A 144,179-nucleotide genomic window follows, 5' to 3' on the forward strand; every position below is an offset into this window, starting at 1 on the left:
TTCCATGGCAGAGTGGGGGTATTGGGGGGGGGGTATTGTTCTCAGAGAATTTATGGTGGGGGATGTACCAAAATGAATGACAGGATTGCCAGGTAGAAAGAATGGGAGAGGCTGCACAGCCCACTGAAGATAATGGGTCTGTCATTCCAGTCCCCCAGTAATGTATCTGGGCCCAGAGACCTTAATAGTGAATCCGTTCCACATTTTCTTTGCAACTCTTTTTGTGCTGTAATATATTTCAGTGGCGCTCACGCAAGTCAATTGGCACTCCTGGCTCCTGTTGTCTTCAATGGGCTGTGCAGACTCTCCCATAATGGACAATCCTGTCATCCGTTCTAGTACATCCTCATGGAGGTTCCTGATACAAGGACAGAAGCAAGCGCAGGCCTTGTTTGCTACAACAGGTTGTAGCTTGTGGTTTAATTATTAAAAACTCGTCAACAGTTTCCTTGAATGTGTTATGGATGGTATTGTTTTGTGCCAGGGCGGCATCTTCGGTGCCATCCTGATAGCTCTTGGTAGTTTTGTTTTTTGAGCAAAATGCCCACCTCATTGCATACAGTTCATTCACCTACTCTCCCCACCTTGCACAAATCAGAACTGTTAAAAATGCGTAGTCCAGGATGACTACTAGTGTTTTGGGTTATTCAAGAAGAAATAATTGACTTTAGCAGCAATAGCAAAACTTGTTTAATAAGATGGACAATAGATAATTTCTAGTCTCTTACTTTTGCCAGTGGCAAAACAAACAAACATTCTTGTCAATCCAAATGCTGCTTGTGAAAAAAAACCTGCTAAGTAAGCCAGTATTACAAATCAGGCCTGCCAATGTAGGGACTTGCTATGACTTTTTTTTTTTTGCTTTCACTTCATATCTACGTATGGCGACTGAAGGCAAGAGACGTTCAGAGGTAGTTTGCTATTGCCTGCCTCTGCATGGCGACAGGGTATTCCTTGGAGGTCTCTCATCCAAATATGTGCCAGGGTTGACCCTGATTAGCATCTGAGATCTGGCTAGCCTGGGCTATCCAGGTCAGGGCTTGTAGTGGTAACATGAAGCTCAGTGGGCCTTGAGCATAGTTTATTGCTAGATACAACTAACAACCAGAACAGGAATCCTCAGCCACTCTTGAAATGTGTGTGTGCACATGCAAATGGGTTTCTTGGGATTGTATAGTGTTAGAATGTTTTATTTTAAAAACTGCTGTTATCGCCTTCTTTTACAGAAACATACATGTTTAATTGCAGCAAGTATCAGTAAATGTTTGATTTTATACCTATTTTATATACCTATATATCCAGGGTCCCCTAAAAATTTCTTGGGCAAAAAGGGGCTGCGAGTGGGAAAAGTTTAAGAAGCTGCTATAGACTAACCAAGCTAGCCATGTCAAATTTAGTGCATCTGCTTGCCTTGCTGCTAAAAGAATCAGTGCAGAGGGGGAAGAAGGAATGGGAAAAGGTAGCATAATGCAATTTCACTGGGCTAACATTTACCCACTGTACTTTGCAGGCAGTGTTTTATTTATTTATAGGCCGCTTGCATTCCCAGCAAATTCATAGTAGAAAGAACAAAAGCAAGACCCTTACTTATTTTTTATTTATTTATGCCCCAATTTTTTTCTCCAATGTGGACCCAAAGCGGCTAACATCATTTTCCTCTCCTCCATTTTATCCTCACAACAGTCCTGTGAGGTAGGTTAGGCTGAGAAAGTGTGACTTGTGACCCCAATGACTAGATTATTGTGAAACCAAAAAGTCATGAAATACAGGAGTGATTTTTTAATGCAAACCTGAAATATCAGGTAAATCCAGTTAACGGCAAAGTAAGAGTCCACTAGCACCTTAAAGACTAAAACGAAACAAAAAAAATTAATAGCATAACTTTTCCTGATTCAGAACTGAAGTCAGATTTCTTCATCCTGCTTTTCCCTTGAGGAGTTCAAGGTGGTTGCGGGAGTCTCGCCTCCATTTTATCCCCATCACAGTCCCGTCACGTGGGGATTAGAACTCGGGCCTTTCGGGTCCTCGTCTGATGTTCCAATGACTACCTGAAGGGCCTGTTCATTCCGCGCAGGTATTTCCATTCGCCCAGGTATGTCAAGGCGGGGGGGGAGACGCTCATCGCCCACCCTGCAGTAAAGAAGCGAGCGGCTCCCACAGATGCGGCCTACAGAAAGGGCCGGCCGGACGGCCTCCAGCCAGCCAGCCTCTTCGCGGGGGCTTTGCCGAGTGCCGGCAGACCCGCCCCCCGCCCCCCGCCCCCCGCCCCCCGCCGCTGCTGCAGCAGCACGAAACGTCGCTGGAAACCACTTGGCGGCCGAGAGCAGCAGTCGGCGAATGAGGGCCCACCTCGACCTTCCTGGTCTAGCGCGAACCCCGCGGAAGGCGCGCGCGCGAGAGAGGGGGGGGGCGGGGCGTCGTCCAGGCAACCCGCCGCTGAGCGCCGCTCCTGCGTGGCGCATCAGAGCCCGGCCGGCCCTTCCGGCGGAGGCGGCGGCCCCCGAGGCGAAGAAGCCGACCCCGCCCCCCGAAAGCGGCGGGGCTTGAGGAGGCGCGCGCAGCTCGTGGCGAGCGATGGGCCGGAAGGAACGAGGTGAGCGGGCGGCGGCGGCGGCTTCAGGGCCCCCCCCACGGCCTGCCGGGCGTCTGTGGGCCCTGGCGCGGCCCTCCCCCCTCCCCCCTCCCCCCTCCCCCGCCGAGGAGACGGGGGCGCGCGGGGGGGGGGCTCGCGGGAGGCTCCGAGGCCGCTGCTGGCCTTCAAGGGGCCGCGGGGCCTGAGGGGGGCGGCCGTCTCCTCCAGGTGAACCGACCCCTGTCGGCTGGGGCTCAGTCGTCCTAGCAGGAGGCCTCCCGACGCCCCCTGGAGGTTGGCACCCCTCCGCCGACGGGGGGAGGGGGCGGCCAGCTGCGGTCTTGGCGGGCGCTCCCGTCCACGCGCCCTTTGTAAACCGACGAAGGCAATGGGCGTTGGTCCCGCGGGTGCTGTCCGGGCCCGGACTTCCCTCCTGCCCGGCCGAGAAGGACGCGCGGAACTCCCGGTTTCCTGCGCCACCTGCCGCCTGCTGCTTTTTAACCGCTCTGCCACCCGTTTGTGGTGGGGATACGACGGACGCGCCGGTCATGGGGGAGGGGCGGTGTCGAAGGGCATTCTTCTGTCCAGATGGTATGGGCATTGGCCAGGCCCTGTGGGGCGGCCCGCCACAGCTGCTCTGGCCTTGCCAGGAGAGCCATAGTCGTTGGGCTGGGACAAGGGACATTTCTGTTTGCTGTGTTTGTCTTTTTCCTCCTCTGGGTGCGTTTGGCGAGGATCCTCCTCTGGCTGTGAGATGTATGGGGGCATAGTGACATGCAGGCATGGTTTGGTGGTGGAAAGTGCCATCCATTTACAGCTGATTTACGGCAACGCTGTAGGGTCTTCAAGGCAAGAGACTGTCAGAGGTTGTCTGCCATTGCATAGCAACCCTGGACTTCCTTGCTGGTCTCCCATCCAAGGGCTAACCAGGGCCAACCCTGCTTAGCTTCTGAGATCTGACGAGATCGGGCTAGCCTGAGCTATCCAGGTAAGGGCAGGCATAATTCCCCCCTCCCCACACTTAAAATAAAGAGTATAGTTTGGAACTATGTCCCTTATTTGGGGGCTCTTTAAGAGGTTCTGGATTTCTTACCCAGAAAAAAAAAAAAACATTAGTCATGCACATGTGAGTATGGTATTGTTTATTACATGAAATGTTTTCTGTGGAGAAAGCCTCACAGCTGTTAATTAGAAAGATCTGGTAGCAGCTACAAGTTTCTTCAAACGTTTTCCCCCAGAAGATATCCTTACCTCATGGTGAAATCTGAATCAGAAAGTAACTGATAGTTGAGGCTGACCCTAATACTTGCCTTGAGACAGCTAAAAGAATAGTTACCTCTGAAGCAGAGTTTGTTCTGCTTGTTTCCTCATTGTTCATATTGTACATATATGGTCATTCTGTGGATTCTGTACCTCTGAAAAACATATAAACTTGGAGGTTTTCAGGGGTTTTAAACTTGTGTTTTGGTGTTCAGATAAGAAGAAATCTAAGAAACGGCATTATGAGGAGGAGGATGAAGAAGAATATGATGCCTCAGGTAGAAATTCTCAGGAAGCAGTTCCTTCAGCAGCTGGGAAGCAAGTGGAAGACTCTGGAACCAAAGTGGATGAATATGGCGCAAAAGACTACCGGAGTCAGATGTTGCTAAAGGCTGATCATTCCTCGCGTCCACTGTGGGTGGTAAGTCCCAATAAGTGTGTAGCATTGCAGAATACTTTGCTGAACTTCTAAAAAAGACACATGTATAGAAAAGAATACCAAGATTGGTTCTTGTAGGTTATCCGGGCTGTGTAACCGTGGTCTTGGTATTTTCTTTCCTGGCGTTTCCTGCTGAACTCTGACCGTGAAAGCCTTCGACAATACCAAGATTGCCTGAAATCACTTTATGATAGAATAACATCACTTGAAATTGGTAATGTTTGTACGTGAAGTCAGAGCAACACAAATGGTATAGGGCTTCTGTTTAGCTTCTGTTGCAAAAAAGTCCTGCCCTTTTTTAAGCATTTCAAAAAAACAATAATTGAGAAGTGGATCAAATACAAATTTTACTTTCTGTAAGCTCTAGTCCCGTGATAATCCCATAAACAACACCAGCAGACCGACAGTCCAAAGAAAGTTGATTTATTGGGAAATCTACAGGTAGTAGAAGCCAGGAGTCAGATGGACACTAGTGAAAACCACGGGTACAGTACAGGGCATATATGGTAGAGGAAAGGGCAAATCTGGGTAGATCTGGATACCATGGCAACCCCCCTCCCCGGAGCTGTCAGGGAGCTAGGAGCATTCCCACAGAGAGCAGTCTAAACACACTGTTTACAGGAGACAGAGCCGGCCAAGGCCAGCACCTGGAGAAACCACAACATTCCTTTCTCAGACCATGCCTGACAATTTCATGATTTGTTCATTTTATTAAATTCACTGTGATAAGTTTAGAATCCTCTTGCTGCATCTGTCATTTGTATATTAGCGTATGAACATTCAAATGTCTGCGGAAACAAAAAAAATCCTTTATGTTCATAGTGGAGACTCTTGAGAACACATAAATACTGTTAATGTGTGTTTTGTAGTAGCAATGAGCAGAGTTAGAAAAAATCAGACCTGCTGATGTCTTCTGCTGTGTGGCATTTCCAGAACAACCCTTTCAAGTGCTTTATCTCATTATTTTCAGAGCCTCTGTGAGAAAAGTAATTTCTTATAGCAGTCTCATTGTTGAGTAGAGAATTGAAATGAGGTACTGGTCCAGAATTCTGGCCAAACCCCTCTTCCTGAAAAAAAAAACCCTGGCTCTTTTTTTTTTTTTTAAATAGGAAAACATGGATTGGAGCCAAAGCCTTCTTTGTGTAAGCAGAAGGGAATGAGGGAAGAAGGTGATTCCTTCTGATTTCTCTCATCCCAATGCAGTGCATGCTGTTCCATGGACCTCAGAGGTGGCTTTTGAGGGGGCACATAGGCATGCAGCAAGACGGGTAGCAGCAAAGATTTGTTCCACGAATGGAGCTCCATTCTTCATTCTCTGGATCAAAACCTGCATCGCTAACTGCCATGCTGTATTACAAATTTCCCAGTTGGTATTGGGAGGGTGAGGTGGACAGAAGGGTCTGCTGTTCAGGTAACACAAATACAACCAAACATGCTGAGCTGGTTGGTGGGTTTCCGATTGTGAGTGGTGATGTCACAAAAGCTTGTGATTGCCTGGTTCACAACATGAATCTCTCCTAGTCCAACCCCCTGCACAATGCAGGAAATTCTGAACTACCCCACACCCGCAGTGACTGACCCCTACTTCATGCCCAGAAGATGGCCAAGGTGCCCTCCCTCTCATGATCTGCCCAAGGTTTGTGCATGCTGAGCTGTCTGTCCATTGCTGATCGTGACCTCTGTCTGTTGGATAATGCTACCATTGTACTGCCAGGTAAATAAGAGCGTTTTCCCTTGGTGGGTACATAAAAGCAGTGGTGAAGCTTATTATGCTGTTTTCTGATAATATTATATGTGTTCTTTTTCAGGCCCCTGATGGCCATATTTTCCTCGAAGCCTTTTCACCTGTTTACAGATATGCCCAAGATTTTTTGGTTGCGATAGCGGAGCCAGTTTGCCGGCCTACCCATGTACATGAGTATAAATTGACTGCCTACTCTCTCTATGCTGCTGTCAGCGTTGGTCTGCAAACAAATGATATAACTGAATATTTGCAAAAACTGAGCAAGACTGGTGTGCCAGATGGTATAATTCAGTTTATCAAGGTAAGTCTTTATTGGAGGTCGTTATTGGCTGCTTTACTTGTATGCCTGTTCTGAGTTAAAAAGGTGGGATGATGGAAGTGAAATGTAATGAAAGAAAGGAATCTGCTGTCATGCTGGAAGTTGGCCCAGTTCATTGGTGTGCAAATAAAGTTGGTTCTTTGAGAGTGATAGTAACCTTCTAGCACAAACTGGTAAGCTTGAGGTCAGAGAAAGCTTCTCCAGGGATAATGTCGTGGAGCAGCTCCAGCAGAGAAATGCTATAGAATGGTGCAACACTTGCATTAATGGCACAGGAGCAAAATCTGCTATAGAAATTTGGAAATAAATTACCGTATTTTTCGCTCCATAAGACGCACTTTTTTCCTCCTCAAAAGTGAGGGGAAATGTCTGTGCGTCTTATGGAGTGAATCGCCGAGAGGAAAGTGCTGGGGTTCCTGTGTCTGTCCGGCGGTCTGTCTGGCGGAGTGCTGCTTCCCCCTGCTTCAGAGAGGAGGCTGCTGGGGTTCCTGTGTCTGGTCTATCTGGTGGCGCGCTGCTTCCCCCTGCTGGTCGCCTGATCTTGCCAACAGTGATTCAGTGAACTCCACTTAATTTAATTATTCAGGGTAAACTCGTTTTCCTGGCACTATCAGGGCCCCCTCCCGCTCCCCTCCCGCTTAAAGCCCCTTCAGCCACTTACCTTTATCCAGCGGCGGGCTCCCTCGGTGCTGTTGACCTCTCCTCCCCCGCCGACGTCAGCTCCCAGAGCGTGCATTCAAACCGCCCACAGGAAAGCATCGCGGAAGCGCCTCTAGTGGCTATCAGGGAGACAGCCACTAGAGGCTGGATTAACCCTGCAATGTAAACATAGCAGTTTCTCTGAAACTGCTATGTTTACAGTTGCAGGGTTAAAAGTAGGGGGACCTGGCACCCAGACCACTTCATTGAGCTGAAGTGGTCTGGGTGTTTTCCTCCTCTAAAAACTAGGTGCGTCTTATGGTCAGGTGCGTCTTATGGAGCGAAAAATACGGTATATATGCCATTTGCTGATGTGAACTTGGAACAGAATTCTGCAAAGCTTTCTGATAAATAGAGTGAGAACTGGTCTTGGTGATGTGTTTGTTAGGAAGAATCGGCATCCCTGTGCTGAGTTTCTCATCACAGAAATCTTGCTCATTGTGTAGTTAATGTTTTCTGGCTGGTACCATAACATAGAAGAGAGGTGAGGAAATCCATGGCACAGCGAGCAATGAATATGTGATGAGTTTGGCTAAATGGATATGACCAAGAGAGAAGAAGTGAGAAACTCCCTGTGGTATATGTTGAGTATCCCTTATTCAGAATGCTTGGGACCAGAAGTGTCCCATATTTCGGATCTTTCCCATAATAATAATTTATTGATACAGTCACTGACCAGCAAAAACAAGCAATCAACAACAGCCACAATAGATACCCATTATTTTTCTGAGGAATTTGGCTTGGATGTGTTCCAGTGGATAACCTAGTGCACTAATCCATACAGGAATACCATACAGCAATTGCGCTTTGACTTTGGCGTTTAAGACCTTAAGGGCAGTAGGAATATATTGATTTCCTCTATTGAAAAAAATACGAATAATTGCTAATGAGCTAAGTTCTGCTGATTTAGTTGCAAATTGATAATGGGTTTTCCAAGATGCATTATGATGGAAACAAATGCCTAAATATTTAAAATATTTGACCTGCTCAAGTGAGTTGCCACCAATTATCCATTTAAGTGGTTTCCAGGACTTTGAGAATACCAGGACATTAGATTTTGCATTGTTCCACACCAGACCATTTGCAGTACAATACGCATGGCACCAGTTTAGTAATCTCTTTAAGCCAACCCTTGAACATGACAATAGCACAGCATCGTCAGCGTAAAGTAACAGGGGAGTATGTATGGAGCTGAGTTGGGGACAATGGCCGTCAACCTCTCTTAACGCAGTAGCCAGATCATTTAGGAAGAGATTGAAAAGAGTCGGGGCCAGGATGCAGCCCTGCTTAACTACTTTATTGATATTGATTTTCGGGGATAGTTTGCCTAGCGGTGTGCACTTGACTTGACAACTTGTGTTGGTATACAACCTTCTGATTAGAAATACTAATCTCTTGTCGATGTTCATGCTCATTAACTTATCCCATAGAAGGTTTCTTGGGATGAAATCAAATGCTCCCTTAAGGTCCAGGAAGGCTGAGTATAACTTGGTGTTGGTTTTCCTAGCGTACTTGTTAACTAGATGTGCAAGTACAATGCAGTGGTCTAAAGTGGATTTCTCCTGGCAGAAGCCCACTTGTTTGGGGCCTAGAGTCTTATGTTCTGCCATCCAAGCTAAGAGTTTATTCAATAGATGTTTGGCATAGAGTTTCCCTACAATCGAGAGGAGACTGATGGGTCTAAAGTTAGCTGGAATTGTATAGTCTCCTTTTCTATGTATGGGCACCAAGCCAGTAGATTAATATGAAAACCACAACAGCTACTACAAATAATCTAAGCCTAAAAATTACATATTACGTGTATGAATAAAATTTATATAAACATCGTATAACTTGGTGTGACCCCCTTAATATTTTGAGTAATAAAGTATTTCTGTTACTCTTATCCTGTCAGGGTATAGCTGCAGCATAGAATTTAGCAGTCAAGAGTGTAAACTGTGATTTTTTCATCAGTTAAGAGCTTCTTAGCCAGAAACTCATCTGGTTGGTCAGGGCAAGTGTTAATCAAAGGGGAAAGAAACTTGTGTGGACTTCTTGGTAGAATGAGCAGTGTTGGATCTTTCCCTATTTTGGAATACTTGCATATACATAATGAGATGCCTTGTGGATGGGACCCAAGTCTAAACACGAAGTTCATTTATGCTTTATATACACTTTATACACATAGTCTGAATGTAATTTTAAACAATATTTTTAATAAGTTTGTGTACATTGAACCATCAGAAAGCAGCTTGGCACGCTGCTGAGGGCTTGTGAGTAATGCCTGCATGCCGGCTCAAAATGTCCATATTTTGGATGTCTAGATAAGGGATACTCAACCTGTATTTGTCTAAAACAACTTTTGGGGAAGTTTGGGGTTATATGTTCTCTTTTATGCTTTGCAGGAAACCCCCATGTCCAATCACACTGTTCTGATTCATTCCCTGGACTACTTATATCTGTGAATGCATAGTTTTGTACATCATGTAAACCAGTTCCTGCCCAGTGTTAGGGCTCTAATTAATATTTTCATTTTATAGCTGTGTACTGTCAGCTATGGAAAGGTAAAGCTGGTCCTGAAGCATAACAGGTATGTAGTTGCTTGTACTTATGAGCTACAAGGAATATTTCCAAGCCTGGCAAGCTGATAGTTTATTTTATTGAGGCAGTTTCCACACTCACACACCCACCTCCTCCCCTTTCTTAAAAATAAAAAATCCCCATGCAGGGCAGTTTATTTATTTACATTAGTTATAGTGCACCTTTCTCACTAAGGCTGAAGGCAGATTACGTAGTATAAATCATTACAATCAACAGGTCGTGTAATAAACGATACAATAGGATTTGGATTGCAGAAATCTCAACAGAGCTGAAGCAAAGCATAAGCATTAACATGGCACATTAAATGATGCAGAGACTACATAGCAGGATCCTAGTTACAGCAATAGACAGTACAAATTATACACAGTGGTAATAGTCCACAGTCCTCAACCAGAGTGCTGCTTGAATGAGTGGTCCTGCCTTTTTAGGGTATCTTTGCTGTAGATATCATAACTTGATTGGGACAGCAAAGTTGTTGCTTCTTTAATGTTTCAATACGAAGTCCCCTTCCTAGGGAGCAAGTTCCACTGAACTTATTAGGGCTTACTTCTGAGTAAACATTTCTTATTTGCAGTCAGGGCAGCAAGTAGAAAAGGATTAATTTATCTTTCGTCTTGGGAGGCAGGGCCAACAGAACTTGTCTAGTGCCTTCTTTCAGAGAGGGAACTCTCCCAGTTCTTGGTTCTGGCTACTGATGAAAGAAAGTGGTGGTTAAGGCTCCAGGGCAGCAGGCCTAAATAGACAGGGGGAGCAATTATTAGAAAAGAAGTGGTCGAAGACTGTATGTGTTTTCCTCCCTTTCCCCTAAACTTAGGTGGGGCAAGTTAAAGCCAAGAAATGACTGATGAATCCAAGTCAGTTTCTCTCTCGAACACACACATGCGTCTGGTCTAAAAGGAGAAAGGGGAAATTTTCCCAGCTTCACCCTCTTGTCTCTAAGCATTGCTTATTAAAAGACTCCTTAGAGGGGCTTCCTTAACTCATCCCCCTATGGTTCATTGCTGCAGATAAATCATGTTAGATGGGCTAAATGTGGGATATGAAGTATGGACAAAGCCTAGTGGTTGCACACAATGTATTTACCTACTTTTGCTAACATTATTTTAATGTTGCTAACGTTATTTAAATATTTAAATCTGGCTGCAGTACCTTCCTTTCCTGCCTACTATCCTGATGCTAAACAAGAAGGGAAAGTTGGACTTGCCATCAAGTTCTTTTCTGCTTTGGTTGAGGACAGCAAGCAGACCTCTTGTCAAGAGCTGCAGATGCCCACTGAAGGCAGGGGTGGGACTCAGATTCACATTTGTTCACTGTCCCTACATGTCTAGTGTAGGGGATTCCAGGGTGTTCCTTATGTTTATTATCTGTCTGTTCCAGAAAGGGACAGTTCTAGATTTCAGCAATGCCATTTGGGACACAGTTGTTTTTAATTTTTGTAATTTTTAATGGTAGTTGAGCTTAATGAATTCATAGCTTTAGCTGAATTTTTTGTTTAGCTGTCTCCAAGGTCTGGGAGGGTTTCCTCTCCAGCAGGGGAACAGTTGGCTCTCTCTTTTCAGTTGGAAAAGGAGTTAACATTTTCCTGCCTGATATTCTGAAACTAAACAGAAGAGAACTTAATAAGAAGTCCATCTTCCTGATTTAGAATCATGCTGTAATAACCGCAGTAAAGTATAAACTGGAGCGTAACTTTGCAGTGGATGCCGCACCAGCCTAAGGGAAATGTGAAGTGTTAGGAGAGCTGTAAGTTGCCCATGTAGGCAGTCCTTTTTAAAATCTATGGATTCTGCTTCCCTGTCTCTGCTGTCTAGGTATTTTGTAGAAAGTACACACCCTGAAGTCATTCAGCAGCTTCTTCAGGACCAGGTTATTAGAGACTGTCGACTGAGAAATGCAGAGGGGGAAGAAACAGAACTCATCATGGAAACATTCACAAGTAAATCAGCTGTACGTTGGAATTGTGGATCACCACTTTAATATTGACTTTTCTTTACTATCAGAATCAAATTAGAGATAATGGGTATTTAATTATCAGTAATAGTTAGGGGGGAGGCCTGATTTGGATTGGAAAGGGGGATTTTAATCCTTTTCCTCTTGTAGTTTTTCTCAGTTCCCCCTCCAGGAGCAGTTATTTGTCCCACAGAGGAAAATGTACAGGAAATTGAATGGTGCCTACATGTTTCTGTCTGTGGGACGAAAGGCTGAGATTGGGGAAATGGTATAGAGAGAAAGGGATTTCCTTAATTAAAGAGAAATCTTCCCACACACTGTGACTCAAATTAAAATAGCCATACACTGCTATTCACGGTTTTAAAAACCCTGTACTGATCTTCTAATATCTAGTAACTCCCATAAGCTGTAGATGGCAAAGGGTTATGTGTGTTGTGTCTATTTTGGTATCTTATTCCCTGTTTCTGGTTCTGGGAACTGGAGAAACCAGTTCTGTAACTTGGGTTTCACAATTCCATGTTTCTCAAGGAAAGCCAGGTCAGACCATTTAAATCATTATTCTGCCAGCAGTCATTTCAGATGTCCAGCCTTAGCAGGTCATCTTGAAATGAATTGCTCTCAAGGAGAGTCTTTCCCATCCTCACAGAGAGCTTGTGAAATGATATAGTTCCATATCACGTAAGATATGGAATAATAGAATGAGTTATGGCCAGACAGACTTGCTGCCCTCTCTGTAACTCATTTCTTGTGTCTCACGCAAGAGACAGATATAGGGAGTGAGGTCAGTCAGTGTCAGCTAACTTCCATCAACTCCCTGCCTTCCTAGTTTTACATCTTAGCGGGTGTTTGGGGAGGCCCAGCAGCCAGACAGCGTTCAGCTGTCCTCTACCAACCCTCCTGCCTTCTGGCTTCCTTATATTCTCTCAGACCAGTGGTTATCTGACAGGCTTCTGTCCTGGGTCCATATTGGTCACTCTTGATAGTGACTGGCATTGTCCACCTCTACCTGGTCTGTGGAGAAAGCTCTACTATGTATTAATGTGGCATTAAGTCACCAAGCTCCCAAGGTCACCAGCTGGTGTACTGCTTAAAGTGTGTACAGCTGGTGTACTGCTTATCGGACAGTGACATAATTCCTTCTTTTTACACTGTATCTCAGAACAGACCAAAAAACCTCCAGACAGAGATGACCTTCTAGTTTTATGCCTAGAAGAGCACTCTGGGTAAGCATTTGCCTACTTTTCTGAGTTTCCCATTGCAGCTCAAACATTTAGAACTATCAGCAGAGTGATTTTCATTTTACAGCTTGTAAACTAGCACTTCAGATGAGTCTTCTCGCAGTCATCAGATTTTGTAGCTTATCCTACTAGTAGAGCTGTAGCCCCATTCTTTCCACACTGTTTGCTACTCTTCTGAATTCCTGACCTAGATTTCCAAGTCCAGTGAAGGGGTCAGCGGTCCCTCAACTTTGCAAGGGACAGATACTCAGAGCAAATCAGATGTCCCTGCTGACTTATTTGAGTTTTATGAACAAATGGACAAGGATGAAGAGGAAGAAGAGGAAACCCAGACTGTGTCCTTTGAAGTGAAGCAGGTAAAACATGTTAATTTGATGATTCCTTCATTGATGATGCTCTTTTCATAGACATGGTTCAGATATAACAGCAAACCATGATTTGTTAGAATGTGGAGACACCTGGGCTTAATTGGCTCTGATGAAAGACTTCGGTTTCCATAGCAAACATGTTGTTACTTCTGAACCACAAGCTATGGTTCCAGCAAGCCAGAATTTCAAATTCTGGTTTGGTCTTGGTTTACAGGAAAGAGAATAAACTGGTTTGTCATGGAATCAGAAGCTAGAGGAGGGGAGTGGAGCACATGGGTACAAGAACTGCCCAAGAAGGTTCATGGTTTGTGATCATGTCTGAACCATGACTTTCTGTGCTGAACATGAATTAATTAATTGATAAATAGCAAGTCTTCTTTTGATGGGAGGTGGCTGTCAGCCCTTGGCCCACAGAACCAGAAATCACCACAAAGTCTTATAGAGTCCAAACAGATGGCTTTTACTGATCAAATAGGCATACAGTGCAAACGAATAAAATGACAGCTATGAAAGGCTCACTAGCTGGGAGATATTATAAGGCAGGAAAGGCGGGAGATTACACGCAGGAATACAGTTTCCCGGGAGCTGAGTTCCCAGGCTTAGGCATGCGACCTTGGGGGGCAGACAATACAGCACAGAGACAGAGGCAATAACGAAACCGAGATAGCAGCCTGACATTCTGCTCCCCTCAAGGCCCCCTCCCAGTTCGCAAGGGGGCTGGCCTGTCCGGGTAAGCAATGTGAAAGGCGTCGACGAGGTCGGGGGCGGAGACATCCCGTGCGCGCACCCATTCGTCATAGGCAGGGGGAAAATGTTTCCAACGAACTAGATATTGGAGAGTGCCATGGTGAATACGGGAGTCAAGGATCTTGGAGACTTCGAAGTGTTCTTCCCCCCCCCACCATGATGGGCTGTGCAGGCAGTGGGTTCGGATGCCACCGTGGAGAAGCAACATGGGGTTTGAGGAGGCTTATGTGGAAAACAGGATGCACACGCCTCAAGGATTTGGGGAGAGCCAGTTCCACTGTGACAGGGTTTATGACCCGCGTAATGGGGAAAGGGCCAATGAATTTGGCGCTGAGTTTATGGCACGGTTGGGTGGAACGGAGGTTTTTGGTGGAAAGGTAAACCAAAGCACCCACTTGCAGATCACCCCCGGGGGAGCGATGTTTGTCAGCTTGTGCTTTGTATTTACGTTTGGCCCGGTCGAGGTTGCTAACGAGCCAGGGCCAAGTGGTACGGAGGGCGTGTGCCCAGGAAGCAATGTCGGGGTTCCCCTCCCCCTCTACATCATCTGTAGGAACGATGGGACTGAAATCTTGTCCATACACAGCAAAAAACGGGCTAAAACCTGTGGATTGATGCATGGCATTATTGTAGGCATATTCTGCTAAAGGTAACAGTTCCACCCAGTTATCCTGGTGGTAGTTAACATAACAACGCAAATAACATTCAAGTACAGCATTGACACGTTCAGTTTGACCATCAGTTTGAGGATGGTATGCACTAGATAATCCCTGTTCCACCCCCACCAACTTGAGGAAAGCTTTCCAAAACTTAGAAACGAAACCACTTCCGCGGTCACAAATTATTTTACGCGGAAACGAATGTAAACGAAATATATGCGTCACGAAGAGGCGGGCCAGTTTCTGAGCAGAGGGGATCCCTGCACATGGAATCAAATGTATTTGCTTAGAAAACAAATCAGTAACAACCCACAACACAGTTTTACCCCCACTGAGAGGGAGATCAGTCATGAAGTCCATAGCAATCACTTCCCAAGGTCTGCTGGGCGTTTCAAGAGGTTGTAGCAGTCCCGGGGGTTTGCCCTGCGATCGTTTCGCAGCGGCACAAACGGGACAGCTGCGGATGAAGGAGTCAATGTCGGAACGCATTCCCCCCCACCAGAACTGTCTGCGCAATAAGTGAAGGGTCTTCAGAAACCCAAAGTGCCCAGCTGTTTTGGCTCCATGAGCTAAATGTAAAACGTCCTTCCGGAGAGCTTTGGGTACATACAGTTTTGAGTCTTTGTACCAGGACCCCCCTTGTTCCAAAACACCAGGAGGTAGGGTATGAGCGGAACGTTCTAAAAGGCACTGGTCCCGAAGGACAGTTAAAAAGGATTCGGAGATGGGGATTTTGGAGGGAGCCCCCCCGTCGGTCCTGGAGATCTGAGGAATAGTTATAGGGTTAGTGCTTACGTGCGGCGGCGCGCAGACTGCAGGCGGCTGAGCGGTCGGAGGGGTAGGAGGGGCGGGAACTCCGGTCTGTTGCGGTGGCGGCTGGGCAGCCGGTTGGGCTGGCGGAGCTTGCGAGTTAGGGAAGGTGTGTTGATGCTGGGATCGGGTTTGCACAGCCAGCATAGGTAGGGCCCCACGTTGCATAGGGGTGAACAGAGAGTTGGTAGGTCTTTCGAGTTTTACCGGATATTGTGGTAAACGGGAGAGGGCATCCGCGAGAACGTTCTGCTTCCCAGGGACGTGCTTCAGGGTGAAACGGAACTGAGCAAAGAACTCCGCCCACCGTTGTTGTTTCGCCGATAGCTTATGGGACCCCGTGAGGGCAGCTAGATTTTTGTGATCGGTCCAAACTTCAAAGGGTACTTTAGACCCTTCCAAGAATTGCCGCCATAAAGTCAGTGCATGATGAACTGCAGAGGCCTCTTTCTCCCAGATGGGCCAGTTTAATTGAGCGTGCGCAAATTTTTTTGAAAAGTAAGCGCAAGGGTGAAGAAGACCGTCCGGTCCTTGCTGGAGGAGAGCCCCTCCCATGGCTACATCGGAAGCATCGACTTGCACAATGAACATTTGATTTGGGTCTGGGTGCCGTAGCACCGGCTCCGAAGTGAAGAGGCGTTTGAGGGCCAGAAAGGCGGCTTGGCATTGCTCAGTCCATAGGATTTTTGCGGAGGGCAAGGCAGCCGAGCTTACTTTTCCCTTAGTTTTCAGTAGGTCTGTAATGGGTAGAGCCACTTGGGCGAAGTTAGGGATGAATCCCCGATAGAAGTTTGCAAATCCCAGAAATTGCTGTACTTGCTTACGGTTGGTGGGGGGAGTCCAATCGAGGACGGCTTGGACTTTGGCGGGGTCCATGCGAAGACCTTGGTGGGAGATGATGTATCCCAAAAACGTGAGTTTGCTTTGGTGAAATTCACACTTAGCTAGTTTAGCGAACAGTTGATGGTTACGCAGGCGTTGTAGAACTTCCCTGACCAGAGTCACATGCTCGTCCATAGTTTTCGAATAAATGAGAATGTCATCTAAGTAGACCACCACCCCACGATATAGAAGGTCATGTAGGATTTCATTGATGAGTTGCATGAAGACCCCCGGGGCCCCTTTTAATCCGAACGGCATTACAAGGAATTCATACATTCCGAAACAGCTAGAGAAGGCAGTGAGGTGTTCATCTCCTTCGCGGATACGGACTCGGTAGTAGGCTTCCACCAAGTCTAATTTAGAGAACACACGGCCTTCCTGTAATTGTCCCAAAATATCCGATATTAATGGGATAGGATAGGCGTTGGTCTGGGTAACCGCATTGAGCTTTCTGAAGTCAATGCACAGGCGAAGGTCGCCCTCTTTTTTCCGGACGAAAAACGCGGGGGCCGAGTTTGGGGCATTCGAAGGGCGAATGAACCCTCTGGCAAGGTTTTTGTCCAAAAAGTCCCGGAGGACAGTGCGCTCGGAAGCGCTCATAGGGTAAATCTTACTTTTGGTTAATGTGCAATCCTTTACTACTTCAATCGCACAGTCTGAGGCCCGGTGGGGGGGTAAGGCATCACATTCCCTAAGGTCGAAGACATCTTCAAAGTCCCGGTATACAGCGGGTAGAGCCGGTGGTACTGGGGCAGTAGAGGTTAACGCTGGAACGGGCGGAAATGGCAGAGCAAAGTTTTGCCGATGCTGGTCGCAGGTGGGACTAGCGAAAGAGATAGTGTTTGTTTCCCAATTAATATTGGGACTATGTCCTTTAATCCAGTTAATTCCCAAGACCACTTCAAATCGGATAGGGGCTATAGTGAAGTCTATTTGTTCCCAGTGGGAACCAATTCCCATTGCCACCCCTATGGTGCGATGATCAACTGGACCCCCCTGGAATTGGCTCCCGTCCATTTGAGCAAATTGGACGGGGGCGGGTAAAGCCTCTGAGTCGGCTCTGAGTGCAGCAAACGTGGCTTCGCTTATGAGAGTGCGACAGCAACCGGAGTCAATTAGTGCTTTGACGGGGATTTGTGGACCTCCGTTAAGTTGTTGTAAAACTGCATCTACGTAGACGGTGGAGTCCACTTCTTTGATTTTGGTAGGAGCATTCGGTTTGATAGGAAGATCCTGAGAGGTCTGTGGAGATGCTCCATTCACCACAGACCGGAGCCGTTTTTTGACAAGTCGAGGGGAGATTCCAGGTTTAAGGCTGGAGAAATCCAAGGGTTTTCCTCATCCGAAGAGGGAAAGCTGTCCCCCAATGGGGCACTTGTAATCCGAGACCCGGCGGGGTCGTTGGAAGCAGGCAGGGAGGCTGGGTCCCCGGCATGGAGTGCAGAGGGTGTGGGCCTTCCCGGAGCTGCGCTGCGGGTGGCCGCGGTGCCTCTGCGTGGTGGACGACCTCGGGCGCGGGTTGTCGTGCTGGGACGAAATAATTCCTGGCGGCGTGGGCAAACGGCTGCAAAGTGGCCCATTTCTCCGCATGTAAGACAGGCACCCCTCTGAAATCGGGCTTCACGTTCCTGGAGCGGACGTGGGGGATTTCGTGGGACGAGCAGTGGTGCCTTGGGTTGAGGCTTTTGGGTACCCTTCTCCTTGTGCTTTTGACGGACGAGAGAAATAAAGCGGCGGCGGCTTTCCACTTCCTCGGCTAATAGGATCCAGCCTTCGAGGGTATCGGGATCGCCCCGCATGTAAGACCAGTTCAGAATGTCAGGATGCAAGGCTTCCCTGAAATGATGGATTAGGGTGGTCTCGGGCCAACCTACAATTTTACTTGCTAGTCGCTGAAATTCATCGGCAAATTCCCGAACTGTAGCAGAGCCTTGTTTTAATTGTAAGAGTTCCGTTTTGGCTCTTTCTCCCAGGAAGGGGTCCTCAAACCTCCTTCTCAGGGCAGTCATGAAGTTGTTGAGGGAACGAATCGCACGAGAGCGGGTGTCAAACTGGAGGACCATCCAGTCAGCCGCTTTGCCTGTCAGGAGGGAAGCTACGTACCGCACCCGGCTATCTTCCGTGGGGAAAAGTTGACCTTGTTCTCGCATATAACTGTCCACTTGATGCAAGAAACAAGGCAAAGTCTCAAGAGATCCGTCATACGTAGTCCTCAATTTGAGTTGCTTCCAAGGACCGGGCGCGGGCTGACCCGGTTGCACGGGTGGTCCGGGCGGAGGAGCAACAGGAGCTCCGGGAGGCACGGGTGGAGCAGGTACATTAGCAGGTGGTTGCACGGGTGGTCCGGGCGGAGGAGCAACAGGAGCTCCAGGAGGTAAGGGTGGAGCAGGCACATTAGCGGGTGGTTGTACGGGTACCCCCTGACCCGGTATCGGAACGGGCTGTCTCTGAGCTATCAGGGTTTGTTGTAATTGCCTGTTCTCGTGAAGCATAAGTTCCATTACTTCTTGGAGTTGATCAACACGGTCGGAGAGCTCCCGATTCTGGGCTCGTAAAAGATGAACCTCCTCACTTGGGCCACCAGTAAGATGAGGCTTACTGGTTCGGAAGCTCGTGGCCCATTGAGAGCTATCCCCATATAAATCCTCGTCTTCAGACTCATCTGAGTCTCGACGTCGGTCAGCCAAACGGCGTGCGCGTTGGGTCGCACGCGACGGGACAAACGCCGGGGAAAAAGTTAGACCTGATAGTCCCAGTACATAGTCCTTGGGGCGCGTGTCCACGTTCGCCTGATTCCTTGCTGCAGCCGCCCTGGCTGCTTCCGCTGCCTCTCTCTCTCTTGCGACCCTAGCCGCTTCGGCGGCTTGCTGATCCGCAAGGACTTTGGCGTTCTCAAGTCTTAGGGCAGCCTCTGCCGTAATGCGCGGCAAAAGTTCTGTCTCGAGGAGCAAGAGTATGGGGTCAGGTTCCCCGCCCAGCAGAGGTTGTACTCGAACCGCCAGTGCGGATGCTTCGGCTCCAAACGTCGGGGTCAAAACTTGAGCCAAGGTGGCTACCGGGGTGTCCTTTGTACATTCCACAAGGAGAAGAGCGGTGCTAATAGCGACTCGCTTGGCCTCAGCCTGGCAGCTGGCCGCATCCGGGATCAGGGAAAAACCCTCCGGCGGGGCTCCCGCCATGGTAGAAAGAGTTTGTCGAGAAATAAGATTATCCAAAAGTCCAGTTAATATTTGTAAATCCTCAGTCGCCAATCGGGCATCGTCCAGTAATTGATCCAAGTCCTGAAGATCTAAACGAGCATCAGTATCCTCCGATGTTAACATCCAGAGACGTCCTGTAAGAGATTGCCACTGCGCGTGTACCAGTCCCCTCAAGCGGCAAACCTCTCGGTTCGTCCGGAAAAGTTCAGCGATTAAGTCCTGTAACAGAGTAGGGTCCTCTGAGAAGGGCTCCAGGGTAGTAGATCACCTGGAGAGCTGCACAGCTCCCATCCAAGTGGCAGGCGAACCCCCCCTGGGCTCCAGCCTGGCTAGGAGAACGGTGAAGAGATAGCTGTCATAATGTCAGCCCTTGGCCCACAGAACCAGAAATCACCACAAAGTCTTATAGAGTCCAAACAGATGGCTTTTACTGATCAAATAGGCATACAGTGCAAACGAATAAAATGACAGCTATGAAAGGCTCACTAGCTGGGAGATATTATAAGGCAGGAAAGGCGGGAGATTACACGCAGGAATACAGTTTCCCGGGAGCTGAGTTCCCAGGCTTAGGCATGCGACCTTGGGGGGCAGACAATACAGCACAGAGACAGAGGCAATAACGAAACCGAGATAGCAGCCTGACAGTGGCCCCCTGCGGTTCTCAAAATCATATCACTCCTCTCAGTTGCATGAAAGAAGAAATGTGAGATTTGGTCTTTCTGCATCTTGAAGAGTCCCTAGACTCAGTTGTGCTTGTGGGCCTTCTTTTCCTTCAGGGAGCTTTAAATTTGGATTTGAGACTGCACCTCACTACCTTGGTCTTAGTATCAACAAATTCCAGTGTGCCTGAATTGTGTTCGAATAACTTATTTAGGCCTCAGCAGAATTTTCTGTAAATCATTGATACCAGAACTGTCTTAGACATTACTTTTATTGGAGCATGAACCTTTGTGGTCACTAGCATGCTTCACAGCTGATGTGAAGGAAAAGTGAGGCGATTTTAACACAAACACTAGCCAGCTTAACACGGAAAGCTATGTTTAATATTCTTTAACGCCTGCACTGTTTACACTATAGAAGAAGGTTAAAATGAGGAAGAAATACATGGTTGTCTCTGCCATCAGGAAAGCAAAGTCTAGAAGAATTCTGGAAACAACCCAGATTATTTAATTGGTTATGATCCTTTTGAGGGAATCGTTCTTTCTAGTCCTTAAAAGCTGTTATAAAGTATCAAAAGATGGCATTCCCTCCTGAATAACCCCTTTTAGCTTAAGGTCATATGGGCTCAGTCTGAGAAGCTGGTTGGCATTAACCTGAACCTGGCTAAGAACTGAAATAACAAAGATGCAGAATGCACATCATGTTAGCTGGCATGTTAAGTATAAAAATAATACACACACACACACATTTGTTAGAGCATGAAACAATGAATCTGATAAACACTTGAGTGTTATTACTTTATTATTAATGATGCATAAACTTGCTTCAAAATGTGCAAAACTTTCTTGTACCTTTGAATAATAGTTCTGCAGCATTTCTGTGCAGCAGTCTTTTGAAATTCTTTATTTTAAATATAGCAAAATATCTTTCTCACTTTCCAGGAAGATTGCAATGCTCTCCTAAAGTCTGAAAAAAGAAGTAACATTCTAAGAATATGCTTTCCCCATTTTGTGCCTCTTTTTTCTTTAGGAAATGATTGAAGAACTTCAGAAGCGCTGCATTCAGCTAGAGTACCCTCTATTAGCAGAGTATGACTTCAGAAATGATTCTGTGAATCCTGATATAAACATAGACTTGAAACCCACAGCTGTTCTTCGACCATACCAGGAGAAGAGCTTGAGAAAAATGTTTGGGAATGGCCGTGCTAGATCTGGTGTTATTGTCTTGCCCTGTGGTGAGTTGGTGGGATTTAAGCTAAGAATTCTTTTCTCAGACTTGCAGTGCCAGTCTGATGTGTACTTGACTGCCAGTATTCTCCAGTGAACATAGTGGGACTTATTTCTGGTCAACATGCCTAAAATTGCCCTGTTAGGCTTTAACCTTGCAAGGGCAGAGGATAGTCTAAAACAGGGCTTATTTTGCTGGAGGTGGGGGGTTAATGGGAATGCTTAAAGTTGCATACTTGTTATACCTGTATACCATTTTTCATCCCAAACAGCTCTACATATGGTTCCTAGTGGTCTCCCATCCAGCATAAAGGTCTGCCTGCTTGGCTTGAGCAGTAGAGCTATCTTGTTTGCTTTGAACACTCTCTAGTAGATTTTCTAAGCTTTTCCACATACATGTGACAAGAGCATTAATGAGGAGTGACTTTGTATGACCTTCTGTAGTAAGCATTCTCTTGGTTAGAGCGCTCCTGAATAGGTTAATGGGATTTGTATGGTAATTTGTTTGGGGGATTTTTTGGCACCCTTTTTCTCTTTGCCCTATGAAGAGGGGTATTTTCACATAGACCTTTTTGATCAGACTGTTTATTTTTGTTCCCCACAGGTGCAGGCAAGTCGCTTGTAGGAGTGACAGCTGCTTGTACGGTCCGTAAGCGGTGCCTGGTGCTTGGCAACTCTGCGGTTTCTGTGGAACAATGGAAAGCCCAGTTCAAAATGTGGTCCACCATAGACGACAGCCAAATCTGTCGTTTTACTTCAGATGCCAAAGACAAGCCAATTGGCTGTTCCATTGCTATCAGCACCTACTCCATGTTGGGACACACGACAAAGAGGTCATGGGAAGCAGAGAAAGTAATGGAATGGATGAAGAGTCAAGAGTGGGGCCTTATGATTCTTGATGAAGTACACACCATACCTGGTAAAGAAACCATGTTCACATCTCTGAACAATGCCTCCCTCCCCTCCCATCAAGCCCAGCATTAGTGAGCTACATAGTTCATAGAATCATAGAGTTGGAAGGGGCCATACAGGCCATCTAATCCAACCCCCTGCAGGCCATCTAATCCAATGCAGGATCAGCCTAGAGCATCCCTGATAAGTGTTTGTCCAGCCACTGCTTAAAGACTGCCAGTGAGGGGGAGTGTGCATGGTGTTGAAGCTTAAGGTTTTGAGTGTGATAAGAGTTGTTTTACACCTTGTAGGTTGTTAATTTTGTTTGAGGTTGAGAAAACTATGGAGAAGTTTTCTTCTTCAAACTGTAATGAGGCGTGGGTAGTGTTTCTAGAGCCTTATAAAATATGTCATAGGACACATTAAGTTTATCTGATAAAACATAGGGCTAAACTCTGTGAAAGGTCTAATTTTTTGGCTTACGCATTTAATGCTACCTAAAGTAAATTAAGTTCATTGAGTTCTCACTGGAATGGTTTTTCCTACATTCCTTTTAGAAGCTAGATCATGATCTGTTGTTGTGTGATTCTTTAGCAAAAATGTTCAGACGTGTGCTCACCATTGTGCAAGCCCATTGCAAACTTGGACTGACAGCTACCCTCGTCAGAGAAGATGACAAAATTGTAGACTTGAATTTCCTCATTGGGCCTAAATTGTATGAAGCCAACTGGATGGAGCTACAGAACAGTGGCTATATCGCTAAAGTCCAGTGTGCCGAGGTAATGAGTGTGCCCTGCTTGTTGTCACTATTGTTGTACTTCCTGAGCTGCAGAATGTTCAGAGAGTTCTCAGATCCAGCCTTGCCAGCAAAAAAGTGAATGGGAAATAAAAGAAATAAACCTGTCAAAATTTGCAGAGGTTGTCTGCCTACATGTACCTTTGCTTAGCCTTCAGAAATATTATTAGCCTGCTGTTCATGGATTTCAAAACCACTGAATTTAGGAACCATTTATCTAAATACAAATCTTTGAAAACATGGGATAATTTTTTTTTAAAAGAGAGCTGTTATAGCAGTATAAAATGCTTTTACCTTCCCTTAGATTTAACAGCCATTGGCTATTCATATTCACACTTAACAAAAAAGAGGGGGGAATTAAGATTGATTTTTTTCTTGACACTATGAAGAGAAAAGTTGCCACATCTCTCACGCAATTCACCAATCTACTTGATAGCAGATAATGCAGTATCCGCTTGTTAGAAAGTGTCATTAGCTGTTTTATTTATTTTGTGCAATATTATTTTTTGAACAAGCTAAAACAATGTGGGCTAGGGAGTGTATTTGGTCTGGACAAAATGGGCATTTGAGTTCTTCTGCAATAATTTTGTTTCTCCCTTGTGTCTTGGCTGAGTCTAAGGCATTACACTTTGCCACTAAAAAAGCTTGCCTAGATTTATGGATTTCTAACCATGCTTTTTTTAATCTCAAAGTGGCGGATAGCACTTGAGTGTCCATTAGTGTAACATCAAAAAAATACATGCAGATTCATGATGGCCATTAGTTGCACAGGAGCTTTCATTGCTGCCTCTTCTCCAGCTTTTCTGTAGCAGGCCAAAGGCAAAACTAAAATCTGTAAACAAACTGTCACCAACTTACAATAAAGCTGAGTAGGACTTTGCAGCTGAATATTAGTATCTCCTTCCCCCATTTTATTTCAGTCAGTGTTTGCTAAAGTGTGGTCAGAACGTACCTTTGCTGCCAGGGCTGGAACATGTAAAGCGATCCAGCATTAATAAAGCCACCTTGAATTCTTATTTGGCCTATAAACATTTAAATAAAAGTGTCTTTTGAAGTCATGCAGTAACTATGCCATTCAATTTCATACAGAAGTAGTTTCTGTTGAAGGCTATGCCTTGTTGCTGCAGCTTCAGCAAAAACCTAATGAGAGTTCATACCTTTCTCTATAATTAAGTTTCAAGGCAAGAGAAAGATAACCAGAAGACCACATTCACACAGGACAGATAATCTGCCAAGTGAATCCTTATCTTAATTTCCTGGGTGCGAGGAGCAGAGCTCTTTGCAGGAGGCTTCTCAGATTGGACACAGTGCCTCAGTCCGGTAATTGATGAGAATCCAGTCTTTGCTGTACTGGCCCCTAGTCAGTGGGTTGTTTTTCTTGATTTTTTTGAAGGGCTAGTTCTGGAAGCTTTCCCTGTGGACTAGGATGCTGTTGTGGAGCAATGACTTTTTTCCTATAGAATTTAAAATGAGGAGGTTGCCATCATTTCCTCAAGCTCTCTTTTGAACATAGACTATTTCCTAACATTAAATCTGTAGCTTCAGGTGAACACATTGGGCTGGATCCAAGGTTTCTGTGAACCAAGTTGCATTTCTGTGAGCAATTTTAGCACCTTCCCACTCCCACAGTAGTTTTCCTGTGTTCCTACTTCACCCCAGAAAACCACCCAGAACATTAAGCTGTATAACATGGAAGGAATACAGCAAGAAGAAGGTGTCTGCCAAAACATCCTCCTTCCCTTCCTCAAGCACAAGTGGTGAATTTAAAAGCTTGCACAAATGTTGAAGAGGGGTTTAGTTGATCACCCCCCTCATTATGATGTATGGTTATAGAGGGTCCTCCCTACCCTCAGTAGTGGACTTTCACAGGACCCAACTGATTTCTAGGAGAAGGCACTAACAGTTTTGCACATTCGGCAAAACGCATGCATTCGATCCTGGCTGAAACAGGGAATAAAGGAGGCTAAAGCGACCATTCGTTTTCGCCCTTTGTGAACTTTCCCTCTTCCCTGAATAATAGATCTGTACAGTCTTAATAAATATTAAAGTGATATATAAAGATTTTTTCACAAATGAAGCCAGAGCATACCCAGTGGGAAATTCTGCTCTGGAAGTTGTTATGTGATTATTCAATTTGTTTACCTTATATTCTTCCATGTGTTAGCTTGTCTATAAAGATGCTTGTTATTTGCATGTTGGCAATCAAGGAGACCTAACCAAGCCCTTTGAACTGGTCAGGGGAGTTAGACAAGGTTGCCTCCTTGCTCCTCTCTTGTTTAATCTATACCTGAATGATATGGCAACCAATTTTTCAGAGTTTTGCCACCCCGCAAAGCTTGCAAGTCACCCCACCCCAATTCTACTCTATGCTGACGATGCAGTTCTCCTGTCCCGCACAAGAATTGGTTTGAAAAGATCTTGGCAAACTTTTTCTGCTCTAGGGAAGGTCTTAACCATCATAAGGTCTTAACCATCATAAATCTAAGATTATGATCTTCACTAAGAGAAGAAAAATGCCTCTTTTTCGCTGGGTATTACATGGCTTTGAGGTTGACCAAGTCAAGGAGTTTGTTTACCTTGGCATTCTGTTTTCCCATAACCTAAATTGGAATTCCCATCAAAAAGCAGTGTCCAACAAAATTAAACCTGGGGTTGGTGCTATTATCAACTTTTTTCACACCAAAGGTGGCAAATATATTCCAGGGGCTATTCAGGTTTTTAACCTAAAAATTACCCCAATTATCCTCTTTGGTGTTGCCATCTGGATAACAGTCATCAATGAATCTATAGATCGTCTACTGGTTCGGTTCTTACGAAAACTCCTAATTGCCCCTCGATGTGTTGCTGGCGTTACTCTTTGTTCCGAGTTTGGCCAAATGTCACTTGAAGCTAGGGCGTGGTTGGCCGCCTTTAAACTACACCTTAAACTGTGCTTTATCACTGAGGGGTTCCTAGCTTCTCTGAAGCATAACCCTTTTAAATCCTCATGGCAAAAAATGTTAGATGAGAAACTGTCGTTGTTGGGCTTCTCGCAGGATATGTTATTAGATCTTGGGAAAACTGAAGCTTTTACCAAAATTAAAAAGCGCATTAAAGAGCTCGATTATAACAGCACTACTTTTGGTGCTCGTCGCGTCTGTTCATCCCAGTTCTTCGGAATACCCCTGCCACGTGGTCTGCCTGCCTATACATATTATCTGACAACTCGTCTCTAGAGCTTTTTGCTTGGCTAGATTGAATGCTAACCCTTCTATGGTAATGCAGGGCAGAATTCTGAATATACCATACTCAGACAGGATCTGCCCTTGCTCTTCTGGCTCTATTGACTCATTAGCCCACACACTTTTGGAATGCCGCTTTTACGAGGAACTTCGATCACACTATATTTCCCCCCTTTTAATATACAAATCCAATGCCTCTGTGACTGACATAATGCCTTTTTTACTAAGCGATAGGGACCCCAAGGCTGCATTGTCAGTGGCAAGATTTGTTTCAATCCTTATATCCCTCCAACACTAGATATATGCTGCTCAAGATCAATTGATCAAGGAGCTTCTAAGGAATAAAAGGAAAAGAAAAAAGGAAAGGTTATTTGCATGCTGTAGTTATTTCAGAACAATGAGAAAGCATTAGATTGGCTGGTCTGTGTAGACGAGAAAGTTCTGACATTGGATGAAGAACTGAACATCTTTTTAGCCTTTTTTCACTTCCTTTCAAAAATGTACTTCTAATTATATTTTGCATAAAATCTACTCTGCGCAAGTTGGGTTGGCCAGTTTTTACCATGTAAAGTAATGAACCTGCTCCTAAACAATCAGTTCATCCCAATGACAGCAGAGGGCAGTGCTGATTGAGTGATCAGACAGGCCCTGTTTGATTCATGTTCATTGAATCTGCTCTGATTCATTTAACATTCATGGGATTGATGGCAGGAATAGCTGCACAACTGGCACAATCTGTAATACGATGCTAGTGATGTGAATATTAGATTATATGCTTCAGTTTTAGAGGTAGTAAGACATTTAGTTATCAGAAAAAAATGATAATCTAAAAGTACCTGCTATAAAATTATGCATGGTTTGGAGAGAGTGGACAGGGAGACGTTTTTCTTCCTCTCCCATAATACTAGAACATGGGGTCATCTGCTAAAGCTGGAGGGTGAGAGATTCAAAACAGATAAAAGGAAGTATTTTTTCACACAATGCATAGTTAAATTGTGGAACTCCCCGCCCCAGGATGTGGTGATAGCTGCCAGCTTGGAAGGCTTTAAGAGGGGAGTGGACATATTCATGGAGGAGAGTTAGAATGGCTGTTAGTTAGAATGGATACTAGTCATGCTGCATACCTATTCTCTCTAGTATCAGAGGAGCAAGCCTAGTATTTTGGGTGCGGTGGAGCACAGGCAGGATGGTGCTGCTGCACTCGTCTTGTTAGTGGCTTCCTAGAGGCACCTGGTTGGCCACTGTGTGAACAGACTGCTGGACTTGATGGGCCTTGGTCTGATCCAGCAGGGCCTTTCTTATGTTCTTATGTGTGTGCTTGTTAAGTGCCATCAAGTTGTTTCTGACTCCTGGTGACCGTATGAATGAATGACCTCCAAAATATCCTGTCATTAACAGCCTTGCTCAGGTCTTGCAAACTGAGGACCATGGTTCCCTTGATTGAATCAACCAATCTCATGATGGGTTCCAGTGACTCTTGTCTTTTCATAAGTGACCACAGTACCATAGCCTTAATTTAGTTATTTTAGCTTCTAGAGATAATTCAGGTTTGATTTAATCTAGACCTCACTTATTTGTCCTTTTGGCCGTCTACGGTATCCAGAAAACTCTTCTTCAACACCACATTTCAAATGAATCAACTTGCTTCCTGTCAGCTTTCTTTGTTGTCTAGCTTTCACACCCATACAATAGTAATGGGGAATACTATGGTACTGAACTACGTTGATCTTCAGTGACATCCTTACTCTGAATCATTTCTAGCTCCTTCATGGCTGCCCTTCCCAGCCTCAATCTCCTAATTTCTTGGCTGCAGTCTCCCTTTGGTTGATGATGGAACCAAGGAATAGAAAGTCTTGAATGATTTCAATTTCTTCATCATCAGCCTTAAAGTGGTGAAATTCCCCAGTAGTCATTATTTTTGTCGTCTTGATGTTCAGCTGTAATCCTGCTTAGACACTTTCTGTTTTAACCATCAGTAGTCATTTCAAGTCTTCACTATATTCTGTGGTGTCATCTGCAGATTTCAAATTGTTAATGTTCCTTTCACCAATTTTCACTCTGCCTTCATTTAAATCTAATCCAGTTTCTCCTTATGATCTCCATACAGATTGAGCAGACAGGGAGATAAAATACATCCTTGTCTGACACCTTTGCCAATTGGAAACCATTCTGTTTCTCCATTTTTTGTCCTAATGGTAGCCTCTTATCTAGAGTACAGGTTGCACATCAAAACAATCAGGTGATGTGGCACACCGATTTCTTTTAAAACCAATGATAGCTTTTCATGATCCACACAGTCAAAAGCTTTGCTGTAATCAGTTAAACATAAGCTGATTTTCTTCTGAAATTCTCTTGTATACTCCAGTAACCAATATAAATTTGCAATATGATCTCTAGTGCCTCTTCCTTTTTTGAATCCAGCTTGAACATCTGGCATTTCTCATTCCATATATGCTAACAATCTTTGATGTAAGATATTGAGCATCACGTTACTTGTGTGATATATTCATGCAATAGTCTAGATACACCAGTCTTTAATGCCTCCCTTTTTTGCAATTGGAATGTAAATTAAACATTTCCAGCCTGTGGTTAAAAAGGTACCTTAAAAAGGTACCTTCTTGGGGAGGTGGAACAGAGTCCCCAGGATCTATTTGCTGTGGAAAGATATTACAAAACTCCATTGTCGGACTTTGTGAATATTTTTTCTGAATTAAAGTTGGACGCACACTTGTCTCTTATACCCAGCAAAGTTAATTTTGAGTGTGTTTAAAATAAGAGTTACCACACTTCCTCTGCTTCTTTGTTGGAAGATTGTGTTTCATTCCCTTGTTCTGATAATGGGAACTAGCCCTGTTCTTGAAGTGACAGTAAAACCCTACAGAAAAGCCTTTCAGAGCATGAATAGGATGGAAAGGAGGACAAGGAAGGCACTAGCCAATTGCACTGCATGTAGCATCCAACTGAGCAGTCCCCAGGTGTTTTATGCCAGCGTTACCTTGCACAGCCAAGGAGCCATTTCCTGTTGTGTATAGCAGGAATTGCCCAGCCCTGCTGCACTTGTCTCACACATGTGTTGCAATGTTCTTGTCCACAAACACATTGTGGAGCTCTCATTAACAATAGGAAGGTGATCAAGCCACTCATCTAACATCATATAATGACCTTCTGCTTCTTGCCTTGCCTAATGGAGTTCGTGAATTTATCACTCTCCCCTTTCTGGTTGTTGTTCAAGGAGTTTTAAATAATTCCCAGCATCCTTCCTGCAAGCATTAACACTATCAGCCGCCTTCGTACCACATTACATGCTAGGCTTTTGTCAGCTGCACAGTATTCCTCTGAATTCTTACTGAAATAATTGTGTGCATTTTTAATATTTTAGGTGTGGTGTCCAATGTCTCCTGAGTTCTACAGGGAATATGTAGCTATTAAAACAAAGAAGCGGATACTTCTGTATACCATGAACCCAAACAAATTCAGAGCTTGCCAGTTCCTGATTAAGTTTCATGAACGAAGGAATGACAAGATCATCGTCTTTGCAGACAATGTGTTTGCTCTTAAGGAGTATGCCGTTAGGTTGGGCAAGTGAGTATTGATGAATGTGTAAACCTAAGAGTGAAGGAATCTGTAAGATTTGACGCTTTGGATTTTTAAATTCTTTCATCTGCTTGTATTTACATTCACATTAAAATACAGGATTTTAATGTCTACTTTGTGGTCAGGAGATGGGTGAGGGTCCACTTCTATCTCTAGAGTCTGTTTCTATCTCTAGGGCTGCTTCAGATGGGATGCATTTCAGACACTGGTAGAATTTCCATGTATTTATTATTATTATTTTATTAGACTTCTATGCTTCCCTTTCCCCACAGGTCGGGCTCAGAGCAGCTTACAACAGTTATATACAATTAAAACTGTCATAAAAACAATAAACTAAACATACTTAAAAATCCAAGGCGCCGTAGTCCATATCCAGTAAGCAAAACCATAGCGGGAACCAAGAGAGGGAAAATGTTAAAAATTATCATATCCCAGCAAAAGAACAATACAGCAGTAAAAAAGGAGGGGGTAGGGAGGCCAACAAGATGGAAACCATTGCAGCCCTCAACCTACGTGTTTGGTGGAACATCTCAGTCTTACAGGCCCTGCGGAATTGCTTCAAGTCCTGCAGGTCCCGGATCTCACGTGGCAGGGAATTCTACCAGGTCAAAGTCTGTAGAAGAAAGAATAGTAGTTGCATGTAGTTAGTCTCACAGGCAACTTATTTGGCTGAGTGGGAAGGTGCAGTTAATTCCATAGTCCCACAGCAAATATGCACAGTGAATACCCTGTCACATGAAACAATGAACATTTATGGTTCCCCCCCATACAGAAATCTAGTGTATATTAGCCTGCAGTGATGGTAAATTGATGTAGCTACCTGTACATTTCTGTTCTACATAAAAATTTACCAGTATTGATATTGACGTAATCTTTTCAAGCCATATAAAATTATATTTAGATCTTCTGTTACTGTCCTGTCGCCATAGTAATCTAAAAGAATTAATAGTTTTAAATTAGAAAGTGATATGCTCTTGTGCAGCTGATTCCACTGTGTATTAGCAGATTCAGTTGTAATGAAAATGTGATCACCTCTTGGGTCAGATTTTAAAAAAACTAAAAGATAACAAACCAGCAGTATGTTCAGATGGCTGAAATTCAAGATGTATATTGAAAAAAAATGTTTATGTAGGAACAGCAGTAAAGCAGCAAGTGAAAAGGGCAAATTCTAGCAAAAGAATTGAATATGAAATGTTGTAAGGCCCTTGTATACATTTATAGTGTAGCAATTTCAGTGCTGCAAAAATATGATATCTGGATGACCAAAGAGCTTGAAAACTGACATGAATCTCCTACAAAAAAAAGAACTCATCATTATTACAGTATAAACTCATTTGAAAAGGCCCTTATTCTTATAGGTATGGAAAGAGAGATCCCAGTTCATGTCATGCCAGTTGGCATGCAAAGGAATGCTCATGGGAGCTGAGGCCCTCTGCTGAAGAAAAAGGGGGGGAATTGCTTTGGGGGGAGCTCCTTGTTTGCATTGGCTAGGTCTCCAGCATCATTGTGATGATATATGTATGTAGGTATTAGCATCATTGTGATATGTGTGTGTGTATTCGTGGTTGTATCCTAGAGTTCTATATAATTTTATGTTGATACTGAAAGAATAGTTGGAAAATCTCCCCAGAATTAATCAGGGTACCCTTTTGTTTTAGATGTAGTATTGAGTGTTTGTTTATATATACATTCTGGCTTTCCCATTAGCTCATGGTAGGCTATACATACATACCACAGTGCCAAATGATTAAACTAATACTCATTTTTGTACGTGAAATTGAGAAATGGTTTGCAGTATCTTAAGTCACCTGAAAATGAGAGATACGTTTGAAGAGACCAAAAATCCACATCTTCACATATTCTTCTCTTGTTTTTTTTTAGTATTTTTTTACATTGTTCCTATGGCTTTTGAAAAGCTTACAAAGATGCCTGTGCTGATCATCTTCTGACAAGGTGTCAGCAAGCAACAAATATCACTGATTGTTCCATATTTATAATTTTTTTAGAGCAAATGTTTGTAGATTGTCTCATTAATATTAAACATAGCATTCTCTTGGGCTGTGTTTCCCCACTAAACTGTGTACGCATCTGGACAACGTGCCATAAGGGGATCAGGGCTACCATGTTGACTTGAGTGCTAATTTATCCTTTGCATGTTAAGATTTGAATCTCCCTGCATAAGAGTAGAAGAATTGAATCCAAAAGGTGCTTTGGTGCACAAGGACACAAGTGGAAAGGGGGAAGGAGAGTACAGCTGTTAATGTGCTAGCTCAGTGGATTTAAGCAAAGAAAACACCTTTTTCTATTTTAACAGCTGCTTCTGTCCTTTCATGTGGGATTACCAAATATATTTAGCCCACTGGTCTGTTGAGTCAGGAGGCACACATCAAACGAATAATGTTTACAACTGCCAATATTTATTTCTATGGAAGGGGGTGTCTGACACAATAGGTTTGTCCCCAGTTGTGTGGATCAACAGAAGTTAAGTACGGATGCTAAAAAGAAGAAAAAGTGGTGTTCTCATAAAACAAAAATATGTGAAGCAGATAATTTTTAAACGTGCACTGTTTTTGAGACTGTTTAATAAACTCTTATACTTGTCTCTTTTTTCTGTGCTTCTCCGTCTTAGACCTTATATATATGGACCTACGGCACAGGGGGAGAGAATGCAAATCTTGCAAAATTTCAAACACAACCCCAAAATCAACACCATCTTCATTTCCAAGGTGATAAAAGACATTCTTGCTGATCATCATACTGGATTGCAGTATTACCTTGCTGTTTTGAACAACCTAAAAAAAACTTGCTTTGACTCACTGTAATGTTGATGCATATTTCATTATAACCCACAAGCTTATGTGGCTCCTTCAATTTTTACTTTGATCAATATGGGAATAGCCTGTTGCTTAGAGGCTTCTTTTGTATTGTAGGTAGGCGATACGTCCTTTGATCTGCCAGAAGCCAATGTTCTGATTCAGATTTCATCCCATGGTGGGTCTCGAAGACAGGAGGCTCAAAGATTGGGACGAGTGCTGAGAGCCAAAAAAGGTACATGAAGTCCTGTTCCTTGAGTGCCTTGAATTTTAACGGAACGCTCAAGCATGAAGCTAACAGAAGTCAACTCATGTAGCCAACTAAGCATGTGCAATTTGCCGTTGTCCTGGTTTATTACTGTCAGCTCAAGGTCACAGGTTAAAACACAATTCAAGAGTAGTTACAAAAAGTATTGCAGTAGGGGGCCATCTTTCCCTTCCCCCTCCCTGCTTAATTACTTCTCATATGACACTTAGGATTAGCATTTGGTATGTCTTTAAAAGACACACTTTAGTAGGCCTTAGTCCGAAGGGGCTGTATTTTAATTTTTCTCATTGAACTTCCAAGGCAGTTGTTTCACTTCTCTTGTAACTATGGTTTGGGGTTTGAAAGAGCATACACCAGTGTGCTGTAGTGGTTAAGAGCAGCAGACTCTAATCTGGAGAACTTGATTTGATTCCCCACTCCTCCACATGCGCGGCGGACTCTAATCTGGAGAACCGAGTTGATTCGCCACTCCTACACATGAAGCCTGTTGCGTGGCCTTGGGCTAGTCACAGTTCTTTCCGAACTCTCTCAGCCCCACCTATCTCACAAGGTGTCTGTTGTGGGGAGAGGAAGGGAAGGTGATTGTAAGCCGTTTTGAGACTCCTTAAAGGTAGAGAAAATCGGGGTACAAAAACAAATTCTTGCTTCATTGCCATTCAGTTATCAGACTGGCCCAGATTGCCTCCAGACACTGGCTAGTAAGGAGCCATTCATGTTAAGATGTACCCTTGCAAATAGTGACAAATTTGACTCAAGTGTGCAGTTGTACATTTAAACTGTCTAGCAGGTGGCCTCTGCATTCTTAGTTAAATATTTCCAAATTGGATTTCCTTGATCATGAATCTGCTTGGTTACCACAATACTCTGTCGTCTTCCCCGCCAAAAGTGAATAGTTCAGGGAAGCCCGATCAGAGAATTAAGATAATGGGTATAGAACTATTCACAAAATCCTCCAAATTCTGAAATCAAGGAGCAAAGCAATAATGCCAAATGTGGTGGTAGGAGAAAAACTGTAAATTTATGTATATTTTGTGTGCTTTTAAAGCTATTATTGTAGAAAGCAATGCATTGGGTATATGTAACATTAGGAAGGAGGAAGTAGAATTATCCAATGTTGAAGCACAGGGGGTTGGATCTAGACATCATCTTTCATTAATGGAAAACCAGTAGAACAGGGTGTGATTTTTGCCAGTTCCTTCCTCCCGCTACAGACCCTCTCTACTTTGCCTCCCATGCTGTCCTGAGAGTACTTTCTCCCAAGTACAGCATTTTCTGGAGTTCAGCAGGCTATAGCAGGAAGAAGCTGGGGAAAATTCCATTCATTCAGTGGAGCTCCTCTGGCAGCTCTTTGGATCCAGCCAAAGAAAGGGACTGCATGGAGTGAAGGATTCCTACCTATTGCTTCACCACACCTAAGGCATTGCAAGTGTCACTTGGCTTGTTAAATTCTTCACTGTAACCATATGAGCTAGGAATGTATTCTTTTTTCCTCCCTTTAAATGATTCTTGTTTTCAACATGTTTATGGGGGAAAATACAACATAAGAATGTCTGTATGAGTGTCTCTAACACCAGATTGCTGAATTTTAGTACTTGTAGTATCACCATGTATATGTCTAGATTACATTCAGCCTACTGAGTCTGAGTAAATTCAAACTGTGTTAATGTTAGTTATGCATCTTAAATGTACTTCATGGCTTCCTATTACCCAAGTGATATGTGTGACCCCTTTCCTTATGCTATGCAAGTGAGCATGACTTCTCTCCTTATGATACACCAGACATAAAGTAATTAATGTATCTGGGCTATATATGCTGATTGATGTGAGGTAGTCTCCTTTGCACTATACTTGGAATCAGCTAGAATCCACAATTGCTGCAAAACTGCATGGAGTGTGGCAGGAAACTGGTTCCTGCCAAGCTTTCTGAGAGAAATTGATGCTTTAAACTGAAATAGGAAATCACTGGCGGCTCATTTGTCTGAGAGAGATTCTCGTCCATTCCCAAGCTGCAACCTTTGAATTTGCAGAAATCCTACAGCTGGCAATAAGTTGGTGTTAATAACTCACTGACGGCAGCAGGAGGTCTACAGAATTTTGATTTCTCAAGGTTTTTGTCATGTTAATGTGCAACCCTCAGTTATTGAAGAAGAATGTATGCATACTCAACCTTTTTATAATTTTTAAAAACAGTTATTTGATACTACAGAAATTAACCTTTATGCTTAAGTCATAGAACCATGGTGCATGTTGGATTTAGACAGTTCAGCTTGGACTCAGGAGAGCCAGAACTTAGCACGTTACAGAACCATGATTTCCAGTCATCTTGCTTAGGTATCTCAAATGGATGACATTTAATCCAGTGACTTGATTGTGATAAAGGCAAAGTATAACACACATCCATTTATAGGCCTGTCTTGTTATGATATTTGGGTTCGTAGTTTGAAAACTTGTTGATACAGCATGTACTGTAAATGCCAAGCATGGCGTGACCATCATACTCTTTAGAAAAATATAAACCCTCCTTATATATTGGTTCTTGTAGGTTATCCGGGCTGTGTAACCATGGTCTTGGTCCTCCTTATATATTTTGTGTCCCAGAAGTTGGGCAAAATCTGTTGCAGGCTGAAGTGTGAATGAGATAGGGTTGTTAGTAAGCAGCAGCCAATATTTCAGGAGCAAGCTGAAAGAGGTTTGTCATCAACTTTAAAACTGCGTATTCAGATTGTGGTGATGTAGAATGACCATTCAATTTAAATGTCTACTCCTGAAGTAGTTGTCTTTTTATTTAAACTCTTATATGTGCTTTTATGTGTGCTAACCTTCCAATATTACTTCTGCTGTAGGGATGGTTGCAGAGGAGTACAATGCCTTCTTTTATTCTTTGGTCTCCCAGGACACTCAAGAAATGGCATACTCGACCAAACGGCAGAGGTTTCTAGTAGATCAAGGCTATAGCTTTAAGGTAATTTTGTCTCCATATCCTGCAATATTGTACTCTTGAATCTTATACACTGGAAAGTTGGTTATCATTAAAAATAAGTGGATCAATGGTATGGTAACTAGAGAAAAGCAACTTTGCTCTAACCTTGTTATATTTTGGCTTGTGGGGTGTGTACAGTAGTAAAAGCTGGGAGGGAAAGATTCATGTCCACTATATTGAACTTACTTATTTATTGGAAACATCTAAATTTGGGCATATAGTACTTTCCATCTTAATGCTGTGGTTCCAATGCCTTATGATTTTGATCCAGACAAGTATTAACAGAATAGCAGTTGCTTCTGCGCTCGCATTGTCATAGAAATCTAAGTTGAGAAGGGGACATCCAAAAAATCCCTCCCAGTGCCAGTCTGACAGAGTGCGCATTGTTTCATGCTGTTAACTGTTTATTGAATTCTTTTAGAAATTACATTATAAATTACACATTAGTATTTACTCCACCAGTTTCAAAATAAACATTCTGCAAACCAGTGATATGTATTGTTACCGTCATACAATTCACCAAGTACTTGTAGGTGAGCAATGAAGAAAATAACTTCTGTTTCTTCCTGATTCCCAGGTGATCACTAAGCTTGCAGGTATGGAAGAAGAAGAACTTATGTTTTCATCCAAGGATGATCAGCAGCAGCTACTTCAAAAAGTGTTGCAGGCTTCCGACATGGATGCTGAGGAAGAGGTTGTTGCAGGAGAGTATGGCTCAAAGTCAACTCAGGCAAGTAGATATTATGCTAATAAATAAATAAATAAATTTTATTTGCGGCTAATATGCCAGATAAAGCAGAAACTGACCATACAGAGTAGATGTTTACAACCAAGGCCAACAAAATTAGGAATCACCCGATTTAACACTTCCACAGATTAGGGAACATTGAGGCGACGTAGCTTCATTGCTACTGCACAATATTTTGCAACCTAGGTGGTGATTGGTGAGCTGTCTCCCAGCAGAAACCTTTTGGTCCATTCACCCTCATCAACAGAGCCAATTCCCTAATCAAAGGGTCAATAATATTGAAGCGGGCTGACTTGTAAAGGGGACATCTAAAAAATACATGCTCAATGGTTTCTATTATGCTACTAAAAGCCCATCAAATTTCACATGGAGGGAAAAATAATTAAACAACATTTTAGCCGTAAAGAAAAATATAGGAACACATGCACGTGTCAAAATGAATACTCAAGGAAAGTAAACTTTCTCCTAGACCATTGGTTCCCAACCAGAGGTCCATGGATCCCAGGGGTCCACGAGAACTAAATTAAGGTCCTATAATCAAAGTTATAAACCCATAATAAATTAATATTTTCAATTAAAAGTTCTCTATTATAAAAATATATATTCAAATATTATTCTAAGTTTAATGTTTAACTAACAGTTATGATTAAAGTTTATTTTCAAATTCTCTGAATTTTTATTTTGAACCTTGGGGTCCCTTTACCGAACAAAAAAGTCCTAGTGGTCCCTGGTCAAAAAAAGGTTGGGAACCACCCTGGTATTAAGAATCAAGCTTGTTGATATTTGCATAGCCCCAATCCTGGGTCCTGTTTCTTGCTCATATTAGGCTGTAATGGAATGCTAGGAACTGACATAGGGAGAATGATGCTGATTATTGAAGAACAGGCTGTTGTGAAGACAGAGCTGTACCATGTGAGTGTGGTACCCAGCTGTCAAGAGCCATCACCTCTGTCTGGTCGCCACCCACTTTATATCTGAAAGTGAGGGTGCTCACACCATATCTCTTCTGTAGGAGATTTTTACTGAAGGGAAAGTTTGTGTGGGTAAAGCAGATGATTTTTCATGTTAGGAATAGGTAGAATGGCACTGAACTCACTCGTGATGTGTTCTCTTATTCTAGGTTTCTCGACACCATGGCACAATGAGCTCTATGTCTGGAGCAGACGATACAGTCTATATGGAGTATCAAACCTCACGAAACAAAGCATCTTCAAATAAACATGTCCATCCACTTTTTAAACGCTTCAGGAAATAACGTAAAAGGACTATATTATGCCATTGTGCATCTTTTTCTTCCAGTAAGAAGAAAAGACCTGAATTTGTTTCAGGTTCCTAAAATTTGATAACATATTTAGCTAATGGATGTCTCCATGTGAAGCTGTTCAGTCATTATAGTGGAAGAGTTGTAAACGGGCTTTACCTTTATTAATCCAATATGGTATTTTCCAGGTAATATTTTTGATCTATATTTTTATTTAACAGTTTAAAAGATGGTTTCAAAACAATTCTGAAATAAGACTTTTTTGTATATATTTGTATCATGTATACAGCAAAGATTCAGATGCTTGAAAATGTTAAATAAAAATGTTCTGTACAGAAAGAAAATGTAAAGTATCTCACTTTCTTTTTCCTGCTGTCAAGTCACAGCTGACTTATGGTGACCCCGTAGGATTTTCAAGGCAAGAGACGTTTGGAGGTGGTTTGCCATTGCCTGCCTCCGCATCATGACCCTGGTATTTCTTGGAGGTCTCCCATCCAAATACTAGCCATGGTCAGGGCTGAGAGTGTGTGACTGGCCCAAGGTCACCCAACAAGCTTCCATGGCATGAGTGGGAATTTGAACCTGGGTTTCCCAAGTCCTAGCCCAACATTTTAACCACTACACCACACTCTCTCACTTGAGTTCTCTTGGGGGGCCCCAATTGGATCCATCAGATAAAAGACCTGAAGAGTGGTGTTATTAACTGAAGAATGCTTCTGATTGAGCTTAGTCATTAGCCCTTTTTGTAGCACCATCACACTTACTGCTTTTGTGCAGTTTCCTATAATACTTAAGAACAAAAAAGTGTGTTAAAGGACTAATATATACTAATATATTTCTACTAGATTTAGCGAAGGATTGTGCACATGCTGTTTGTAGCATTGGTATGCTGAAATTTTTAAGCCAAAAAAAGCATCTATTACTGCAATAGCCAGCCCTAAACATAGCCAGCCGGTATGGTATAGTGGTTAGAATGTTGGACTAGGGCCTGGAAGACCCTGCTTCCGATCCCTACTCTGACATAGAAGCTTGCTTGGAAACCTTAGGCTGGTCGTGCACTCTCACCCTATCCTACTTCACAGGGTTGTTATGTGGATAAAATGGAGAAGAGAAGAATGATATAAGCCACTTTGGGTCCCCAGAGAGAAAGAGGGGTATACACCAGTGTGGTGTAGTGGTTAAGAGTGGTGGTTTGGCGCGGTGTAATCTGATCTGGAGAACCAAGTTTGATTCCCCACTCATCCACATGAGCGGCGGAGGCTAATCAGGTGAATTGGATTTGTTTCCCCACTCCTACACACAAAGCCAGCTGGGTGACCTTGAGCAAGTCACAGCTTTGTTAGAGCTCTCTCAGCCCTACCTACCTCACAGGGTGTCTGTTGTGGGGAGAGGAAGGGAAGGTGATTGTAAGCCGGTTTGAATCTCCCTTAAGTGGTAGAGAAAGTCGGCATATAAAAACCAACTCATCAGGGGAAATGTACACAAAAGCAAAGAATTCACCCCTTCAACCTACAAGTTCACAGATCTCAAGCAGTCCATTGCCTACTTAAAAATAGAAATACTGCACTGAAAAGAAAAGAACTACCTATTAAAATTATTTTATTAAAATGTTTTTATAAAACACCTATTCAAAATACAGAACGTACAACAAAACTGTACAAAGTAACATCAGTTACAAAAGAAATGCATCATAATTCAGTAATAATAGTTCAAAAGCAAACTAACAAAGGAAAGTATTGTCGAAGGCTTTCACGGTCAGAGTTCATTGGTTCTTGTAGGTTATCCGGGTTGTGTAACCGTGGTCTTGGAATTGGAAAGAAAGATACTGCAGACTTGGCCAACCTGAGAAATCAGCAGTGGCTGAACATGGACTGACACAAACAAGACACTGAAAGACTGGACAATTCTACCAACTATTTTGTCAGATTGCACAGAGAAGCCATTGAAATTCATAAACATCAGCACAACTTTAACAGAAAAGAGGAGAGTTTAAGAATGAATAAGGCTTGGCTTCCTGCCCTGAAAAACCTCCAGACAAAGACAACATTCAACAATAGCCATACAGATTAGCTTTGGATTACACACATTAACAGATCACTTCAGGATACAATGGTTCCATATTAACATACCATACCCTCATTAGCACATTATCTTGATACTTACAGGACAATACTTTTGCAGGACAATACTCAGCTCAAACCCAACCCTTTCTGACTATATATTACTCTTCCTACACCCTTGACACTGAGAGACACTGTCCTTCAGTGTTACTACTCTGAAGATGCCTGCCACAGTTGCTGGCGAAACGTCAGGAAAGAAAATTCCAAGACCACGGTTACACAACCCGGATAACCTACAAGAACCAATAACAAAGGAAAGGTTTTTTCAAACAGCCAAATATGAAACCTGCCCAGGGTCATCTCCCCTCTCCTTCCAGCAATTAGGATATTGTCAGGCTCAGGCGTCTGTCCCTAGCATCCCATAAGCAAACTCGTCCAGGCCCGCAACTCTGAAGCAGTAATACTTCATTAGGAGCAATAGGACAGAAAAGAAACTGACTGTCCACAAACAGGTAAGGCTTGTGATGAGGAAACGTTGGCAGATTACATGGTTTAAAAGCAATGCAGGCTATGGAAGTAAACATGAGCAAGCAATCCCGAGATAAGCAGTTCCCAGAGAGAAAGACTAAACAGCGGCCTAACATCTGCGAAGCTGCGCAAAACAGGATGGGGGATACTATACACAGTTTCCAGGCATGAGAACTGAAGACTTGACATGTAGCCAAGCCCTGGCCTAACTCAGGCCAACAGCTTGTACTGCTAGAGAGCAAGGCCAGACATTCTGCCCCCCCCAAGGCCCCCCTCCCACCGTCACTGGGTGAGGTTTTTGGGGGTACGCCTCGTAGAACTGGCTCACTAAACGGGGAGCAGCTACATGGTGTTCTGCGACCCACTCATCATGGCTAGGGTCCAGGTGTTTCCAACGAACTAGGTAATAAAGCACTTTATTGCGAACTCGGGAATCCAGGATCTTGGAAACCGAAATGCTTCTCTTCCCCCCCCCCCCCCAACACCGGGAGCTCGGGAATGGGACCAGGGTGCCATTCTGGTGCAGACACGTGTCTCTTTAGCAGACTGACATGAAACATTAGGTGGATGCCCCGCAGGGATTTCGGGAGGCTGAGTTCCACAGTGACTTCGTTAATGAGCCGTGAGACTGGAAAGGGCCCTACATATTTTTCACTGAGTTTTTTACACGGGCGTAAAGGGCAAAGGTTCTTGGTGGACAGATAAACCTGATCCCCCACCTTAATCTCCCACCCTGGAGAACAATGCTTGTCTGCTTGTTCCTTGTATTTACGTTTTGCCCGTTTCAGCCACTTCCATGTCAACCTCCACACCTGTAAGATTCATGTTACCAAAGGGGCCAAAATCTTTACCATATACCACTTGGAACGGGCTGAAACCTGTGGACTGCTGGGAAGCATTATTATACACATATTCTGCAAAAGGCAAAAAGATTGACCCAATCATCCTGGTGGTAATTTACATAGCAATGCAAATAACATTCCAGTACTGAGTTAACCCGTTCTGTCTGACCATCTGTTTGAGGATGATAGGCACTAGATAAACCCTCACCAGTTATTCCACCCCCACGTTTCAGGAAAGCCTTCCAGAACTTTGCACGTATTGTAGGCCCCGATCTGAAATTACCTTCTTTGGAAAAGAGTGCTATTTAAAGACATGTGACACAAGCATTTGGGCTAACTTTTGAGTTGTGGGAAGCCCTGTGCAAGGAACTAAATGAACTTGTTTAGAAAAAAGGTCTGTGACCACCCAAAATACTGTCTTCCCCCTGTTGGGAGGAAGATCTGTGACAAAGCCTTCCAGAACTCCGGAGACAAGCAGGTACATACAGTTTATTTTCTTTAAACCAGAACTCCCCCCGCTGAGTCATTTTGCCGGGCACACCATTCGTGGCCCCCTCTGCCTGGCAGGCATGAATCAGGGCAGCCTTAAAAGAGTCCGGTAGTCCTTCTAAGGGGGTGACGACGGCCAGGCAACTCATCCAGCTGCTCGGGCGTAAACAGTGAGTCTGTGTGATGGTCCACTTTACTCTGTTATTTGGGGAGGTGAGAAAGCGCGTTGGCCAGCTGATTTTGCTTGCCGGCTACATGCTTGAGAACAAAACGGAACTTAGAAAAGAACTCAGCCCAATGCACCTGTTTTACTGTGAGTTTGAGCGTTCCCTTCAGGGCCTCTAAGTTTTTATGGTCTGTCCATACTTCGAAAGGGATCTCGACCCCCTCCAGGAAATGTTTCCAGACCGTGAGGGCGTTTTTTACAGCGGCCGCCTCTTTTTCCCAAATGGGCCAGTTCAATTTAGACTGCAATAACTTTTTTGAAAAGTACGCACAGGGTTGAAGCTGCCCCGCTTCCCCCATCTGCAGGAGCGCCCCTCCCATCGCTACATCGGAAGCACAATGAAAGGTTTCTCACAGTCTGGGTGTTTTAGTATGGGCTCAGAAGTGAACAGTTTTTTCAAAGTGTCAAAAGCTTATTGACACTGGCGTCCAATTCAACCGGGAGGAAGGCAGAGTCACCGAGCCCCCCTTCCCTTTCTTTTTTAACAAGTCCATTATGGGTAATGCCACCTGCGCAAAATTTTTGATGAACCCTCTGTAGAAATTAGCAAACCCAAGGAACTGCTGCAATTGCTTGCACGTAGCAGACGGCTCCCACTCTAAGACCACCCTCACTTTCTCGGGATCCATGGCTAGACCTTTTTGCGAAATTACATACCCCAGAAAAGTTAACGTCTCTTGATTAAATTCTTTTTGGACACCTTGGCAAACAGTTGATTGTCCCAAAGTTGTTTGAGCACCTCCTTGACCAATTTCACGTGTTCTTCGTACGTTTTTGAATAAATCAAAATATCATAGAATCATAGAGTTGGAAGGGACCACCAGGGTCATCAAGTGAAACCCCCTGCACAATGCAGGAAATTCACAACTACCTCCTGTAAGGCTTGCCAGCCTCCCTGGGCAATTTCCATAAAATCACTCGCTCAGACGTTCATTTAGAAGCAGGTAAGTTTATTGGAAAGCATCAGGTAGAATTCAGTCCCTACATCACGGTCAAAGCTGCAAGTGCCCGCTCTTTCCAAAGGGTGAGACTATAAACAACTCTACATTGCAGATGTCGGTTACATGTTTTGAGAAAGACGTGATAACAAAGCTAGCTTACTCTACAGCATAGACATCAAAGTACTCAGAGGCTCGTTAGCACAATTCTACAGAAGCCAAGGTCAGGGGAAGGAGGGGGGACGAGGAGAGGAGAGCGAGCGTTACATTCCAGTGGAGGCCTACACAGGGGTTACTACAGTTGAAGCCTGAACCAAAGTCCCAGCCAGGTCTGCCCCGCCGCTTGTACGGGCGAAACAGAACCGAACAGAAATAAAACAGAGCAGCTCCTCACACTTCCCCCCCCACCCCTAGTGACCAGAAGATGGCCAAGATGCCCTCCCTCTCATCATCTGCCTAAGGTCACAGAATCAGTATTGCTGACAGATGGTCATCTAACCTCTTCTTAAAAACCTCCAGGGAAGGAGAGCTTACCACCTCCCGAGGAAGCCTGTTCCACTGAGGAACTGCTCTGTTAGAAAATTCTTCCTAATGTCTAGACAGAAACTCTTGTGATTTAATTTCAACCCATAGGTTCTGGTCCAACCTTCTTGGGCACCAGAAAACAACTCGGCACCATCCTCAATATGACAGCCCCTCAAGTACTTGAACATGGTTATCAAATCCCCTCTGTCTTCTCCTCTTCAGGCTAAACATACCCAGCTCCTTCAACCTTTCCTCATAGGACTTGGTCTCCAGACCCCTCACCATCTTTGTTGCCCTCCTCTGGACATGTTCCAGCTTGTCTACATCTTTTTTTAAATTGTGGTGCCCAAAACTGAACATAATACTCTAGTTGAGGTCTAACCAGAGAGGAGTAAAGCGATACCATCACTTTGCGTGATCTGGACACTATACTTCTGTTGATGAAGCCCAAGACTGCATTTGCCTTTTTAGCTACAGAATCACACTGCTGACTCATGTTCAGTGTTTGGTCTACTAAGACCCCAAGATCCTTTTCACACACACTACTGCTCAGACACGTCTCCCCCATCCTATAATTATGCATTTGATTTTTCCTACCTAAATGCAGAACTTTATATTTGCCTTTATTGAGGTGCATTTTATTAGTTTAGCCCACTTCTCCAGCCTGTCAAGATCATCCTGCATCTTGGCTCTGTCTTCTACTGTATTTGCTACCCCTCCCAATTTAGTATCATCTGCAAATTTAATAAGCATCCCCTCTATTCCTTCATCCAAATCATTTATAAAGACGTTGAACAACACAGGGCCCAGCACAGATCCCAGAGGAACTCCACTAGTCACTTCTCTCCAAGTGGTACTCTTTGGGTACGATCTGTCAACCAGTTGCAGATCCACCTAACAATAATAGGATCTAAACCACATTTTCATCTCGATACACAATCACCCCTTTGAATAGCAAGTCATGTAACACCTCGTTAATCATTTGCATGAAGACACTAGGGGCCCCACTTAACCTGAAGGGCATAACCAGGTACTCAAACATTCCAAAACAACTAGAGAAGGACGTTTTCCACTCGTCGCTTTCCCGTATTCGAACACGGTAATAAGCCTCAACCAAATCTAATTTGGTAAAGATATGGCCTTCCTTCAGATGGCTGAGCAGATCTGGAATCAAGGGCAGAGGGCAGGCATTAGTCTGGGTAACCGCATTGAGTCTGCGAAAGTCAATACACAAGTGGAGATCCCTGTTTTCTTTCGCACAAAAAAAGAAGGAGCTGAGCAAGGCGCCGAGGAGGGTCGAATAAACCAGTGGGCTAGATTCTTGTCTAGGAAGTCCTGCAGCACTGACTTCTCCTTAGGACTCATGAGATAAATTTTTCCCTTCAGCAGTTTGCCCTCCCCCACCAACTCAGTGGCACAGTCCGTTTTGCGGTGGGGAGGCAGGAAGCGCACTCCTGTTCGTTGAACACATCTGCAAACTGAGTGTACTCTACAGGCAGTTTGGGGGGTACAGGGTCCCGATTCTTTGCAGCTAAGGCGGCACATCCCCGCACGGCTACCTCCCTTCGGTGCCAGGAGCATTGCGGTTGGGCGAATGCAACAGTCCGAGCCTCCCAGTCTATTATGGGACTGTGCCAATTTGCTCCAAGCACCACCAGGTACTGGATGTTTGGGACTATTGTAAAATGGATCTGTTCCCAATGAGTCCCAACTCCCAAAGCTACTAGGCCTGTGCGCCGGTGGATGGGGCCTCCCTTAAAGTCACTGCCATCCATTTGGGCGAAGTGGATGGGTTGGGGCAAGTCCACCGCTTTCACTTTTAAAGCTTCAAAAGTCTCCTCACTGATCAAAGTTCATGCGCACCCCGAGTCAACTAATGCCTCTACTGAAATCTGCGCCCCCCCTTGTAATTTTGCAGGACGTTTAAAAACAAAGTCTCTTCCATATCTGTCACCATCACTGGAGCTCCCTGCTCTCGGTCGGACGAGGTCTGCTGCGGAGCCCCTTTTACAGCAGACCTGGGTTGTTTTTTGAGTGATGACTCCACGCCTCTTCCTCCTCCGAGGTGGTCGAGCTGTCTGGGCTCGGTACTGGTACATTTGTAATCCGCGACCCTGTTGGATTGAGTTGTGAAGTATGCTGAGCCTCTCAGCTAGTCGGCGCAAGGTTGAGAGTGCTGGCTCCTCGTCTCCGGGGGAGCGGTACTCTTCTGACGCTCCTTGCCTCCAGGTCGCGCCGCCCCCTCCTTGGTAGAGCACGGAGCGGGCGGAGGCCCCTCAGAGCTGGAAGGGCAAGCGGCAGCAAAATGTCCCATTCCGCCACACACCAGGCACGCCCCGCTCTGGAAATGCCTTGCTCTCTCTCCTGTCGGGGCGACCGTCTTCCCTGGTGGTCCTGCAGCCCCTCTCAGGACGGCTCGCTCCAGCCGTGGCCCGGAGTCCCAAGCTTTGCATTGTCTTGACAGGTTCAACAATTGCTGCCGGTTTTCCACTTCTACTGCCAGCAAAATCCACCCCTCCAGATCAGGAGGGTCTCCTTGCATGAAAGCCCAGTGGAGCACCTCAGCATTCAGTCCTTCTCGGAAGTACTGCACACATGTAGCTTCACTCCAGTCCACAACTTTGCTTGCCAGCAACTGGAACTCACTCGCGTACTGCATCACTGACCTGGATCCCCGGCGAAGTTGCAAGAGAGCCGTCTTGGCCCACTCACTCTGGTAGGGATCTTCAAAGCGCCTTCTGAGCTCCACCATAAAGTCATCCAGGGTCCGCAGCACCCGGGAACGAAGGTCAAACTGTTGAACCATCCAGCTTGCTGCTTCCCCTTTCAGCAGCCAAGCCACATACCACACACGACTCTCCTCCAAGGTAAACGTGGCCCCCTGTTCTCTCATGAAACCATCCACTTGCAACAGAAAGTAAGGGAGCTTATCCCCGGAGCCGTCAAATGAGGCCCGCAGCTCCCTCCACAGAGCTGGCGATTGAGGCTGAGGGGCGGGTGGAGGAGCAGGCACTTGCGGATGAGTGGGCGCTGGCGGATGAGCGGGCGCTTGCAGAGCCGCCAAGGGCGCAGGGTGCTGGGGCAACTGCGGCGCCGCTTGCAGCTGTGCCCGCTGCGCCTGCCGAACATCAGTCACCTCTTGCCAAAGTCCCTCCATCAAGCCCCACATAGTAGCAACCTGTTCCACAAGCTCCTGATTCTGGTGGTAGAGACGCTGGTAGTCCTTGTCACTCTCCAGCCCTCGCTGCATCTGGCGTGGGAAGCCCACTTCCCTATCCCACAAGTCCTGTGTGTGGCGGAGGTCCGCACCCCACACCGACGGTTCCTCCAAAAGCCCCATGTCCCCCATCATCGTATCGAAAGGACGGTCCCAGGGTTTTTCCCAGACACCGGAGCTCGCTGGCCTCCGTCACCGGGTAGTCACTCTGGAGGGTTGCCTTGCACGGGTATAGTGCATCCATGGCTGCAGTACAAGTCCCAACAGCCCCGAGGTCTTGGGAACGGCACCCTGGCATTTATCTGCACCCATATCTGGAAGTACTGGCCTCTCCCTCAGGATATATGGCTCTCCAACAGGCCGCCCTGCGCCCTCCTTGCGACGCCGCTCGGCCTCCTCGGCGGCAAGCCACTCGGCCTCCTCCGCGGCGCACCGCTTGGCCTACTCCAGGAGGAGTTGTCAGATGTCCTCCGAATCGTCCGCCATGGTGTTGGAAGGGAACGTGACACAGCAGCCCGAAAGCGGGAGACGGGAAATAAAAAGTGATGAACAGATTACAAGCCTAACGTCAGGCTCTGTCCCTAGCATCCCATAAGCAAACTCGTCCAGGCAGGCAACTCTGAAGCAGTAATACTTTATTAGGAGCAATAGGACAGATAAAAGAAACTGACTGTCTACAAACAGGTAAGGCTTGTAATGAGGAAATGTTGGCAGATTACATGGTTTAAAAGCAGTGGAGGCTTTGGAAGCAAACATGAGCAAGCAATCCCGAGATAAGCAGTTCCCAGAGAGAAAGACTAAACAGCGGCCTAACATCTGTGAAGCTAAGCAAAACAGGATGGGGGATACCATACACAGAGTTTCCAGGCATGAGAACTGAAGACTTGACACGTAGCCAAGCCCTGGCCTAACTCAGGCCAACAGCCTGTACTCCTGGTAGAGGGCAAGGCATGACAGATATCTGCCTTGCCTGGATTAAAATCTCTTTCCCCCCCCTCCCTCCTCCAGCAAATAACCAAGTCTGAACAAAGAAACTGCTGCACCTGGATCAGAATAAAAAGACTAGAGCAATATGTTGACACCAGATTCATATTGCTAGATTGTTTTCCATAGTACTATACCACCAAGCCATGCTAGAAAGCATTGGGAACAAAAGTAAACATTTAGGACCCCTCCCCCAAGTCAATTTTTAAGGGATAGTACAGAATTCCAGGAGGTGGGATCAAAATCTTTGCAAAATAATACCCCACCCCTTCCAGAACAAACTGATTGAGTTTTTCAGCTGTCTTTGATGCACAGGACCACACTTTCATTGACCAGATGCAGATTATTAACCACCAAAGCAGTAGTTGAGTCAGGGGTGCTTGCTAGTATTGGCAATAGATTGAATTGTGTGTGAGCAGAAGGGTTGTTAAGCTGGTACATAGTTTTCCCATATCGCAGGGAAAGGAAAAACTGGAGGCGCTTGTTACAGCTGCTCCACACTCGTCTTTCTTCTAAAGAAGCCTGGGATGGGTGAAATTCCAGGGTTCTTGGTTTGAGACATGATCACTTCTTTCCAGGTTGGTTCATTTGGGCTGCCTTATCTTTGTTGCCCCTGTGCTGAAATGAAGGTAGGTTAGCTTTTGGTTCTGGAGCTACAAAGAATGGTATTCATAATGGTTGTGAGAAGACTGGAAGTCATTGTTTTTAAATGTAAATCATTTGGGCCTATGTAGATTGCTGATGAAACTCTGTTGGAAAGACAGAACCTTAGAGATGGTCTAAATGATTTATTATGGAATCATCTATTAACTGTATAATCAGTTGAAGAAAAGATATGAAAGCAGTGTAGTTGAAATGTAATTTTTATTCCAGAATCCAAATCTGACATGCATGTTTTGTAGTAGGTTTATTATAGACATTGCAAGATGAGGGGTTGTTTACAAGCCAGCATGAATCACTTGCCTGATGAGTCACTTGTACCCACTCTGAGGTATATAGTCATTCCCAAAGAAGAACTGTAAGTCTCTTATGATTTTCTAGCTCACTTTCAACTGTGACCTGTGGATAATTATCAGGACCTAAACAATAACAATGTGTATGTCTGCACTAGCAATAAATCATATTAAACCACTGAGATGTTTTTAACTTCCCATGGATTCATACCAGGGAAACTCCCAAAAGGAAAGCTCCTTTCTTTCTAGCCACATGATAGTACCTCATTATAGGCCTCACTCCTACATTCACTATTCAAGCAAGAGTCTTTGAAATCAATAGGAGCTGTGCTTGAGTAATGACTTCTGGACAGCAGCTTTAGTGATTATTTTCTCACTCTTTGAACTTGCCAGATACCTTTTTTTTTTAAAGTTTGGCAATTGTCATTATGCTCTTCTGTTGACAGATTTTCACCCAGTCTCTCACTATTTGTGAGTATAATTTGTTTTATTTTAGAGGCCATACAGCTCTACTTCTGACTATAGTGGCAGGTCATTCTTCATGTCTGTCTTTGTGGCTTTTTCTGACAGTTGAGTAGCTTTCATTTTAATTAGATGTGCTGTATCAGGATTTATCAACTTCCACCTAAAGGGCATGTGCCAAATGAACTCAGCAGTTATGTCAGGATGACATTTAGTCTTTTGACATATTTTAATTAAGAGAAGAAAAAGCCTTTAAATAAATATCAGATCATGGGAACTACATGTGGAATAGCAGTGTAAGAATTTGTGTTCTTAACTTGAATGTCTGAAACACATATAGAGGGTCGGACCATCGCAGTAATTTCTCATGAAAGTAAAGTGATGCTCAAAATCTTACAGCAAAGGCTGTTACCATATATGGAACGAGAAATGCCTGATGTTCAAGCTGGTTTCAGAAAAGGAAGAGGCACTAGAGATCATATTGCAAATATACGCTGGTTACTGGAGCGTACGAGAGAATTTCAGAAGAAAATCAGCTTGTGTTTCATAGATTACACCAAAGCTTTTGACTGTGTGGATCATGAAAAGCTATGGCTGGTTTTAAAGGAAATGGGTGTGCCACTACATCTGATCGTTTTGATGCGCAACCTGTATTCTGGACAAGAGGCCACAGTTAGAACAGAATATGGAGAAACTGAATGGTTTCCAATTGGCAAAGGTGTCAGACAAGGATGTATTTTATCTCCCTATCTCTTCAATCTATATGCAGAACATATAATTAGGAAAGCTGGATTAGATTTAGATGAAGGTGGAGTGAAAATTGGAGGGAGGAACATTAATAATTTGAGATATGCTGATGACACTGCATTATTGGCAGAAAATAGTGAAGATTTGAAACAACTACTGCTGAAAGTTAAAAGAGAAAGTGCCAAAGCAGGACTACAGCTGAACATCAAGAAAACAAAAGTAATGACTACAGGAGAATTACACAAATTTAAGGTTGACAATGAGGAAATTGAAATTGTTCAAGACTTTCTATTCCTTGGCTCCACCATCAACCAAAAGGGAGACTGCAACCAAGAAATTAGAAGGAGATTGAGACTGGGAAGGGCAGCCATGAAGGAGCTAGAAAAGATTTTGAAGTGTAAGGATGTGACTCTGGCCACCAAGACTAGATTAACTGATGCCATCATATTCCCTATTACTATGTATGGGTGTGAAAGCTGGACAATGAAGAAAGCTGATAGGAAGAAAATAGATTCCTTTGAAATGTGGTGTTGGAGGAGAGTGTTACAGATTCCGTGGACTGCCAAAAAAACAAATCAGTGGGTTATAGATCAAATCAAGCCTGAACTGACCCTAGAAGCTAAAATGACTAAACTGAGGCTGTCGTATTTTGGTCACGTCATGAGACGACAAGAATCACTGGAAAAGACCGTCATGATAGGAAAAGTTGAGGGCAGCAGGAAAAGAGGAAGACCCAACAAGAGATGGATTGACTCAATAAAGGAAGCCACAGCCTTCAGTTTGCAAGATCTGAGAAGGCTGTCAAAGATAGGACATTTTGGAGGACTTTCATTCATAGGGTCGCCATGAGTCGGAAGCGACTTGACGGCACTTAACACACACACACATAAAGAATGTAGTGTGAAACTATATTACAGGAAAGAAAGTGAAGAGAATTAGATGTACCAACTCTACTCAGAAATATTCATTAGAACAAGGCAAACCAAAGCCTTTAAAAATGTGTCTACAGTGGTGTTCAAATGTCCTAAGCTGAAATCCGTCTGTGGTCAAAAACCTCAACACAGGGTTTCCTCATCCCTTGTCTTCCTCAATATCCTCCTCCCACAAACTCTTCTGCTCCCCCCTTCTCAATTGTCTCCATAAACCCCTGGGCCACAATCCTCTCTCTCTGTCCCCCCAGCCAAACCACTGCACTGTCCCATATGAAGGTACGTGGTACAAGAGTCAGAAGGTACTGATAATACATGGCTAACAGTAGCTCACAGTTTGGGTAGTACAAAGTTTCTGACGTATGCTGTGAAAATTAAAAGAACAGATCTAAGCGATTTGAAACTCATGCCATGCACAATATACTCGTGTCATCTCCTGACTTTGAAAATGTTTAATGTTATATGTTGTTCAAATTGTCATAAAATAATAAGATTTTGAAACATCTGAAGGAGCTGAAAGCACAGGAGACAAAACATAGAGTGATCATGATGTACAAGATCTTTTATGCAACAACAATACTGGTAGAGATGGTAGATGAAGAGTCAACAATAACCCCACTACATGGGATCCAATGGCTTCTTCTTGGCCCAGGTATAATTATGAAAATTACTACAATTCTGTGCCAGTCTCAGATGCATAATGCCCTGCTTTTCAGCTTCCAGAGCTAGTCTTTGGAACAATTGCTGACTTAGATGGATTTTCACCTGGCATTTCTTTAATTATGGAACTGGGGTTGTCTGAAAATAAGGTAGAAAAAGATAAATCTGTTGTCCTTGAAAATTACTTAGCTTCCCTTGCACAAGCTACTGGATATCTCACCATGGCTCAAACACAGTTATAGGATTATACTGTTAGATACTTTTAAAGTTCTGAAAAGGAGAGATGAGTCTAAGGGAGCAACATTCCCGGCGGTCCTCCTGACACTACTTAATGGTCTATATTACCTGATTCAATAAAAGCTACATTACATATAAGATTAATCCTGCATGTCCTGTGTTGTTATGTGTTCTGCTTCATATTTTTCCACCAGCAAAACAAGTATTAATGTTAAGCAAAATTATTTTGCACATCTAAGACATTGCCGTGGATAGTTTCACAAGTGATACTTAGATTTTTGCAGTTCCTACACCAGTAATCTGAACGACACACCTACATGGATCAGAATTTAATTAAAATTGCCCTTTGTTTTCTATTTTGTATTAGCATGCCATTGTATTCTAGATTTAAATGAATTAGAATCCCTTGTGGAAAATGTCTTTAATAGCAATGCTATTTTTATTGAAGTATAAAATATTGCAGTTGTGGCGTTAATACTGTAGAAAGAAAATATATTACCTTTGCTCAGTAATATATGAGATTGTGAGCCACGAAAAAGAGCTATGTTGGGGCAAGCCAGGAAAAAAATTAACCCTCTGAGAACTAACCACGTCTAAATAAGTTCTCAAACCTACAAGCTCATTTTGATAAATTTTTGTTGAATGGACTTCTTAAAACTCAGATTTATAGCCTAAAATTTAATTGGGAAAGTAGAATAAATCCTGTGGTTAAAAACTTGGCTTTCTCAATGAGTGTAGAATAACTAGGAATTAATCCGTGGCACACCAGGTGGCAATCTTTGTGCAGCGCAGCGGTAGAGTTCAACCTTCGCTGGTCTCGTGGAAACCAAGCCGACCGCAAGACATTGGCGCATAAGGGCACAATTCGCTCCGCCAAGGCGGGGGTGGGAAGGGGGGCCGAAACGTCCAAGTGGCCCCGCGGAGCTCTTTCTCTGCCCCCACTTGGGCCAGCGGCATCGCCCACAGAGTCGTGTTCCGTCCCAGCCCGGGACATCCTCCTCTCCCCCGCTCCACTCCGGCCTCGGGGGGGTGGGGGAAAGAGGGAGGGATGGGGAGGGGGGGGAGGGCGCCCTTCCTCATGGCCCCTGTAAACTGATGCTCAGGCAAAAGCCGGGCGGCGGAGCGCGGCGCGCTGCAGTCCCCCGGCGGGACGCGTCGCAGGATGCAAGGCGGGCGCGGGCGGGCAGCTGCAGCGGGCGCCCACGGTCTCAAGCCCGCGATGTCTCTCCTCGCCAAGCTCTCGCGCAGCCCTTACCCGCAGGTGTTGCGGCCGGGAAGGAGCGGCGTCCCCGGCGCGGCTCCGGCCCGTCTGTTCCGCCAGCTGCCCGCGCTGCCAGGCCGCCAGTCCCCGGAGGCGCGGGATGGCGCCGCCGCAGCAGCCCAGGACAAAGGCGGGTCGGCAGGGCCCCCGCGGCGGCCGCGATGCCCGCGAGCGAAGAGCCTGCGGGAGATGCCGGGGCCCAGGCTCTTCTCCAACCTGCTGGAGTTTTTCTGGAAGGACGGCTTCGCGCGCGTCCACGAGATCCAGGTGCGCTCTCCCCAGGGGGGGGGGTTTGGCGCGCGGCGGCGGCGGCGGCCTCTTGTGCCCCTCGGGAGAGAAGCGGCGCCGGGGCCACAAGGCCCGCGCGGCCGGCGGGGGGGGGGGGTTGGCGGCTGCCTCGTTCCTCCGAGAGCGGGGCGGGCCTCCTTGCTCGGAGTCCATATCGCACCGACCCCGGGGGGGGGGAGGTCAGAGGGGGAACGGTCTCCGCGGCCTCCCCGCCCCCGCCCCTCACGACGGACTTCGTGGTCGGCGCGTTGCCGGGGCTTCTGCCGCTTGACGCCCCCCCCACCACCACCCCCCCACCCCCCCCGCGTTCGCCTGCGGACCTTGACGGCCTGACTCGAGGGGGGGGAGGGGGCGGGGGGGGTCCCACTCAGCCGCCGCATCCGGTTGCCTGAGGCCGCCTAGCCGGGGCGACCGTTGAAGGCGGAACTGTGGGGAGGGGGAGGGGGGCTTCCCTTCAAATCCTTTTGTGGAAAACGGTTTCCTCTCACGGTATTGACCAACCAGAGTCCTCCCTGAAAATGCCGGGGCCGGGGGGGGGAGGGGGGCGACGAGGAAAAGCCGCTGTGGACCTGGCCTGCCGAGCCTGAGGGCCGCGCCTGTTTCAAGGGCTCTGCTTCGAGCGTTGACCTGAGGGGGAGAGGGGGGGGGAGGGGGAGTCTCTCCCGCCTGAAGCCCAGATGGAAAATGAGTGATCGACTGACCCCTCCTCCCCCCCCCAAGAAAAAGCCCCCCCTTCCCTCCCCCCCTCCCTCCCTCCCTCCCTCCCTGCCGGGTGCCGGCGTGCCTTCCCCGAGAGCCAAGCGCCGCCGAACAGACGCGGGCGGCAGGATCCTCCCGGCCGGCCCTGCTGGGCGGACTCGTGACGAGCGCTCGCTCGCTGGGGGCCCAGGACGGAGGCCCCGCCCCCTTGCTCCGCGGCCCGGCCTGCTCCGCGGGGCGGGCGTGTGTGTGTGTGTCGCAGCAGCAGCGGCGGCGGCAGCTCCCGCGGCTCCCTCAGGCAGGGGACCGACGCGCCCTTGAGGGGCTCGAGTGCTGCTTCTGCAACCAAACCGCCGCACTGCTTCCCTCCTCCGAGGCTGCGCGCCTCACGCGGGCCTCCCTTCCGCCACCTTGTTTTCACAGCAACGCTTGACCGACTCTCCAGCCGCCGCCGCCTCCACGATACACCCGCCACACCGCCTCCCCCGGTCACCCCCCCCCTTCTCCCTTCAGTTCCCTTTGGCTGTAGCTGCTGAGTTGGGGGGGGCAGGGGGGGGCTGTAACTGAGATCCCTTCCTGCTGGCTTTTGACCCCTCATTTTTCAACATCTGGTTGTTGGGTCTGCCCCTCCCCCAACACATGACCCGACCGTTGCCATGGAACAGGAGTGTTTTCACACTACCTATGCACACACACACACACACACCCCCAAGGACCTGGTGCATTTGTTGCTGCCACTTACAGCACTCACGTTCCACATCTGTTTGCCAAACGGATCACAGGATCTATCGTTACGGGCAGTACGCAGGAGATGGGGAAGAACTATTAATCAAGGTTCCCTGAGAGACGACTCTGCGAAAAAGGCCCCATTACCATTGATAGCAAGTACAGACCGAAAGGTACCTGTAAACTAGACACGTGTTGATGTCAATGTGGCCCGTTTTCCAGTTTGACCCCAAATTTACAACAAAATAGCCTTCACATAAAGAAGCCACCTTCCTTCCGATGTGTCTCACTCCTAAGAACTGCTCATTGAGTTTCTACAGGCAGCTTAAAGAATGACTCATAACTGGGCCCAGCCCAGCATGAGGCGAGGCAGGTGGCCCAGCTCCCAGCATGGCCCACGGGAGCCCTGGCTAGGTGAGGGAGATGACGGCTGGCTTGGCCTGCCTCATCCCCAAAGAGGGGGAGGCAGCATCTGATTTGGCCTGCCTTGCCCTGTATAACATGAGGGAGGTAGTGAAAGAGGGAAAGAAGGAATTTTGTGTGTGTGTGTGAGATGCCCCGACAAGTCTTCTGTTTGTAGCTACCTATCCCATAAAGGGCCCTGACCTGGGTGGCCCAGGCTTGCCTGATCTCGTCAGATCTCAGAAGCTAAGCAGGGTTAGCCCTGGTTAGTATTTGGATGGGAGACCACCAAGGAATACCAGGGTTGCTGTGCAGAGGAAGGCACTGGCAAACCACCTCTGTTCGTCTCTTGCCTTGAAAACCCCATAAGGGGTCGCCATAAGTCTGCTGCGACTTGAAGGCACTTTACACACACACATCCCATAAAGGCAGATCAGAGAATCAAGGGAGATGTCCAAAGATCTTAAAAAAAGGTAAAGGTCCCCTGTGCAAGCACCGGGTCATTCCTGACCCATGGGGAGACGTCACATCCCGACGTTTTCTAGGCAGACTTTGTTTGCGGGGTGGTTTGCCAGTGCCTTCCCCAGTCATCTTCCCTTTACCCCCAGCAAGCTGGGTACTCATTTGACCGACCTCGGAAGGATGGAAGGCTGAGTCGACCTTGAGCCGGCTACCTGAAACCGACTTCCGTCGGGATCGAACTCAGGTCGTGAGCAGAGCTTTTGACTGCAGTACTGCAGCTTAACACTCAACAAATAATCTAAAAGTAATCCAAGAGGGATGTGAAATGTTGTGCTGTCAAGTTATTTCCAATTTATGGGGACCCTATGAATTAATGTCCTTCCAAATGTCCTATTGTTAACTGCCTTGCTCAGATCTTACAGACTGAGGGCCATGGTTTCCTTGATTAAGTCAATCTATCATTTTGGGTCTTCATCGTTTCCTGCTGCCTTCAACTTTTCCTAGCATTATTGTCTTTTCCAGTGACTCTTCTCATAATATGTCCAAAGTACGATAGCCTCAGTGTAGTCATTTTAGTTTCTAGGAAAATTTCGGGCTTGATTTGATCTAGAACCCACTGATTTTGTCCTTTTGCAGTCCACAGTAGCCATAAAACTCTCCTCCAACACCACATTTCAAAGGAATCAACTTTCTTCCTGTCAGCTTTCTTCATTGTCCAACTTTCACACCCATACATAATGGGGAATACTGTGGCATGAATTATTAACCTGATCTCAGTTGCCAGCTGCCCATCCTTACAAAATGTGCCAGCAAATATTCTAAACTACACAGACATTGGTGCCAGGCAGGGATGCCAGCCTCCAGGTGAGATCTGGGGATCTCCTGGAATTATAGCCATCTCTAGACTACAGAGATCAGTTCCCCAGGAGAAAATTGATGCTTTGGAGGATCAGCTCTATGACTTTGTACCCCATTGAGGTCCCTGTCCGTCCCAGGCTCCATCCCTAAATCTCCAGGAGTTTACCAACCTGGATCTGGTAACCCTATACCCCATCCCGCGCCACTGGCCGTGGGGGGACGGGACCTGGCAACTCTAGTGGAAGGTAAATCTTCAAGTCTGTAACCTAACTGGACAAAGGGAGTGTTTCAGTGTTCAGGGAAAACTCCCAAAACTGGTAAGATGAGAGGTATTTAGATGAGGAGTATGTGCTTGGGCAGACTTTGGTGGACAACTTCAAATAGTCTAAATTAGATCAGTCTCAGGAAGAAATAAATTTCTTTGCGAAATACTGGCATTACAACTTTAAGAAGTTGCTGTTGTGGTGACTAAGGGATTTCAGTTGCATAAGCTGAATGGTTTGCATTAGCTCAAACAATACACATTACTGCAGACCGAGTCACATTTGCTTTCAATTACTTCCCATAGCTTTTCAATTAATTGTTGAAAACATTCTGTATGTCAAACAGCATTATTTATGTGGCTAAAGGCACACTGTGCCCAGTGTCTTCCCATTGGATCGTTTATCCTTTATCATGGGCTGTTTTCAGTCATTAAAGGCCGTGATTCAGAATCTGATGGCCAGGTTTTGAGCACAGCACTATTTATTCGTGAGACATCTGTTCATTTCCAGTTAAAATGGTGAGATTGGGCACCTTCCACTCATCCAGTGGAGTCCTTGGGCCAAAGCCTCTGTTCACCTCTTCAGGAGCACTGTAAACAAGAGAGAATTGATCCAAAACCCTTCAGCCACAACAGCAGCCACTTCTTAAGCCATCCAGTGTGACACACAGAATGTTCCATGCATCATACCATATGTGAAAGGGGGAGGGAGTTGAACAGTTTTACAATGAAGGTTCTGTTTGTCAGTAACCCGATTCCATCATTAAGCCAGGCCTAGCCATCTATGCTTAGCAGTGTGCAAGTTAAAGGGAAACAGCTTTGATTCAGAAGTGCTGTAGTTATATACTCCTGTTCTCTGTAGTGTTGAACAGGAAAGTAGAGTCTGATTTTTCCACCTAAAAAAATGTATGCTTATAAGCAAAGCCTGCCCTGATACTCAAGGGAAAAACAGAACAAAAGCAATGACTGAACCAAAGATCAGGAATGGCTGGTGCAAACTTTTAAGCAGATCTTCCAGTTATGCCTACCATATAGAGCTGGTGCCCAAAATGCCATTCTGTAGCTGCTGGAAGCTCTATGTTGGAAGCTCTAAAGATAAATCTGTCAACACACCCTGCATCTTACACCCCCCCATGTGTTGGAAAGAATATAGAATTAACTTTTGTTAGAAAAAAAGTACTAGAATTTCTGATTGAGTATCATCAAGAAAAATCTTACTGTGTTTTTCCCCAAACCAAAAGAGAAAGCTCTTACACAGACAGCATAAAGGAATAGCATTCTAAGAAAGGCTGTTGTTACATGGTGTATTTTAGGACAGAGTATTAATTTGAGTTCCCATTTAAATATTAGGTACATCATACAATTAAATTGTTTGTTGCAGTAACTTGTTGCCACTGTAAAATCACATTACCTGATTACCTAAGCATTATGTGATTAATAATTCAGTCTTATTGTAAGGATTTAGTTGCTAGACTGTGTAGAATCTGGCTTCCTTGTCCTGATGCTGGTGCAAAAATAGCAGAACAATTGGCAGGGCACTAGCATTGGGGACAGGATGTAGAGCTAGTTCAACAGTGAATGCTGGAGCTGCTGCAATGAAATATGCTACAGCCAAGACATAAAACTGATGAGCAGCAGTGATTGCTTCCTTTAGTGAGGGCATTGTGCTGGCCAAACTGCAAATCACAGCATCCCACAGGGTCTTTTGGGTTAATACTTACATTTTATATCATGATGTGCGAGATTTAGGAAGTTACATTAATGGTGGTGGGGCAACCTATTATTTACACTATTGCAGCTATAGTAGCAACATAGTATTTGACCACTGAACATAATTTCCAAATTAATCCCACATATTCTCAAACATAGCTGCTGTTTCTTTTTCTTAATGGATTGGATTGCTCTGTATGTGTGTGTGAGATTCTTTTTCTTTTTCATTCTTTCTCTACCACTTAAGGGAGAATCATTATCAAACCAGCTTACAATCACCTTCTCTTCCCCTTCCCACAACAGACACCCTGTGATGTAGGTGAGGCTGAGAGAGTGTGACTAGCCCTAGGTCACTCAGCTGGCTTCACTTGTAGGAGTGGGGAAACAAATCCAGTTCACCAGATAAGCCTCCGCCGCCATGACAAGTACTTGTCCAGCACCTGCTTGAAGACTGCCCAAGAGGGGGAGCTCACCACCTCCCTAGGAAGCCGATTCCACTGATGAACTACTCTTACTGTAAAATATTTTTTCCTAATGTCCAGCTGGTACCTTTCCACCCATAATTTAAACCCATTATTGCGAGTCCAACTGTGCTGCAAACAGAAACAGCTTCTTGCGCTCCTTGAAGTGGCAGTCTTTCAAATACTTAAAGAGAGCAATCATGTCCCCCCTCAACCTTCTCTTCTCCAGACTAAACATTCCCAACTCCCTCAGCCTTTCCTCCTAGGGCTTGGTCTCCAGGTGCTTGATCATCATCACTCTCTTCGGCACCTGCACCATTCTGCTCACATCCTTTTTGAAGTGAGGCCTCCAGAACTGCACACAGTACTCCTGGTGCAGCCTGACCAATGCGGTGTTCAGCAGGACTATGACATCTTGTGATTTGGATGGTATGCCCTTGTTGGTAAGCTGCACTGTGGCTCTTCTCCACTGGCCATCCCCGCTTTTAGGCCAGCGCAAATCCCAGCATAACTGAGAGCATCATCTTTGCAAACCTGTTCCCCACCCCCAACTGCCTTCCATCAGTGCTGCTGACAGTGAGGGATTGTGAGCAGCAGGTGAGAAAATATAAATTTATAACCAAAAATGCAGTACATCAATATATATATATATACACACACACACACATACCTGTAAATAATTATGGATATCTGTTGAGCATGGAAAATAACTGTAAAATATAAGCTGTATAAATTTCTCTGGACTGGCCAAAAATTTCCATAAAAAAAAAAATTGGACTCTAATCTGGAGAACCGGGTTTCATTCCCCACTCCACATGAAACCTGCTGGGTGACCTTGGGCCAGCCATCTCTGAATGTCTCTTGCCTTGAAAACCCTACGGGGTTGCCAAAAGTCAGCTGTAACTTGACAGCAAAATTACACACACACAAATGTTTTGCAGTACTCTTCTGTCATAATTATCTATTCCCTCCAGCTTTCATTCATAGATTAGTCAACAGGAATGCATTTCTACATGAGTAAGACTTTCTCCACCCAAAACTATGTCTCAGTCTACAATGTATTTAAAATAAATCTTCTTAAAGATAGAGGCAATTAAAGGGCATCAGGGGTGTTTCTGGCAATCAGTACAGGCCATAAATAGAATTTATCAAGAAATAGGTCAACTAATATGATTCTTCAGGGGGAAAAGTGAAGGAAGTAAAATGGGATTTTACTTACTAGTATGCTCAGAGTCACTTCAAATGATAGAAACATGGAGGTGAGCTGCATGGAACTTTCGAAACTCCAGCTGCAGCTTGCGTTTGTGTGCCCTCCTGCTGAGCCAGGGTGACTGAGAACCTGGACGTTCACCCCAAAGTCTAGCATTGAAGAATCACTATGCCTAACCTTGTAGTGCCTGTTTTAGGAGTAATCACTCTTTCAGGTTAACCTACCTCATAGGATTGTTATGAGAATAAGGTAAGAGACCCAAGTATGCCAGGAGCTCCTTTAAAATATAATAGGCAATAGTAACAGATGGCAGTAATTGTGCAGAAGAAGGCATTTTAGCAGATGCCCATTCTTATACCGGCATAACAGGCTACATCTCCCATCATTTACTCTTCTATAACACTGTTAAAGATGTAGTAGCATTTGGTAGGAAAAGGAGGAGGTGAATATGTGTCCTGTTGTATAGGCTGGAATTAAAGGGGATGCCAGAATTTGAAAAATCTGAAGAAAAGCTGTAATTAACTTTGAAAAGTGAGATATAATTGCAACTCACAAAACCCAGAATATTTGACATTCTGTTATTCTTGGGTTATGCTCTGTGTAGTTCATTATTTCTAACTTCATATCACTATGATCCATGCAGATTAGAATGTTCTGTTGCAAAATAATGTTTTTCTTGCCAATGACAATGAATATTTTATTTATTTTGTTTTATTTATAGCAAAAGCATGCTCAAGAATATGGAAAAATTTTCAAGTCTCATTTTGGTCCCCAACTAGTTGTATCCATTGCAGATCGAGACATGGTGGCCCATGTTCTCCGGGAAGAAGGATCTACGCCACAACGAGCTAATATGGAATCCTGGCAGGAATACAGAGATCTACGAGGGCGAGTAACTGGACTTATATCTGCGTGAGTGCAATAATACCTTTGACTAGATTGTATTGCCAAACCATGCTTAAATCCTTGTGTCCTGTACAAAGAAATCTAATGGTGCATTTTAAATTGTTTTTGGTTAAAGCATTAAATGCTTGCAATATGACCGTGTGTATACCTGTAGGGTGAATGTTGGCAAAGGCCCCTGGGGAACATTCAGAGTAATCATTGATGTAATGCACTTATTCAAAAGAAAGCCAATCCCTTTATGAGTCACAGCCATTCTTCTGCACTCACAGGATAAAACTGCAGAAACTAAGGGCTTTGTGTAGCAAGAGGTGGATTTTGAATTAGAAAAGGTCAGCAAAACGTGAATAATATAGAATGGGCCAAAAGGAAGATATTTATTCTCTACTGTTAGAAGGAATGTTCCATCTACATTTGTTAATCATGGGGTCATTTATGGTTAGGGCTGTATCTGTCTCACATTTCCTCTCACTGAAGGTCTGTTAGGGATATGCAGGGTTTTTATTTGCTTTTATACTCATTTTCATTTGACTTGTTATATTTATTTCAGGTAGATAGATGAAAGTGTTTCAGTTTGATAGATAACATGTGGGGACATGCAAGAAACTTGTGATGAGGGTGCATCCCTTCCCACCCACTTTGCTTCATTTCCTCTTCCCCCTTCTCTAACAATCTTTACTTTCTTTCTCCATTTCCCATATCTCTCAGCCTAATCCCCTATTTCCTCCTTTCTCACAATCTCCTTATCTGACAACCTTCACTCTACACTCACCCCACCCTCACTTCTCTCCACACACCTACTCCCTACTCTTGCATTTCAGTCAGCCCCACTCTTGCTGCTCTCTCCACCTACTCCCACCGTTGTACTCCACTCACCCATCACCCTCTCTGATCTCCCCACCTACTCTCCACCGTTGGTACTTCACTCACCCCACTATTGCAGCTCTCCCCACCTGGACCAGTGGTGGTCACTGTGGGGCCTGTCCCCAGCAAGTCCTCTTCCATCAATGGCCATGGCAGGGGATGAGTCCTTTTCTAGGCTTGCTTTGACCTCCAAGTTACAGACACCGAGGCTTAGAAGTAGGGTTACCAGCTCTAGGTTGGGAAATACATGGAGATTTTGGGGGTGGAGCCTGAGGAGGGTGGGGTTTGGTAAGGGGAGGGACTTCAATGCCATAGAGTCCAATTGCCAAAGCGGCCATTTTCTCAAGGGGAACTGATCTCTGTTGCTTGGAGATCGGTTGTAATAGCGGGAGAGCTCCAGCCACCACCTGGAAAGTTGGCAACCCTACTTAAAAGTCTCAGCAATATTGTTTAGTTGCTTAGCAACCTCCACTGTGGCCACTGATAGTTCAGTGTTACTTAAAGTTACAAGCATTGTTTCTATTATTCTGGGGAATATTAATCCCTGTTGTATTTTTTTGTTTTAAACTTCAGATGGTTCAGCAACTCCTCTTTCAGATTTGTAGAGAAATCCCCCCGGTCTGTCCCTAGCTCCATTTTGTGGCTCTATCTATCATACCCTCTATGGCGAGTTTTGGAAATATATATATTGATAGCTAATGTGCCCTACAGTACTTGCTTCTTGTTGAAATCTATATAATAAATTGTAAGAACAACAAATTATTGTCTCATAAATATTTGTCCTCCAGCAACATTTTCAGTGCATTGCCTCCTAATGAGAAATTCTCTTTTACTTATTGTAAAGTATTCTCTTTTTACTTATTCCTGTTTAGCTCGGTATTGCTAGCAAGAATAATCAAGATCATTTTTAATTGTTATTTCTTCCAGAGAGGGGGAACAGTGGCTAAAAATGAGACGTGTGCTAAGGCAAAAAATGGTAAAACCCAAAGATGTTGCTATTTTCTCTGGAGGAGTTAATGAAGTAATTGCGGATTTAATTAAGAGAATCCACACTCTCAAAAATCAAGAAGAAGATGGGGAAACCGTGACAAATATTAACAACCTTTTTTTCAAGTATTCAATGGAAGGTAAGGTGGTATCTTAATTATTATTATTATTACCAGCTGTAATTGGTATTGCTATACTCAAGTCAACATAGAAGGTTGAGATGATTCCTACATGCAAAAGGTATATTGCTGTGATAAGCAATCTTTAGTGTGTGTAGGTGGGCGGATTGTGTAACAATGTATCATAAACGTTTACATTTACTACACACTTTTAAAATGCCAGAGCCTTGACACATGTTTTCATTCTATCAATCACTATAATTGATTAGATTAGATGTTACAAGGACTTGCAGGAGTCATCTCATTTCCCCCTTCCCCACTATTGCCTCTTTCCCTTTCCTGAAAACTCCCATAGCTTTTCCCCTTTTCCTGCTTCCTTGCCTCCTCCTAGGGTTTTTCTCTAAAAAGGGTTTTACAGATGTTTTTTCTGTAAAAACTTTTACAGAAGTTTTTCTGTAAAAAGGGTTTTACAGAAGTTTTTCTCCTAGAACACGGGGTCATCTGCTAAAGCTGGAGGGTGAGAGATTCAAAACAGATAAAAGGAAGTATTTTTTCACACAACGCATAGTTAAATTGTGGAACTCCCTGCCCCAGGATGTGGGAATGGCTGCCAGCTTGGAGGGCTTTAAGAGGGGAGTGGACATATTCATGGAGGAGAGGGGTATTCATGGCTGTTAGTTAGAATGGATACTAGTCATGCTGCATACCTATTCTCTCTAGTATTAGAGGAGCATGCCTATTATCTTGGGTGCTGCAGAACACAGGCAGGTTGGTGCTGCTGCACTCGTCTTGTTAGTGGCTTCCTCGAGACACCTGGTTGGCCACTGTGTGAACAGACTGCTGGACTTGATCGGCCTTGGTCTGATCCAGGAGGGCCTTTCTTATGTTCTTAGGGTTGCCTCCTGGAATCACAATGGATTTCCCAACTACAGAGATCAGTTCCCCCTTAGAGTTGTCATCTCCAGATTGGGAAATTCCTGGAGATTTGGGGGTAAAACCTTTGGAGGGTGAAGTTTGGGAAGCAACCTCAACATGGTATGCCATAGAGTCTACCCTCCAAAGCAGCTATTTTCTCCAGGGAACTGATTTCTATTGGGGTCTGGAGATCAAGTCCTATGAGGAAAGGTTGAAGGAGCTGGGTAGGTTTAGCCTGGAGATGAGATGACTGAGAAGCAATATGATAGCCATCTTAAAGTATTTGTTGGGCTGTCATATAAAGGATGGAGTGGTTTTCTGTTGCCCCAGAAGGTCAGATCAGAACCAATGGGTTGAAATTAAATCAAAAGAGTTTTCAGCTAAATGTTTGGATGAACTTCCTGACAGAGCAGTTCCTCAGTGGAATGAGTTTCTTGGGAGATGATGGGCTTTCCTTCTTTGGTGGTTTTTATGCAGAGACTAGATGGCCATCTAATAGCAATGCTGATTCTGTGCATTTAGGCAGATCATGAGAGGGAGCAGGAAGGGATGAGTCAGTGCTTGGCTCTCACAGCCCTTTCTTACATGCCCAGGGTAATGCTGATCACCACTTTGGGGTCAGGAAGGAATCTTCCTCTAGGCCAGATTGGCCAGAGATCCTCGAGATTTTTTTGCCTTCCTCTGGGTATAGAGCAGGGATCACTGGGGGAATGAGAAGGAGGTAGTTGTGAGTTTCCTGCACTGTGCAGGGTTTGGACTAGATTACCCTTGTCCCTTAGGATCCCTTACAGAACTATGTTTCTATGCTTCTGTGTTTCTACTTGGAGAGCAATTGTAATTCTGGGTGATCTCCAGCTCCCACATGGAGGTTCACATGTGTATCAGCGTCGGCTCAAAATGCAAACAGTTGTATTTGAATCAGTAGTATAACTCTACAAATTATACAAAAGTGAAAAGTGTGAAACAATATGTACAATATATACACAAAATGATTGACAAAACCTCATTGGAAGAAAAAGTCCAACATTCGCATAGTCATAGCAGACTTCCTGAGTGTAGCCACTAGTAATCAAAACTGTGTGTCAACCAAGCGTGCACACAGACTAGGATTGGAAATCGGACAAGGTCCTTGTATAAAGAGCGACCAGATGGATGCAGAAAACAATACAGGAACGTCTTCCGGATTAATAACGTTTTGCCACTAAGTGGCTTCTTCAGCAACATACCTTCATAATAAAAGATCTCAAAATCGCCACTATGGGCTGCATCTTTTTCAAGCACATTCAACGTCTTAGCATCCATGATTTCTGCATCCATCTGGTCGCTCTTTATATAAGGACCTTGTCCGATTTCCAGTCCTAGTCTGTGTGCATGCTTGGTTGACACACAGTTTTGTCTACTAGCGGCTACACTCAGGAAGTCTGCTATGACTATGCGAATGTTGGACTTTTTCTTCCAATGAGGTTTTGTCAGTCATTTTGTGTATATATTGTATATATTGTTTCACACTTTTCACTTTTTGCACTATTCGCTTTTTATAATTTGTAGAGTTATTGTACTGATTCAAATACAACTGCATTTTGAGCCTATGCTGGTATTTATTTGTGAATTATACTGTACAGCATTGGTGATTTTTTCTATTGGTATTCCCACATGGAGGTTGGCAGCCCTAGTTCACCTGGAGGAAATGGCTGCTTTGGAGGGTGGAATCTATGGTATTATACCCCTCTGAGATCCCTCCTCTCCTCAAACACTACCCTCCCCAAGCTCCACTCCCCAAATCCCTAGGAATTTCCTAACCTGGAGCTGGCAACCCTGTTTCTTTCCCAACAGCCAACATACCTTTATCTACCCTTCTGTCTTCAGCTTTCCCTCCCCCCCCCCAGCAGTCTCTACCTAGGAAAACTTTGGCCCAGTTGTGTGATGCTGGCCACTGGACAAGGCCTAGTTGCATGGTAGGGAACCCTCAAGGACTTGTGGGGGCACCTCACTTCCCCCTATATTCCCCTCCCCACACTATTTCCTCTTTTTCTCCCTCTGGAAACCCCCATATTTCCTCCCCTTTCCCTTCCTCATTCTTTCCTACTCAGCCATTCACCAGCCTACCTTCAATCTGCCTCCAATCTTCAGCTGATGTTTTTATTTACTTCATTTATACCACACCTTTCTCCTTAGTAGGTCCAAAGCAGCTTACATTATCCTCCTCTCTTCCTTTATATCCACACAACTCTGTGAGGCAGTTTAGACTGAAAGTATGTAACTGGTCCATAATCACCCAGTGAGCCTCCACAGCAAGATTGGGATTTGATCTTCCAGACCCTGCTCTGAAGATCTAACCATTATACCACACTGGCTTTCATAGGGTGGCTGCTGTTGAACATTAGCAGCCAGTGTATTATTTCTCAAACGTTTTAAATGAAGAATTGATTAATTTTGTTTCCAGTTGAATCTTTTAAAATATCTCACTGAAAATATTTCCATATATTCCATTAAAATTGAATGTGTGAGATTATGCAAGTTATAATAACTGCAAATCCCAGTTCTACACATATTGATTCAATGCAGCTTACTACTGAGTACTGGATTGAGTTCTGGACCTTAAAGAGTATGTGTGCATAGATGTGGTGATAAGACATGTAAATATTTTGTGTGTGTTTTATTTCTGTGTTTTAATGTGGGGTTTTATATGTATATTGCTGTGATTTAAAATGCAGGCCCCTAGAGTAAGAAAGAGGGAGGCTGGATAAGTGATTGAAGTGTGTTATGATTGGATGATAACTATACTTTTGTGGGGGAGTTGACAGGATTGTGGAGAGAGCGAGTGAGTGAGTGGATGTAGGAAGACAGTTGAGAGGATGAAGAGTGAGGTATTGTGAGATTGATCTCTGTTCTTTGTGGAAGTTGTTAGTTTAAGTGGCAAGTGAGAAAATTAGCCTTTGTGGCTAGGACTATTTAAGGAACTTGAAATAAAGAACTGTACCTATCTGGAACCATTCAGCGTATGAATTTATTGAAACCATTACAATGTTGTACTTCTAAATAAACTCTATGGCCATTTATGCAGGGTTGATTTTGATGCTCGCTCAAAGCTCCTTTTTTAAATCCGACCTTTAAAATGCCTATTCACGGTCCCTATGCAAGAGAAGAAAGTCAAACAAATTCCACTACCCCACTTGCCTGCTCCTTCGTTCTTTCATTTGTAACCATTAGCAATCGTCATTTGCAAAGCTAACCCGTGGCTGTGATTCTGCGGCTGTGATTCTTCATGCTTTCTTGAGTGGATGCTTCGAGGCAGGGACAGAGCAAATAAAAAAGGTCACGTTAAAGGGGCTCTTAAGAAATGCAAAGCAAGTATGTGCCGGCTTTGCAGTGACTTCTGGAATGACGGTTCAGCGTGAAGAACTCAAAAAAATATGCAGGGCACGTCAGTCTGGAACTCGCTGCTAATTACCAAGCATAAACGGCAGCTGTTTAAAATAAAACAACTGTTTTAAAGTAAAAGATCCCCTTTTACCTCACAGCCACCCCATGCTCTGCCCATTCTGCCCTTCTACCAAAATAAGTAAGCCATCCTGGTCTTTGGGTCCAACTAAGAATCTTAAGGCAGGAGCCTTTGGTGGCAGAGAAAATAAGCAGAAAGCGCTAAGGATGGCAAGCAGGCAGCATAACATACTTAACTTCAGAACATTACACATAGATGCCTTTACAGGTGTTACGTATAAAAGTCTCAGAAAAGAGTAAAACGTTACATTAGGGTTCAGATATACTATGCAAATCGCTACTTAAATTACTTTGGAAACTGAATAAAAACTGAGGTTTTATGGGGGTTTTTTGTGTGTAGGAGTAGCAACTATCCTGTATGAATGCCGCTTGGGGTGCCTAGAAAACCACATCCCCCAGGACACATTGGAATACATTGAAGCTTTGGAGTTGATGTTCAGCAGTTTTAAAACTACCATGTATGTGGGAGCTATTCCTAAATGGCTTCGTCCAATCATTCCAAAACCTTGGAGAGAATTCTGTAGATCCTGGGATGGCCTCTTTAAATTCAGTAAGTTTAAATATATATTGTTCTGAAATTCTACATTTCTGCTCAAGAAAAGTTCAGCTGTGTTACTAGGATTGCCAATCCCCGCCAATCCACCCTGCTGCCCAACGACCAGCTGAGGGTCAGTAGGCACGCATGCCTGCACGCTGCGCCACGTCACTTCCAGTTTACACCCAGAAGTGCAGCATCGCAAGGGGCCTTTCACCACTCAAACTCCCAGTTTGAGTGATAAAAGGCCCCTTGCGATGCGGCACTTCCAGGTGTAAACCGGAAGTGACGTGATTGCATCGGCACGGCCACATGCACACAATCCCTGCCTCAGCTCCACTCCAAAAACCTCCTGCCGGAGGAGAGGGGGGACCTGGCAACTCTATGTGTTGCTGACAATAATGAAAGTAAACCTTGTGCTGTAATTCCAAAGGTACTGCAAACACAATCAGCACTGATGGCTAAGTTATAAATTGTAGGCTGTATTAATATAATCATTTCTTTGTAGGTTACAATCTGTATAACCAAGTTATAATAAACTTGCTACATATACAGGAGTCTCAAAAGGTATTCATTTCCAAACAATGCACAAATTGTGAATAATATACATAAGGGATACAAAAGCATAACACAATGACAGTTGAAGATTCTCTGATGTACGCTGAAATGTCCATGTATTATCAAAGCTTGTATTCACAATTCATCTTCTATGCATAATATTGTGAATACAAACTTTGATAATACATTTATAACTTAGCCATCAGTGCTGATTGTGTTTGCAGACAATAATGAAAGGGCATATGAAAAATCTGGTGTACACCTCATGTGGTAAAGAGAATACAAAAGGCTTATATGGTTAATAAAAAATTATGTTTGGAGGAGAGGCTGTCTCTGCCTCCTGGTGGCACCTAGGAGGAATGCTTACCTACTGCTAGGCCTGTGAAAGGCCCATACTAGAAAATGGTTCACCACCGCTATGGTTGCCAGCTCTGGGTTGGGAAATTCCTAGATATTTTGGGGGTGGAGCCTGTGGAGGGTGTGATTTGGGGAGGGGAGGTACCTCAGTGGGATATAATGCCATAGAGTCTGCCTTCCAAAGCAGCCATTTTCTCCAGGGGAACTGATCTCTGTAACCTGGAGAGCAGTTGAAATACTGGGAGATCTCCAGCCAACACCTGGAGGATGGAAGTCCACTGACCAACTCAGCAAACATCTCTTGGGAGTTTAGAATAGGATATTGTTCTACAACCAGAAGTGAAATTGCCATAAGTTTATAATTCCCACAAATTCAGACCATGCCATCTAGCTTAGGTAGGCAGTGGATAAGCAGCTAACTGCATTGTAAACAGAAGGTATAATTTCCCCAGTGTCTTTTAGTGAATGGATCCCCCCTCCTGTACACTAGTAGATGGCTGCTGGAATGATTGCAGTTAGGGTCTGTAAGTTAGGGTTGCCAACCTTCAGGTAGTTACCACCTAAACAAATCTATGCTGAGTACATTCAAGAATACTTCCTGTGTTTTAGAAGAATATCTGAACTGAGCCAGTCTGCCTTACTCCTATGACGTATCACCTAAAAAAATAACCCTAGTGACTGCTAAAACATACCTACTTTTTAGAAGCTTTTATAGTCTCATAGCTTGTTTTCTGGTGGCAAGAAATGCGGTTGTTGTGCTTTGCCAAGGAGACAAAATTGCTTGACAAAGGGTACTCTGCTAATAGGTATTTTCACTGAGGCTTTGAAGAGTTTTAGCATGCTAGGGTGAGTAATTATTTATCTCCATGCCTACCCAAGTGGTGCCTTGATTGTTTGTGTGCACCAGATTACAAATGACATGAGAAATAAAATCTCAGTGAATTACAAAAATATTTCTTTTTTCTATCTTTCATTCACAAAGGTCAAATTCATGTTGACAATAAATTAAAAGACATAAAGTCTTTTTTAGACCAAGGAGAAAAGGTTGACGGTGGACTTCTCACAACTCTGCTTAAGAGTAAAGAACTTACGGTGGAAGAAATCTATGCCAATATGACTGAAATGCTTTTGGCAGGAGTTGATACTGTAAGTTTACTACTACTACTAGTAGCAGCAGCAGCAATTGTGATGGAAGGATGAAATATATCTTGAAATAGCACATACTGGTTTGTGAGATGAGGGGCAATTAAAATCCTCAAGTAAGGTAGCTAGCAGGCCTGGGGGGAAATGTTCTGCCCCCTTTAATGAGTGTTGAATGTGTATAAATGGGCATAGAAGCTTGTCATGGCACAGAGGTAAATAACATAATCTGTTAAATAACATCACATTAAGTGTTAGTTAAAAGGGCAGCACATTTTATCCAGATTGTTGGCAACCCAATCCTCAATTTATCCTGGGGGGAGGGAGACAGCTTTAGATTGATAAATGGACTTGGAAACAGAAGAATACTGGGGCTCAAATCTCACTATTTGACCAGCGGTCAAGAGCTAAACTGGATCAATTGCAATTTCTCCTCCTAGAGCCTTAAAATCAATTATCCAATCATTGGGAGTGATTCACCAGAACTGGCTTGGCAGGAAGGTTTTAGCCTGTCCATGCTGCAGGAAAAAAAATGATGAAACTGTCAGCCTGGATGGGCAAAACGCACCAAGGAGGAAAGTTTATGTTCAAGGACTGAAGTCTGTGCCAAGACTAGGAGACAGAGTTTTCAGGTTTTGAATTCTTGCATCCATTCCTGGGTGAAGAATGTTGTGGTCTTACTCTTGTAAGTATAGGATAGCTAGTAATTCCCTTTTGGTTACTTTCTAGTATGATGTTAGGATTTATGCTAACATATTAAAGGTGTATTCTCTTAATGATCTTTGGTGTGAACTGGTTGGTTTTAAACTTCACTCATGTTACCTAAGGGATAAAACTAGATGTGATGGAGTTCCTGGTCCATCACTGGGTCCAACCTGTGGCCTCCACCATCATTTTAAGGTCTAATGGGATAATTTAAAAATCCCACCTTTCAGTGGCTCTTTCAGCACTTGAAAAGATGTGGTGGGAGGATGAGCACCTAATCGCACTGTGCTGCAGGCCCACTCAGGGTCAGGCCTAGGCTTACCATATGCCTGGTTATGGCAGGCAATTGCCTGCCAATTAACCAGGCTGCCTGCTGTTCCTCCACCAGCCGGCAGGCGGAAATAGGCCAGCGGGGGTGGGGGAGTGATCCATGTGTGTGGGGCACGATGACATCACTTCCAGGTTTACCCCGGAAGCGCCGGCATCATGACAAGGATGCTCTAGCACTCCTCCCAAAAACTATGGACTCTATAGAGTTTTTAAAGGAATGTGCTAGAGCATCCCATGCGATGCCAGCATTTCCTGGGTAAATCCAAAGTGACATCATTACACACCCGCCCCAACAAAGCTCCTGCCAGTGTCATGGGGGGGATCTGGCAACCCTAATCTGGCCCTTGCGGCATTTTTAAATTTCCTGATTAGGCTTGAAAATGGTGGTGGCATCTATGGGTTGGACCCAGGGACACTGCCATGCCTAGTTTGGCCCTAAGGCTTTATGATGCAAAACACCAGGATCCAGCCCAGAACTGAAAAGCAGAGCTGGCTGAGGGATGGTGTGTGTGTGTGGGATTCCATCCATATGCTTTCACTCTTGCATACACAAACTTCTAGTAGATCAGAGCTCTAGGTGGAAGAAAGTGCCTGCCCCTGACACTGGGGGGGGGGTTAGTTTTTTTATTGGCAATTAAATATTATTATAGCAATTTGTGTATCAGGTTCTCTGAATTCCTGGTTTCCATTTTTTTAAAGTAAGTATCTAGCCTCTTTTGTTGTAGATATATAAGAGGAAAGGCATGTCTCTACAATGAAAGTGGCTAGAGACATACTTCTTTTTTAAAAAAAAAAAACTGAGAATGCAGACAACCTGATCCACAATTTGTTATGATATAATTGCTGATTAAAAACAACAACAACAACAACTGCAAAAGCCCTCATGGCATGGAAGGTTGTGGTGGTGGTGGTGGTGCCTGCTGCCAGGGTACTGGATAAAGAAACTGCAGGGAAATCTACCATGTGGAAGCTCCATTGCTGCTGAGCTGTATAGACAGCCACAACTGCAATGCATTTTTAAAAATGGCTGTTTTTTATGGCTTCTAAAAATGGTTAGTTTTTTTTATACTGTGTTTTTAAATTGAAGGCTCCTCAAGAAGGATGCTGAACAGGCAACATAGAAATGCTCTAAATAAATGGGACAACTACACAGGCCCACCTCCATGTGGAAAGCACCATAGTCAAGGCATTATTTGGGGCATAGCAAATCAGTCTGCTTGTATTGTTGCAGAGCAAAGCTTATAATCCAACTTTTTTCTAAGGAAGCCAAACATCAAAGGATTTTATTGCCAGATGTTAGGCAACTGAGGCATAATGGGGTATTTGATGCAGTAAGGTATGCCAAAAAATTTTGGGGAAGAGCCTACACCTGCTGGCAGAAGACACTGATAAAGGGAGACAGATGTATCTCCCTGGATAGGTATTTCCAAAGTTTTGGTGCTATGACTAAGAAAGCCCTTTCTCGGGTCGCCACCCATCTAACTTCAGATGGCTGGGGCAACCAAAACAGAGCCTCTGAAGATTACTGGAGTGAACGGATAGGTTGGCCTTATACCCAATCCTTCTCATGTTGTTTATGTGTTTTCAATTGAATTATTATATAATTTTAACTATTGTAATTGCTTAAATGTTTTTTATGTTCACCATCTTGTAAACCCTAATTGGGTGGAAAGGTGGCATAAAAATGGTTTAAATAAATATACCCTGCTGATGTCTCTGCCCTCCTCAAACCCCACCCGCTCCAGGCTCCACCTCCAAATATCCAGGAATTTCCCAACCTGGAGTTGGCAATCCTATTCTCTGATATGGCTAGCTTTTCCCCTTGTACAACAGTGTAGAGCAGCCACAGAGCTACATTTCAATAATATCTATTAAAATTTATTACTGAGTAGTCTTTTGTGATAGGACCTTTATGGCCTTGCTTTTCTCCTTATCTCTGTGCTCATATCCTGTTCGCATCCTTTGCTCCTCTAGTTATGTCAGTTGGGCTCCTTCAAACTACTCAACCCTTTTTCCATTGCTTCTCCTTATGCCTGGAAATACCTCCCAGAATAACTTCAAGGTCAGGTGCCACATCACTCACTTCTTTTAAACCTCTTTTCAAAGCCCCTCCCCCCCAAATGCCTTTGGCATAACCCCATAGTCCTGACCTGTGATGCATAAGTGCTGGTTATTATAAATTACATTTAGCAGAGTAAATAATAACAGATGCTGATGTTAGCTTAAAGATTTATTCCTTAACTAACATACTAGATATAAATCCTACACTATGGAAAAGCTGGGTTATAGATCAAATCAAGCCTGAACTGACCCTAGAAGCTAAAATGACTAAACTGAGGCTGTCGTATTTTGGTCATGTCATGAGACGACAAGAGTCACTGGAAAAGACAGTCATGCTAGGAAAAGTTGAGGGCAGCAGGAAAAGAGGAAGACCCAACAAGAGATGGATTGACTCAATAAAGGAAGCCACAGCCTTCAGTTTGCAGGATCTGAGCAGGGCTGTCAAAGATAGGACATTTTGGAGGACTTTCATTCATAGGGTCGCCATGAGTCGGAAACGACTTGACGGCACTTAACACACACACACATGGAAAAGCTAAATCAACAACAACAACAACTTGGATATAGCACAAGGTCAGTTAAACTCCCTCTTTTTGAATCAACTTCTTTTCTGGATGCCCTATTGGCTACATACTAACACAGAAGCAGTTAACTCTTTCATGACTGGATGCTGAGACTTCCATATTCCAACACCCATTCTCAAGTATCAGCCATCAAAGTCATGTAGGTTTACTTTAGTCTCTTGCGTAGGTTTTCAAACTTCCTTTTGGTCAACTGCTTAGTAAATATGTCAGCAACCATCTCTTCAGAAGGACAGTTGTGTTGTGATTGAGTAACCTCGTTCAGACACACAAGCTACACGCATACCCACAGAAGCCGCTTGTCAGTGGCCTCCCCCTCTCTTTAGCATCAAGCAAGCAGGCATGCACACAAACATTCCAAAGGCTGGAATGTTTCCTCTCACATAAGGGAACAGCCTTACCCCCCCTCCCTCCCCTCCTTTAAATCTCGTTTCTCCTTGTAAGGGAATAGTAGAGGTCTATTGACTAGATGTAGCAGTGCTCACACAGGCGGGGTAGAAACTATGACGTTGCAGTGACAAGCTACATCGAATGTTATTGGAATGTCAAATGTCTATAAAACCTCTTTCATTTTCCCTCCCCCTGTGTGACAAGACTGCAGAGCTCATTAGTCTGCATCTTGGATCACCCGGTTATGACTCCTTGGCCAATAAAGCAAGCCGTGAAGCTCAAATCCAGCCTCCTGCTCTCATTGATCTGTTGGACTCTATGTTAATGGGAGACTACATCAGTTGTCAATATCAATTAGTCCTTCTTGCTGCATCTCCAAATTATTTCACTTCTACCTCTTAATTTAATTTTTGCGCAATTTCCTTTATATCCTTTTCATTTTTATAGCATAGTAGTAAATCATCAACATAGGTTAGCACATACTGATATTCTCCATTCTTCAGTCTTGAAAATAGGCAGGGTTCTGCTTTTCCTTGTTTACAGCCTTGACGTTGTAGCAGCATAGTTAATTTTTCACTCCACGCTCTCACTGCCTGTTTAAGTCCATAAATACATTACCTTTGTTACTTTTTGCAGGACAATGATTCAGCTCAAACCCAACCCCTTTCTGACTATATATTACCCTTCCTACACACTTGACACTGAGAGACACTGTCATTCAGTGTTACTCCTCTGAAGATGCCGGCCACAGCTGCTGGCGAAACGTCAGGAAAGAAAATACCAAGACCACAGTTACACAGCCCGGATAACCTACGAGAATCCATAAATACTATTTGCAAGTTTGCCCACAAGATTCTCTTTTCATTCTTCTTGAAAACCCTCTGGTTGTTCCATGTAGATCTCCTCAGACAAATCTCCATCGAGAAATGCTGTTTTAAAGTCCAGGTGTTCAGCAGATAGTTGTCTTGATGCTGCTATACTGAGTAATGTCCTGATGGAGGTGTACTTGACAACAGGTGCAAAAGTGTCAGTAAAGTCAGTCCCAGGTTTCTCTTTTTGTGCTGCTTTTATCCATGTGTCCTTTTCACGTGTAGACAGTTCAGTCATCTCTTTCCAGCTTGAAGGTTCATTTGTACATTGGTATGGAGAGAATATCTCTTTGGTGCCATTCCTTTATTGCTTCTCTCTGATTGCCTCAGAGTAGTCTTTGTTTCCTCAGGCTCAGTTTCTCCTGCTTCCTTTTCTGATTTAGGGGTCTCTCTCTGATTGATGGTCCAGGTAGGCAGCCATCAAGCCATATCTGTAAAAGAAAATAGGTCTTCCTTGCTCGATAAATCCAAAAAAATGCCTCAGTTTCTCTCTAAGCTAACATATATACAGCTGCAGCATCTGGTGCCCCCAAGAGCTTTTGTTGGATACTATACATTTCATTTAGCAGAGTAAATAATAACAGATGCTAATGTTAGCTTAAATTTATAGCAGTTATTTTCTCTTTCCCTTTAACATGTGCTTGTGAGAAATCAGATGAAATTAAGTGGATGAACATGTGCTCAAGATTGTAGCTGTAATGTATCTTATTCTTATGGAGGGTTGCTAATAAAGAAAATCAGTTCGTTTGACTTGTAATCCAGATATTATTATTTTAGATTTAGAAAAATTGCTGATTATTATTGTTTTGTTCAGGTGTTTAACGAAACACTGGTTGAAAATGACAAATGTTACTTTTAAAATGTTGTTATGGACTCTCCCTCCAATTATTTTGTCTTTTTCTCCACCCCCACCACTTTAGACTTCCTTTACTTTATCCTGGGCAATATATTTATTAGCAAAGCACCCAGAAGTACAGAGTTCTGTGTATAAAGAGATAATCAGTAAAATGGGTAAAGATAAAGTCCCTGTTGCAGATGATATCCCTAGCTTGCCAATGATTAGAGCCCTTCTGAAAGAAACCTTAAGGTAAGTGGCAAAAATACCCAAGTTGACAAACACTTTTTCATCTTCCTCAATACAATGTTTAGGCTAAAATGCAGCTATCGGGTTTTTTTCTTCTTTTGCTCAGCTTTCTCTTCTATACTGGGATTTCTAAAACATAGCTTGGTTGAACATGTCATACTATGTTGTAAAATTCAAGACTCCATTCCTAACCATATTTTTGAGAATAAGCCCTGTTGAACTAATTTCTGAGTAAGTATGCATAGGGTAGGTTGGAAGTTAGCTCTCTCTCTATCACTCTGCCTCACTCTCTTATACGTTCATACATACGTGTGTGTGTGTGGTGTGTGTGTGTATAAAATGCAATCAAGTCACAGGTATCTTATGGTGACCCTAGCAAGGGGCTTTCAAGGCAATTGATTAAGCAGAAGTTGTTTGCCATTGCCTTCCTCTGCAGAGTCTTCCTTGGTGGTCTCCTTCCAAGTACCAACCCTGTTTAGCTTCCAAGATCCGACCAGATCGGGCTATACCATGTTGCCTTCTTTCCCTACACACACATACACACACCTATTTATATATACATATAGATACATGCATATGTGTGTGTGTGTGTGAGAGAGAGAGAATTGCTGACATAATACTAATCAGATTCAAATTCTTTTTTTGTGGGTTCTGTTCATAACACTAATGGGCTTTGCACCCACAGATCTTTATCTTTGAAACTTCCAAAGCTAGGTTTTAGGTACAAAACTCACAAAATCACAAAAATCACAAAATCACACAAGGTTGGAAGAGACCACAAGGGCCATCCAGTCCAACCCCCTGCCATGCAGGATGCCACAATCAAAGCGCTCCCATCAGATGGCCATCCAACCTCTGCTTAAAGACCTCCAAAGACGAGGACTCCACTCCCTTGAGGCAGGGCATTCCACCGTCGAACCGCCCTCACCATCAGAAAGTTCTTCCTAATGTTTAGGTGGAATCGCTTTTCTCTTAGTTTAAATCCATTACTCCATGTCCTAGTCTCTGAAGCAACAGAGAACAAGCTAGTTCCCTCATTAACATGGCATCCCTTCAAATATTTAAACATGGCTATCATGTCACCCCTTAACCTTCTCTTCTCCAGACTAAACAAACCCAGCTCCTTAAATCTCTCCTCATAGGGCATAGATTCCAGACCGTCAACCATTCTGGTCGCTCTCCTCTGGACACGCTCCAACTTGTCAACATCCTTCTTAAATTGTGAAGCCCAAAACTGGACACAGTATTCCAAGTGAGGTCTGACCAATGCAGAATACAATGGTAGTATTACTTCCTTTGATCTAGACACAATACTCCTATTGATGCAGCCCAGAATTGTATTGGCCTTCTTTGCCACCATCTCACATTCTGAACTCTGACCCTGTCCTCTGGGGTATTAACTACCCCTCCCAACTTGGTGTTATCTGCAAATTTAATTAGCATGCCCTCTATTCTATCCTTCAAGTCATTTATAAAAATATTAAATAGTACCGGTCCCAGGACAGACCCCTGTGGCACCCCACTGGTCACTCCTCTCCAGGATGAAGTTGTGCCATTAATGAGCACCCTTTGGGGTTGGTTGGTCAAACAATTACCAATCCACCTAACAGCAGCAGCGTCCAGCCCACATTTTACTAGCTTTGCTTCAAAAAGATCATTGGGGACTTTATCAAAGGCTTTACTGAAATCAAGGTACACTACATCTACAGCATTCCCTTCATCTACCATACTTGTCACTCTATCAAAAAAAAGATATGAGATTAGTTTGGCATGACCTGTTTTTGAGAAACCCATGTTGACTGTCAGTGATCACGGCATTACTTTCTAAGTGCTTACAGACCGTCTGCGTAATTATCTGCTCAAGTATCTTACCTGGTATTGATGTCAAGCTGACTGGGTGATAATTGTTTGGGATTTCTTTTTTTCCTTTTTTAAAGATGGGGACCACATTTGCCCTCCTCCACTCTGCTGGAACTTCTCCTGTTCTCCAGGATTTCTCAAAGATTATTGCCAGTGGTTCTGAGATAACTTCAGCCAGTTCTTTTAACATCCTTGGATGCAGTTCATCCGGCCCAGGAGACTTGAATTGGTTAAGAGTAGCCAGGTATTCCCGTACCATCCCAGTGTCTATACTATGCTGTAAATCCCCTACTGCATCCTCTGCTCCATGATTCCCAGGTTGAGCACTATTTCCCTTTTGGGAGAAGACTGAGACAAAGAAGGTGTTAAGCAATTCTGCCTTTTCTGCATCCCCTGTTAATAATTCACCGTCCTCTCCACGCAGTGACCCCATCGTTACCTTGATCTTCCTTTTGCTATGGACATAACCAAAAAACCCTTTTTTGTTGTTTTTAACTTCCCTGGCAAGCCGGAGCTCATTCTGACTTTCTGACTTTCTCCCTGCATATGTTGGCTACTTGTTTGTATTCCTCTTTGTTGATTTCCCCCTTTTTCCATTTCTTGTACATGCTCTTTTTAAATCCTATCTCAACCAAAGGTGCTTTAGTCATCCACCCTGGTTTCTTCCAACCTCTACCATTTTTCTCCTCATTGGAACTTATTGAAATTGTGCCTTCAATATCTCACTTCTAAGAAATCCCCATCTTTCATGCACTCCCTTCTCTTTCAGTATTCTTACCCATGGTATCACCCCCAGTTGTTCCCTAAATGTATTGAAATCAGCTTTTTTAAAATCTAGAATACATGTCCTGCTACTCCTTGCTTCTCCTTTCTGCTGTATCAGAAACTCCAGGAGAACAGGGTCACTCCCACCTAAGGATCCCACTCCTTCCACCCCATAAACCAGGTCATCAGTATTGGTTAAGCTCAGATTCAAAATAGCTGTTCCCCTTGTTGCTGCTTCCACTTTTTGGACAATGAAGTTGTCTGCAAGGGAAGTGAGGAATTTATTGGACCTTATTGTCCTGGCAGAGTTTGTCTTCCAACAGTTGTCAGGATAATCGAAATCTCCCATCACTACCACATCTCTATTTTTTGATATGGACATCTGTCCCAGGAAGGCATCATCTAACTCTTCAGTCTGGCTTGGGGATCTATAATATACCCCCACAATGACATCACTGTTTTTCTCCCCCTTAATTTTAACCCAGATGCTTTCAAGCTGGCTTCCAGTGTTTAAGTCCTGGACCTCCTCACAGGTGTAATCATCCCTAACATATAATGTTACTCCTCCCCCCTTCCGATTTGGTCTATTTCTCCGAAATAGGTTATACCCTTCAAGTATTACATTCCAGTCATGAGACTCATCCCACCAGGTTTCCGTAATGCCTATTATATCCTATTTGCTTTGTTCTATTAAGAGTTCTAGTTCATCTTGCTTATTTCCCATGCTCTGTGCATTAGTGTAGAGACATCTTAGACCACGGGTCTAAGCAGATCCTTTTTCTCATAATTTGTGTAACTTGCAGAATAATTTCATTCAATTTTAAATTCTTCTTACATATCTGGTTAATGGAAGCTTTCTTCCATTATCACCTTTTGAGTATATTTTACTTGTATTCCGTAATCTGTTGTCTGTTGCCAGTGCTGTTGTTCATATGGAAAACATGACCTGTGTGTGTATAAGAGAGACAGAGAATACTGACAGCCCAAATAATAGAGATCCAAATTAAAAATTCCAGCCTTTGACCAAAAGACATCGCCTTTCCTCAGGGGTCAATTATGGTTATTTTATGGCCCTGTTTAAAAGCCTAAAATGGGGCCCAGAATCACTTCCAGACCCCTGCTGGGGCCAAGCAAGGGGGCAGTTCTCACCCTGTGGGAGGCAGGCAGCTTGGTTGACTGGAAAGGGATTAAAGGCCAGCCAGGAACAGAGGCCAGGGAGGAGAGTCCCAAGGGCTGTTGCTGGTACAAGCAGCAAGCATCCTGGCATCCACTGAGGGGGAAGAAAGCTTGGATTCCCCCTCGGACTGGTCTGAGGCTGAGGTAGTTCCAGTGGCTCGGACGCTTATCAGCCAACACAGTGGCATAAAGGTGGGAGTAAGAGACGTTTCCAACAAGCAGCATTGACTGGAACATTCTCGCTCTGGGAGAGGAGGCCATCTTAAGTGTGGGTGTTTCCTCTTCCTCTTGTTCCGGGAGGCAGGACCTAAAAATTTTTAACTGCCTATCTCTGGAGGGAACGCCCCCGCCCTTTTCAGTCTTGTTCCTGCCTCGCTCCGGGAGAGCAGTGTATTCACAGCTCTCTTACCCGAGCTATAGAACAACCTATTCTATTCCTTTTACTATCCACTTCTATTCTATCCTAACTATTTCAAAAAAAAAAAAAGACCCTTCTCCTTTCTCTTCTGATAAGGATGATTCCGATAGAGAGGAGGGCGAGTTCTCCTCAGAAGGAGAGAACCCTTTACCCCAGCCAACCAAACAAACCAGGCTCTTTGAGGCTGAGGATTTTCAGCCATTTTTAATAAAAGTCCTGGCTGCATTAGATCTTTCTGATGATTCTACCCCCTCTCAAGAGAAAAAGAAAGGGGCAAAGGAGTTCTTTCATTCATATACTGTCACTGATAAGGTGGTACCTGTACCTGATTATTTTTTGTCTCTGCTAAAAAAGGAATGGGATAAGCCCATGGGGGGAAACAGTTCCCTCAGACTACTAGAAAACTGTATAACATAGCCAGTAGTGCTGCTGAATTATTAAAGATCCCCCTAGTGGAAAATCCCATTACTGCACTGCATACCTCTGACACAGTTACAGGGGAAGGGTTGGTTTCTGTAAAAGATCCTGCTGACAGAAAGACTGAATTGGCCTGTAAGAAAGCCCACGAAGCCTCAGCATTAGCCATTAGCTCCTCAATTACATCTGCCTTAGTGTCCAGGGCAGCTATAGTCTGGACTAGGAAGTTAGCCAAGCTGATCCCAGAGGAGGATAGAAGCGCTATGGAAGGAGTATCTAGAATCCTTAAGGCAGTCTCCTTTTTGGCTGATTCCACGCTGGATACCATGTGTTTCTCAGCAAGGGCCTTAGCCACTGCAACAGCTGCTAGGCGGGCTGTATGGTTACGCCCGTGGCAAACCGAACACAGGTCTAAAGCAGTTCTAATGGGTTATCCTTACGAAGGAAAGAAATTGTTTGGGGAAAAATTGGAAGAAATATTAGTGGAATCAAAAGATAAAAAGAAGTACCTACCCAGAAGCCTCCGTAAAGAGTCAAAGGGGTTCCCTAACCCTACTTCCTTTCGTCCCTACCATCCGTATTCGCGGTACAGACCAGAACAGAGCAGAGGTCAATGGAGTTACGGAAGGGGATCCTTTCGTAGGGGAGGGCGCTTCTCTAGAAATTCCTCCAGAACCCAGAATTTCCAAAGTGACAGAGACGACAAGTCCTTTAGTCAACCAAGGCAGTGACGCCAGACAGCAACCGGTGGGGGGCAGACTCAGCCTCTTTCACAACCAATGGTCTACTTCCCATCCAGACCATTGGGTATTTCAGATTGTCTCTCACGGTTATCAAATACAGTTCTACAAAAGACCAGGAGATCGTCTAGTTGTGTCCCCTGTGTCTCGTCAACCAGAAAAAAGGCTCAGAACCTTAGCGGCCATCCAGCACCTGTTGGAGATCAAGGACATAGAATATGTGGTCCCCTCGGAACAATCGTTGGGCATATATTCCGTGTTCTTTACCGTGCCAAAAAGAGACGAAGGATGGCGGGCCATCCTCGATCTGAAATACCTCAACAAGCATGTAACATACCAACGCTTCCTCAGGTTTCTACGCAACGGTCATCACTTTCTAGTCAACCAGAAGAAAAGCCATCTCCCCCCCACTCAACATCTGCGCCATCAAGGGGTGTACATCGACACCGTCGCCAACACTCTGGTTCTTCCGCCCGACAAGATCCGCAAGATTTGCACTCTCACGAGGACAACTATGAAAGCATCCACAGTCCGCCTCATGACCCTGGCAAAATAACAGGGCCTAATGATTTCATGTATTCTGGCGGTGCAGTGGGCTCGACCACACTCCAGGTCTCTTCAGTGGTTTCTCAAGATTTACCAGAAGGATATTCTGATAAAAAGAAACAAGTCTCTTCTCCTTTCTGCCACGACAAGGCGCAGTCTCAAGTGGTGGACAATCCTAGGGAATCTTCAAAAGGGGGTCCACTAAATTCGGCAAATGCCGGTGCAGCTATTCACGGATGCATCTCTTACAGGTTGGGGAGCTACCCTCCAGGGTCAGCCAGCACAGGGCACGTGGTCAACCCAAGAAAAGTGAATGAACATCAACGCTCTAGAGATCCGTGCAATTTATTATGCCCTCCTGCACTTCAAACATCACCTGACCGGAACAGATCTGCTGGTGAGAACGGACAACGTGGCAACCAAGGCTCACCTAAACAAGCAGGGGGGCTCCCGATCCTCTGCTCTACACAGGGAGGCTCTAAAGATCCTATCCTGGGCGGAGACCAATCTATACTCCATCACAGCAGAGCACATTCAGGGAGTTCTCAACGGTGAGTAACCAAGGCTCTTTCTACTGAGAAAGATCCTCTTTGCAAGCTAATCTTTTGCCTGAAAAGCACCCGGGATGGGACGCACAATGTGGTAAAACCACAATCACTTAACCTTAGTGTGGCGCCCTTTCTACACTCTCACAGAGTGCCTACCTCCCCCCACAACCACGCTCTCTCTTAGGTTCAGGTTTACCAGTAGGTCAGGCTGTTACTACTCTTCTTGTCTCTTTTAAAATATAGAGAGAGCCATTTCACACCTCAGGTCCTCTCACTTGCAGAGACATTCACAGACAGGGTGGTCCAGCCCCCTTTACTAACAGGCCCTCACTCAAACACTTCACTGAGTTATTGAGGCTGGGGGTGACCATGAAATCTTTGAGTCCCAACAGGGGGTTCACAACCCAAATTGTTCACTTGAAGGTATTAAACATTTTAAGACAACTTGTGTCCTGAGACGTGCCCCCAGATTGCCACCCCGGGACTAGCCCAATCCCCAGGACTCACCTGATACGAGGTCCAATGGGCCACCAATGAGTGTCCACCCAGCTTAACCCCAAATGCAGGGCTACTATCTCTAGAGGGGGCCAAGCCACCCAGAAATGGTGCAATGGCCATGGGAGTAGGGCAAGGGTCTCCCCGGCCGGTGCTAAGAGGAGACGATGCCTCCTCTCCCTTGCTAAGGGGCCATCAGCATGTTAAACCCGGTGGCTAACCACTGGGCAGGCTGCCGCTGGGTGACAGTAAAGCCCCATAGCATGAGTCCCATTAGGACCATGCCCCGCCACCCAACAGCTGATGGGGGGGAAGGAGGGGCGGCACACTGATCCCACACCAATGGCGAACAGCCGGGAAGGGCCTAGATGGAGCTTCCCTATATGAACTCAGGGGCAGGGTCAAAGGGAGGTGTGTGGGGAGTAGAGCCCTCAGCTACCCTATAAATACGGCAGTAAGATGCTGAGGCCAAGAAGGAGGTAGGCTGCCAGAAGGTGCCCAAGACAGGTAATGTGGCAGTCCAGAGCTTGGAGGAGAGTTGTGGTTCCTCCAGCTCTGATTTTGAGGCCAAGGAAGTGCCTGCTGGGAGCAGTGAAGGAATGGTTGAGGAACTGAAGCCTCACAACGTGGTGGAGGATGTGGGCAGGGGAACCACATTACAAGTTCACAAGGTTGGAAGAAACCACAAGGGCCATCCAGTCGAACCCCCTGCCATGCAGGATCCCACAATCAAAGCACTCCCGACAGATGGCCATCCAGCCTCTGCTTAAAGACCTCCAAAGATGGGGACTCCACCACCCTCCGAAGCAGCGCATTCCACCGTCGAATAGCCCTCACCGTCAGAAAGTTCTTCCTAATGTTTAGGTGGAATCGCTTTTCTCTTAGTTTAAATCCATTACTCCGTGTCCTAGTCTCTGGAGCAACAGAGAACAAGCTAGTTCCCTCATCAACATGACATCCCTTCAAATATTTAAACATGGCTATCATGTCACCCCTTAACCTTCTCTTCTCCAGACTAAACAAACCCAGCTCCTTAAGTCTCTCCTCATAGGGCATGGATTCCAGACCTTTGACCATTCTGGTCGCTCTCCTCTGGACACGCTCCAACTTGTCAACATCCTTCTTAAATTGTGGAGCCCAAAACTGGACACAGTATTCCAAGTGAGGTCTGACCAATGCAAAATACAGTGGTAGTATTACTTCCTTTGATCTAGACACAGTACTCCTATTGATGCAGCCCAGAATTACATTGGCCTTCATAGCCGCCATATCACACTGTTGACTCATGTTCAGTTTGTGGTCCACGAAGACTCCCAGATCTCTTTCACATGTACTGTTGTCAAGCCAACTATCTCCCATCCTGTACCTGTGCCTTATGTTGTTTCTGCCTAGGTGAGGTACCTTACACTTCTCCCTATTTAAATCCATTTTATTGCTTATGGCCCAGCTCTCCAGTCTATCAAGGTCATTCTGAACTCTGACCCTGTCCTCTGGGGTATTAACTACCCCTCCTAACTTGGTGTCATCTGCAAATTTGATTAGCATATCCTCTATTCCATCATCCAAGTCATTTATAAAAATATGAAATAGTACCGGTCCCAGGACAGACCCCTGTGGCACCCCACTGGTCACTCCTCTCCAGGATGAAGCTGTGCCATTAATGAGCACCCTTTGGGTTCGGTTGGTCAACCAATTACCAATCCACCTGACAGTAGCAGTGTCCAGCCCACATTTTACTAGCTTTGTTTCAAGAAGAAACATTATGGTGACTCTTTCCTCATCTACCAACCCCCCCCCCCCGGGGTGGCCTGGGACTCAACCAGTGTTGTGACCCTTGGTGCTGCACCCAGTTCCTGGTTCGCCTGATCCTTGTGCTGAGCCAAGGGATACCATGGGCCCTAGAGCCCTGGGACAAGGGACTTCAACTGATTTAGCTCAGTTTGGGCAATGGATGGTGGAATACCAGGGCCGCCTGATGAGGGAAATGGTGCATCAACATCAAGAGGCCCAGGTGGTTCTGATGGAAGGTTTGCATTGACTGGAAGCAGGTCGAATGACCCCCACTGGGGCCTCCGGGGAGGCTGTGGCAGGGGCCACTCAGATGCCACCCAGTCCTTTAACCAAACTAGGACTGGAGGATGAAATAGATGGATTTTGGAAGCTTTTGAGCAGATGGCTGGAGCCACCAGGTAGCCCCAGGACCACTGAACCTTCATATTGGGACCCTACCTCTCAGTAGACGCACAGGCCACCTTGAAAGCATTACCACAAGAGGACAGTGCCAACTACAACCACCAAAAACCCACCGTCCTGGACTGATATGAGGTCTCCACCGATACATATAGGCTGAAATTCAGGGCCCTATCCTGGAAGAAAGGTGACTGGCCCCGGGCATTTGTGAATGCCCTGAAGAATATGGCATTCTGGTGGTTTAAACCTGTGACCCAGGCACAGAAGAACATCGTGGATCAAGTACTGATGGACTAAATGTCTCTAGTGGTCCCCGCCTGGGCTCAGGAGTGGCTTGCATAAAACAAGCCTTCAACTCTGGCTGACGCGACTTTCCTCTTGGAAAATGTTATGATAACCGAACTCAAAGACAACACTCAAGAGCCGACCTAGACAGACGTTCAGCCTGACATCCTGGGAGATCTGAACTGGCTGGGATGGGGGAGAGGTTTGTTATGGCTGCCCACAAAAGCTGTTGTCCGGCCCTAGAACTAGACCCGATGTTGGGAGAACCAAAGGGGGATGACCCGACCGAAAGGACAGCGAGCCGCATAAAGGCCATGCTTCACATGTGGTCACTGGGGACACCTCCAGCAGAAGTGTCCCCTAATGGAATGCGGCCTTGGGCATGAGGAGGTCATGCAGGTGGCCGCACCATCTTCACGTTCTCCTCCACTCCATGTTAGTGTGAGACTACAAGGCCTCGATTTACAAGCCCTGGTGGATTCCAGTCCATCCATCTCAATGGTAGTCACCCACCTCCTTCAGGATGACATTCCCAGCTACATGCCGAACTGCAGTTGCGTGCTTTCATCAGCACATAGAAGAGTACCTCATGGTCAAGGTCTCACTTACCTGGAAAGACAAAGTGTACAAAAAGGAAGTGGCCTGAGTCCACAGTTTACCCTATCCCATCTTGATCGGACAAGACGTGCCCTGTTTTGCTGAAGTGTTACAAACGTTCTCCCCTTTTCCATGTAATACCAACATGCCAGTCCAGTGTACCCTTGGCCCCGAGCCCAGTACCTCAGTGGGAGATCTAGAAGTGAGTTGATGCCTGCCGACCCAGTGACCACCATGGACTCTGACTCATGGATAAGAGATCCTGCTTTTGTGCTTACTCAAAACCAGGACCCTTCCTTAAACACCCTTCGAGAGCTAGTAGTGGAGAGGGAGGGACAAGTAAGGGATGAGAGGAGGGTGGTATGGTTGCCCCGCATACGCCAAGAAAATGGGGTATGGTATAGGGTGGTAAAGGAGTGGGACAGGGAAAGGTGCCAACTTTTGGTCTCCTGGCTCTATCAGGTCCGGATGATAGAGGTGAGTCATGACCACTCCTGGGCCAAACACCAAGAGTTACAAACACCTTGGCTAGGATTCTGGAATGGTTCTTTTGGCCTACCATATCCAGAGATGTCAAACAGCATTGTTGCTCCTGCCCTCAGTGCCACAGGTGGGATCGAAGGTCACCCCTCCAGCCCCCTCCACCCCTTAACCCTCATTCACACCCCTTTTGAATGTGTGGCCATGGATTCTGTAGGGTCCCTTCCCCGTACAGCCTGGGGCTCCCACTACCTACTCATTATTGTGGACTATGCTACTCAATACCCTGAAGCAATTCACATTAGAAGCATGCAGGCCACTTCTTCTTCAAAGGATTACCAAAGGAAATCCTCACAAGATCGGGGCACCTCATTCATGGCCACCCTCACAAAACAACTGTATTGGGTTCGGGGGATATGACAGATCTTTATGTTGGTGACCCACCCCCAAATGGACAGTCTGGCTGAGAGGTTCAACCAGACCCTCAAAGGGCTGCTGAGGAAATTGGCCGGGGACAAGCCCAACCAATGGGATCTGTACATTGACCCGGTCTTGTTTGCTGTAAGAGTCGTCCCAAGCCTCTATTGCCAGCTTGGAGAGCTTTAAGAGGGGAGTGGACATATTCATGGAGGAGAGTGGTATTCATGGCTATTAGTTAGAATGCTAGTCGTGCTGCATACCTATTCTCTCTAGTATCAGAGAAGCATGCCTATTATTTTGGATGTGGTGGAACACAGGCAGGATGGTGCTGCTGCAGTCGTCTTGTTTGTGGCTTCCTAGAGGCACCTGGTTGGCCACTGTGTGAACAGACTGCTGGACTTGATGGGCCTTGGTCTGATCCAGCGGGGCCTTTCTTATGTTCTTATTGGTACACCCCATTTGAACTTTTGTACGGGAGATGACCCTGGGGAATAACAGGGGTGGTTGAAGGTCAGTGAGTGGGTGGAGCCTCTGACAGAACAAGGTTACGAGGCCCCCAGGTATATGCATCTATTCCAGGAAAGATTGGCCACAGTCCACAAGTTAGCACAGCGGAATTTGGAACAAGTGCAGATAGCCCAAAGAGAGCACTATGATAAGAATGCTCAGAGTCACGTATTGGCTGAGGGGACAGGTGATGGTCAGAGATAGAATTTTTGGGCCCAGTAAGGGCCAATCTTAGCATGAACCTTATGAATTAGTGAAAACCATGCTCTTATGAGGTGCAATGTGGACCCAGGCCTCATCATCAGAAACACATGCATATCAATGATTTGAAGGCATGGGTCCCATGGGAAGCTGCAGGTGAATGTCACCTAGGCGACCAACCCCTGGACTTGCCCGACAGTGAACTGCCGGGTGTCCCATGGATCCACACATAGAGGAGCCTTTGATCAACAACGGACTTTCCTCCCAACAACGCCAACAACTGGCCACACTACTTCAGTCAGTACCTCCAGTCTTTTCATTGACACTGCAATGCACAGAGTGGATTGAACATGCCATTCGTACATGGCCAGAGCAGGTAGCCATACCCCATGGCGTCTGGTCCCCCATGACACTGGGAGGCCATTAGTGAGGAGGTCCAGAAAATGCTACAGATTGACTTAATTGAAACTTCTTGGAGTGCATGAAGGAATCTGGTGGAGTCATGTATACCGACATCTTCGAGTCAGGTATTGGAGCGGTCTTAGCTCAAGAATACGAGGACCAAGAACACCCAGTCCTCTTCCTGAGCCGCAAATTACAGTCTGCTGAATGAAAATATGCCATGGTGGAGAAAGAGGCTTTGATGGTCAAATGGGCGATTGGGGCATTGCAGTATTACCTAACCAACAATCTTTTCACCTTGGTCACTAACCACAAACCGCTGCTTTGGATGTCAAGGTAAAGGAACACAATGCTTGTATTTTACAATGGTACCTGTCTTTACTCCCCTTTAATTTCATGGTTTGTCACCAGCAGAAAGCATAGCATGTCAACTCTGACTAAATGTGGCGGGTCTTTGAGCCCATCAGCGACCAGCAACCTCTAAGGGAGAAGGTATATCCCAAGATTAACCCCCAGACCACCGCCCCGGGACTAGCCCGATCCCCAGGACTCACCTGGCACGAGGTCCAATGGCCCACCAATGGGCGTCCTCCTGGCTTAACCCCAAATATAGGGCCGCTGTCTTAAGAGGGGCCCAAGCCACCTGGGAAAGGTGCAGTGGCTGTAAGAGTCAGGCAAGGGTCTCCCCAGACGTTGCCCAGAGATGCGGCCTTGCTAGGGGGCCAGCAGCAGCAGCCCTGGCAGTTTGCATGACGCCACAAGAGCTCCGCAGCACAAGTCCCATGTGGACCATGCGCCGCTGCCCAACAGCTGACACGCAGGTAGTAGGGGTGGCACGCTGATTCCACGCCAAAGGCATGTAGCCAGGAAGGCCTCAGATGGGGCTTCCCTATGTGGACTCAGGGGTGGGGTCAAGGGGAGATAGGTGGGTAGCAGAGCCCTCATTACCCTATAATAAATACAGCAGTAAGATTCCAAGGAGGAGGTCGGCTGCCAGAATGTGCCCAAGATGGGTAATGTGGCAGTCCAGAGCTTGAAGGAGAGTTGTGGTTCCTCCTGCTCTGATTCTGAGGCCAAGGAAGCACCTGCTGGGAGCAGTGAGGGAACAGTGGAGGGACCAAAACCTCACAACTTTATTATGCCATGGCCAAAGAATCATAAGAACATAAGAAAAGCCATGCTGGATCAGACCAAGGCCCATCAGGTCCAGCAGTCTGTTCACACAGTGGCCAACCAGGTGCCTCTAGGAAGCCCACAAACAAGACGACTGCAGCAGCACCATCCTGCCTGTGTTCCACAGCACCTAATATAATAAGCATGCTCCTCTGCTACTAGAGAGAATCCTTACTAATTACAAAGTTACAAAGCATTCCTCTGAGTCCCACCCCTCTGTATACATGTACTCATACGCCTTTTTACATCATTGTTACATCATCTCGTTCCCCACTACTAACATGCCATAGCAACCCAATGCATCCAATCATCTTCTGAAGCCCACTTTCATAGGTAATGGCCTACCACACAGGTCTAAAACTTGTTTTTCCATAGACTTATAGCCTTGGCTACTGATAGGCAGCTATACTCAGCCGATTGGAACCACTTCTACGTTTCTTGTTATTCTACTATCATGTACAAAAATTCATTCTTAGCTCTGGGCAAGATAAAAAATGGCATCAATCATGCTGACAGGCAATTTTTTCCTTCAGGGGCTCATACACTGTTCCATTCACATGCTGCCAACATTTATTCATATCTGAAAACATATATAGGCTGATATATTCACTGGTGTGTTTGTGTGTCTTTCCCTGAGACACGCAGCTCACAGGGTTAAACAAAAAAGGAGTTAACTTTTATTTATGGTTTCAGCATAAAACTGGAGAAAGTAAGGTAGATGTTACAATGTTTTCCCCCCTGCTGTGCCACCAGAGGGCTTTTTTGAGCTTTAAAAAAATAGTTGCCAGTAATGGTATACAATCTGTTGGCATATTCTGCTAATCCAGACAGTTTGCTAATATGCTTGAAGTATGTTCTTTCTGGAGAGATTGTACTAGCCAGATCTGGGGGTGGGGGGGAACATACCAAGGACAGGAAAAACATGGAAAATGGATGATTAGAGGATGTCATGTGGATGCTCAAACACAGACAGACAAAAATCACTGCCATTTGGAAGTCATAGAGAAGAAAAATCTCTGTGTGGATGCTATGTTTCAAGCACCACATCAACCACACAAGAACATAAGAAAAGCCCTGCTGGAACAGACCAAGGTCCATCAAGTCCAGCAGTCTGTTCACACAATGGCCTCTAGGAAGCCCCCAAACAAGACCACTGCAGCAGCATTATCCTGCCTGTGTTCCAAAGCACACAATATATTAGGCATGCTCTTCTGATCCTGGAGAGAATAGGTATGCATCATGACTAGTATCCATTTTTACTAGTAGCCATCTCCTCCATGAACGAGTTGGCAACCATCACCACATCCTGGGGCAGGGAGTTCCACAATTTAACTATGCGTTGTGTGAAGAAATACTTCCTTTTATCAGTTTTGAATCTCTCACCCTCCAGCTTCAGCAGATGCCCCCTTGTTCTAGTATGAGAGAAGGAGAAAAGTTTCTCCCAGTCCACTCTCTCCATACCATGCATAATTCTATAGACCTCTACTATGTCTCCCCTTAACTGCCTTCTTTCCAAGCTGCTTTAAGTGTTAACTGCTTCTCATAGGGCAGTTGCTCTAGTCCCCTGATCATTTCGGTTGCTCTTTTCTGCACCTTCTCAAGCTCTGCAATATCTGTTTTTAGGTGTGGTGACCAGAACTGTACACACCTGAAGCTTCTGGTGATCACTCCATGCCTTTTTCCCCAGTAAAGGAATAATTGTGCAGGTGTCTATGGACAATATGGCCACAAAGTACCATGTAAACAAAAAGGGGTACTGCATCTGTCTCTTTTTCCTGATTAGCCTGTAGCATCACACCATAGCATTTTACATTGTTGGCAAGAACAACACTGATAGATACACTGACCACAATGGGACTTGTCCACAAACTGTCCCTTAAGATATCTCACGTGAGACCAGTCTTCACTTACAGTATCACATCCAGTGTGGATCTCTTTGCTTTACTAGACAATGCCAAGTATGGGAAATTTTGTATAGGAGAAGACTGTTAGATGGCCATCTGTCAGCAATGCTGATTCTGTGACCTTAGGCAGGTGATGAGAGGGAGGGCATCTTGGCCATCTTCTGGTCACTAGGGGTGTGGAGGGGGGAGGTAGTTGTGAATTTCCTGCATTGGGCAGGGGGTTGGAATTGATGGCCCTGGTGGTCCCTTCCAACTCTATGATTCTATGATTCTATGACTGTTATCTGCCCAGAGCTCCAAATCTGCGGTGACAGCATCATGGCAGGATTCTGCACCTAGATATAGATACCCTTGGAGGATAATTCCAGATTACCACTTTCATATACCATGAGGAATGTATGACTTAATGTCAAAAGCTATATATGTGATATTCTTACAAATGCAAATAGAAGTGTCTTCATGTCTTCACTGCTGGCCAAGGATAAGACCTACTTATATGTCCATGGAATCTCCATTCTGTAATACGTTCTCCTTCTGAACTCTCTTGGGATAGTCTTTGTTCCCCCAAGAAGAAGTACAATCTTCTTCCTCTTCCCCAACAGCTAGTTAATAGCAACAACTAGATTCGAGTCCAGTAGTTCCTTAATAGCAACAAGTGATCCTCAGAACCATCGGTGGAATTGAGTTGAACACCAAAGTCACACTAGTATATAGATGAGGTATTTCCTTTTCCTGAAATGCAGTTTGGAGTCATAAGTTGCCTAGTTAAAATAAACATTCTGTGATGGCCTAGTTATCTGCAAACTGTCAGACTTCAGTTCCTGTAACTCTGAGACCAAGAGCCCTAATACACTAAATATATTATTCTTACAGCCCTGACCTGGATAGCCCAGGTTAGCTCAATCTAATCAGATCTCAGAAACTAAGCATGGTTTACCCTGGTCAGTATTTGGATGGGAGACCACCAAGGAATACCAAAGTCATGACACAGAGGCAGACAATGGCAAACCACCTCTATTAGTCTCTTGCCTTTAAAACCCTACACGGTTGCCATAAATCAGTTGTGACTTGGAGGCAAAAAAAAAATCTCACATGAACATATGCCTTTGTTATTATTAATCTGTAACAAGCTAGTGAAAAATGTAGGAAGGAAAGAATATCTCGGTTTTTTAGAGAGGAAAGGCTGCTTTTTCAAAGTCCATTGGGATCAGACATGTGCCACAAGACACTTATGGGTGCAATTTACTTTTTATAAAAATCGAGAATGCCCAGTCATACTTCTTCCATCAGTATAACTGTGAAGCTAAAGATTTTGGGATGTTATCTGCTACCACATCTATCACTTCTAACATGGTAATTTATGAACAAGTTAAATGGCACAAGTTAAATGGTCAGGACACAGATTGTGGGTGGGGTAGGAGATTTTGCATTTTCTATCCTTTCCTTACATTACTTGAGCCAGTATTGGGTGCCGTCTTCTTATCAATGAATTCTGAGTTTTCTTAAGGGGACTTTGGCTAAAGATTTTAAGTCTTTTCGAAAGACCAATGTTTACTGGATTACCCCTTTCTCATGCTTGTTAATGCCTTGAAGGAATTCTACAGAAATGTAACTTTAGGGGCACTGAATATCTCATTGACTATTATTTGTAGGTTATTTCCAGTATTACCAGGAAATGGCAGAGTAACCCAAAAAGATTTGATTGTTGGAGGATACTTGATACCTAAAGGGGTAAGCTGTACAATGACTTAATGAAAATAGCAGGAAAAAGTAAAGTTGCAGATTTTCTTTTGGTATATGAATCAGCTGTGACTAGAAAAAATAATCTGTGAAATATTCTAGGTTAATCCTATTCATTTGAAAATATATATATTTTCTTTTATTTTCAGTCAAGCGTCAGTATAGTGTTTCTTGATTTGTTTCAGTGCAAGAACTGTTTAACTTGAAAGAGTACCCCTTTTAATAATTATATTTTTCTTGGCTTGTCCAATGGTTTTTGAATTCCAATAATAACTGTATATCCTTGTGGATACTCTGCAAAATAATTATACGTAATATATTTGCCACATGTTTTGGTATTCTAAAAATTATGATTAGTTGATTAGCCTGTGTGTTGGGGTTTGGTAGATTGTTCTGTAACATGTTTGTTTCATCAGACCCAGCTGGCACTCTGCCATTATGCTACATCATACCAGGAAGAGAATTTTCCATTGGCACATGAGTTCCAACCTGAGCGCTGGCTAAGGAAAAACCATATGGACAGGGTAGATAATTTTGGTTCTATCCCCTTTGGTTATGGTATTCGAAGTTGTATAGGAAAGAGAATTGCTGAACTGGAAATTCACCTGGCACTAATACAGGTAAGCAGGGTTTAACTATTAGAACTTACCTTCATGCTATGCTAACTTCTATTTTGTAAGTACAAAAGTCCTGGTTAGACTACTCACATTTTTTAAAGTTTGGAATAATTATTGTTTCTGCAGAATTAGGGCCTGTAAATGTAGTGGCAGTAAGTGACAAGCAGCACAACCGTTTCTAACACCAGTGCAGGGGCAGTGTAACTAGTTAGTATCCTATATTCTCTCAGCAGAGAAAATAAATTCCAAAAAATATCTATCTCCAAGGGTGGGGGCTGAGAGCATAGCAACTTCAGTTGGAATCCCCAGCAATGCTACCCACATTGACCAATCATGGAGTGGCATGCTGACGAAGCCCTCAGGCCAGCCATATATGGCAGCCAACCAATGCAGACTGTCATCAACACGTCTAAGAGCACTCTTGCTCCCATCTACCTAAGGAACACAACAAGAGAAGGGACAAAGGAAACAGAGCAACCTTTTGTATTATACCCAATAGGAGCCTTGTAATTATAACAGTCCTAGGAAATCTGGTGATGGTGGGGATTTAGCTTTCCTACTGTAAACACATTTCCTTTTGACAGGTGGGCAAAAAGGGAAGGAATCATGACCACTACAACTGTATCACCCAGCACTTCCATAGCTCACTTCCCAGAGGAAAGGCCACAGAATTCCATCATTTTACACGGCAGTTTGGGTCCCAGGTCCCAGGTTATAATACCCTGCGGAATAAATTCTTGTGAGGCAAGGAGGAGAAAGACTCTATCATAGCAAGAAGAGAACACAGAACATTCAGAGAAGCCATTCTTGTCATCTCTCCAAACCCTTCTTATCTCCTACTGAGGAAAAGGACATAAGCAGAAAACAAAAATGAAGGGCTCAAATCCCACTAAGGGGAAATTTGGAATAAAGCAAAAGTCACTTTTTGGCCAACAGCAAGGACTACAACTTGCACGCTGCAGAGCATTCTTTGAACACTTCTTAATAGCGCACACAGGAAAAAGCATTTGGAATCTTCCATTGGTCCTGATTAGGGGTGTACCAAAAAAAAAAAGAAGTAAATTTTGGGTTTATTGGGCCTGGGTTTTTTTTTTTGGTAAATCCAAAATAAGCTGAATGCCCATACTGGTAAATGGGTATTTGGCTTTATTTCTGGATTTACCAGAAAAAAATTGGGTCCATTTTAGCCAATGGAATTTTTTTTTCGAAGCTCCTGTGGGGGCATTTTTCAAGGTAGAGTTCCCAAATTTTCAGGATAACTTCCAAAGTTTGGTGAAGATTGGGTCAGAGGGACCAATTTTATGGGCCCCCAAAGTAGTTCCCCCCATTCCCCATAGGAAAACATTGCAAACTTCACAAAGTTTACCATGCTTTTCTGTGGAGGGGGGGTGTGACCCCCTTCGGGACCCCATAAAATTGGACCCCCTGTCCCAATCTTCACCAAACTTCGGGGTTCATGCAAGGAGAGTCCCTTGAAGCTACCCTGAAAATTCAGGACCCCCTCAAAAATGCTACCACAGGAGCTCTAAACAAATCTCCATAGACTACAGTGGCCTTATTTCACAACAAAGAATATGTGCTGGGAATTGCCAAGCAAACTTTCTCATCATTGGTTTCAGTGGGCCAATGCAAAGCAATGGGAGGGCAGGTCTATTGCTTTACATGGGCCCATTAATGATGAGAAAGCTCCAGTGGAAAAGCGGAGAGGCAAGCCAATGCCTCCCTCCCCAAGAACTAACGCAAGCCATACACAACCAGAAATCAACCCAATCCAGCAGCACAGCAAACCACATAGAGAAGTCTAACAGAGTGGACTCTTTACAAAAACCCTTAACCACACCACACCACAACAAAATCAAAGGTGGGGGCACTTTTGCCATCCCAAACGACACCACAATCCTACACTATGCATAGGACGGAGGCCAAACACCAGCACTCAGGCATGCTCTGGCGGCACACGCCCAACAAAACCCATGTCCAGTCACACAATGCAAGGTAGCTGGAGGTCTGGGGGCACTGCTGCCAGCCCAGATGTAGTGCCAAGCCAATCTGACGCACATGGAAAAACCTAACAGCAACTAGGCATGCAACAAAGATACATACCCACAATTTTCCCTTGGAAGGAAGGCCTCAGAAAGAGGGAAGGGGGTTCGTTATGTACCCATATGCTTCTCTCTCTGCAGTCTCGCACACCATCACAGCCCATGAAGGTGAAACTTTGGTGCTGTGGCTACCTTTCATAATCGCTGGTTTTCCTATTCCCACCTTCCACCCCTGCAAAGAAGAAAGTTAGAGAGGAAACACTTGAATAGCTTCATTATTATTTTAGCCACCCATTTGGTTTCTGCTGTGTAACATTTAAATTGCTGGCCCCTATCCTACGCATCCCTTTCATCTCTGAAGAGATGCATTAAGCTCGGCATGCAAATTTGGTTTGGGGTGCAAGTCCAAGGGGCTGAGTGAGCTGAGAACCACCTTCAACATTCCCCTGTGCCACACAGCCATGAAGGGTCAATGGAAGCTTTGGTGTGCATGCAGGTGAGTTTGGGGTGGCATTAGGGGTTAGGGAGGGCACCACCAATCAAATTGGAAATCTGACATGCCACTTGTTTCTAATTATGACTTTTTATTCTGGGAAGAGCGTTTCACCCCAACTTTCCAAGACAGACTCTGTAGAAGCCAAATAACTACCTTCTTTAGTGAAGACGGCTTACTATCTTCTTGCAAACAAGCAGTGACAAGACTCAATCTGCAATTAGTTATCATGGCTAAATAAATCTTCATGTTCAGAGATAGCATACCTCTGAATACCAGTTGCTGGGGACCAAAAATGTGAGATGTTGGTTTCATGTCCTTTTTTTGAGTTTCCTGGAAATACCTGTTTAAGATGCTGGACTAGATGGACCTTTGGTCCGATCCAACAGGGTTCTTCTTAGGTTCTTGTATTCTAGCATGGTCGTAGATTTTACAAGAAAGATGATAGTAGGAAAGATGCTAGGAATTAAGAATATTATTGTAGCTTTATCCCCCTATAGATATGTGCTTATTCTAATCGTGTTGCATTTCCCCCCAGCTGCTTCAAAATTTTGAAATAAAGATTTCTTCCAAAACTAAATCTGTTTGTGCCAAAACCCATGGATTATTGACTCCAGCAGATTCCATCAATGTGAAATTTGTAGACAGGAAATGAGAGTGGAACCTTCAGAAAGCCTGTACTATACACTCCATAGCCTGACCTGTGACTGAAAGGCATAGATTCTCTTAACTACCGTGGAATTTCTGAGAAGCACATCAGACTTTGGATGCCCACTTAGAGGTTTATTCTTCTTCTGGTAATACCAATTCATATGGAGCATTATGGAAGTACAAGCAATATTCTTCCCCCACCCCCCCACCAGACGACTACATTGCCTTGAGAAACAATGAAGGCAACGTATCAAATCATTTTTAAAAGAGTATTTTATTATATTTCTTTCCTTTACGGTTCCTTTGGAAGGATCAAGACATTCACCACAAACAATCTCAATTCTATTAGTCAACCTGTGATCACCATCATATTTTCTTCTTAGTGCCTTTTTGAAATGAATATGTTGGCTGTGGTTCTTTTTCAGTTCATTGGAAAATAAATTTACTATTTCATCAAAAATTAAGGAAATTGCTCAAATACAAAAATATTTTAAAGAAAATGATGAAACTGCAGCCTCAGCGTATATGGATTCAAAAGTTCAAATCCTGCTTCCTTAAAGTGTTTCAAACAAATTTAAAAAAACAAATATATTCTGAAACAGTAGTAAAGTTAGCCTGCCAGAGCTAAAATAACAGAGTATTGTGGTACTATTGTGGCTGCATAAACTTTCATGAATCAGAATGTGATGAAGTGGTCTCTGAATTATGAAAGCTTCATGTAACAGTAAATTTGTTATTATTTAATGAGCCACAAGACCCTTTGGTTTTTAAAGAGAATGTAAAGTTTATGTAAAATTAAGTCAAATAGAGATTAAATGTATTCATTTTTATTTACATTTAGTACACATATCAGTTTATTTTTAAAAGAAAGGTTTAACTTTGCAGGCTTTATTGCAGCGTTATACTGTTGCTCATTTTTACATAAAACCTTATGGTTTGTGTGGGCTTCTGTCCCCTCTAGGATAGATGTGTAAATGTCCCGGTGTCGTTGTGTACTTGAGAATTATGCACTTTGTTGTAGTTGTTTATCTAAACAATTGTATATCAGTTAATGAAAACTAGAGGAGAAGTTAGTTTGAGAATTTGACTATTTCAAGATTAGAAGGCAGTGATGTGACATTTATCAGAAATCCTTATTTAGGAGAATGCCTTATTTTGAAGCCATTTTATGCCTTCAAAGTTGTAAAATCACATTCATCGTGGGCATTACATTGCAGCTGTAGACTTTAAAACGTTTATATTTTTGGGCACCTGGTACTACCAGTCTCAGTTTTGCACTAATTTTCCATATATATGAGAAGGATGATGCCCAACTTTCTCAGGAAATCTTTTCTGTGTCTCTGGGAACTATCCACAAGAAAAATGTCAACATAACTTTTAAATCTTGTTTTCAGTAGGCAGGATTGCTTCCATCATATTCCCTGAACCTGTTCAAGGAGGGGTCAGGGATTTAAGCTCTGATTCTGAGCTAGAATTCCTTGGAGACCTTCATTTTTTATGGTTACAATAGCATGGGACTGTTTTTAAAAAATGTTTAATTCTGATTTTTTTGTACTGGCAATCTTTTCTAAGTTAATGCTTCATATCATATAAAAAGGAATTAAAGTATAAACATTTTAATAATTTCTTACTGTTGTTTAAAAACTTTTAATTACTTTGGTAAATGTTCCTTTTTGTGCCTTAGTCATAATAAAATATTTATAATTCAAACCTGGCTTTTGTCCGAAAATGTTGCAACTATCACTCTTTCCTACTCAACAAAAGCAGAAGCTTTTTCCTGCCTTATACTAGCAAACTCAACAAACTGTAGGCAACCAAGTCTTTCTATTGTACAACAGCATTTGTACTTCTTTCTAAGGATTGTCTTTACATAGCAAAAGCTATCAATAGTATAATTAGGATTTTCTTTAACCTTCTGATACATTAAAGCCAGTGCAGATGGTTTGGGCAAAGGATTTTCATTACATTTATGACTTTTCCCTGAAAGGACCAATTGTGCAGCCTGTGGAAGATCTTATGTTTATACCTTGCTTTTCTCCCTAACAGGGGGAGCTAAGATAGCTTACAACATTGTTTTATCCTCCTCCATTTTATACTCACAACAGCCACCTTGCAGTGTCGGTTAGTGTCGTAGTCTCCCAGCACACCCACACCGCAGTTTCAAACCTCACGGGCAAATCCAAAGGTACTCTGAATACCAAGTCCAAGGGTTCAAGCCCAGGTCCAGACAGAGCAGACAGTTCTCCGCAGGCTCAGCTAGATCAGGAGTAGACAGACGTGTTGCTTCCACACAGCTATGCCCTTTCCAGCTGCTTCTAAACAGGACACCACTCAGGCAGCCTGTAACAGTGTGCACCTGCCAGCCACCTCAGACCTACTCCTGAAAACACTCATCCCCGCTGTCAGTGTTGGGTCGGTGTTGAGCTGCTAGGTGGCCATTTTACCTCCTGCCCTCCACTATTCCTAAGGCTCTGGTGATGAGGGGCTGGCTTCCCACAGTTGGCTCAGGGCTGGAGGGCTGAGGGGTGGCTGGACTGGTTCCTGGCTGCAGGTTTGGATCTGGTCCCGAAGGGGTTGCTTCTTCCTGTGCCCCTTCAGCTGCTGGCTGTGGATAGAAGTCAGGGCTGCTGGCTGACTCTTTGTCAGAGGAGTCATTGGTATCCCCTGGACCTAGCTTGGACATGACACTATTCTCCCACAGTGGCCTCCCCACCACCTGGGGCCAGGCCAGGCTTTTGCAGGTAGGTACAGTGGAACCGGTGAAACAGAGCAGGTGTGTGGACGTTCCAAGAATGGTCTTCAGGCCCATACCCTTTCCAGTTGACCAGGTATTGAAGCCCGCCCAGCTGTCGCTGAGAGTTCAAAATCTGGGGCACTTCAAACTCCTCATGACCTTACATGATGACAGGCAGTAGGGTCTGTGCCGAGGGCTGCAAAGAATGCAGGGGTGAGACAGGGACCAGCAGGGATCAATGGGAACACAGGGTGGATCGGGAGTGCCTGGGGGAGTGGCAACTGGTAAGCCACTGGGTCGACTTTATCCATGTTGGGGAAAGGGCAGATGAAACGGGCATCAAGTTTCCGGGACAGCCATAGGTTAGAAAGGTGTTGGGTTGAGAGCCAAGCCTGGTCCCCAACCATCAGGGCTTTCCCGGGTTGCCAGTGCCAGTCTGCAGCCATCATCTATGCCTGTTTGGCCTGCTATAGCTGATCCCAGAGTACTTTGTGAAGAGCCTGGAGTTCCTGAACAAGGTCGTTGGTGGCGGGGACCACTGAGGCTGGCACCACTTACGGGAAGAACCAGGGATCGTAGCCATAGGTAGCCATGAAGGGCATCTGCTGGGTGGAGGAGTGAGCCACATTGTTGTAGGCGAATCCTGCTAGGGATAGCTGGTCAAACCAGTTGTCCTGCTGGTGGGTCACATAACACCTCAAGTATTGCTCAAGCTTGGTGTTTGTGTGCTCAGTCTGCCCATCAGTTTGAGCGTGGTGAGCCAAGGAGAGGTGTACCTGGTTTCCCAGAAGGGAGTGCAGGACCCACCAGAAATGGGAGGTAAACTGGGTCCCACAGTATGAAATGAGGTGCTCCGGCAGGCCATGAACCCAGAAGATATTGTGCATATACAACTGGGCAGTTTCACAAGGGGAGGGGTGTCCTGGACAGGGAACGAAGTGCACCATCTTGGTGAGCAGGTTTACAGCTACCAGGATGCTTGTGTGGCCATTGGACCAACATAAGTCCATGATGAAGTCCATGGATATGACCTACCAAGGGCCTAAGGGAGTGGGCAAGGGTTGCAGCAGACCTATAGGCATCCCTGGCTGGTTCTTGGTCCATTGGGAGACTTCACAGGATGCCACATACTGGTGAATGTCAGCCTGGACCCACAACCACCAAAACTCTTGAGTCAGGAGATGAAGGATCTTGTGGCAGCCAAAGTGCTCGGCTGGCTTGGTGTTGTGTACTAGGTTTAGGACTTCTGCCCATAAGGGCCCTAGCAGCACATAGACCCTACCCCAGTGGGCGAGTACATCCCCCAGCACCGTGAGGCCTGGGGGTGCCTTTCCCTGGGAGTCCCTGAGGGCCTAGAGCTGCTTCTTTGTGAAGGGGTCTAGTTGCTGCTAATTCATTCCCTGAGTGAGGTACTGGACTGTATGGCAGCAAAGCTATCAGGTGCCAGGACTGTAGCAAGAGGGCACTCCTGAGTCGGGGAGGCTGAGTATTCTGGTTTTCTGGACAGGGCCCATACAGGGGATGTATGTGATGATAAAGTTAAATTTGGAGAAAAACAGGGATCTGCTTCTGGTTCAGCCGCCATGCAGTCTGCAGGCTTTCCAGATCCAGTGGTCACTGGTCTGTCTGGACCACCACTGGGTGTCAAACCCCCTCCAGGTGATGTCTCCACACCTCAAAAGCAGCTTTGATGTAATTTTGCTCAGGTGGTGTGAGCTATTTGAAGTAGTAAGCACCTGGCAGCCATCCTGGGTTGTAGGAGTATAGCCCCAACAGCCCTATGCAAGGCATCTGCTTCCACGGTGAAAGGCAGGAGTGGCTTGGCAGCAAATTGTTGTTTTAGGTCCTGAAAAACCCGTTGTGCCTCCAGTGTCCAGTGGAAGGGCTCCCGTGGCCACAGCAGCCTGGTCAAGGGTACTGCCAAGGATGCAAACTCAGGAATAAAGAGTCACATCATGAACAAAAGACCTAGAGAAGAGTTCTTAGAGCTGGAAAATGTATCATGATTATATCTCAAGTAAGTGGTATAAAGTTAAAAGATGAGATGCAGCATTACAACAGCAATGGTAGTAGAATAGTAGCTTAACAATATTTGTTTAGCATTATAATATATATATATATATGTATTGCAATTAGACTAAATACAATAAAGACAGATAACACAATTCATATAATATAGAGAATATAACCAAGTTTTTATAGCATTTTAATAACATTTTAATATGTCTATGATATATACATGATATTATACCACAATAGATAATATTTGTATACTAATAATCTTGATTATATATCTAGTCTTTCCCTCCCCCCTCTGCTTGATTTATCTATATTTTATACTTTATATGTATAATAAGTAGGGCTGTCAAAAAAAAAAATTCGGTACAGTTCGGATTCGGCCGAATTTGGCCCTTGTGGGTTCGGTACGTGCCGAAGTCCGAACTCCCCCACTTCGGATCCGTTCAATTCGGCGGGAATTCAAAGTTCGGGAAAAAAATTCGGCCGAATAAAGCCATTAAAAACACAACCGCGCCTTTCCGCGGCTCTGGGGGGGGGCATTTTTGGGCTTAGAGGTCCCAAACTTTCAGCAGAGCTTCAAAGGACGTATATTGAAAGACTCCCCAAGTTTTGTAAAGATTGGGTCAGGGGGGGCTGAGATATGGGCCCTGAAAGGGGTCCCCCCACCCTTAATGTGGATCTCTCCGCAGAGCGCACAAAGCTCCCGGCCCGACAAACAGCTGATGAGAGCAAGGGCGGGGCAGGTGCTAAGAACTTTGCAAAGCAACACAACTGCAGAGCAACCCCTTTGCAAATATGCAAAGGGCGGGGCAGGTGTGAAGAATTTTGCAAAACAATACAACTGCAAAGCAACACAAGCACGCAATGCAAAACCTTTGCAACAGTGCATAGCAACACCTGACACCTGGGAGTTTGCATACCATGGAAAGGGACAGAGGCAGCTAGCTATGCATAATGAGCAGGAGGGGGTGGAATGTCTCCTTTTGCATTGGACTTGGGACCAGGCAGATGCATTCTTTAAGTCACCATTTGAAAACCAGTTTTGAGCAAGCATCAATAACCTAACTGATCTTATGAATGAGGAAAAACCTGAAGAATAAAAATGAAGCCCCCCCTCAAACCAGGGAGAGAGAGACTGGAGGGGGAACACACACCCCAGGCAGAACCGGCAAAAGCCCCCTTTGGCTTCCCCCCCCCACCCACAGAAACTGCTCCCTCCCCACACACACACACAGACTCTGCTTTCCCCCCCACACACACACAGAAAAGAAAAAATATAGATTAAAGCCCCCAAAGGGGTCTTACTGTGGCTGTCTTCTGTTCCAGCAGGAGGGGCTGGGAGGCTGGGTAATCCAATATGATTCCATTTGTATCCAATATAAGATCCATATGTATGCATCTCTCGAGGGTGATCCATTCATCCCAATAGGGGAAAGGGGAAAGCCCATATCTCGGGGGGGCCCTGACCCAATGTTTACAAAACTTGGGTGGTCTCTTAAAAAGCCTTGACTGAAGCTCCGCCGAAAGTCTGGGATCGGCACACCCAAAAATGCGCCCCCTGCAGCCATGGAAAGAGAAAAGGGGGGGAGCCAATATTTCAGCCCCCACTGAACCCATCTTTACAAAACTTGGGTGGTCTCTTAAGAGGGATTCTCTGAAGCTATGACAAAAGTTTGGGGGCTGAACCCCCAAAAAAGCGCCCCCTGCAGCCACGAAAATGGAAAAGGGGGGAGAGGAAAAAGGGGTGGAGCCCATATCTCGGGGGGCCCTGACCCAATGTTTACAAAACTTGGGGGGTATCTTAAGAAGCCTAGTCTGATGCTCCGCTGAAAGTTTGGGGTCGGCACACCCAAAAATGCGCCCTCTGCAGCCATGGAAAGAAAAAAGGGGGGGAGCCCATATCTCGGGACCCCCTGACCCAATGTTTACAAAACTTGGGTGGTCTCTTAAAAAAACCTGTCTGAATATCCCCTGAAAGTTTGGGGTCGGTACCCCAAAAAATGCGCCCCCTGCAGCCACGGAAAGGAGCGAATGTGCACAAGCACCCCCTCACACACACATGAGGATTTCCCTCTCTCTCTCTCTTTCCCCGGCCGGCCGCACATCAGCTGATTCCTCCAGCACTCAATCCTGACTGATTGGCCAGAAGAAGACCCAGCTTGGCCACCGATTGGCCGGGGGAGGAGAATGCTGCTTACTGACGGTTATGCTGCTTACTGATGGCCGAATTGGCCGAATTTATTCGCCGAACTCCCGAACTCACTGAATTCGGCCCCCCCGGTTGCCCGCCAGTTTTGAGTTCGGATCCGTCCGAACTAAAAACCGCCGAATCAAGGGAAATTCGGCTGATTTTCAGTTCGGGCCGAACCGAATTGACAGCCCTAATAATAAGCTCTAAGAATATTAGTAGTTGGGATGACTGTAGATTGTAGACTTGCCCCCAAAATGGGTAGAATTGGTCTTCTCTTAGTATGGTAATAGTGTTGTGTTAAGCATATATGTTGTGTATTTTGTTACGTGTTGTGTTGAAAATAAAAATATTAAAAAGTTTTTTTTTAAAGGAATAAATAGAAGTAGTTTGCAAAAAAAAAAAGAAACAGATATAGTGCTGGAAGATGGGACCCCCAGGTTGGATGGTACTCAATCAGCTACTGGGGAAGAGCAGTGGACAAGTACTGTTCTTAATTATGCGATTGGACTAAAGCTGATAGGACATTCAGTGGTTGACGTGAATGGATGCAAAAGGAAAGTCCAAAGTTGTTCGACGCATATAGCAGGAACACGGAATGTGAGAAGCATGAATAAAGGTAAGCTTGAAATTGTAAAGCAAGAAATGGAACATTTAAACATTTCAATCCTGGGAGTAAGTGAACTAAAGTGGACTGGATTAGGACATTTTCAATCAGAAAATCACAAAGTGTTTTACTCAGGGAATGACCAAAACAGAAGAAACGGAGTTGCTTTAATAGTGAGGCAAGATGTAGCAAAGGCAGTCAAGAGCTATAATGCAAAGTCTGAACAAATAATATCAATCAGACTTCAGGGAAAGCCTATCATAAGCATCATTCAAGTTTATGTCCCAACTATAGATGCTGATGAGGAAGAAACTGAAAGTTTTTATGCAAGTGTTCAAGAAGAAAAGGACCACACACCTAAACAAGATATGCTGATAATCATAGGTGACTGGAATGCAAAAGTTGGAAACAAAGCAGAATCAAATGTTGTGGGCAGATTTGGGCTAGGAGCATGGAATGAAGCAGGAGAACAACTCATAGAATTCTGTGAAGACAACAATTTGTTCATTGCAAACACATGTTTCAGGCAACCAAATAGACAATTGTATACACGGACATCACCAGATGGCCAGTATAGAAATCAAATAGATTACATAATTGTAAGCAGAAGATGGAGAAGCAAAAACAAGACCTGGAGCCGACTGTGGTACAGATCATGAATTGTTAATATCAAAAGTCAAGATAAAGCTTAAGAAAAACACCAGAACATTCATAGCACCAATATACAATCTAAGCAATATTCCTGAAGAGTTTAAAGACCACGTAAAGAACAGAGTTGCATTACTGAGTTCAAGTGAATGTAAACCAGAAGAACTATGGGTGGAAACTAGAGATATTATCAAGGAAGAATGTGCAGAGACTATTCCTGTAGCCAAAAGAAGCAAAAATATCCCATGTATGTCTGAGGAAACTCTTAAAATTGCCAAAGATAGACGAGAAGTGAAAGTAGAAGGAAACAGAAACAGAATCAAAAGTCTAAGTGTAACGTTCCAGCGACGCGCATGTAGAGACAAAGAGAACTATTATAATAACCAGTGTAAAGAAATAGAACAACAAAAAAGGAACAAGGGATCTGTCCCACAAGATCCAAGAAATCAAAGGGAAATTTAAAGCACGGTTAGGGCTGCTGAATGATCAGCATGGAAATGCATTAACTGAACAGGATAAAATAAAGGTGGGAACAATACACTGAAGAACTATACAGAAGAGATGAAAGGATGACAGATTCCTTCCCAGAAGAATCTTTTGAAGAAGAACTTACAGTTTTAGAAAGTGAAGTGAAAGCTGCACTGAGAGCAATTGGGAGAAACAAATCACCAGGAGGAGATGGGATATAAATAGAGCTATTCCAAGCCACAGAAACGGAGTCCATCAAAATCTTGACAAGAATATGCCAACAGATAAGGAAAACAAAACAATGGTGGCAGAAGTTAAACAAGAGGTGGTATCAGTTAAGCAAGAGATGGAATCTGTCAAACAAGGTCTGAATCAAAATACAGCTGCCATTTCCGCACTACAAGACTCTATTTCATCTTTGACAGTAAAACAGGATAAGTTAGAAGCAAAAGTTGAGAAACAATCAAAGGATAACAGAGAAACCAGAAAGCGGGTTGATGTCTTAAACTGTCAATGGAAGCAAGTCAAGAGAGAGAGGAAAGGCGTGACGACCATACAGCAATGTTGGAGTTAAAAATAAAAGAAAGCTGGATTCGTATATGTGGTCTCAAAGAAAAACTTGAGGGTACAGACCTAAAAAAGTATCTGAAAATGCTGTTGGCTGACTTTCTTCGGGAAGAGGAAATGATTGTGGAAGGTATGATTGTAACAGCCTACAGAGTTAACTCTGCTTATGCAACAAAAAACAAAGTTCCAAGGAATTGTTTGGTTCAGCTTTTTTCCAGAAGTCATCGGGACCTGATTCTGAATAAGCATTATACCAATCCACTGACAATAGATGGTACTCCGGTGAGGTTAATGAAGGAGATCCCGGGAAGACTACTGAGGAAAAGAAAAGATTTCGCAGAGATTGTGGAAAGATACAATGGAATACAACATAGATGGGAATACCCTCAAGGAATTTCTTTTCTCTTCAAAGCAAAAGGGTTCAAGATTACAGACACTGTCAAAGCTGAACAGTTTTTAAGAAGATATGAAGGAGATCTACGCAAACCACCACATCAACCATCTAAAGAACTAGCTGGAAAGGATCTCACTGAAGAAGAAAAGGCAGCAGAAGCAAGCAGGGGGGGCAAAACCATCATCATCGGAAGAGGAAGAAGATGGCTGAACTATATATAAGAGAAATTAAAAGAGATAGGGGGAGGGGGGTGAGATTAGATTGGATTCGGGGGGGAACTTACTAACATGGGTTTTTAGTAAATATTAAAATGCTACAAATTTTGTCATGGAATGTTAACGGTAAATGCGAGGGTAAATTACCAGGTATTTTTAACTACATTATAGAACAGTGGGAAATGTTTGATGTGTGGAGACTGGTAAATGGCAATAAAAAGGGATATACTTTTTATTCATTGAGACATTGTTCACATTCAAGGACAGATGTTTTGGTTGTCCAAAGATATTACTGGTCTGTCGGAAGGTCTTGAAATTTTACCTAAGGTACTATCTGATCATAATGCAATTCCGATTAAGATCAATATGGGGAATAGGAGAAATAAACTGTGGTTTATAAATGAATATTTATTGAAAAATAAAAAGATAGTAGATCGGTTAAAAATAGATATACAGAATTACTTTCTGGAAAATGTTGATAAGGGGACACCAGATGAAATTGTGTGGGATGCAGGTAAAGCAGTAACAAGAGGTTTATTAATACAACAAAATTCGAGATGGTTTAGAGAGAGAGAGCGGAAAAAGAAGAAAATCTTAGAAGAAATCAAACAGGGTGAGAGACAGCTAAGAAAGGCACAAAGTAAATCACTCAAACAAGAACAGATGGACAGGATAAAAAATTTACAATCCCAATATGAATTTTTAATAACTTCAGAACTAGAAAAAAAATGTTTAACAGGCAAAAGAATTTTGAGCACGCAAATAAACCGGGTAAATTATTAGCTTGGCAACTTAAACACAAAGAGAAGAAGTTACCTATATTAAAAATAAAGAGGGAGGGGAAGATAACAACAGATAAGCAAAAAATTATGGAAACTTTTATAGACTATTGTTCAAATCTTTATAGACAAAGAGCGGTCTCGGAGAAGGAAATAGAGGCGTATTTAAATCAATTTGAATGGGAAAAAATTTCACAAGAAAATAAGGATTTACAAGACTCTAATATAACTATGAAGGAATTAAAAGTAGCTATAGGTAAAAGTAAACTAAATAAATCACCAGGCGAAGATGGATTCACAGCATTTTATTATAAAACCTTTGTAGAACAATTGTCACCATGTTTATTAAAAGTAATGAATTGTTGTTTGCAATGGATCCATCCCAAATACCTGGAAACAAGCAAATATAGTATTAATTCCTAAACCAAATTCAGATTTGTTGGATGTTAAAAATTATAGGCCAATTTCATTATTGAATAATATTATAAACTTTTTGTAGCTATTTTAGCAAACAGACTGAAAGTGGTATTAAATCAGGTTATACATGAAGATCAGGCAGGTTTTCTTCCAGGAAGATTGATAAGTCAAAATGTTAGAGTAATATTAGATCTTATAGAATATGCAGAATTTAGTACTACACCTTTTGCAGTGATATTTTTGGATGCAGAAAAAGCGTTTGATAATGTAAATTGGAAATTTATGAAAAAAGTGTTAGAATATATGGATTTTTGGAAAAAATTTCAACTGGCTATTGGAAATATTTATACTTATCAAACTGCTAGGTTGTTAACGGGAATTTAACATCCCATTATGACAATTTTGACAATTTTGAGAATATGACAATTTTGCAGCAGCAAGAGTTATCAAAATGTATAGGTTTTTCTATTGAACATAAAATAAAATATTTGGGTATTTGGATAACCTCAAATAATCTTAATTTGTTTAAAAATAATTATACTAAGTTATAGCAGCAAATTACCGTGGATTTAAAAAATTGGGGGGAAATCCCTTTATCATTGTGGGGTAGAATCTCGGTAGTTAAAATGATGGTTTTACCCAAGATGCTTTTTTTATTTCAAAATTTGCCAATTCTAAAAGGAACTAAAATATTTAAAATTTGGAAAAAAGATATTTTAAATTTTTTATGGGGTAAAGAAAAACATAGAATAGCATATAACAATTTGATCCAGCTAAGAGAAACAGGAGGTTTAGGGTTACCAGATTTAAAAATGTATTATGAGGCATCTTATTTTGTTTGGTTAAAGACTTGGATTATGTTAGAAAATACTAAAATATTAGAATTAGAGAGTTACAACTTACGTTTTGGATGGCATGCATACTTATGGTATGACAAGGAAAGGGTAAATAAAAAATTTAATATTCATATTGTCAGAGCAGGATTATTTCAAATCCAGAAAAAATACAGAAGGATTTTGGAAAATAAGACCCAGGGATGGGTTAATCCAGTAGAAGCACATATGAGAAGAGGGATACATTTAAATTTAGATATGGATATGTATAGAAAATCTATTGAATGGAAAGAGGGAAAATGGGTTTTAAGAAGCAGAGAAGAACTTGATATAAAGGATTGGTTTTTGTATTATAGATTAAAAGATATATTTAATAAAGACAATCAGCTTGGATTAAAAAAAATAAATCTGAAATAGAAAAAAATATTAATAAAAGGAAATAAGGGACTGATAGGAAGAATGTATAAATTATTAATTGAAACTAATTTAGAACAAGAAAGAATTAAACCAGTCATGATAAAATGGATGAAGGATTTAGGGTTTAATATTGAACTGGAAACCTGGGAAAATTTATGGAAGAGAGAATTTAAATTTACAATAACCAATGAAATTAGAGAAAACCTATATAAAATGTTTTACAGATGGCATATAACCCCTGTGATTATATCAAAAATAGATAGAGGAGGTATAGATTTATGCTGGAAATGTGGAAAGGAAAGAGGTATATATACGCATGTATGGTGGGTATGTAAAAAAATTAAAAACTTTTGGAAAAAAGTACTTAGGGAAACTAATAATTTGGTTAATGGTAGAGTAAAAAGGAAGCCGGTATTTTGTTTATTGGGAATTCCACAAAAAAAATATGACTAATAGTGACAGGGTTGTTTGCCAATATAGTTTTGCTGCTGCAAGAATTGTAACAGCTAAAGTTTGGAAGCAGGTACATAAACCTTCAATTGTTGACTGGAGAGAGAAATTATGGATGTATATGAGGATGGCCAAATTAATGGAATTCCTACATGGAAACGATATGGAAGAATTTTAAAAAAAATGGTTTAAGGCCGCCTCATATTGGGATAAAATGGCAAAAAATGGATCTTGCAATATTACTTAGCAAGTTATAGAAATTAGTTTTAATAAATGTATATTATACTGTTGATAAGTTTATTATAAAAACTGTTTAGACACTTCTTCGGAAGTCGGGTGAAGGGTCACTTTTTGAGGTGGGTGGGGGATGAAGGGGTATCTTTTTGGATTCAATGGTTTGGTAATTAGGAAAGTAATAATTAGTATATAAAGATATTTTTTGTATTTTGTTTTTTTACTGTATTTTTTATTATTGTATTGTTTTGTTTTGTGTTATAAAATTTTAACACACACACACACACACATATATATATAAAGGAAAACAAAACAATGGCCCACAGACTGGAAATGATCCATTTACATTCCAATTCCCAAGAAAGAAGATGTCAAGGATTGCAGTAACTATCGGACCATCACATTAATTTCTCATGCAAGTAGAGTGATGCTCAAAATCTTACAACAAAGGCTGTTACCATATATGGAACGAGAAATGCCTGATGTTCAAGCTGGATTCAGAAAAGGAAGCGGCACTAGAGATCATATTGCAAATATATGTTGGTTACTGGAACATACGAAAGAATTTCAGAAGAAAATCAGCTTGTGTTTCATAGATTACACCAAAGCTTTTGACTGTGTGGATCATGAAAAGCTATGGCTGGTTTTTAAGGAAATGGGTGTGCCACTACATCTGATCATTTTGATGCGCAACCTGTACTTTGGACAAGAGGCCATCGTTAGAACAGAATATGGAAAAAGTGAATGGTTTCCAATTGGCAAAGGTGTTAGACAAGGATGTATTTTATCTCCCTATCTGTTCAATCTATATGCAGAACATATAATTAGGAAAACTGGATTAGATTTAGATGAAGGTGGAGTGAAAATTGGAGGGAGGAACATTAACAATTTGAGATATGCTGATGATACTACATTACTGGTGGAAAATAGCGAAGACTTGAAACAACTACTGCTGAAAGTTAAAAGAGAAAGTGCCAAAGCAGGACTGCAGCTGAACATCAAAAAGACAAAAGTAATGTCTATAGGAGAATTACACAACTTTAAGGTTGACAATGAGGAAATTGAAATTGTTGAAGACTTTGTATTCCTTGGCTCCATCATCAACCAAAAGGGAGACTGCAGCCAAGAAATCAGAAGGAGATTGAGACTGGGAAGGGCAGCCATGAAGGAACTAGAAAAGATTCTAAAGTGTAAGGATGTGTCACTGGCCACCAAGATTAAGTTAATTCATGCCATCGTATTCCCTATTACTATGAATGGGAGTGAAAGTTGTACATTGAAGAAAGCTGATAGGAAGAGATTCCTTTGAAATGTGTTGTTGGGGGAGAGTGTTACAGATACCATGTACTGCCAAAAAAACAAAAACAAATCAGTGGGTTATCGATAAAATCAAGACTGAACTGTCCCTAGAAGCAAAAATGACTAAACTGAGGCTATTGTATTTTGGTCATATTATGAGTCACTGGAAAAAAACAGTAATGCTAGGAAAAGTTGAAGGCAGCAGCAAAAAAGGAAGACCCAACAAAAGATGGATTGACTCAATAAAGGAAGCCATAGCCCTCAATTTGCAAGATCTGAGCAAGGCTGTCAAAGATAGGACATTTTGGAGGACATTGATTCATAGGGTTGCCATGAGTCGGAAGCGACTTGATGGCACTTAACACACACACAGTTTGCAAAGCTAAGGAAGCGCTGTACTTTCTTTTGGTTTTGGGGAGCCTGCCAGGAGAGTAATCGAGAATATCTACCAGCCAGTAATGCTGTTAGCATGGATTGGAAGCACAATTAAGTAAAAGATGCTCTAATATTAGCATTTACAATGTTAACTAGATAGAAGGTTCTATAGTGGTCTTTTTAATTAGTTTATACCATGGTGCTGCTTTAGATTTTAAGATTACTGAATGATCTATCAAAACATCAGCTTTATGAATCCAATGTCTAAGCTGGTGATTATCAGTTGAGACTTCTAGAAGGTCATCCAGGATGGCGTATCTTTAAGAAAATAATATTCAGAAATCCTTGGCGCTTTGAATCTTTGAATAACAATAATCTAAAAGATCGGCATAATCAATTAGGTCCAAGTAATTTAGTTATCTTCAAAGATTTTAAAACTGCAAAATGAGCCTGGGCCCTAAGAGAAGGCAATGTCAGAGGTTGCCTTTCGATTGCCTTTTGGTTCTTCACTGAATGTCTTCTGAATCCTTGCCTAGCCATGCATGGGCTGACCCGTATGAGCAGTCAGGCTCCTGACATGAGTTAGGCCAGTGTTCGCATGTTTGCTTTGATGTTCATTTGCTCTGTTCTTCCCACTCCCTGTCCATTCCCCCCTCCCTTGCCTTGGCCTAGAGCGGCTAATGAGCAGCGCCATGTTTAGGCTCCATCTTCCTCCTTCATGCCCAGCACCGTTATCTAGTTATTTCCCAGGCCGTTTGAACCTGCACCTGTGATGTACTCATGCTTTTAAGTTATGCCTCGTAGCCTGGCTCCTCATTAGCAGCTTTGAAACTGCAAGTTGCCTTAGCTTGACCTGTTGCTTCTACAATAAAGTTTACCTGCTTCTGACTTGGCTGTCTGAGCGAGTGGCTTTTTGGGAATTGCCCAGGTTGGCTGGAGAACCTGACAGCAATCCTACTTCCGCTCTCATCAGGGCTGCCAGAGACCCTCTAGGAAGAGCTAAAATGCGCCTTAGAAATTGGTTTTAGATTACTTCAAGGTTTGATAAATTATCTTTATTCTACCCCCACACTTCAGCTCCATAAAGGAGATGAGGGATGACCTTTCTTTCAAACAGTTTGAAAACTGGATCGATTAAATGCCCTCCTTTTGAGTAATAAAAGCTCAGAATATACCCCACTATCCTTAACACCGAGGATTTCACTGTGGCCAAATGGTCCAATTTAAAGTCTCCTTCAGCTGAGACTGGTGTGTGTGAGAGTGAGTTAGTGTGTGACAGAGAGTGTGGGTGAGGGGTGCTTGGGACCTGTTGGAGAGGGGTTTCTGAGTGTTTCTATTTGTTCTTTTGTTTAGTGTGGTTTCCAGAGTGAAGAGGGAAGTGTAATTGCTGGGGGTAATTGCTGGCCCTGCCCTCTGCTGTTGGCATTGAGGGGTGGGACTGAGAGTTGTTCATTTAGAAGCCTGTGCTTGCCACAGGCGCGAGCCTTTGGCGTGAGCCGAAGGGCGAGAGCACAAGGGCTCTTGGCCTGTGGCTCTTAGCCTGGGGGTCGTGTCTGGGGGCCTTGAAACAAAGTTTATATTTGTAGTTTACTCTGAAACCGGGAGTGTCGTGAAGCATTTCGTAGGGTTACCATTGAGGGAGTGTGCAAGAAACCATACCATGTCTGCAATGAATCAAAGCGGAACAGCTGGTGAGAGAGTGGAGGCAGTGACGTGTAAGGTTTGTGGAATGTTTGTTTTCCTACCCGAGGGTAACTGCAATTACACATGCAGTAAGTGTAAGTTGGTGGTTCTTCTGGAGAAGAAAGTAAGGGGACTAGAGGCATACTTGTCTACACTGCAGAGTATAAAAGAGGGGAGGAGTACATGGACCAAACTCTTGAAAACCTCTTGGGAGGACAAGAGGAGGAGGGCCAAATAACTCAGTGTAGGGGGGGGGCCCATCTCAGGAGGAGAATATGTGGAACAATGTTACCCGCAGAAATAGGAAAGTCAGGAGACATTCAGTTCCTCTGCTGCTTAGCAATTGGTTTCAAAACCTCCCTATAGATGCTGAGCCTGGATCATTGGAACAAAGGTTCAGCGCCCAGTCCTCTGTGGTCTCTCAGGTTCCTGTGGATGACAGGACTCAAACTTCTGCTCCCCAATGTAGGAATAGGCGAGTGTTGGTTATTGGGGATTCCCTACTGAGAGGGGTAGAGGGTAAAGTGTGTCGACCGGACTTGCTGTCTTGAGAGGTGTGTTGTCTGCCGGGGGAGCACATCCAGGATGTGACGGAAAGTCTGGATAGGCTTGTTAGACCCACGGATCATTAGCCCTCCTTATCCATGTGGGAACAAATGATACGGCCCGGCATAGCCCAGAAAGTATTAAAAGGGACTATATTACTTTGGGGGGAAAGGTGAAGGAAGTGGGAGCACAGGTTGTGTTTTCATTGGTTTTTCCTGTAGTAGGCCATGAATTGGGAAGAGAACGAAAAATTCTGGAAATAAATGAGTGGCTGCATCGATGGTGTCGCCAGGACAGGTTTGGTTTTTTGAACCATGGCTTACGCTACCTGGATAATGCTCTTCTATTGGGAGATGGCTTGCACCTCACAAAGGTGGATAAAAATGTGTTTGGCTGCAGCCTTGTAAGCCTGATAGCGAGGGCTTTAACCTAAATTGTCCGGGGGAGCAAGACGTTAATTTAAAGCCTCAAGTGAGGACAATAACTGCAAATATAGACAGGAACAAATTGCAGAGGGTAGCACATATGCAAGGAAAGACAGTTCAAAAACTTAACAATGGGAGGGAAACAATCTTAAATAATATTGTCGAAGGCTTTCACGGTCAGAGTTAATTGGTTCTTGGGGTTATCCGGGCTATGTAACCGTGGTCTTGGTATTTTATTTCCTGATGTTTCGCCAGCAGCTGTGGCAGGCATCTTCAGAGGAGTAACACTGTGGTCTAAGGTGTCTCTACACTAATGCACAGAGCATGGGAAATAAGCAGGATGAACTAGAACTGTTAATAGTACAAAGCAAATATGATATAATAGGCATTATGGAATCCTGGTGGGACGAGTCTCATGATTGTAATGTATTAATTGAACGGTATAACCTATTTCGGAGAAATAGACCAAAGCGGAAGGGGGGAGTAGTAGCATTATACGTTAGGGGATGATTACACCTGCGATGATTACACCTTTCATGTTTTATGGCAGTATCAGGCTCATCCTTACAATCAGAGGAACATTCAACGCTGTTTACTTCAACAGGAAACTAAATTCATTTTTCTATTCCATACACTGACACGGGGGGGTTGAATACCGAATTAGACCTATCTTGTTATTTATGAATCGGGTGGTCATCATATTGACGTTATGTCTCTTTAATTCAGAAGTCCGTCTTGACTAAAGGATGAGCAACACCCTAATTGCCTTCACCTGCTTTTCCATATAGCCGGTAGTCCGCTTTTATGATTACACTATTCCTGATAGTTGTGGTAGAACCCTCTGTGGTCATTTTGAAAAACGTTTGCTATCTGGAGAGGATTTGGTATAAGGATGATATACGTTACACTGGTAAGCATTTCTTTATACTTTCTTTATACTTTTTAATCATAGATACTCTATCTCAAACGCTGTGTGAAGTCTTAAATTAAATTTAATTAGAATTGCTATTATGAAATATTGGTACCTATGTAGCTCATTGTTTTGTGAAAGCGTCTATTGTAATCATTGTTATTATTGGACATATTGCACACCATAATTACAGGCTGATGAAGCCCTACGCGAAACGTGACGTGGATATCTAGATCGCACGTTCCGGAATTTTCTGTGCACCTTGGACATTGTTGCTTTCGCTTACCTGCATTGAGATTATCGTCCTCAGTCCGGTTGCCTGCCGACTTGCTGCAACCATTTGCGCAGGACTTGTTGGGATCGTCTTACAGTCCCTTGCGATTCTCTTTTCTTGTATGGACTTTGGACTTTGCAGTACTCAGAGTTGCGTTTTTTGGTGTCTTGTCTGGTATTTGCATTTTTTATATTTGGGTTAATAATATATGTTTATGATTATATATGAGCCTTGGTGCTGTGTTCTTCTGCTGAGTACCTGGAGGTTAGCAACCCTAACTCTGTGTGTCCCCCAACTTGAGAGAGACGGCCTTCAGGAGCCACACTCTGGCTGCAAGTTTGGCTGCACCTATCTTTGTTGTGGAAGAAGTCCGATGAGAGAGAGTATGTCCACTCTTGTACATCTTAATGAGCTTATGAACTGTGACTTGCTTTTAAAAAGTAGCTAGGTAATCTTTTAATATGCTGGTGTGATTAGGTTCTAAACTAAAAGTGGTGTATAATGGTTGATTTGTTCAATTTTATATTGCATTTTAGCATGTTGTAACGCATCTTGGCGATGTTTTTGGATGGAAAGGTGGGCTATAAATATTTTTTAATAAATCTGCCTTTATAAATAATTTTTGTATATTTGTGCAAGAGTACATTTTCAACAAGACACCCCTCGTGAAAATAACGTTACAAGGTGGATCTGATACAGTGTCGCTTTTGTGCAAATATATTCTTGAAAATTTAAAAATTTAAAAAGCAAGATGTGGGTCAGCATACACCAGGTATATGGCCCTGCTTGGAAGCAGCATAAGGTAATGAAGCAGAAGACAAATGGAAGATGGAAGGTTAGAGTGCCCCAAAATATTTTTAATATGGCTGAAAAGAGAAAAGAGCTTATGCAGGCACTTTTATTATTATTATTTTTTATATGCAGGCATGTCAACAGTTATATGCTGTAAACATATCAATAAAAACTGCTCCATGTCAACCAAAATTACATAAACTTCTAGGACATCCTGCTGTAGGTGGGGGCAAAGAAAATACCACTAGATGGTGCTGTTTTCCCAATAATCTGCAAAACTTATTTCAGATTCCTTTGTTTCTAAATCTTTTTCATGACCAGAAGATTATAGATAAGCTTTTAAGGAAAGAAATGCTTCATTTGAAGTAACATCTTGACAAATGTAGTTGTGATGGTTTCTTTGAAGAAGTACACCACCTCAAAGGATTTCCTGTCACAATTTCCCACTGCACCAGGCTGTCACTTAGAGGAGGGCAGGGAGCTGATCCTGTTGGCAGCAGAGGATAGGACTTGCTGTAAGCACTTGTTCTGGTGGTAATCCCACAAACAGCATCCACAGACAAGGAGTCCAAAAGAGAGCTGATTTATTGGAAAACATACAGGTTTGCAGAGCTACAGGTAAATTGGCATGAATGGGAAATGGTGGCACAGTACAGGGCCTAAATGGGAAAGTGTTAGTAACCCCCCTCCCAACAGGGAGCCGTTCCCACGGGAGATAGCACTAGAACAGGAATTCAACAGTTAGCAGGCTCGACCTTGAGAGGCACCTGGTGGAATTGAAACTAAAACATGCTCAGTCTGACAGGCTGCTGAGAGTAGTGGAAAGCAGGCCTGACATCCTGCCCTCCTTTAGGCCCCCTCCCCACCGTTCTCCACCGGTCCATTTGGAGGCGCTGGTTTGTGAGGGTAGGCAGCATGGAATTGGCGGACCAAACGGGGTGCAGACACATCACGTGCGTGTACTCACTCATCGTGAGCGGAACTGAAATGTTTCCAACGAACTAAATAGTGGAGAGATCCATGATGGATACGCGAGTCCAAGAGTTTTGCAATTTCAAAATGTTCCTCCCCCCCCAACCATCACCGGTATTTCAGGAAGTGGCTCAGGATGCCACTCGGGAGCAGGCACATGTGGTTTCAGCAAACTGACATGAAAGACAGGATGAATCCGCCTGAGTGCTTTTGGGAGCAAAAGTTTCACAGTCACTGGGTTAACGATACGAGCAATGGGGAAGGGACCCACATATTTGGCACTGAGTTTGTTACACGGGCGGTTAGACCGTAAATTCTTGGTGGACAAATAAACCATGTCCCCCACTTAATAGTCTTTACCTGGTGAGCGATGTTTATCAGCTTGAGCTTTGTATTTACGTTTAGCTCGCTCCAGATTTCGTACCAGCCAAGGCCAGGTTGTTTGAATTGTGTGGACCCAGTCCGCAACACTTTCATCCCCCTCCACCCTGGAGACATCGTTATGGCTTATGGGTCCGAAGTCTTGCCCATAAACAGCCTGAAAGGGGCTGAATCCAATGGACTGATGCACAGCATTATTGTACGCATATTTAGCAAAGGGTAACAACTCAACCCAATCATCCTGATGATAGTTAACATATCAGCGCAAGTAGCATTCTAGTACAGCATTCACTAGTTTGGTTTGGCCATCAGTTTGGGGGTGGAAAGCACTTGAGAGACCTTGTTCCACCCCCACTAATTTTAAGAAAGCTTTCCAAAATTTAGCCGCATAGTTACTTCCGCGGTCGCTGATCACCTTGCGCTGAAAAGAATGTAGACAGAAGACATGTGACACAAAGAGGCGGGCCAGTTTTGGGACAGATGGGATACCTGCACAAGGGACGAGATGCACCTGTTTAGAGAACAGGTCCGTGACTACCCAAAGTACAATTTTTCCCTCACTGAGGGGGAAGTCAGTCATAAAATCCATAGCAATAACCTCTCAAGGTCTAGTGGGGGTCTCTAACGGTTGTAGTAATCCAGGAGGTTTCCCTTGGGCCCTTTTGACCATAGCGCAGACTGGGCAACTGCGAATGAACGAATCCACATCAGTTCGCATGCCTGCCCACCAAAACTGCCTCCATAACAAATGCAATGTTTTTAGAAAACCAAAGTCTCCCGCTGTCTTGGCTCCATGGACTAGCCGTAGGACTTCTTTTTGGAGCTCCTTAGGCACATACAGCTTAAGAGTCTTTGTACCATAAACCTCCACGTTCAGTTAGAGTGGAGGGGAGGGCTTGCTCAGAGAGTTCGGCTTGGTAAGCGGAACGAAGGGAGGCCAAAAAAGAGTCTGTGAGATCCAACCCATTCGGCGGTGTGGGCTCCGTGTTGGAGGGAGGGGATGTCCCCGAGGGGGGTTGGATGGCTGGATTGTCAGAGCGACCGGGTGCCGGCGGGGCTGGCAAAGGAGGCGAGGGGGGTGGCACGGTTGGGCTGACCAGTGTGGTTGGGCTTGAAGTGCCCCCCCTGTGGGGGTTGCAGTTGGAGCCGGGCTTGCGCTCGGGTTTGGACTGCTAGAGTGGGCAGCAAACTCCTTTGAGCAGGAGTGAACAGGGATTCTGTGGGGCGTTCAACCTTGGTTGGATATTGGGGAAGTCTGGACAGAGCATCAGCCAGGACATTTTGTTTCCCTGGCACATGTTTCAATACGAAACGGAACTGAGCAACAAGTCTGCCCAGCGAACTTGTTTCGCGGACAGTTTACGGGGGCCCGTGAGCGCCTCCAGGTTCTTGTGATCGCTCCACACTTCAAAAGGGACTTTAGACCCCTCCAAAAATTGTCTCCACACCATAAGGGCATGGTGGACGGCAGCCACTTCCTTTTCCCAGATTGGCCAGTTGAGCTGAGATTGCGCGAACTTCTTAGAGAATTAAGCGCATGGATTCAGAAGACCATCCCTCCCCTGCTGTAAAAGTGCACCCCCATTGCCACGTCTGAGGCGTCAACCTGAACTATAAACATCTGATCGGGATCAGGGTGCTTTAATACCGGTTCAGAGGTAAACAGTCGCTTGAGAGTATCAAAAGCGGTTTGGCATTGGGGGGTCCAGTTGATTTTAGCTGAGGGCAACGTGGCGGTGTTGCCTTTTCCCTTAGTCTTAAGGAGATCTGTGATGGGGAGTGCGATTTGAGCGAAGTTGGGGATGAACCCCCTGTAGAAGTTAGCGAACCCAAGAAATTGCTGAACTTGCTTAAGGGTGGAGGGTGGTTCCCAATCGGTTACCGACTGCACCTTGTCAGGATCCATAGTAAGTCTGTGGTGCGAAATTAGCCCAGGAAGGTTAACTGTTCTTGGTGAAACTCACACTTGGACACTTTAGCATAGAGCTGATTGTCTCTGAGGCGTTGCAATACTTCCCTTACCAAGGCAACGTGTTCGTCCATAGTTTTAGAGTAAATAAGAATATCATCCGAATAAACCACCACGCCCCTATACAGCAAGTCATGTAGGATCTCATTAATGAATTGCATGAAGACCCCAGGGGCCCCTTTTAATCCGAAAGGCATCACTAAGAATAATGAATATACATGCCAAAGCAACTGGAAAAGGCTGTGAGAGGTACATCTCTCTCTCGAATCCTGATCCTGTAGTAGGCTTCCACCAAGTCAAGTTTTGTAAAGATACGCCCTTCCTTTAATAGTCCCAAGAGATCCGAGATCAAAGGAATGGGGTAGGCATTGGATTGGGTGACTGCATTGAGTTTTCAGAAGTTCGATGCATAAGCGCAAGTCACCCGTCTTTTTGCGCACAAAGAAGGCAGGGGCCGAAGAAGGGGCGGTAGACAGCCGGATGAAACCCCGCGCCAAATTCTTGTCCAAGAATTCATGCAGCACAGTGCGTTCGGTAGCGCTCATGGGATAAATCTTACTTTTAGGCAGTTTTTCATTTCCCACCACTTCAATAGCACAGTCTGTTTGGCGGTGGGGGGGCAGTACATCACATTCCTGTACATCAAAAATGTCTGTAAAGTCTCGATATTCAACAGGTAGAGGAAAGGATGAGGGGGGGTCTGAGACTAAAGCCGAGGCCGAAGGAGGTACAACAGCTACCTCGAGACGGTGTAGGTCGCAATTAGGATCGGAGAATTTTATAGTTCCTGCCCCCCAGTCAATACAAGGGCTGTGCCCCTTGAGCCAGTTAATCCCTAATACCACATTGTATCTGATAGGGGCTATGGTAAAGTCAATTTGTTCCCAGTGGTGGCCAATGCCCATCGCCAATCCGCGAGTGCGACGATCCACAGGCCCCCCTTTGAAGTCGCTGCCATCCATCTGGGCGAACTGGATGAGAGCTGGCAGGGTCTCTGACTTGGCTTTGAGCGCTTTGAAAGTGGTTTTGTTGATCAGGGAGTGGGCACACCCGGAGTCTATGAGTGCTTTAACTTGTAATTGGGGGCCCCCTTTATGGCGCTGTAACACTACGTCTACATACACAGTATCTTCGATCTCACTCACCTTCACTGGAGCTTTGGGTTTTGCAGGAACAGCTGCGAGGGTCCGCGGTGTCGCTCCACTCACCGCAGACCCTGCCCGTTTTTTGACAGATCTAGAGGAGATTCAAGATTCAAGGCAGGGGAGTCCCAGTCCTTCTCTTCATCCGAAGACAGCGAGTTGTCCCCAAGTGGGGCACTTGTAATCCGGAACTCCGATGGGTTCGCTGGTGCAGGTTCGTGGGGCGCATCTCCGACGTGGAGAGCTGATGGCGTGGTCCATCCAGGAGCAGCGCTACGGTTGGCCGCGGTGCCTCTGCGCAGAGGTCGCCCCCGATTCCGGGGCAGTCTGTCCTGTCGAGCAGGGACCAGCCGGTCCGGCCGAAGCGGGCAGGTGGCTGCAAAGTGGCCCATGGTTCTGCAAACGAGACAGGCTCCCCTCTGAAACCGAGAAACACGGTCTTGTGAGGGTAGAGCAGGTCTCTGCGGTGCAGGAACTGCAGCTTTAGGCAGGGGCTTTTGGTTGCCCCCCTCCTTGGCTCGACGGCGGGCCAGCGAAATGAATTGGTGACGGCTCTCCACTTCCTCAGCTAGTAAAATCCATTCTTCAAGAGTGTCTGGGTCTCGTTGCATATAAGCCCAGTTCAATATCGCAGGATGTAAGGCTTCCCGGAAATAATGTATTCGGGTAGCCTCGGTCCAGTCCACTATTTTACTGGCGAGTCTCTGGAATTTGTCCGCGAATTCCCACACTGGTGTAGAGCCTTGTTGAAGTTGTAAGAGAGCTGCCTTGGCCTTTTCTCCCAGGAAAGGGTCCTCAAAATGGCGCTGTAACGCTTGCATGAACTCGTTGAGTGAGCGTATGGATCGGGCCCGAGTGTCAAACTGGAGGACCATCCAGTCGGCGTCTTTTCCAGTCAAGAGGGAAGCAGCAAAGCGCACCCGGCTGTCTTCGGTGGGGAAGTGCTGCCCCTGTTCCCGCATGTAACTGTCCACTTGGTGTAGGAAACAGGTTAGGGCTTCAACTGAGCCGTCGTAGGTCACTCTCAACCGGGGTTGTTTCCACTGTATGGGAAGGGGCGCTGGTGGTTGCCCTGGAGGTGGCAAAACTGGTGCTCCTGGGGCCGGCAAAAACGGTGCTCCAGGGGCCGGCAAAACCGGTGCTCCAGGGGCCGGTAAAACCGGTGCTCCGGGAGCCGGCTGAGCTGGAAGTCTCAGGAATGGCTGGGCCGGTAGCCTCAGAGGGGGGAGAGTTGGTGCCCTCAGCGGTGGAACTTGTGGTCATGGAGCCGGCAGAGTTGGCTGAGTAGGCACCGGTTGGACTGGGGTGGTTAGAGCTTGTTGCAAACATTCATTTTCTTGGAGTAATTGTTCCATTTGGTCCTGTAGACGGGCCACACGATCGTTCAAGTCCCTGTTTTGGCCCCTCAATAGACACATTTCGTCCCCCGCCCCTCCCGTATGTCTGGACTGGCTAACCCGGAGGCCAGTAGCCCAGTGGGGTTCCTTGCCATATAGGTCCTCCTCATCTGAGTAGTCCAGCTCGGTGAAGCGACCTGCGAGCCGACACGCGCGTTGTGCGTCGCGAGATGGACAAAAACTCGGGGAAAATGAGGGGACAAACACAACACCCATGCTGTCTCTGGGACGCACGTCCATGACCGTGCGGGCTCAAGCAGCAGCCAAACGTTGTTCTTCTTCTTTCTTGGCTTGCACCCGAGCTGCCGCTGCATCCGCTGCCCGCAGTTGTTCCTTGGCTCGCTGTTGGTCAGCAAGCACTTGGTCGGCCTCGAGCTTGATGGTGATCGCAGTGGTGACGATCGGGAGAGCTTCTCGCTCCAGAAGCAGAAGGAGTTCAGAGGAATCTGGTAGGTCCAATAATGGTTGAACCTGGACTGCCAGAACAGCAGCATCCGCTCCAAAGTCAAGGGTCAGGCACTTCGTGAGTTCAGCCACCGAGGCCGTGGCCGAGGTTAGTCCTACAAACAGTAAGGCCATCCGGGCCGCCACATCCTGTGCTTCCTTCAAGCACAGGTTGGGGTCAGGAGCGGTTGGGGTCGGGGCCTCTTCCGGCTGCGTTCCCGGGACTGATCGGGGCAGATCGGGACCGCTACCAGCTCTAGTTGTTCCTCACGTACAGTTAAGCCCGCTAACAAACGGGTCAAGGCTGCTAAATCCTCCTGCACCAGTCGCACTTCTTCCACCAGACTGTCCAGTATCCGGAGGTCGTGCTGGGCACTTTGATCTGCGTCGGGGTTTGTCCAGGGGGTCGTGTCAGCCAGGCGACGCCACTGGACTCGAATGAGTACAATCAGGCGATTGATCTCCGCATCCGTCCGCAGTGCCTCAGCAAGAATGTCATTCAGCAAGAAGGGTCGTCGGGGTACTCATCCGGCGGTTCCAACGGAGGGTACCAAGGTTCAGGACCCTCCAGGGTTTTGGCCAGAAACCCTCCACCCGGGGAGTGTTGTTCTCCCTGGTGAGTCTGCCACTTGCCCTGCCCGATGCCTGGCTGTTGTTCCAAGTGCTGTGGCAAAGGCCAGAGCCGCGCTGCCTGCTGCCACAGCTGAGAGGGAGGCCATGATGGAACTGGGTGCAACGATGGAGGTCACTGCGTTCAAGGCCATTCACGGACACTGTGCTTCCATATAATCACCGGTGGATCACCATCAACTTTTCCAGATTTCACACTCACAGACATATACAGCTGATGTTCAGCATTGAAAAGCTGGGAGCTAGTTCAGTATTTAATTGCTTATTAAGATATACTGTACCAATGTATGACTGTAGCAGTGAAGGCATATGAAGTGAAAGAAGTATTTTTCTGCTTTTCACAAGGATCAGCTGAGCTCATTTTACCTATGGCACAAACCATGTGACAGCATATCATTCATAGAATCATAGAGTTGGAAGGGACCACCAGGGTCATCAAGTCCAACCCCCTGCACAATGCAGGAAATTCACAACTACCTCCCCCCCCCACCCCTAGTGACCAGAAGATGGCCAAGATGTCCTCCCTCTCATCATCTGCCTAAGGTCACAGAATCAGCATTGCTGACAGATGGCCATCTAACCTCTTCTTAAAAACCTCCAGGGAAGGAGAGCTTACCACCTCCTGAGGAAGCCTGTTCCACTGAGGAACAGCTCTAACTGTTAGAAAATTCTTCCTAATGTCTAGACGGAAACTCTTTTGATTTAATTTCAACCCGTTGGTTCTGGTCCGACCTTCTTGGGCAACAGAAAACGACTCGGCACCCTCCTCTATATGACATCCCCTCAGGTACTTGAACATGGTTATCATATCCCCTCTCAGTCGTCTCCTCTTCAGGCTAAACATACCCAGCTCCTTCAACCTTTCCTCATAGGACTTGGTCTCCAGGCCACTCACCATCTTTGTTGCCCTCCTCTGGACACATTCCAGCTTGTATAAATCTTTTTTAAATTGTGGTGCCCAAAACTGAACACAGCACTCTAGTTGAGGTCTAACCAGAGTGGAGTAAAGCGATACCATCACTTCGCATGATCTGGACACTATACGTCTGTTGATGCAGCCCAAGACTGCATTTGCCTTTTTAGCTACCGCATCATACTGATGACTCATGTTCAGTGTTTGGTCTACTAAGACCCCAAGATCCTTTTCACACACACTACTGCTCAGACAAGTCTCCCCCATCCTATAATTATGCATTTGATTTTTCCTACCTAAATGCAGAACTTTACATTTGTCTTTGTTGAAGTGCATTTTATTAGTTCTAGCCCACTTCTCCAGCCTGTCAAGATCATCCTGCATCTTGGCTCTGTCATCTACCGTATTTGCTACCCCTCCCAATTTAGTATCATCTGCAAATTTGATAAGCATCCCCTCTATTCCTTCATCCAAATCATTTATAAAGATGTTGAACAGCACAGGGCCCACCACAGATCCCTGAGGAACTCCACTAGTCACTTCTCTCCAAGTGGATGAGGAACCATTAACTAGCACTCTTTGGGTATGATCTGTCAACCAGTTGCAGATCCACCTTACAATAATAGGATCTAAGCCACATTTCCCCAATTTGTCAACTAGAATACTATGTGGAACCTTATCAAAAGCCTTACTGAAATCTAGATAAACTACGTCTACAGCATTCCCCTGATCCAGCAAGGTAGTAACTTTCTCAAAAAAGGAGATAAGATTAGTCTGACATGACTTATTCTTGAGAAACCCGTGCTGGCTCTTAGTGATCAGATCCATCCTTTCTAAATGCTCAAGGACTGACTGTTTGATGATTTGTTCGAACACTTTTCCTGGTATAGAAGTCAAGCTGATGGGTCAGTAGTTACCCGGATCCTCCTTTTTCCCCTTCTTGAAGATGGGGACAACATTTGCCTGCCTCCAATCTTTTGGTACCTCACCTGTTTGCCAAGACTTTTCAAAAATAATGGACAGAGGTTCAGAAATTACATCTGCAAGTTCTTTGAGTACCCTTGGGTGCAATTCATCTGGCCCAGAGGATTGTTTCATTTAAAGAAACCAGGTGTTTGTGCACTACCCCAATGCCAATTCTAGGCTGCAAATCCCTTCCCTCATCACATGTTCTGTTTATGCCATGTTGAGCACCACTTCCCTCACGAGAAAAGACTGAGGAAAAGTAGGAATTGAGGGGTTCTGCCCTCTCTTCATCTCCTGTTACAATTTCAATTTCTGGTCCACGCAATGGGCTTATCTTGTCCTTGTTCTTACTCCTACTCTGTACATAGGAAAAGAACCCTTTTTTGTTGTGTTTAGCATCTCTCGCTAGCTTAAGTTCATACTGAGCTTTAGCTTTCCTAATACTCTCCCTACAGGCACTAGTTATTTGCTTATATTCCTCTTTGGTTATAAGGCCCTCCTTCCACTTCCTAAATGAGTCTTTTTTATTTCTCAGATCTTTAAAAAGCTGTTTATGGACCCACCCTGGCCTCTTTAGGCTCCTCCCATTTTTCTTTTTCATAGGAATGGTTTGGGATTGGGCCTTCAATATTTCATTTTTAAGGAACGCCCACCCTTCTTGAACTCCCTTCTCCTTAAGTATTTCATATAGGGATGTCAGTTCTATGCTCCCCAAGAGCTGTTTGGGGGTGGGACCTTAGAAGGGAAAGCTCACTGATGCTTTAATGTCTTCACCAGGAAGTGATATCACTACCATGTTCTAGGAATCCCCCAAATTCTTTGGTAAATAACATAGAGATGTGGGCAGTTCCTAGTGGGGACAGTGGTGTAATTTCCAGGTCTTCGCCTAGAAATAATGTGAACACATCAGTAGTAATGTTTTCCCCATTTTCCTTTCACAGCTCACTAGAGGGAGGGTGGGCTACAGGTGTGTGTGTGTGGGGGGGGCAGTTTTCCAGCCCTCAAAATACATGCATGTGTGACAGCTATTAATGTTAAATTATGATTGCTCACTTTATTCATTTAAGTTTTGGCAAATTAATTGAAGTCCTTCATCATATTTTGGACAACTACCACCACATATAAATGAGGCCAAATCTGACTTTGTTTTACACCCTCTTTTGATCAACTTATAAGAGCCATGCATTTGAATAAAATGTCATACTTCTATAGCAATATGAGCAATTCTTGCAAAATATGGCCTTTAAAAGCTGAATTAATATATGAAACTACCTCAAGAGGCATTGAGCAATTTTCCTAAAAGGAAAAACCATTTTCACTTACTGATATAACAAAACAATTGGATGGAATATCAACGTAATTAGTTTTCACATCATTAATTCTTATTTGAACGTTTCTTGCAAAAATGGTGAAGAGGTGTTTCAGCTGTATGACTTGAGTCCAATATTGCTTTTTAGATAATTTACCTTGCTTTACCAATAGATCTGTAAATGTTGCAAATTAGTTCATAGCTGGATTTTCAAGGTAGTTACTATACTTCCTTCAGCAACTGAGAAAGAACTCATGTGCTCTGATCATTGTCATGTTTAATCAGAAAAAAGGCCTTCATGAAATCATTAGGGTTTATTTATAAGAAAATGTGCATAGGATTGTAGCTACAGGTGCTGACAACAGAAATCAGAAATGCCTTCTTTCAAAAACAGATTGCTGAGCATGTGGGCTCTGCTACATACCAGTTATCAGTGTGGAATTAAAAACAAAAAAAACAGCACTAGTCACTCCTTTGCCCCTTGACTAAAATCCTGCAAACAAAGAATGCAGAAGCAGTTAGGGTAACAACCAAATCTGCATGACAAGTTTTAACACTGCCCTGGGTGACGTGAGGAGTCATTGACAAAGGGGCAAGGAGATGTTAACACTCTGGCAGAAAAAACAAGAGGAGAACCTGCCCCTGCATGAAACATAGGGATTCTCTGAAGCTTGTTTTCCATGCTCATGATTAAGGCCCAGGTGCCACACGCTGGTTGAGCAGCAGTTGGGAAACAGAACTGCTATATATTGATTTGTTTGCAATGGGCTGTAGGGTTTTCAAACTCCAGGAGGGGCCTGGAGCTGTCCTGGAATTACAGCTGATTTCCAGACCATAGACATCAGATTGGTTGTCCTGTAGAAAAGGACTGCTTTGGAGTTAGGCTAGCCAATTGCCCGGTGAGGGCAGGCAAAAGCCCACCAATCCACCAGGCTGCCTGCTACCTGTCAGCTGGTTGGCAGGCAAAAGAGGGCCAGGGGGAGGGGGAGGGGGAGGGGGAGGGGGAGGCATGTGATGTGTGTGCTTGTGATGTGCCAGCGTCACTTGTGGTTTACCTGGAAGCAACGCGGACGCTCTAGCAATCTCCACCGAAACTCCATAGAATCACGTGCCCCCACCTACGCCCCTGCAAAGCTCCCACCAGTGGAGCAGAGGGACCTGACAACCCTATTTGGAGGGTTGACTTAATGGTACTGTACTCTGCTGAGGTCTTCTGCCCAAATCCCATCTTCCCCAGGTTCCACCCCAAATGTCTAGGAATTTCCCAACCTGGAACAGGCAACCCTATGACTCTGTATTCTATGACAATGTTAGCTGATGATACTTTTGTCCTGCAGCAGATATGCATGTTTACTTCTGCTATTGTTTGTTACCTTTCCAATATTTCTAAAATATTCCTTTACTAGTATCACATTCTGCTATAATTTTGGATGTTAGCATTCATTGCCCATTTACTACAGCTGCTTCTACTACAACTACTACTACTACTATAATCTTGTTCATTATGGGGTTCATTACTTTCACACAGCACAGCTTTTCTGGAGTCTTTTTGTGAATGGACTTAGCAACTGGCTTTGAACCAAGATCACAATGGCAAAACTGGGAAGTAGGCTGAAGTGTAAATTGAGTGCAATGCTGAGCCGTGTTCATGCAGGATACTTCCTTTTCAGTGAGTTGCTTATCCTTTTCTCCTGCTTTCTTCTGTGTAGAATGGAAGTACGAAGAGTCATTCCAGTTTACATGCTCATGACGAAGAGTCATATCAGTTTACATGCTCATCCCAGTTGAGATCTAAAGTCCTATCCCTTGCAGGGGTACAAATTTAATAGGAAAGGTGCAAAGGTCGTTGGGATTTGCGTTGGATTCCAAGAAGAAAATAATGCTTCCTAATTTAGGTCCAGAAGCTATTATGGCTGTGAAAGCTAGTTATGCATTAATTAACGCAGAAATCTTGTCTGTTCAAAGTGATTATGAATTTTGCACAGCTGCTACCTTATCAACATTGGCACATGTAGTGCATGGTGAGCAGGCTCCCTGTTTTGAAAATCATGCAGCTTCGATAATTGCAGTTGAATTATTTAGCGTTAATCTGGACAAGAACTTCTGCACTCAGAAAAGCCCCTTGTTAATATTTAGTGGACATACTTACTTCTCTCAGAACTGAATAACATGTCCCATACAAGCTCAGCTTTTAGTGTTACCTAGCCTGATTCTTAGGAGTTTAAAACAGAATCTGGTGGTCAAAGAAGCTTCAACCTTGCAGCCACTTGTGATAAATTCAGACTATAGAAACAAGCCTCATCTGCCTTTTAGATGTATAGGTGGTGGCTTCTGTTGTTGTGGTTTAAGTATTCAATGATCACAGAAATTGGGATTGGATTGGGCATAGAAATCAACTTCTTTAACCCTGTGTAAATATGGTTACATATTTGCATACACAGCAGTCAGATGTTCAGGGGCAGCACTGACCTGGGATGGTTCCCTTTGTAGCAGACCAGAAAGCACTGGAGACTTATGGTATTTTTGAAGCATTTGCTTTATTTACAAACAGACTTAGGTGGAGGCAGCAGATCCACTACCCCACATCAGTTCCCAGATTTCTGAACTCCCCGAGGGGCTTCAGTCAATTTGCAACAGTAGTCTTGCCTGCTTTTCTCTCTATCTCTAGCACAATTTTAGAAAACCAATGTGGTGTCTTAATTAAGAGTGTCAGACTAGTATCTGGGAAGCCTGAGTTCAAATCCTTACACTGCCATGGAAACTCAATGTGTGACCTTGGGCCAGTCACACACTGTCAGCCTAACCTACCTCACAGGGTGGTTGTTATGAAGATAAGGTTGAAGACAGGGAATTGATGTAAGCCACACTGGGAGTGGGGTATAAATAAGTAAAGTAAGTAAAGTGATTTTTTAAAACTTACTCTCTTGTTCTGTCAGGCACAGAGTCCCACATCCCCCCCTCCTTTCAGCTGGAGGAGGTGTCACCTCTTCCAAGCTCTGACAGGTGTTTCAGCAGAGCGATGAGACCATCTCCTAATAATTGGTTCCCCACTGAGAAAACCTTCACAGTTGTGTTAAGAAACATGGTCATCCTTTTGTAATAGTCTCTGGTTTAGGTCAAGTTCATTGGATAGAAGCATGCATACCAGTTCACAATACCTGCAGCTTCAAAGTGACAAGACCCCCAAATTCACAACAATAAATTTGAAAGAATGTGTTATATGCCTGGGCCCAACAGATCTTCCAGTGGTGACTTAGGGAACAGGATTTTAATTTTATATAAGCTCTTGGCTCTTCTCCATGATTTTCAGAAGCAGAATACATTATGTAAATAACTGGCAGGATTCAGAGACCCAAGAGCAAGAACCCTCTTCCTGCATCCTGCTGCAGCCCCTTGAGAAACCTGTGGGATGCAATGTGAGTGGCTGCAGCTGGAGGAGGAACCTATGGCAATTATAGACGCCAGGTGAGTGGAATACCGCCTTCAATGCCCAAACAGCCACAGGGAGCCAAACTGGTAGAGGGTGGTGGTATGGTATGGAAGGAAAAGAGTAGTATGGTTTGTGTCAGCCTTCACCCTCCACCAGGCCCCAAGCTACCTGAGTCCAAAACAGACTTCAAAGTCACTGCAGCCTGACTTGATCCAGTAAGGGAGACACAGCAGGAGGTGACTCCCCCTCCCGCACTTCTGCCACTGCAGCACAGGAAAGGATGTACCCCACCACTTCTGCTGCTCTGTTTCAAGTCTTGGAGCTTCCTGGGCTCTACAACAGGCTGCAGCTGACCCCAGATTGCCTTGGAATCCGTGCAGGTAACATTGGAGCAAGGATGCCTCTGGTGGTACTCCTTCCGCTGCTGGGCTCCAAGATTGGGGGGGGGGCAAATTGAGAGGAGGATGGTTGGGACAGCAAAGTGTATCGACCAAGATGGGGAGGGAGGTTTCTGGACCCAAACCAGTGTAAACTAGTTGAAGAATTCAGCTTTTTAAGCACAGTATTTGAGTAACTTTGGTGCACCACTTCTGGTGGCTTACCTTTGGCATGGTAATTCTGGAGAGAAGGGGAAGGAGGTTCTACAAGAAAAGGCTTAATAGATTCCACATGGTCACACAGGGCTTACCCTTCCTGTGCAGAAGAAACATACTTAATTCCAGCAACTTCCAAATTTGTGTGTCATTCTCATTTCTCATGTCAGTATAAAATTGTTCACTGGTAAGCTTTTCAGGTCAAGGTACACCTGGATGAAAACTCTTTAAGCCCATACAACTGCCCTTTCATTAACACCTGGACTGTGTAAAGAAGTGGGAGCCCATTTTAGATATCAGAATTACCTTGGTCAGATGAAGGGAAGTCCAGAGAAGAACAGAGGATTCATTCTTAGCAATGTTTTCTGTGCAAGTCCTGAAGGGTTTTAATCTCTCCTGTGTTTTTGAATACAGACATACGATAACTTATCTGTAACTGTGATCTCAGGAGACTGATCACAGAATCATTTACTCTGATGATGCCATACAGTCTCCCTCCTGAATACCTTTGCTATCTTATCATGTAGCATTCCAAGCCCTGAGGAAACCATCCCTGTTGAAACTCTGTTTTCCAGCTGTCTAAGGACTGGGATCGCTGAGAGGTAGTGATGGCTACAGAACAATTTTTTTTGAAAACATGAAGCCCTGTTTTTTCTGATCCAATTTTCTTCAGACGGTTTTAAAAAAATAAACTTTGTTTTTATAAGATAAGATATAAAAATAAATAATATAAAATATCTCTTTGACTTTTTTGAAATGTAGGAATAACATTTTTTCTTGTTTCCCCTCTTGTCCTCCAAGTATAGGAAGCATTTACAGGACAATTTAATTTCGATTAAAAAGGTAAAAAAGCCAGCTTGCTCATCATTACCAAACATCTGCTAAAATAGCAGCAGGGGTATTTTAATTGACTATGAGGTGTGCTTAGTTAGGATGGAACTATAGAAGCAGCAGCAGAAGAGGTGGTTTTTATATGCCGACTTTCTCTACCACTTAAGGAAAAATCAAACCAGCTTACAATCACCTTTCCTTCCCCTCCCCACAACAGACACCCTGTGAGGTAGGGGTGGGGCTGAGAGAGCTGTGACTAGCCCAAGGTCACCCAGTTGGCTTCAAGTGTAGGAGTGGGGAAACAAATCCAGTTCACCAGATTAGCCTCCGCCGCTCATGTGGAGGATGTCAGACTCGGGGTTTTGTCCACAGGGTCCCTTCAAGCAAAACTCGCTCAGGCAAGGCTCTGAAACAGGTTAGGCTTTATTCAGGCTTCAAGATAGGACAAAGTCAGTAGTTGACTGCCAACTTAGCACAAGAAGGCGACTAATGGAGAATTGGATTACAATACAAGGTAAAAACACATTGCCTGGTGTCACACAGTCCAGTAGAAACTATGAGAAGCGTTCCCAGGGTAGAAAGTCATAACAATGTATAATTGTTATGTGCAGCTGTGAGCTGGCCAGGAGGCAGAGAGAGAAACTGTACACGAGCCTTGTCAGGCAGGCCTGCTGCAAAGTCAGGCCTGACAGAGGAGTGGGGAATCGAACCCGGTTCTCCAGATCAGAGTCCACCGCTCCAAACCACCGCTCTTAACCCCTACACCACGCTGGCTATGTCATTTCATGATCTTTCTTTCTTTCTTTCTTTCTTTCTTTCTTTCTTTCTTTCTTTCTTTCTTTCTTTCTTTCTTTCTTTCTTTCTTTCTTTCTTTCTTTCTTTCTTTCTTTCTTTCTTTCTTTCTTTCTTTCTTTCTTTCTTTCTTTCTTTCTTTCACAGATGCAGCCACTGCTGCTGTGTTTCCAGAGGGAGGTTGGTAAGGGGGAGAAGCGATTTGTAGGCTGTAACCTGTAGAACAACCGAAGTTATTTCAAACCATCACAAGACCCACCCATTAGAGGCCATCCTGCCCTTCGTTCATAGCAAGCCGCAGCGAGGTCCAGCAGATATGCGCCTGCCCAGTGCTCAGGGACCCCATCCCCAGACTCCTCAGCAACACACCAAGGTTTCTTGGCAGATAGTTGAAAAATGGCCCTGAAGGGAGAATGTTTAAACCCAGTAATCCATATAGTGATTTTAAACAAATCCTCTGGATCATGTGATAAATGAGATCCTCCCTCCCCCCCTTGCCTGCTTTTGCTGACCAGAGGCCACTTACATTTCTTCTTCTTCTTTCAAGCCGGGGGGGGGGGGGAGAGGAAGTTTAAAAATGATCTTTGCTGGCTGGCTGATGTTTTTTTGGTCATTTTTGGAAGAAGAAAGTGCTCATTAGTGTCAGTCTATTAAGCCTAGAAAGGAATCCAAGCCATACCAGCACAAGATGCACATCAGATAGTACATAGATTTGCTGTGTGAGTCTGTCACATAATAGACCCCACCTCATAATTCTCCCAGGAATGCAGACAGCTAAGCAGTAGTCACTGGGGGAAAATAAAAGGCCAAAGGTTTAGGAGAACTAGGAAAAGCCAAGTCCTTCTTAACACACCCTAAACTCCCCTGAAGATAGCTGAGTGATTCTGCCATTTGCTCAGCATTTTGGCATTTTCTTATGCTGAGATATTAGGGGCCATGTGCCAATGATTTGAAGTGAAAGATAACAAACTGGAATGGATTCAAGAGCAAAGGGCATCTAAGATCAAGCAAATGATACATGAAAAACAGTGTACGAAGCTTTGAGTTCTCCCATGCAATTCATTAGGCTGAACATCCAAACCCCAAAGAAAAGTGAAGCTCACTCTATTTTGTGTCAATTGGTAGTCTCAGGGCTACCAACAGGCTTACATGGTTTTCCTCTTACATCGTTCTCCTCACAGCAACCCTGTGAAATAGGTTAGGCTGGGATAGTGTGAATGGCCAAGGTCACCCAGTGAGCATCCACAGCAGAGTGGAAATTTGAAGCTGGGTCTCCTAGACCGTAGTTTAACACTCTAACTATTACAACACAACATGGGCAAACTTAAATAAATATATTGCTACTAGGCATAGAAAAACAGAATTATTTCCCTTGATAAGGCCATAACCATACTAAAATATTTTTTTCATCCACCTATCTCCCCACAGCTTAGGACATTTTTACAACTGTATGGAGATATTATTAGAAGAACTAGCATCAGGTCACTAGCTAGTAAAGCTGTAAAAATAGCTGGAGATGAGGCATACACTACTTCTCTCCAATCCTGTCACCCAACCACTGTTTCTGGCCTTTTATGCATGGGTGGTTCCCATTGCGGTCACCATGACTACTTTGGGCCTTCATTTTGATTATGCATGCATTTTCTGACCTTCAGAAGTTGCCTTGCTCTCCCCTTACGTTTTCAGGATGCCTTTTGACCCCACGTTTAAAGTCTGCCTCAATCCCAAATCGAAAGCTGGTCCTGGCATATTTGTCACTTCAGGTTTTTCTCCCCGTGCCCATTCTTGCTTCTCCCCACCATGTGTCTGTCCCCCTCATCTAGCCCCTACCCTGGAAGCCATTATTGAATGCACTAGTGAGAGAAACCATGAGGCTGCTTATTTGAAAAGTATCTGCTGCTGCAATTTACTTCATACTGCTGTATTTTTTGGTTAGATACTCAAATATCAATAAGCTGTTCGGAGGGATAGTGGAGGGGGAGGACTATATCCACAGTGCAGTCCTAAGAGTTAGCTACACCCCTCTCTAAGCCCATTAACTTAAATGCATTTAGAAAGTGTCATTTTGCTTCAGATTGCACAGTCAGTCCTAGTCACCTGAATTTGACCAGATGATTGGTACAAGTCAGTGTAACAAGCAATGTCTATCAGCTCAGCCCTAGTTGGTAAGTTGGGCATGGGAGCCAAACATGCAGTGGCTATTTGTGGGAGCAACTCCCCAAAGAGTGAGGATATGCATGAGGAAATGTGCTTTTGGTGTGCATGCTCAGGACATTGAAGCCTAGAAATTCCTAAGAAGGGTGATCACTGTTCCATTTGCTGCTAGTCCTCATGAATGAACAGGAACAGAAGAGGAAACAGAGGTGAGATGTAAAACAAATGCTTCTTCTTTTTGATCCCAGAAAAAAATTAACCAACCTTTATTTAGATTAATATTTGATTTGAATGTTGTAAATGAGGGATACCACACTGTGAATCTACATGCAGTTTTTCAGTGTCTGCCTGGTACAAAGTAAAGAAACCATGGGACTGATTCATGCTGAAGATACGTTGGTCCTATTACTAATATAACCTTTTATAGTACTGTCTGTATTTCTGCTCTGTGGCATCCCTGAAACGATTTGTCACTATTTGTCATTGAGATGCATGACTCATCACTCTGGTTCTGCCACTCTCATTATTTTATTTTAGCATGATTCAGTGACCTGTTTTTAATTCACACCCTCAAACAAGTCTTTGGGCAACAATCCCCACAGATAACCAGGAGCAGTGAGATGAAAAAAAATACACCCCCTCTCTCTTATAAACAGAAACATCAACCAAAAAGATCTGCCTGGATTGACATTTGATATTTGGTTGAATTTTTCAAATGAGGCATTAGGACAGTGAATCTCAGCAGGTCAGTATTTCTTTCATTCTTTAGAGCTTTCTCCAGATGCAAAACTAAAGATTCTAAAAAGAAACATTATGTAAAGATCATCTGCATAATATAACATGGTAAGTCAAGCTAGCATCCAGTTATATCTAAGCAATCCTCTTCTCTTACTCAATGTATAAAATGATTCTGTGAGGATTGTGGTGAATCACTGCTTAACAATCTGAATAGCGTTTTTTGTGCAGATCTCATGTTTAATGGATCAAGACATTTTAACTCTTCTTAATACTTGGTACAAAGGGCTTTTCCATACTTTTCCATACTAAATCTCCTAGAGTTCCTACTACTCTTGGTCCACATTGACATTTCCTGCTTTCCCCAAAATTACAATAGGTTTCACCTTCCTAAAGCATAAAGTAGTGGCTTCCTTGACCTTACAACTGTTAAGTATTTGGCTTTCACTATTAGCAGTGTTGACATTTGAATGACCAAGATTAGTGGCTGCCTTCTAAGGGGTTTACATCATACTGTTATGAATTTGCTGGCAACAAGGAGTATCACTACAGTTTGTCCCAAGGGTGTGGGAGAGTCAGGGCTTATGACAAAGGAATGTTTAATGCTCTTTCATTCAGAGGGGTTTCTTCAATAATTGCCAGGAGAAGGTTTCCTGCTAGCTTTCCAGTGACCCATCAAAGCTTAGAGAAGAAGAGTTGGTTTTTATATGCCGACTTTCTCCACCACTTAAGGAAGAATCAAACCAGCTTACAATTGCCTTCCCTTCCCCTCCCCACAACAAATACCCTGTGAGGTAGGTGGGGCTGAGAGAGCTGTGACTAGCCGAAGTTCAGCCAGCTGGCTTCATGTGTAGGAGTAGGGAAACAAATCCAGTTCACCAGATTAGCATCCGCTGCTCATGTGGAGGAGTGGGGAATCAAACCCGGTTCTCCAGATCAGAGTCCACCTCTCCAAATCACTGCTCTTAACCACTACAACATGCTGTCTCTCCACCAGCTGAGGGTAGCAGGGACTATTGTAGAAACAAAATCAGTCTCAATTTTGAACCAGAGAGACAGGACTGGGAGATGGCTTGAAGATGCAGCCCTCTGAGGTATAGGATCTGTCTCTTTTGTGGAGTACTGCCAGTGTGGTTAAAGTGCTGGATTAGGATATGAGAGACCCAGGTCTGAATCCCCACTCTGCCATGGAAGCTCACTGGGTGACCTTGGGCCAGTCTCACACTCTGAGCCTAACACACCTCACAGGGTTGTTGTGAGGATACAATGGAGGAGAGGAGAGTGATGTAAGCCACTTTGGGTCTCCATTGGGGAGAAAGGAAGGGTATAAATGATGTGAATCAAATAAATGAAATAAATCTGCTACAGTGTAGGAATCACCTTGGACATTCTTGGGTGAAAATAGGGACAGCTTGTAACATTCTTGTACTACGGAGCATGGCTTGAGTCCTCCCATGTTACAGATCGCTTAAGGCTATCTTCTGCTTGGTGCAAGCTGCAATTCCTTTATTCTGCAATCTCCATGGATTTAAATGCTAAAACCTTTGTTCCTTTTGGTTAAGGATATGCTAGAAATACATTTGTGTCCTACAGTCTGTCATAACTAGCTCAAAATTAGCCTCCTTACAGCCCATTCCTTAAGTTTGGGGCTGACTGTGGTTAGGAGGCAAGTAGGGTCCAACACCAGTACAAATGGCACTTTTGCCGCCCAGAGAGGGCCGGATGCCAGCATTGGAGGAGTTAGGCTGGCGGTGGTAGGTGGCAGATGGGGAAGGCACAAGGGAGGCAGCCAGAGGTCAAGAGGCGCAGAAGTGGCCGGCAGCATCTGAGGGGGCATTCCTGGGAGCATTTCTTGGGCTAGGAGGTTTCCTAAGCTCTTTCGGCCAAGGAATGCCCACTTTTGCTGGCAGAAAAGTACACCTGGCGCAGCCCATAAAGCCCCATGCGGTCTCATCCTCCTGGCTACTCTTCTTCTCCCGAAAGCCCCACCCATCTCTCCCCAGCAGCTGTGGAATCTGACTAGGTGGCTGTCCAATGGGGGCTGCCAGGAAGTTGCAGCACCCCCATGGAAGGTGGGAAATGCCCTCATAAATGGCACTTTGAAGCCGGGCCTCATTTGACAGGTAAGCCTTGACTGGGCTGGAGAGCTCCTCAAGGTGGGGACCTTGCTCCTCAAGGTGCAATTTCCCCCTTGCACTCCTGACTCGGGCTCGAGTCTCTCTGGCGGACTTGGCATGTGGGTGAGTGAGCTCTCACTGATGATGGAAGCCTTGGCCATTGTAACTGTGTCCAGTGAAACAGTGGACGTGCTGACTTGCCATTGCAATAGCAATAGGCACTACTGATCACCTCTGGGAGGCCACCGCCAAGGTCAGGCTGGCAAGGAGAGGGGGTTCCAGGTGGGGCACAGATGCTCTGGCTGACCGTCCCTCCAGCGACCCTTGGGGGATACCACCCCGCTCATCCTCCAGCCCCTTGGATTGCACTGCTGCCATTCACTCAGGTGCTGCAGTGGCCACAGTCATGGCTCCACAGCCTCCATGGTCAGCCTGACGCTGCTCCTGTTGGAGTCAGAGATGAGGCAGGGGTTGGGACCACCACCATGCTGAAGCTGCCAGCCCTGGCCAGGCCAGATGCTGACTGGGTGCTTGGTGGTCCCCCCCACAGCCAATTTTGTTGTTGCAGAGACCACCTGTTGGTGGCCCAGAGGGCCCCCCCCCAATGCTTCCCACTTGCCTGGTGTCTCAGGGAGGAAGCCACAGAGCCGCGGCTGGAGGTTGGAACCCCCAACGGAAAACCAGCTGTCCATGGTGACTAGTCCTGCATTCCTGCGTGCACCGCCCCACCTGACAGTGGCAGCCCTGATCAAGTGAGGGTTACCCCAAGAGATGGCCACCTCCCAGTCTGGCCACAAACCGACACTCGCCTGGCTAGGAGGCGTGAGGCAGCATTCACTGACAGGTGGGCCCGACAGTCGGCAATCCACACGACCTAGTCAGAGTGGAGGGCCCACCATCAGCTGGGTGACTGTCCAGGGAAGCCATAATCTCCCCCACACCTGGACACTGTGCCACCCTGGATCCCCCTGTACTTGATTCCCATGCAATCCTGAAGACCCCCCTTGTGTGCGACAGAGTCTGATAAATGCTTGATGCACACTGTTGGCGTGTTTATTCTTTTGGAAAAAGGGCTGGAGGTCTCTGTGGAGCACCTTCACCCAGGATCCACTAGGGTGGGGTCACCAGGAAGCTCCAGTTGACTCACCCGTCCTCTCTTGGGGTTCGCCAGCAAGCCCTGAGTCTGCCCTGGCTGGTTGTGCTGGGTTGACAGCAGGGCGGGAGGTGGTGGTGATAGAGCACCTGTTGCTGTGGCCAGACACCTCAACAGAGCCAACCTGCCAGGAGCCGCCCCTTCATTTGCATGCTATCCCAGCCGATGCTCGGGATGGTGGAATGCCCCTTCACCCATTCCATGGCTGGCCCAACCACATGTGATGCTCATTGACAAGGTCCCTGATACATACATGCCTCTGCTAGAGTCTCTCTCCGGGTCACCCTACTTTGACCAGGTCTCCCCTCCAGACCTGCTGGTTGCTGGTCGCCAGGTGCAGGCATTCGGCTGTTTGTCACAGCCGCTCCCTTTTCATCTGCTGCCGCCCTGCTTGGGCAATGCATGGCCACGGGAAGACCCATTTGATCAGAGGGCACATGCCCCTGGCACGGGCTTGTGAGGCTTGGGCCACCAATTTTCTAGTGTAGGCATAGAGCCAAATATCTGTCCATTATGCTGAGGGTGACCAGGGCCTGGGGCCCTGGAACCCGAATATTTGCTGTCAACTAGTGTGATTTGGCCAAGCTCTACAGTCATCATCAACCTCCCCCTCACCCAGGGGAGGACTCCAACTCCTTTGTCAAGAATAGAGAATCATCTGGCTGTCAGGTTCTTCACTGAACGCAAGGGAGCGATGGGAGGTTCTGAGGAGTCGCCACTGTGGGGCACGGGACTTCGCCAGACACAGAGGTGGTGGGAGAGAGACAAGGACCTTCAACTCCAGACGCAGAGATGGCAAGAGAGGGACGAGGATTACCAATGCCTCCAGCACCAAAACCATGAACTGGTTGAACAGGTAGCTACGCTGTGGGGCTTGCTGGAGGGACTATGGCAAGAAGTGGACGAGCTATGTCGAGCATGCCCTGCTCAACCCGTGGTGGGACAGGTCCCACTGGCTCCGCTCATACCCCAACAGCCGCCACCGCTGAGGGCGCCTGTACCTCCAGTGCCACCATCGCCACCACCGCCACTGCCACCCCCACCACCCCAACCCCAGCTGCCAGCTTTCCTGAGAGTTGTGGGCGTCCTTTGATGGCTCCGGAGACAAACTCCCCTATTTTTTGATCCAAGTGGATGGTTTTATGAGGGAGCAGGGGGCCACCTTTCAGTCGGAGGAGAGCTGGGTGCGGTTCGTGGCTTTGCTGCTGGAAGGGGAAGTGGCGGGCTGGATGGTCCAGCAGTATGATCTGCGGTCCCGTGCACTGCGGACCCTTGATGACTTCATGTTCGCACTCTGACCGCGTTTTGAGGATCCACACCAAAGCGAGTGGGCGAAGATGGCGCTGCTGCAGCTTCGCCAGGGACCTAAGTCGGTGGTGCAGTTTGCAAGTGAGTTTCAACTGCTAGCAAGTAAAGTTGTGGACTGGAGCGAAGCTACACATGTGCAGTATTTCCGTGAAGGTTTTAATTCAGAAATACTGCACTGGGCTTTTATGCAAGGGGACCCCCCTGATCTCGAGGGTTGGATCCAGTTAGCGGTGGAAGTTGAAAACTGCCAGCAGTTGCTGAACCTGTCTAAACAACGTAAAGTGCGAGAATTGGGGCCGCGGATGGAGCGGACAGTTCCCAAAGGAATTACCAGCCGACGGGGAAGACGGCCGCCCCAGTGGCGGAAAGGGCGTGACCCTTTCAAAGTGGCGCATGCCTAGTTTGTGGCGGAATGGGACATTTTGCCGCCGCTTGTCCTTCCCGAGCCAAAGCTTCCCCTGCAGCTCCACGTCCAGCCAAGGAGGAGGCGAGAACAGGAGGCAAGGATCGTCGGAAGAGTGCAACTCCCGGGAGTAAACGAGGAACCACCACTCTCAACCTCAGATCAGCCGGCCTGGAAGGGCCAAGTACTACCCAACGGGGTCTCGGATTACAAATGCGCCGGTCCCATCCCAAGACAGTTCGTCTATCTTGGAGGGAGAGGAGACTTGGGACCTGGGACCAAAAAACGTCCAGGGTCTGCTGTAATTGGAGCTCCGCAGCAGACCTCTGCCGAGGAAGAGCGGGGAGCTCCAGTGATGGTGAGCAAAATGGGAGAGACTCTGTTTCTAGATGTTGTTGCAAAATCACAAGGGGGGGACACCCAGATTTCCGTGGTGGCTCTGGTAGACTTGGGGTGCACACGAACTTTAATTGATGAAGCCACTTTTAAGTCTTCAGGGGTAAAGGCAGTTGACTTACCCCAAGCCATCCACTTCACTCAGATGGATACCAGTGAACTTAAGAATGGCCCCATTAACCAAAGCACGCGCAAGGTGGCGATGGGAGTTGGGGCCTACTGGGAGCAGATCCATTTTACCACAGTACCCGGAATACAGTACCCAGTAGTGCTTGGGGTGAACTGGCTGCAAGGGCACGGCCCCATCATAGACTGGGTGAACAGGTGGATAGCCTTCACTCAACTGCAGTGTGACCATCACCGGAGAGAGGTGGCCGTCCAGGGGTGCGCCGCAACGGCTTCATTGGATCGGGACCTTATCCCCCCCAACTGCCTAAAGAGTACCGCCAGTTTGCAGATGTGTTCGATTAACAGGACTGTGATGTGTTACCTCACCACCAAAAGACGGACTGTGCCATTGAGCTGGTGGGGGAGGGTAAACTACCAAAAGGGAAGATATACCCTGTGAGCCCGAAGGAGAAGGCAGTACTGCAGGAGTTTTTGGACAAAAACCTAGCCCGTGGATTTGTTCGACCCTCTTCGGCGCCTTGCTCGGCCCCCTCCTTTTTTGTGCGCAAAAAGACGGGTGATCTTCGGTTGTGTATTGACTTTCGTAGGCTAAATGCAGTCACCCAGACTAACGCCCATCCCCTTCCATTGATTCCAGATCTGCTCAGCCAATTAAAGGAGGGTCACATTTTTACTAAGCTGGACTTGGTCGAAGCTTATTATCGAGCTCGAATTTGAAAAGGGGACAAGTGGAAAATGGCTTTTTCTAGTTACTTTGGAATGTTCTAATATCTGGTCATGCCCTTCAGACTTTCGCCCCCCCCCCCAGTGTTTTCATGCAGATGATTAATGAGGTTCTACATGACCTACTTTTTAAAGGATTGTTTATTTTGATGACATTTTGATTTATTCGAAAACGTATGAAGAACATGTGGAGTTGGTCAAAGAGGTACTGAGGCACCTCCGGGATGAGAAAATGTTTGCTAAATTGTCAGTGTGAATTTCACCAGGATAAATTGAGTTTTTTGGGGTACGTGGTTTCACACAATGGACTTGCCATGGATCCAGAGAAGGTACGGGTGGTGCTTGAGTGGGAGCCGCCTACCACCCACAAACAATTGCAACAGATTTTAGGGTTTGCAAATTTTTACAGAGGTTTTCTCAAAAACTTTGCTCAGATTGCATTGCCTATTACAGATTTGCTAAAGACTAAGGGGAAGGGAAGTTCTGCCAATCAACCCTCATCTCAGTTGGATTGGTCGCCAGAGTGTCAGCAGGCTTTTGATATGCTGAAAACTCTTCACTTCAGAGCCTGTTCTCAAACACCCCGACTGTGAGAAACCCTTCATTGTGCAGGTGGATGCCTCCGATGTAGCCATGGGGGGGGGCTCTGCTACAGGTGGGGGAGGTGGGGTGCCTCCAACCATGTGCATATTTTTCCAAAAGGTTTTCACAGTTGGAACTGAACTGGCCCATTTGGGAAAAGGAGGCTGCCACAATAAAATGCGCTGTCACGGTGTGGAGACATTACCTTGAGGGGGCCGACGTTCCGTTCGAAGTATGGACAGACCATAAAAACCTAGAGGCTCTGAAAGGGACTCACAAACTCACTGCTAAGAAGGTGCGCTGGGCCGAATTCTTTTCTAAATTCCATTTTGTCTTGAAGCATGTGCCCGGCAAGCAGAACCACTTGGCAGATGCACTCTCCCGCCTCCCCTAGTATCAGAGTAAAGTGGATTGCCCCACAGACTCACTCTTTACTCCTGAACAGAGGGGGGCTTTGCCCGGACTAGCGGTTTTCACCTGTTCGCAGGCGGGGGAAACACTCCCCTTGGAGGGGCTACCAGACTCTTTTAAAACTGCATTAATTCAAGCCTGTCAGGCAGAAAAAGCCACGAACAGTCTGCCTCACAAAATGGTTCAAAGGGACGAGTGCTGGTTTTGGGAAAACAAACTATACGTCCCCGCGCTTCTCTGGAGGGAGGTTCGAAGGTAGTGGGACATTTTGGGTTCATCAAGACCTTGCACTGTTTGTGTTGCGATTTTGGTGGCCGGGAATGAGGTCGGACTTGGATTCTTTTATTCGCAGCTGTCCCACTTGTGCTTCAGCCAAATGGGTGATGGGGAAACCACCCGGACTTTTGAAACCTCTAGAGACACCTTCGGCTCCTTGGGAGGTCATAGCTATGGATTTAATCACTGATCTCCCTCCCAGCTGGGGGAAAAACGTACTGTGGGTGGTAACAGATCTTTTTTCTAAGCAAGTGCATTTAGTCCCTTGCATAGGACTTCCCATGGCTCAGAAACTGGCTCGTATGTTTGTGTCACATGTCTTTAAATATCACTCTTTCACGCGCAAGGTGGTCTCGGCCCACGGCCCACAATTTGTGGCAAAGTTTTGGAGGGCTTTCCTGAAGTTGGTGGAGGTAGAACAAGGTTTGTTCAGTGCTTATTACCCCCAGACTGATCATCTCAAGAGCAACCTCATGGGAGGGGCCAGGAGGAGTCCAGGATCAGTTGCACAAATAAAACTATTGACACCCACAGACTTGTACCCCCATCTCTCACCGCCTTGGCATGGCATGATTGCAGATAGGGGAGTCTGGTCTGGCCACCCAGAGGGCCTGGCCAGCTTGGCTAGTGGGGTTGCCACTACCAGGCCCCACCCTCTCCCATCCACCTCGGACAGTTCCCAACGACAGCAGGGGGGCACTGGCCGCACTACAGGGACAGGTCTGCCAACTGTCAGATGCCTGCTGCCAGCTCTGTTCTTCAACCCTGCCAAAAGTGGACCCTCTGAAGAGGGGGCGGGGTCTGCCGGCATCCAAGATTGGAGGTGCCCCGCTGGAGCAATCGCACCAAGGCTGGACAGAGGCGGGGCCAATGGAAAGTTCCGTCAGCCACTAAATGACATGGGTCTGGTTAAAAGCATCCCGCCACCAGGGCGGGACACAGGAACAACTCATCTGATCAGATGGCTGTTTCCATACCCGTGCAAGCCCTGGGAATCCCAGCATCAACAGCACGGGATGTCCAAGCTTGGATGGGGGCCAGACCCCATGAGGAGTGGATGGGCAGAGGTGGTGGCACTAGTGTGGCCTCAGATGACTGACATGCCATGGTGGCCAGGGGGACGTAGGGGTCGCTGATGGGTCCCCCTGGCTCTCATGGATGGGGCCAGGAGGGCTGGGCAGGAGGGATGAGAGAACAGCTCTGCTGACATGCAAATGTCCGCAATGCTGGCTGGGATATCCCAGGTCCCCAACGCCGAGCCATGCCCTCTTGACCTCCCATCTCCAACCAGTGGCACCGTGGGCGCTGGCCAGCTGCTGGACCCATGCCTCCCCAGCCTGCAGCCATTGAGTGCTTGGCCTTGTGCCCAAGGCGCCACACTCCTTTCCTGCATGCCTCCTCAGCGGCCTCCCAGGAGTTCCTGGGTGCAGCGCCTAATCCAGGCCCCATGTCAGTTCCCATGTCGACGGAGGAGGTGGCTGGAGACGCTGCGTTCATCTACAAGTGCTTTATTTGGAGGGAGTGGGGTCGGGGATTGGCGAGAAGGGAGGCAGTGAAGAGGGGGGAGCCTGTCCAGGAGTGCATGGCTGCCTAAGGATCTTTCAGTGGGGTATGATGACTTTGCCCCATGGGTCCCGCAGGTCCTCCAGGGCCACCTTCCCACATCTCCTGTCACAAAGCCTTGTGTACACGCTCCCTGGCAAGTGGCTGGGGAGGTTCTCACTCCCATTATTCGCTTCTTCCTCAGTTGCAGGGCCCCCAGCTAGACAGGGCCTCTCTGTGGGATCATTTGGGACAGCAGGGAGTCCCTGGCAGATGGTGAGATTGGGCAGCACCGTGCACACAGCAAACAGCTTGGCCACCCACTCAGGCTGCATTGCCTGGTGGCCCCCCATATTGTGGAGGCAGCAGAATCACAGCTTCAGCAGGCCAAAGGCCTGCACAATGATCATGCGTGTCTTGCAGTGTAGACAGCTCGATCGGCAGGCTTGTCCACCGGGTAGGGCATCAACAGGTAGGTCCTCAGCAGGTAGGCAGTCGCCTGCAAGAGGAGGAGAGATTATGATCAGCACCTGGTGGAAAGGGAACAAACCAGCCCATCCATTGCATGCAGCATTGGCTC

The 144,179-nt window shown here is 44.9% G+C and overlaps 2 protein-coding genes across 2 annotated transcripts; both read left to right on the forward strand.

Annotated features, from left to right (window-relative positions):
• The first annotated feature begins 4,051 nt into the window (after window positions 1-4,051).
• ERCC3 (ERCC excision repair 3, TFIIH core complex helicase subunit) lies at window positions 4,052-37,953 on the forward strand. The gene is made up of 14 exons (XM_056861427.1): window positions 4,052-4,253; window positions 6,080-6,316; window positions 9,553-9,602; window positions 11,425-11,560; window positions 12,993-13,157; window positions 21,157-21,361; window positions 21,958-22,272; window positions 22,839-23,023; window positions 29,641-29,843; window positions 32,485-32,581; window positions 32,786-32,903; window positions 35,780-35,898; window positions 36,494-36,646; window positions 37,785-37,953. Exons 1-14 carry the CDS (start codon window positions 4,212-4,214, stop codon window positions 37,917-37,919), a joined length of 2,160 nt encoding a protein of 719 aa, XP_056717405.1. The 5' UTR covers window positions 4,052-4,211; the 3' UTR covers window positions 37,920-37,953.
• A 14,988-nt stretch (window positions 37,954-52,941) lies between these two features.
• On the forward strand, window positions 52,942-96,644 carry LOC130487860 (cytochrome P450 27C1). The gene is made up of 9 exons (XM_056861405.1): window positions 52,942-53,250; window positions 60,783-60,973; window positions 62,756-62,955; window positions 67,691-67,900; window positions 69,783-69,946; window positions 75,797-75,963; window positions 92,737-92,815; window positions 93,241-93,444; window positions 96,515-96,644. The coding sequence occupies exons 1-9, from the start codon at window positions 52,942-52,944 to the stop codon at window positions 96,629-96,631; spliced, it is 1,641 nt and encodes a 546-aa protein (XP_056717383.1). The 3' UTR covers window positions 96,632-96,644.
• Window positions 96,645-144,179: the final 47,535 nt, after the last annotated feature.

Source organism: Euleptes europaea, chromosome 15, assembly GCF_029931775.1.
Source record: "Euleptes europaea isolate rEulEur1 chromosome 15, rEulEur1.hap1, whole genome shotgun sequence".
In the NCBI taxonomy this organism is placed as follows: domain Eukaryota; kingdom Metazoa; phylum Chordata; class Lepidosauria; order Squamata; family Sphaerodactylidae; genus Euleptes; species Euleptes europaea.

Bases quoted from the DNA above. Each gene is read 5' to 3' on its own strand.
- ERCC3 (XM_056861427.1), top strand. From the start codon at position 4,212: ATGTTGCTAAAGGCTGATCATTCCTCGCGTCCACTGTGGGTG. The intron at 35,899-36,493 runs GTAATTTTGTCT...CCTGATTCCCAG, and splicing joins ATCAAGGCTATAGCTTTAAG to GTGATCACTAAGCTTGCAGG. The intron at 36,647-37,784 runs GCAAGTAGATAT...CTCTTATTCTAG, and splicing joins ATGGCTCAAAGTCAACTCAG to GTTTCTCGACACCATGGCAC.
- LOC130487860 (XM_056861405.1), top strand. From the start codon at position 52,942: ATGTCTCTCCTCGCCAAGCTCTCGCGCAGCCCTTACCCGCAGGTGTTG. The intron at 53,251-60,782 runs GTGCGCTCTCCC...TTTTATTTATAG, and splicing joins CGCGCGTCCACGAGATCCAG to CAAAAGCATGCTCAAGAATA. The intron at 62,956-67,690 runs GTAAGGTGGTAT...TTTTGTGTGTAG, and splicing joins TTTCAAGTATTCAATGGAAG to GAGTAGCAACTATCCTGTAT.